Source organism: Drosophila ficusphila, unplaced genomic scaffold (assembly GCF_018152265.1).
Source record: "Drosophila ficusphila isolate 14025-0441.05 unplaced genomic scaffold, ASM1815226v1 contig_127, whole genome shotgun sequence".
In the NCBI taxonomy this organism is placed as follows: domain Eukaryota; kingdom Metazoa; phylum Arthropoda; class Insecta; order Diptera; family Drosophilidae; genus Drosophila; species Drosophila ficusphila.
In genome coordinates, this window is record NW_025064016.1 from 3,346,140 (window position 1) to 3,490,318 (window position 144,179).

At 38.6% G+C, this 144,179-nt stretch overlaps 7 protein-coding genes across 8 annotated transcripts in view; 3 read left to right on the forward strand and 4 right to left on the reverse strand.

Moving 5' to 3' along the window:
- The first annotated feature begins 13,369 nt into the window (after positions 1–13,369).
- Positions 13,370–14,477, forward strand: LOC108090594. Its single transcript, XM_017189346.2, has one exon. The coding sequence runs from the start codon at positions 13,498–13,500 to the stop codon at positions 14,353–14,355; it is 858 nt and encodes a 285-aa protein (XP_017044835.1). The 5' UTR covers positions 13,370–13,497; the 3' UTR covers positions 14,356–14,477.
- A 3,380-nt stretch (positions 14,478–17,857) lies between these two features.
- On the reverse strand, positions 17,858–18,547 carry LOC108090589 (acanthoscurrin-1). The gene has a single exon (XM_017189340.2). The coding sequence runs from the start codon at positions 18,545–18,547 to the stop codon at positions 17,858–17,860; it is 690 nt and encodes a 229-aa protein (XP_017044829.2).
- Positions 18,548–37,953: 19,406 nt separating this feature from the next.
- Positions 37,954–39,669, forward strand: LOC122320867. Its single transcript, XM_043209433.1, has one exon. It carries the CDS (start codon positions 38,104–38,106, stop codon positions 39,652–39,654), a length of 1,551 nt encoding a protein of 516 aa, XP_043065368.1. The 5' UTR covers positions 37,954–38,103; the 3' UTR covers positions 39,655–39,669.
- A 6,756-nt stretch (positions 39,670–46,425) lies between these two features.
- Positions 46,426–121,136, forward strand: LOC122320864. Of its 2 annotated transcripts, XM_043209410.1 has the most exons (7): positions 46,426–46,805; positions 55,403–55,516; positions 110,234–110,445; positions 113,783–113,918; positions 117,697–117,962; positions 118,326–118,461; positions 118,528–121,136. In XM_043209410.1, exons 2-7 carry the CDS (start codon positions 55,462–55,464, stop codon positions 118,797–118,799), a joined length of 1,077 nt encoding a protein of 358 aa, XP_043065345.1. In that variant the 5' UTR covers positions 46,426–46,805; positions 55,403–55,461; the 3' UTR covers positions 118,800–121,136. The 2 variants fall into 2 exon arrangements, with proteins under 2 accessions (XP_043065345.1, XP_043065344.1); XM_043209409.1 differs by having other exon boundaries at positions 118,326–121,136.
- Positions 121,137–125,320: 4,184 nt separating this feature from the next.
- LOC122320872 (putative gustatory receptor 36a) lies at positions 125,321–126,593 on the reverse strand. Its single transcript, XM_043209452.1, has 3 exons — positions 126,498–126,593; positions 125,524–126,051; positions 125,321–125,473 (listed from the first exon to the last, which is right to left on the reverse strand). Exons 1-3 carry the CDS (start codon positions 126,591–126,593, stop codon positions 125,321–125,323), a joined length of 777 nt encoding a protein of 258 aa, XP_043065387.1.
- An 8,409-nt stretch (positions 126,594–135,002) lies between these two features.
- On the reverse strand, positions 135,003–136,510 carry LOC108095598 (putative gustatory receptor 36c). Its single transcript, XM_017196766.2, has 3 exons — positions 136,396–136,510; positions 135,107–135,861; positions 135,003–135,050 (listed from the first exon to the last, which is right to left on the reverse strand). Exons 1-3 carry the CDS (start codon positions 136,508–136,510, stop codon positions 135,003–135,005), a joined length of 918 nt encoding a protein of 305 aa, XP_017052255.2.
- Positions 136,511–143,633: 7,123 nt separating this feature from the next.
- The window catches only part of LOC108095588 (putative gustatory receptor 36a), a 1,538-nt gene continuing 992 nt past the window's right edge, over positions 143,634–144,179 (reverse strand). Inside the window, exon 3 of the mRNA XM_017196754.2 lies at positions 143,634–143,642. Within this exon, the coding sequence (XP_017052243.2) occupies positions 143,634–143,642 (9 nt within the window). The remainder of the gene's footprint in view (positions 143,643–144,179) is intronic.

Genomic DNA, 144,179 nt, shown 5'->3' on the forward strand with positions numbered 1-144,179 from the left:
GAGAGCAGGATTTGAATTCCTGCAGCGATTTCGTGTCGGGTTCGGCATTTTTAATGAGTGCCACGCGAATTTCTAGGAGCCCTTTTAATAAAAGTCGAGGGAGTGGGATGAAGTTTCTAAGGATGACGGAAAGTTTCAGGTTAATCTTATCTGTTTTTATAATAGGAAAACTCTAGGAGCAGAACGGCTGGAGTTACTAATTGACTTCTTGAGCTTTGATAATTTGGATTTAACTAAAATATTAAAACCGTATTTGGTAGCAACTGCAGCTTTTTGTCATTAACTTTTTAAACACCAATTCTTTTATGCAACTTTACCATTCTGCTTTGCCCTCCAACTTGTATCTTTTTCCTTGTGCTATATAAAACTGCACTTTGAATTCCCCAGAGACCATAATATATCTCGCGAGACGCTGCCATCCCCTGCAGTTTTGGGTTCTTTTTTGGGGCCGTTTTGGCTTCCATTTAACCCATTCCCTTTGTCATATCTGCACTGGCAGCAAGATGAACTTAATGAAATTTCTGCGGCTACTCAGCAAACCGAGCAAACAACAGAACAATGCCAGAGGATTCGGGGCACCCGAGAAATATGGTCAAGGGAGGAAAGCCAAGGGCCAACCGGGCAATGCGGCATGAAAAATTGTGTGTTGTGGTCCCCGGCTGAAACGAGTCAAATATTGACTTAACCTGAACCGAATCAACTGTTCGTGTATTGGATGTTTTGATCTTATTATCAAAGTGAATGGAAATCAGAGCTCCGTAGGATGTGGAAATTGATTTTCCCCTTTTGGGGTCACTGGTCCAATGGGCTTCAATTTTGTTTGCTTTGCACTTGACACACGCCGAAGCCATGCGTGAAAATTTCCCTCTGGCACAAAAACCCAACTTTGAAGGGGAAGACAAGCCATTAATTGATTTTGAACACACTTCAATGAGCATTCGAGAGTGAAAGTGAGTGGTCAAGCAGACATGCTTCGATGATGGACAACACGAATGTCCTCGACTAAAATTAGAAGATTCTGAATGGACTTGGTCTGAATTCGGAATCAGTTAGGTTTTCTTACTAGAGGATGTGCATCTACTACCTAAAAGAAGTTTCTCCTTTGCTTATTAAAAACTTACCAAAAACTTAAATGTTTATAAAATATAAACAGAAATATAAGAAAAAAGTATTTGATATTTTCTTCTTTTAAAATGAATATTTTTTTCGTGTTGTTTTGATGCAACAGTGAACTGATTTGCGGTATTTCTTTGTGTATTCCTTTTACTATTAAGTAGACCACATCTCAGCCAGAAACTCACTCCCCAATGCTCAATCATCGGACCCTAACCCACGACCCTCGACCTCTAAGCCAAGTCAACTGACAATGCCAGCAGTAGCACCAACAACAAAGGAATCCGGGGAAACGTGGGTAGGAAAAAATAAGGAAAGCTGAAAACGGCTGCTTTGCATGCCAGGCGATGCGCTGTGCCAATTTTTCAGTTAAAAGGCCGGAAAAAATTGGCTCAAAAGCAATGTAATAAATGCGTTTGATGGGTGGGTCAGAGGTGGGAGGTGCAGATGGAAAGTTGAAGTAACGCGGAGTCGCCACTGATGAACAGCCGCAGAGAAAACAGACGAACGAAACAGGGAACACGATAGAAAACGAAATATGTCAAACAGTGGTTAATCCAAAAGAAGAACTTTTAAAAAATATTACTATGAGTTTTAAATAAATATTTATTCAAACTTAAATAGGATTGATTTTCAGAATTTATTTTCTGAAGTTTTGTTTTTAAAGTAATCTTTTATTCAATTTTTAGGGACACCTGTACATAACTACCTACATCCACGCACCTTTGGCTTTAGGCTCATAAACGGAGAACAAGAGACATGTATCAGCTTCCACCTTCTCGTGACCCTGCCACCCACTTGCCACCCATTTTTCCACCCACCTTGCCTTGAGTGTTGTCACTCGCAATGCATTCAGCAACGGGAAAATGAAAGGAGAAAGGTCGGGTTGTGGATGGCTGACTGGTTGGGGTCACCTGTGCGCACACATTTTTCCATGCGTCGTCATTTTTATGTGACGCACTTTAAGGAGCGCATAAAAAGTGGCCGGACCCAATCGCAACAGCGATCTACCCTCGTTTACTTTTCCCCATTGTTCTGCATGTATTTTAAACACCCTTTCAAGATTAAAAAGAAAAATCTAACGAATATCTTAATCTTGAAAAGACTAGAATTTACACAATTAAGCTAGAATTAAGCTAGTTTAAATTTACACAGAGAGCAAAAGTCAAGTCCTCATAAATAAATTATAATAATGTATACATTCCTAGAGTATTTAGGTTTGCACTTAAACATCTTTCAGGAGCTCCGCTGTGCTCCGTCGCTAAGTTTGCTTTATCTTTTAGCGTTTTATGTCGCATTTGCGTTCGCAAGGACCCGAGACGCGACTCCAGCTCGTCTTATTGTAATAAATTTAAAACATTTTGCACGCTTCATACACATTTTATGAATCCTGAGAGCCAAAGAAGGATGGGAGTTGGAAGGGGCTAAAGTGCAGCCAGCTGAGCATCTTAAGAGCCGAGCGGCGAAAGCGAAGATATTTTATTTGGCCATTGAGACACGTAAGAAGGCAAAAGTGCAATGCAATTGGGATTTATGCAAATGCTGAAATAAATATATATATATACGAGGGGTGTACGCGAATACATGCGAAAACTTTCAACATAGATTAAAAAATGTCAACGGAATTTATGCGGAATTATGCAGCAGCAATTTCGAACGCAACACCCAAATCTTTTATGCATATGCAGAACTGACATTACCCATACGACGCGTGTGCCGCCAGCTAAACTGCAGCTGCAAACTTTTCCTTGCCGTTTTCAATGCCACCTATACGAGTACAGGCAGAGACCCTAACAATGCGCCTTCCATTTTTAATAATGCTGCAAATGCATATTTTATAAAGGCAGCGAAACAAACAAAAAAAAAAGTGTGTAAATAGTGAAAAACTAGCGCGGAAAACCTTGCGACAGTAGTCGCAGCTGCACGGTAAATCAAGGGGAGTTTACTGCCACGCCCTTTGCATCTGAATAATGGGCGAAACAAATGAGGAGCGGAAAAATAATTTATGGCATAAAATCGGCGAATACATGATTGGTCGAATTAAAACTCAAATTCTACGTGGTGATGATTGTTTACACTAAATTTTAATATAATTAAAATTAATTAAATCACTATTAATTTCGTTTATTTTAGTTTTCGCAATACATTTTTTATATAGCAATGCTCTTGTAAAATATATATCTTATCCTACTTTATTATTTTAACTAAAATATATTGTTTTTAATAAAACAAAACATTATTTATGCTAGAAACAACTCCGTATTTGACAGAATCTTTTTTAGACGGGCTTAACCAACAATTTCTTCGATATTCGCTTCCTCTTTGGCGCAGTGAAATCGACAACAAAAACTGAAGCTTCATTATGAGAGTCGGAAATTGTTATGAAAATTGACTTTTTAGCCGCAGGCCAAACTAATTTTGCTGGCTTTCACTGGCGTCCCGGTCCCTTCTTTTTGCATTCGACCTCCGAGTGCAGTAAGTGGCATAAAAGTCAATCGGCGGCGAATCGTCTGCTACTTTTTCTGCTTCCATTCGAGCTCGGTTATTATGTCGTCCTGTTCCGAGGAGTGGAGCACCATCGATTGGGAACGGGAATGGGATCGGGCTCGTTATCATTTGACTGGCCATTTGCTGCTTATCAAAAGCTGATTGCAAATGCCCGCAGCTGGCCGTCTTTTGCTAGCTATTTCTCTCATTTTCTACTTGGCCTTTTGAAAGACAATACGGATGGCAGTATTTGCTTGCACGTATATTTGAAAGTGATTTTTACTACTCATAAAATAATGTTCATTTCATGTTGAGTATTCTTTTCTATCTTATTCTTTTAAATTAAAAAGCAAAAAATTATCTTTGTACCTTGCAATATTCAAAAATCAACTAACGAAAGCAACCCCAATTAATTTATATTAATTATTTTTATATTAATTAAGTTTTTGTACAACTATTTAAAGTGTCCGTCAGTATTTTAAGAACTCTTATTGCAATTGCATAGACCATCATCATTGTTTATTGTTTTCCCTCGGAATCAGTTTTCCTGCATCTACTGGTGCCGCTTCTTCGAGTGTTAGTGATTTTGCAACTGCCAAAGCCTTTTTGACTTGTTATTGCATATAAACTTTATAAATCTTTTGCTCGGTTAAACTTTTGCAATTGAGTTGTGGATACAAATTAACTCAACTTGCTGTGAAAACTTTTGCTAAATAACAACAGCAAAAGTAGCATCGGCAGAACTTTAGTGGCAGCTGCGGCAGGCAACAATAACATTTACCTACAGTAAATCAAAAGTTTTTCGAGCCCATTTTCAGCAACATTGCCAAGTGCCGGCTGCTTTTGGGAATGGCTTTACCCTTTGCTTTCGAAATTTTCGGTGGTCAAAAGTTAGTCCGAAATATTGTGGGAAATTCTCACAAATTTAGGTAGCTTTGAAAATAATTAGGTTTAATGGAAATATCATTAGCTAAGAAGGTAACAAATATGAATATAAATAGGTACTGGAATTTCCTATGAATAGTAGACAATTGACTTAACCTTAACTTCCCAAGTGAAATTATATAAATAATATAAATAAACACACAGATCACTCACTGTTATCAAAACTGTTAATAGATTCAACTTACCTCTAAGTCAAATATTTGCAGCAGCAATCACTTTCGCTAGTTAAATAAAGACTCTTCCAATTAAATAGAAAATAACACTTAACCACTGACCAACGTCTATAAGCCTCAGGAGCCACTTAAATAATTTGTTGGTTTCACCCAACGAAAACGTAATTAAAGCCAAGCCCAGAAAAGACCTGCGGCCTCTTTTGTCCGATCAATTTACAGATTCCACTTAATAAATTTACTTGGCCAGGTGACAATTAAACCAAAGGAGCCAAAGAGCTTTAGGCCTCGAAAAGGAGAAGAAATCTAATTAGCTGTTAGTCGCCTCACAATTGCCGGAAAATCAACAAAACAAACAGATTTGAATGGCGAAAATGGATTCGACAGATGCTATTCGCCTTTACCATATTACTACATAAACGTTTATCCAAACAAACTAATCGATGAATTTCAGCCAGTCGCCCTTAATTGTGTCAGATAAATTTATGTTATTTTGGGGAAAATGTGGCAAACAACTTTTCACTTTGAAGGCCATCAATTTTAATCGAAATTGTAACCGAAACGAAGCTAATCAAATCTAAAAACGGACACGTGCCGAACCGCACTTAATTGATTTCAATTTGGCCACTCAAAGTGCCACAAATTACACGATCTGCCCCTCAAAGTTTTCATAAATTTGCCTTTGGAGAGACACTTCAGACTAATTTGCAACACATTTCACTCAAAAAAAAAAAAAAAATACAAGGAGAAACTTTGCCACCGCAAAAAAAAATTTTAACAGAGGCAAAAAGGGAAATGACAAAAATCAGGCAGGCGCTCAAAGCCAAAAGGAATGGGCAGAAAAAAAGGAGAGAAATTTGGTGAAAAAAGGAGCGTTGAAAATTAAGTGGAAATGAATTGCTCGCTTGAATTTCAATGGAGCGTCCGGCACGTTAATGTTTACTCAAGTGGAAATCGAGTCACTCGCGATGAGTCTGCCACTCCCCTCGGAGTTCGTTTCCGTTGAAGAACTTTTCAGAACGACCACGAACCGGAGGAGAAAATGGAAAAAGAGCTACCGAAAAACGGAACTAAAATCATGCAAAGACATTCAGCGAAAAGTCAAAAGCCGGGAAAACAAGAAATGGAAAAGCAGAAAAGCAATTTCTAACTGGCTGCACTGACTGACTGACTGAGCGACTGATGGAACGATGTGTTTGGCGTTTGTCATCTCAATTAGTTTGGGTTCGTGCGGTTGGAAAAGAGTGGAAACCACTCATCTATCAACATAAATTGATATTCTTATCCGATAAGCAGATCTGCTCAGTTGTTTAAATTATTTGGCTTGGCTGAATGCCAAGCAACAATGTTGAATTTTTAATTTAGAAAGGCTCAAGCCATAAGCTTGTTAACTTCCATCCCCCAAAATGTATTTTAATTTAATATGGTCTTATAAAATATGTTGTGTCTAATAAATCCCGAGCAGATTGAATGACCTCCAAAGTGCCGCCAGATGATCCCATTGGCAAACTTTTGTTTACACTTTATAGCCTGTCTAACTTTTGGCTAGACTGCAAATCAGTTCTGTACAGTTTATTTCAGTTCGGACTATATGTGCTTAAATAATCCCCAGACGAAGTTTAATCCCGTTCACACACCGACAATGACAGCGCACACTTGTCGAGGCATTAAAAACGACGCGTCGGCGGGGTTTGAGTACGGTGCTGTAAAATCCCCACATTTGTTATATTTTTGGGGTGGACCGTAACCCATAAGCCATAACCGTATTTAGCCGCAAAAATCCGGAGAGCTTGTGTGTGCACGGGTATGTGTGTGTGCTGGAGTTAGTTTATTACTTCGTTTTTAGTAGCTGCCAATTTCAGGCGACAAACAAGAGGACATCAATGGTGAAAGCGATGGCGGGGGCTTGGACGAAGGAGAAACAAAGCCCTACATGGCAATGAACTCACGGACCGCTTCACTTATATGAACTGCACTTGTTACGCACCCATATCTTTCTCCTACCCCAAAGTCCTGAAGTCCTCACCTTTCACCCCACTTTCACCCGGCTTTCACCAGCGCCTTCTGGACCACGCATTGTCCGGCTTTTATGGCACGTTGTAAACACTGCGCATAAACTTTGCACTAAAGTGTTGTCGTATAAATTGTATTATGGCACCTCCCCAGTTGGCCATTCCATAAGGTATTTCAGGGTTACCAGAAAAGAGATGAAGAAAAAACCAGTGGGGATTAAAGATGTTTTCATTCCTAGCAGACAAAAAAAAGGGAAAAGTACATATCCAAAATTCGCAAAAACTTATTGGTGAATGCAATAAGAACTACTCAAAATATTTTTACTGCAATATATTAAAGCTGCTTTCACTCAAATATATATATTTATTTTGATTAAAAACCTCCCTGCTCAACCCTGTCAATTGTTGTTTTATGGAAGATATTTATCTGTTTTGGCTCAACGTTGGTCTTAATTACAATTGTTGTGGCCAGCTCTGGTAGAACTTTCCCCGGATGAAAATCAAGAGAAAGTTGGCTCAAGGCTTCTGTTTGACTTCCAAAAAGCCGTTGAAGGACTGGGGTCTTTTGTAAGGGATCCAGACTGCTAAACTGGCCGGAGATAGTTCGTCAGTTCCCAACTGCTTCTCCCTGTTTTTTGGCTGATTCTCTGTGGCGTGATAAGTATATTGGATTTTCACGCCCAGATGCAGTGCATTTGATTCAACATTTTCAGTTTCTGCCAGCGACTTTCCCCTCTTTATTGGAAATTTATTCATTTTCGTGTAGCTGGCAAAGCAGTTCTTTTAGCATTTAAGAGCATTCAATATTGCCTTTAATTTCCTCACCTGTAAAAGTGATTCGGCAAGATTCGCTTTCACTTCTTGACCATTATTTCCAAACCGGAAAAAGGGTCATAAAAGAGGGATGTAGAAAATGCAGAATGCATTTCAACATCCAAACCAACACTTCATTTCGTTTCGTTTGCTGTTAGGCCGCCAGACATTTTGCTTCTAAACTCATTTGCATGATTTTTCATTTTAGCCAGACTCGAGCCCCTATCTTCGGGCCATTCATTTAAACCCCATTCCAATCTGAGTGTTCATTACACAGGCCAACAAATAGGCATTGGAGAAGAGCATCGCAGGCATCTGATTTGCCTCTCCGTTTTCCAAATTCCAATCAACTTGCCGATTTTAATTTCGATGGTAAACGGATAGGGGTAAACGGTCAAGTCAAGTCCATTAGATAACTACTTTCGGTTATCAATAGAAGGAACCCTAATCTTAATAGTGGTTATTTGGTTTTTCATAGAAGCCTATGGAACCATGATAAAATTGACCAAGAAACAAAGAACCCAATTTCAGTCTGATATCAAAGTGGCATACCTTTAAACGGTTGTGGTCAAATTCCTAATGAAACTGCATTACAAATTTTCCATTTATCGGAGGTCGAATTTTTGACCCCTGTTCATGTCGGATTTTTCCAAGTTTTTCACTGATTTGCTGAATGTACCACCAAAATTGGAGGTCCACAACCTATAACATTGCCAATTTTAATCCGATTTCAAAGTCAAAGTCATATTTTTAATGAAACTTCATTCGAATTAAATTCCATTCATTTAAGGTAAATTTTTTGTGCGGTTTTCTTGTTAACTTATTCCAGGTTCTCCTATGTTTTCCAACAAATAACACAAAATGTATCCAATATAATATTAAAGTCTTTGTACAATTTCAAAAATGACCACTAAAAAATTATTTGCAATAATTTAATTGGCAAACAATGCAAAACTTTCTATAACAATGTAATGGTGATAGAAGGAAGAAAGAGACGGAGCGAAAGCCATTGCGTGCGCCACTGAGTCATAAATCATAGTTAACGTTTTTTATTGTTGCGTGATGATTCGCTTTTCGCTTGGTTATGTTTTGTTTTCCCTTTTTTTATGGCTGCCCTTTCTATTCATTTTTGCAACGCCCACGGCGACTGTCAGTTTTGAAGGCCGCCATGGCCAACAGGAGGGAAAAAGGGGCGGTAAAGGGGCTGCCAAACGGGCAGAAGTGCAGCGTCTACAAATTGGCCGCATTTCCTTTCGCGGAAAGTTCGCCTGGACCTTGGCTGATGACGATGACTCAACCCTAAGGGACCCTATCTTTTGTTTTGTTACACATTTTGTAGGAAATAAGAGAATTTAAGGAGTACAAGGGGTGTACTTACGGCTTTCATAGAATTACAACCATTTGTAATACAAAACTTATCAAAAAATGTTAATGGTAGTAATTAATACTTTAAGACATGATTATCTTTATCTACAAAGCCTTAGGATTATTTAATATTTAACAAGCTACACGTTTTGTAAATGTGAACTTCACCCACTTTAAATTTTAATAATTTTCCCTAAATGTTTTTACTGTGTATTCTCCTCTTTTTAGTAAGCTGTGCATATTCCTTTTTTTATCTGCATCGTGGCTGCCATTTAGGTTTTAGTTTTTGTCTGTGCGTATTTAATTTTTTTGTTGTTTTTAGTGCATTTGGCATTTGGTGACTTCTGCTTGTGCGAGTGTAATTTATGTGAGTTTTGCCCGGTGAAGTTTGTTTCTGGTTCGAGGACAAAACGCAAAAGTGTGTGAGTCGGGTGAAAAGACAGTGGAGTAACTCGCAGTAACTACCATCAAGTTTATGTGAAAAGACAGAAGACTTTGGTAGGTGAAACTTTGTCGCATAAGTTTCGTTGCCTCATATAAGTGGGTAAGTCTCTGGCCGTCTCTTTCTAGCCACATATCTCCCTCTCTGTTTGTCGCACAATCAGCTCAGTGTTTGTTTGCAGTTGTCTTGTTCGGCTTGTTGTTTGTTTGTGCCATTGTTTGTTGCTGCTCTTGTCGCTGCCTTCGTGTTTGCTCCTTGGACAAACGAATCTGGGGAGCGAAGGGTCCCAAGTAGCGCCACTCGTGTAATTCATATTCATTAGCTGCCCCATTGTGTCATGAAATTGTAATTCTGCTGAGAAGTCGCTGTTAATTAAGTTTTATAAATGAGTTCATGCTGAAAATGTGTTGAAATATTGTAAAATTTAGAAACTCAAAGCGTTCGACTTACTTACGGGTGTATATGTTCTCATTTTTTTATTATCTTTTAATTTACTGCTATCCATTTTCTATCTTTCTTGCAGCTAATTAAGTTACTTCATATAGTTCATTGAGCATGAGATCGTCAAACGCTGTCAGTTCCTCTGCTGTTGTTTACACCAATTTAATTGAATTTCAGTTCAGCTTCAAGTGGTAACCGTGTCAAAAACAACAACATCGGTAAACTTGTCAAATTTGGAGAAAATCTAATTAGATTAGCAGTTTATAGATAGTTACTCAGGGAAGGAGTAGTTATTTCTAAAGAATATAAAAATTTGTTCAGTTTAAAATTTATTTTTATTTATTTTAAAAAAAATCGGTAATCTATAAAATCGGAAATGTTTAGTGTTGGCCCCACATCCCTTTTGTTATATAAAAATCGTTTACGTCAACGAAGACTTTAGCCAAACAAAACTTTGGCTCCCCTTCCAATTGAAGTCAAATTGAATTCCAAACAAACTTGATAGCCAGATGGAAAACACTCTCTCCAACGTGTAGTGTATAATAATCAGGCTTACACACACTGCGAGGAGGGGTGGAGGGTGGCTTGGGGAGGATTTCGGGAGAGAGATGCCAACTTTATTTAACTGTTTGCCAAGCTGTCAAGCGCTAGCTAACTGCCAACACACACACACACACTCGCAGACAGGCAAACACAACAGGATTGCAGGTGATCCAGGTATTGGTTTGGTTTTGGCTGCAAATTCTGAAGGGAGGTGTTGAGGGTGGTGCAGTGGGTAGTGATGTGGGTGGTGCAGTGGGTGCTGATGTGGGTGCTGTAGTGGGTGGTACTGAGAAGGCCAAAAAGGATACGCGGTACATTTGCGCTCAACGTGTTTGCCTTTTGGAACGTTTTACGCTTCGATTGCATCGCAGCAAACGTAGTAACGTGGATGGGAAAAATAGGGGGAAATACTCATTTTAATCTTACTGCAAAAATGCGAAGGATCGTTTACCGATCCTCAAATACCTAGCATGTTTAATACGCTTTTATGAAAGAATTTTTAATCCCCAAAAAATAATTAAGTTGTATTAGTAAGCTTATAAAATACTTCTTGAATGTAAATGAAACCCTGTTACAAATTATACAAGTTCCAAGATCCCCAGTCACCACAAAATTACGAAGTAGTAAACGCAAGCTGCATAGCATAACGGGAGAAAAAGAGATAGGCTGTGGTGCTGTGTGTGTGGAAATGCAAAAATTAAATTTTAAATATTTATAAACTACAGGCTGTACAAGGGGGTGGGAATGGGATGGGGGAAACCGAAATAAAGGACGAGGGAGAGGATGGTTGGCCAATAAAAGGAATTTGCAATTGGTCTGATTGGCTTTTAATCGCAGCAGACAGTTTTTAATAAATATGCATAACCGTTTGCGCTTCCAATTTGAATACAGTGGGAGATCTCATTGAATGGACAGTGAAGGATCCTATAGTTTATTTGGAAGATGTGAGAATGCGGTAAGGAATTAAATGATATGATATATAAAGAGACGTGGGTCCATCAAAAATGTTTGAGAATATGCTTAAAAAGTAAAATCAAATTTTTAAATCAGTAGAAAAGTTTGGAACAGAGTTTTTCTTATAAATTGGGTTTTCACCGGATCTGTAATAATTTTTTTTAGCGAGTTTAAATTGTTAATAATTCATTTTTTAATATTGGTTATTTATAAAGCTTCACTGTATTGACCCAGTCCCAAACTTTTCTTGAAATAAGATCGACATTCCGATGCAACTTCTTGCGGAAACGGATGTTCCATAGCAAGGCGGAAGACGAGAGCCGCAAGAGTCGAGGAGAATTTATGATTTGCCATAAAATCCTGTTGATATGTGGAAGGAAGCCTGTTCCGCCAGTTCCCTGCCCTCTTTTTCGATTCTCTCACCTCAGAGCTGTTACTTATGCGCATACATATGTTGCACGTAGGACCCGCACCGACACAGACACATACACAGTTACGGATACGGATACTCAGATACTCTGATACCCAGAAACTCAGAGAGAGATACACAGTTGCGGATACGCAATGCACACATCCTGCTTGCCTCGCACATTGTTGCGATTGATGCACATAAGAAATGCAATCGGGCCAACTGCAATTTCGTAAATCGAAGGAAAAATTTCCTAGCCGCATCAACAACGCATTTCGTTGCGTCTCTCCAGCAGAGAGGCAATCAAACATGGCAGGAAAACAGCAGCTCGAAAACAGTTGTTGACTGTTTGCCGGCATCGCCTATATCTCCATCACGAGGATGATGATCATCATCATCACCTCAGAACAGGGCAGCAGCGGAACATCATCATCAACTGGAGGAACAACGAGCACATCGCATCGTCATCGTCACTTTTATGGAGCTGTTTTGTCGCATCCACTGAGCTTATGAGCAGCAACCGCTCGTCATATGCTTGTCAAAGTGCCAAACAGTGAGAAATAAATATATTTTGCAGCTAATAATAATGGACAAAAAAATACACATTTGATATGTTTCAATAATTGTTAGTCAAGGTTTATGGCTAACTAAAAAAATCATTGCTCGCAATTTCATACCAAATATTTAAAAAACACAAGTTAATAAGATGCATTGCAAAGTATTTTTTCTATCAGCCATATTTATAAAATATTTTTCTCTGTGCCTCGGCTCGTGACTGAATGTACTCGTGCAAAAGGCTTGTTTATTTGCTGGCAAAATTGTGAAATAATGTGCAGCAATCAATTCCCAATACAGCGCTCTGTGACCCCTGACCCCCTCCTTTATATGTTGCACCCCTTTGCTCCCACTGTCCCCCTCTGGGAAGAGTCAGGGGAAGCGGGAGGGAAAATGGTGTGCAGTGAAGTGTTTTGAAGTGGCAGCTGCCACAACTGCATTGGTTTCCCCGTGCCCTTATCACCACTTGATTTACCGCCCCCTAGTTTCCCCTTTTCCTCCGCATTTTCCCTCCCCTTTCGGAGGTAACATGTTTGTGATGAATATGTTTACATCAATAACAAAAACTCCACTATGGAACATCAATAATGAAGCGGTGCTCTGACTCCGCTTTATTAAACCCCCTCTTGCCTGTTCCACCCATCGATAAACCCCCTTCCGAACACGTCAAAATGAGTTTACTTTGTGGTTTGATGGTTGCGATTGCAAACTGTTCTCGTGGCGCATGAAGTATCGAGTTTTGAGCACCAAATACATTCGTCTGCACTCGAGTACGTTGAGTTCTTGACATCCTCAGCCGGAAAACAACGGCAGCAATGGCAACAAGGATTATTCAGGGATTGCAATAGAGGAACCACGAAGTACTTGATATTTTGTGAAAGTGAATCCGTCTACTGTCTGTTTGGGGATTTGTTATTATCCATGATTGGAGGTGGGATACTTTCACGATGGTGTGCGGCAAGCGAGTCATTTTTAATTGATAAACTTTTTTTGTGGGTGAATTTTTTACTGGAAACACGTACATTAAACTAGCTTTAACATTTGAATATAGAAATTGTTATATAGCAAAAGTAAAGGGAAAAGAAGGCATTTGCTTTAAGCTTCCCCAAAAATCATAATGTATCTAGTTAGTTGACTATTCTCAATCACATCACACACTCAAGTAAAAACAAAGCTTTATAAAGAATAATAACATTAATCTAATCTTCACACAAGAATTAATTTTTTTTCTACGTTTAATGCGAAACGATGGAAGGTGAAAATTCAGTGAAAGGTATCTTAAAATCAGGTGCGAATAGTGCCCAATTGAGTCTCAAGGCGGCCAAATTCGATGAGTTGAACATCTTGGAAACGTTTCATCCACCTGGCAAGGACTATGGCCACATGGTCATCGATGAACCGAAGACACCCTTTGTATTCGAAGATGATATTCCTAAGGAGTTGGATATGAGTGCGTTGATCGAGAAGTTGCGTCTGACCTCGAAGTCGGAAATGCCGGCGTTTGGAATCGAAGGAGATTCCGACGATTCCTCGGCGGACGAGGACTTTCCCGAGTCCATTGAGGAGAAAGTGCGAAGGATGGAGTTCGAGAAGCGTCGCAAGCTGCACTACAAGGAGTTCTTCTCGGTGTCACTGGCACGTCGTCTTATTGCCGAGGAATTCGCCGATACGACAACCAGCGATATTAGTATTCACAGTGAGGGGATTATACAGGATTCGGATCTCATCTGCGAAACCTGCCCGTCCTCGGAAAGAGAACAAAGTGTCGGGACGGCGAGCAAAGCCGGTCATTCAGATAATGTATCAGGTTTTCGGTCACCTGAACAATCATTCGTTTCAGAACCGGAACCCGGCTTTTCACCCAGCCATCATTGCTACCAGAAACTGCAGGCCGAACTCTATAGTCATGGTCCACACGAATATGCTTCTTTGACTCATCTGCATCACATACCCTCGGTCAACGACTCTGATTTGCACAAGGAATTGAAGGTGCCAAACGTTTCAGTCATTACAAGTGTTCGGCCAACCGTGCGGGATTCCAAGATATCAACCATAAAACCAGCACCGCGCATATGCAAAACCACCTCAAAAACTTCGACTCCGTAATTCTGCTAAAATTGGTCAGTCGTTTGCGTTGCTTGCATTTGGAAATGTTTTGAAAAATTTTGAAGTTAAACTGTAATAAATCCTAAATTTGTATTTATACAGTAAAATATATTACGAAGTTATTTTCGTCTTTTTTTTCTTTCCCTTCTTTCCAAGGCAGGTTTAGTTAAGAAACTGTTCCATTGATAAAACTGCTTTCAATAATATTCGGCTTAATTTAGCATTGTAGGCCACCCGTCTAAGCCGCTTAGCAAACTTCTGGCCAGATACCTTTGGCCTTGCTAATTGTTGAGATTCTGATATGATTAGCCCACTCACCTTCAGTGGCTCCATACATTGGCACTTCAGCTGGCCCACTTCATTGGGCTGTGGAATATTTAATTACGGCATGACCTGACTGTAATTACCACTGCGGCAATCCAGAGATACAAAGGATGGAAGGCCAAGTTTGCCCAATAACTTATTTCGGCATTTTGTTTCGAGATTGAAAATTCCTTTTGACAGTCCAAGCAGCCGAAGATTTTTCCTTCCGGCCAATCGTGTTTATTTGAATTAATGTTTTGGCCAATTTCAATTGTTTGCAATTTCCATTTCTTGGCCCTAAGATAATTCCTCGAATTTTACACCTGCAGCATCACTTCAAATTAATATGCAAAATATTTAAGTTTGCCATTAGATGTCGCAGCAATTTCAGTTTTATTATTATTAAGCTTCGGTCAATTCGTTTGCAAATGAAAGGACAACACGAATCCGGATGAAGGTTTGGGGAAGTGTCATGAATATTTATAGGAGCCATGTTATCGTTGAATAGATTTCAATTAGATTTATTTGCGAATACTTTAAGGGAGTGAAAGTGGAAAGGCTAAACCGAAACGATAAGGTCAAGTGAACTCAACAATGAATACATAAAGTAATGAAGGTTTAATTGAAAAACAGTGCAACATATCGATAATATTTATTTAATACGAAAATCATGACAATTGTTTCAATTGTCATTAAGAAAATCCCCTCATCGTTTCTTCCACCTTTGCAGATCTGTCCATTTGCCAGACATTTAATGGTTGATTCTTAACTCAGGGCTTTTAAATGCATTTAACCCGAAAAACACTTAAATTGGACAAACAACATGGATGGCTTAACCCGCTGGCAGCATCCTTAACCCCGTGAAGCCATTTAATGCGAACTTGCCATTCGTTCAGAAATGATGGCCGTAGTGAAATTTAAGTTGGCTCCAATTGATGGCCGCAGCATCTCTGTCTCCGTCCGGTTCTCGTTCTCCGGCCTCGAGTCCGGCTTTTCCTGCCATCTCCGTCTTCGCCTCGGCGACCGTAACAATTGCCGTGTACATTTCATTAAGTGCATAAGTCCGTCCGGCTGTCAGCGCTCCTTTCTCCTCATTTCTCCACTTTTCTCCTGCTTTCACCCGGAGACCCTTGCTTGCCACTTCTGTCTGCTCTGTTCCCGTTCGTGTGGAGCGATTTTAAGCCGGAAAATTATTTTTAATGCTATTTACACTCACAAATGAAAATGCAAGCGCAAATAAAGGCCGCTAGCAGTCACGAACTGGCCAACAACTTAACTGGCATAAATGCTACTGGCCAAAAGAAAAACATACACATTGCAAAGAGAATTGCGAGTGGAGGAATGTAAACCAAGAAATACCTAAGGCTTTTAGGCTAACAATATTTGTTAAATACAATTTATTAATTATTTCTCTTTTTTGATTAAATTGGTTTTATTGTTGTACAACTATTATTGTTTTCTAAAATTTCCTATTAGCTGTATCTTCTGTGTGAATCCCTAACTTTTAAAGGGACATAAGCAAAGGGTATCGAAATAACTGAAACCTGGACAAACTGAACGAAAAGGGAGACCAAGAAGAAGGAGCTGCCTTAAAGCAGCTGCAGCTTTTCGGACAAGGACTCGACCTGAACGCGTGTCGCCAAAAAAAGTTTGGCTAAATATTTGCGAAAGCATTTTCGCTATTTGCGATGGCATTTCGTGTGGCACGCTGCATCCCCGATCTCCCCGCTTCGTAGTCCTCATTCCATCATCTCACGTTGCAAGTGCAGCACGCAAGGAAAACCCTGGAGGGATTCCCACGGAAAAGGGGATTGAGCTGCACTTGCCTCGCCGGGGCATCAATTTTCATTTTGATAAATTATAAAATGGCCCAGCGCTGGCACCCAGAGCCCCGAACACTGAACACCGAGCACCGAGGACATCCTCGGCCGAGGGATAAATGGATTGCCTGGCGATGGGCAACCTTAACCCATGGCAGCAGCCTTGAAAATTGAATGCCATCGCTTTTGGAAAGGAGACAAGAAGGCAGCTTAGATCGGTAAATGAATGAAGGAAGCGATATAGTGAACGGTTCTGGTAGCCACTTTGTTAATACATCAATCATCGTAACTCGCTGCGGTTTAAAACCACTTTCGCTGTGGTTTATTAAATTAAATTTTGGCTTGACTTCTTAAACATAAATCGAAATCAAGTTTGGTGAAAAAAGTGTGAAATTTTTATGGTGCTTTTATAAAGATTATTAAAAACTATTTTCTAAATCTGTTTTTAGTTCAGTGGGTTAATAAAAAAACATCAGAAAGGGAAATGCTTTACTTATAGGGAAAAGCATATCATCATTAGGAGCTGGTTTTGCTCCAATTTTCTCTACCCTTTCCGTGTCATGTAAATGCAGTGGAAGTGTGGCCAGCAAGTGACATTGTTTAATTGATGGCCACTCAACCTTTTTTCTCTTTCCACGAAACCAGCTAGAAAAGCTAATAAAGATTTATGTAGTTTTAAGTTTGTTGATTTTTTTTGGTGCACCTGGTCAAACAAGAGAACCGAAAGGAATTTGGGGTTGGTATGGATTCAGGAATCCAAACTGGTGGGTGTCACGAGCCAGGGGTCAGGGTCACGCAGGTCACCCCTTTTTTATAGTTGGCCTAAACAAATATGGAAATGCACGCGAGCCAAGAGCAAGCACGTAGCCAGGATAAGGACCAGAAAATGTCCTTTTATCTCTTTTACTCAGTTTATTTTCCTCTTTTTGTGTTTATTTGTAATCAATTAAAGGATAAGGCAATCTATTAGAAAGCCAGCTGTCCCCGTTCCACCACGAGTGGCGTGACTTGTTTGCTTAAAATACAGCAGCTGAGCGAAGTTTTTCCCTCACTTCGTCACTCCTTTCCCCTGGTTAATAATTACCTATTTAAGCACGCATGAATATTTTAACATTTTCGCACAAATTATCTACAAATTGGAATCAATGAATATTTAAGAAATATGAGCTCGGAAGTGAGGTGAAATAAGCCTATTAATCATTACCAAGAAACAGGGTGAGTAGAATTTAAAAGTTAACCACTCTTGATTGTTTGCATAAAAGGCGTTTTTTTTGAAATGCATAACTCATATTTTATTTTCATGAAATATAATGTAAGGAAACTATCGTTAACTCTGTCATAGGTACATAAGTTTTAATTTTTTTGTGCTCGTTTTACAATTACCAACCATCAGTTGTTGTCGTAGATGAAGTACTGTAACCTTGATTAGAGTTTCCATTTCTATAGCGATTATTACTATTGCCATTTCCGTTTCCCCCGTTGTTCATGCCTTGCCAGTTACCAGGACCCATTCCATTTGGTCCTCCAGGGGGTCCACCCATTCCATTTGGTCCTCCCATGCCATTTGGTGGTCCCCTTCCGTTTGGTCCACCAGGTGGACGACCCATTCCATTTGGTCCTCCCATTCCATTTTGTCCACCCATTCCGTTTTGCCCTCCTCTTCCATTGTAGCCGCCTTGACCTCCCATTCCGCCCGGCCCCATTCCACCTGGACCCATTCCATTTCCACCCATACCTCCAGGACCCATTCCGTTGCCGCCCATACCGTTTCCATAACCTCCCATTCCATTCATTCCGTTTCCACCCATTCCACCTGGACCCATTCCATTTCCTCCCATGCCGTTGCCGTTTCCTCCTCGTCCACCCATTCCGCCATTGCCTCCCATTCCGTTACCACCCATTCCGTTGCCGTTTCCTCCACGTCCACCCATTCCGCCATTTCCTCCCATTCCGTTCGCACCCATACCGTTTCCGTATTGTCCACCCATTCCGTTTCCATTCTGTCCGCCCATTCCATTATTACCGTTTCCATTCATTCCATTCCCCCTACCCATTCCACTACCGCCCATTCCGTATCCCTGTTGGTTGGCTTGCCGTTTCCGACGATTAAATAAAAATGCTAAAATAAATTATGAAAACTTGTATAATTGTTAAATCAAATAAAAAAAAAGTTCTACAAACCTGAAGTCTTCTCCCTTTCTACACATGTAGGATATTTGCCACATTTTTCGCCATCATGTTGCTTAGGGCCCAAACAGGGCTCTCTGGATATAACGCATCGCTGTCCCGGAGTACATGAAATGTCCTGGCAGTCACGTCCGTATTCTTTAGGAGTTTATTTATGAAAAATAATTTAATAATCTAAATATTTTGATTAAAGCACAAACTTGTAAATCCTTGCACATTGACAACTGCGGCTATTATAAAAAAAATCCAAACGAAATGGCCCATTTACAGTTTTGGCTTAAAGTTGGCCACCAGCGGGAACTTCTTTTTGGTGCCAGTTTTCGAAACACCCCCGATTTTTATATATTTGTGACCAACATGCATGAAAAGGTCTACTGATTGTTTCTGTCAAAGATATTTTATTAAATGAAAACATTAGGTTAGTATAATTTTGTGTTACTGATTGATTAGAAGGTACAATGAGATAGTCACGGGATATTTGTCTAATTAATCTAATGGTAAGCTTTTCCACACGGTAAATATTTCATTAAAATTTAAGCATTGCTTTTTGAATGATGACACTCAACTTTACAAAAGCCAAAGTTAAGTACCCAACATTTTTTTGATTGTTTATTAAAAGTCATTAAATTAATAACTATAAAGCTTTGAAATTATGAAATTACTTTAACATTTTTACTGTCGTTTTAATAAGTTTGAATTAAATGAATTAGAAGTCATTAGGTTTATTTTTTGTAATTTTCCTAATTTTCTTGCACACACGCATGATATGCTTTTCCACATTGTCAACTGCCTACTTAGCGCAAATGAGATTTTCTTAGCCTCAGCAGCCACAATTTACGAGCATAACAAATGAAACAAAGTTTTATTCTGGTCCTCCGACACTTGTATATCTTCCATGGAAGTCGGAAAAGTTAGGTCCAAGGCATCGTGTGGAAAAAGGGGCAGAGGGAATATGTAGCTGCATCTTTATGCGCATATGTAAACATTTCCTGGCTACAAGAAGTGCAAAAATCCCATCGCTAAACTACTTTGGCTTAACACGGCCTCAACTTTTTGCCCAGTTGAAAAAGTTTGCAGCCCCAAGAATGTATACATCATCCTTATATATATATATATAAATATATATGTCTGTCCCACAATGGTGTTATAATTCACAAGTTAAACCCGAGCATGGCGTAAAAACTTTCACTTTGAGGAATGCAGAAATTATATTACAAACAAGAAGTTTCAACCGTTAAATATTTTTCAAGCAAAACGATTCGTGTGAATTAAAGCTTTATTATTGAAGGAATATAGTTTTTATCTGAAGCTTATTTATTTAAAAAATGACATCAAAAGATCCCTGCAATTTTGAATTTCTTTGTGGAGTATTCGACAAATTTTTGTTTTGCCAATTGTGTAAATATAGAAAAAACTATAACCCTTTGAAACCTTATACGACAACGAAAATAGTGCTAAAAGATTTTTCAAGAATATTACACGATAAAACAAACAATTGAAAATTCGAAAATACTTTCATTACTCTACAATATTTGAATTTCTCTTCAACACAAATCATTGACTGACTGACTGGACCTGGCCAGAGATTGGATTTGTTTTCCACTTTTCCAGATATTTTTTATAGTTTTTATTGTTACACTTTCAGATGGCAGTAAAGGAATTTTGCAACCGAAATTCCAGGCGGGCTGGACTGTTTGTTTGTACAACTCTCTGCTGAAAACGAGTTAAGCAAAAAAGAACATTAAACACACACATGAGATATAGAGACGAACCTGACAATTTATACGAAATGGCCATTATTTAAAATATTTTTTCGCTCAAGTGTTAGCCATTAAATTTATGCGCGATATCCAAAATAAATATAAACACGAAATTATTTGTTTTTGGCAGCCAAAAGGTTATTGGCATAAATATTTTCATTGATTTTATGGCGTTAAAATTTCAATTTTTACCTGACAAACGGCTTTCATCTACGTGCTTGTTTATTTTACCTTTCGTTTCGGGTTGAGAGCTTAAATTGGCGAAAATAACAGAGCATTTGAGATTGCTCTGTGAGCCTTTAAATGTTTTTTTAAGTTTTTGTGTGAATTTAATACAAAAGCTGCGTTTGACCTTTTAAAGATACAGAAAAAGTAAAAAAAAAACAGTTTCTACTTCTCCAAAATTTGATTTCATTTTTGTAGACTTTTAGCGCCAATTTAAAAGCAGGAAAAAACAAGCCACTAAAACTGAAACCGAAAGCAGCCGCACAAAATCGGCGCTTGACCACACCCCCTTTTTGTCCACAAACGGGGCGAACTCATCCTTTCTGTCGGACGGAGACTTAACAGCTCGACAGCTGTCCGTCTGCGAGTGTGCATTCGTGCTCGTGTGAAAGTTCTGCACTTAAAAAACAACCTTTCCTGCAACTAATTAATAAGAGCATGTTTTAAACAAGCTTTGTGAGAGATTTATGTTTACAAATGGTTTATGATAGATTCTAAAGCATGTGTATGCCATGAAAGAAAAGAAGTTCAGGACAAAGATTAAACAGAGCTGTAAGAATGTTTTAGGTGCTCTAAATTTATTTGGATGGAAAATCGTGTTATTATAATATTCAAAATGTATTATAAAATTGAATTTACCTTTTAAAAGGTGTAATTTTTTGAGTGTGTTCATTTCTAGCAGTGAGTGTGTGAGCGTGCATCGTTTAGATTTAGTGCCGCTTGTTACGCTTTGATGTCATGTCATTTATAAGCGACGCAGCAGCAGCTTCGGGCTGACCCCAACACCCAGCCACGCCCCTCATCTGAACCGCCACCGCCCAAAGCACCACCCACTTTAACCACCCAACGCTGCGTGCAACAAAATGCAAACTGACAGTTTAGCATGGGAACAAGTTTTCGGGGAAAAGAAAACTTAACATGACAGACCACGACAATGACGTCGGCGGAAAAACTTAAAGCGAGCTTAAAGCCCGGGGGCAAAGGTCACGTGTACGCCCCCTTTTTTCCGCCCAACCCATCGCACAAATTGCCGGACCAGCTGAGTAATTTACGCACAATAATCCGCATCGCTGAACTCTTCTTCCTCCGCTGGCCAGATGATTGATGCATGGACGTGTTAATTAGGTCCACTCGTGCCGCATTTACACTCCTCTCTGCGAAAAATAAGAAAAAGGGCAGAAATTAAAGACTCAAATCGCCAGCGAAGGCAATAAAAATCTAAGCAAACGAGTGGGCAAACTTTGTTCGACGAATTGATTGATTTCTGGACACAAGCACATTAATCAGGCCAGCCAGAAATGCTGATTTGATTCGAATCGCAGCCACGGCGAAAAAGTTTTTGCCCAAAAGCTCTTGATTACCAGTTAAGCAGTTTGGCTCGAGCCATTAAGATGGGAGAATTTTTTTTGTTGGCATGGAAGCTTGGGGTCAGGCCAGAGGACGAGTTATAATTACCCTTCGGTTACACAATGTGTATTTTGAACAAATGTAAAATGGTCTTAATTTTGGTTCAAGTTTGTAGAATTAAAAAAAAAAAAAATTGCTTACAAATTTGAAATGTTGATAAATTCAAAATTTAGTTAATTTTCTAAAAATGTTTAGGGAGCTCTAAAAAAAAAAGTTTTTAAAGCTCGTAAATTATATTTAAAATATTTGGTTTACTTATCATACGTCTGGATATCCTCTGATCCACACATCCTCGATAATATCAAAGCTTTTTGCGGCATCCTTAGGGCAAATACCGGTAAATTCAATTTATTTCAAGTCCTCATATCAACACAAAAAGTGGCAAGAGCACAAAAAATTCAGCTAAAGGAGAAGCGGCAAAGGCGGTCTACGAAAAAGTGCAAGCTGTTCACTAAATCAAAAACAGATTTCGGTAACAAATTCGTTATGCACGTGACATGTCCAAACAATGCATGTGCCTCCTCTCCCGTCGCCTGTGTTTGTGTATCTCTACGTATGTGTGTGTGAATGGTCGCCTAAAAGAAATTTGAATAAGTGAATTTAAAAAGCGTTGGCGGCGACTAAGGCTGCAAAAAAGACGGAATCACCTTCAACAAAAAGTCAAACAACAACTAACAAAATAGGAACGAATGAAAAAAAAACGAATGTGTGTTCTCATAGTAAAGCCAAGGACACTTTCATGAAATGCAATTTCGCACTTGTAAACTTTTATGGCTAGCCTGTGTGAGGTACAAGGATGATCGTTATTTGGCTTTTTTATAGCTGAATAAGTAGTTTAAATTATCTTATCCGAATATTAAATATAAGATCATAATAGGATAAATTATTATGTTTTTGTAAAGAGATGGCTTTAATACTTCATTACCAAACCAACCAAAAAAAATACACATCAAAGATTAATTTAATACATATAAATGCATCTGCATTTGTTAAACCGATTAAGCTCAACTTGGTTTTTGGAAACATTTTTTTCTAAATAGATAGAGCTGGGCAGCACCACTGAACCACTCAACTTCGTGCCTTTCACACTCTACACCACCGAAAGCCAACCCTTCCAAACCCCTTCTAACAGCAACATGCAAATCTGACTGTTGATGGCGCATTTTGCTTCGTCGGGTTTTCATTTTTCTACCCCCATATCCTTTTTTGTATGGCTATTTTTTGGGTACTATTTTTTTTTTTTTTTTTTTGGTTTTTTTGGTGGGAGTATGTGTATGTGTGTGGGACTTGTTTATTTGCATGTCGTTGGTTTCATTTGCGCCTAGGCTCAAAGAGGTAGTAGCTATGTAGCCGGAGATCTCGCTTTTATATTTGCACACTTTGGCTAATGGATTTCCTTTACTGGTTCTGCGTTCTGGCTCCTTTTTCCTCTCCCTTTGGCACTTTTGCGGTTGCACACGGCGTATGCTTAATATTTGTTGTATGCCTCATTTGGCTTGCTCGGGGATTCGTTTTCATTTTATCGTTTTTTCGTACATTTTTTCGAAAGTTTTCGCTGGGCATTTGCAGCGCGTCTTAATTGAAAATTCAATTAGACCTGTGTAAATATTTTTTCGGGGCAGCTGCTGCAAATTGAGTTAAAGTTGTTTATCTAAATAAGAATGAGTGCAGCCTGCTGGTCCTCGTTTCTCCACCTCGTTCCTGCCCCTTCCCTGTACACTGTTTCTGCATTTTAATTAGAGTTTAAATATCTCAGTGCAAATTGGAAACTTTACTCAACCGCAAAATGAAAGTGGCTTCGCTGCCCTTGGAAGTTTTCTCCGCTTCGGTGGCTTCTTGCCGGTGTTGTTTGTTTGTTTTTCGGTCAAAAGATCCTATTTGAAATGGCCTGAAATCAACAAAGTTGATTAGGTAAATAAATACATATTTAAAATGAGCCTACTTTTACTGTAAAGCCGCAGGAAGTAAATAGTAATTTCGATACGTTTATGGTAGCCTAAATTATATTTATAAGCAAAGCCAATCTTCTAAGTAATTATTTTTTAATAGATATTACATTTAAAAATTACAGAAAACTAATGTGTAGATAACCCACGTTAATGTTTTTAGAAAAGGACACCATAAATTTAAAATATTTGGAGGTCAACCCCTAAAATCCATTCTCTAAATGCACCACCCCCATACGCTACCATTTTTTTTTTCTTTTCGTGACTTGTGTGCTGCACGTGACTTGATTGTCAGTTGCAATTTAAGAATTTGATAGTTTGACAATGCATTTTGGCTCGTTTCGCTGCGTTCCTTCCCCTGAGTCCATCGATTTCTATTCGATTTCGTTGTGGGCGGGCGGATTGTGGGTCAGAGGTCAGGCAGCAGTTGCGTGCTGAGGGTGAAAAGAAAAGGAAAACATAACATTAAAATGCCAAATAAATAATCGTCTATTTCACTTGTTTTGGGTGACTCGGTCAAGGAGTTCCAAATGACATCATTTGCCAGGGTTGTCTCTGCATTTTAAAAAGAGTCTATGGAACTCGTTAAATATAACTTGTTTTAAAATCTAACGTTAAACTTTGAGCTTTAACTGCATGTATGATCAAATTGAACTGTGGTGAATAGTTTTTTATCTAACCAGCATCTATTACGATTTTTAAACTCTTTTCAGGTCAATTCAGTGCATTCATCAGCCAAGAAATCAATTGGGCAAATCGAATGGCAAAAAAATCTTTAATCGTTTCCATCTTCGACACTCAAATATTTTCCAGTTTTAAACCAGCTTCCTATCTTTATTTCATTTTTACTCCTTCACTTTGGAAAGTTTAACTCATTCATGTGCAAAAATTTTTCATGGAGAATTGGTAGAGTGGCGAGAACAGAGAGCACTGGAGCCACAGTTCATTTAAGCGTGTAAAAACATAAATCAAAAAGACCCGGCCTAATGGCCACACACAGCTATTGCCCCATTTTTTCTCGCCTGCCCTGTTTTTCCACTTTTTCCGTACCGATTTTCCCCTTTGTTGTCCTTTCTATTTTGGTCCTGCGAGGCGCCCGAAGTGTATATAAATTGCCTACTTGCATTTTAATTAAACTGGCTAAAAAGCGTACCCAATGTCAAATGCTAGACCAACTTTTGCCTTCCCGCTTTTCCTTTTTTAACATTCTGACCGAAACAATGGCCAGTGATGCGAACGCTTGACCCTTTAATTGACCAACTGACCGCAGTTGACTTAAAGCAAATAGCAGGCAGTCGATTGAGTTATTTGGAGGGTTTTTTGGGACTGATTGGAGCTTCATAGATTTGTATTTGTTTTGAAGAGCTTTCTAAAAAGCATCAAATTTGATGGGCGATCTCAAAACCGTTGCCTTAAATTACTTCTGATAAAGTCACTCAGTTTGCAGGGCACATATTTCATAATTCTTCTGTTTGTGATTAATTTCAAGCACGCCCCTATTCGAATTCTATTTTCTGCATTTTACATGCAACCATCCCATTTACTCTGTACTTTCCAGTGGCTGTTTGTGGCAGCTGTTGCCGCACTTTGATGTAAATAATGTTTGCTAAATATTTTCCGTTGCAATGCTGCGACTCTCTCATTAAATTTACATTTTACCAACGTAAAAAAGTGAGCCCAGGGCGGGGGTGTGGTGCTGAAGTGCCGAGAGGGGTTGGTGGTGTCGGCTGGCCATTTTGGTCAACATGCCACTTCCAGTTGACAACATATGGCACCTCTGGCCGAAAGCCGGCCGGGCAATTTGCCTAACCCTCAAAAACGGGGGAGTGGGACAGCGTGACCAGGTAATGGACTGTAATTATGCTAAATAAGCCATGTAAAAAGTGTGGATGTGTGCGGGGGGAGTGGGTCCTTTCGAGTGGTTAGAGTTCCCGTTGCGCGAGTTCGTCCTGAGTTGCTTTTGATGGAAAGAGAAAGTTGATGAAGTTACTCAATTTGGACGTGCCATTCCTCCCAGCCCAGCGTCATGCAATACGAGCCCAAAGGATGTTGACATTCCTTTAATCTACAATTCATTTACTGGAAAATTGAAGCGCAAAAGGGAATGCGATTGAAATTTATAGCTTAATAAGGGATCTAAAGTATGTATAATTAATGGACTTCATTTCAGAATGTAATGGAAAGTAGTCAAAAAGTAAATTGTATGTGAAATGTTTTACATTGGTAAAGAGTATATCATCTTATCTCTTATTAAAAATGAAATATAATTAAAAATTAAAAATTATATGTAATCTTAACAAGTTTGAACTCTGGGAGTTTCATCGTTGAGTAGGATGAAACATGCCCAATATACTCGTTCGGCTAAATTTATAACATCTCTGCATAAACTCCTTTGTTATTTACTTTCTGCACATTTATTTTATTTATAGATCCACCTGTCAGCGAATATATTTGCGTAACCTTTACTTCGAGCAGGCCATCAATTATTTTACTTATTTACATTTATTTCGAGAAACTTTTTCTTGCACTCATTCCACTCCGAACGTTAATCCTTGAAAAAATGCTGAGCCCCTTTCGACGGAAAAGTCTGGCATATGAGGAGAAATGGGAGGGTATCAACTTAAGATGTTGGGGAGGATCGTCTATTAATGCCAAACAATTTACAGTTACCAATGCCTGTCTTTGTCCCGCGTTCGTCTGCCGGTTAAACCACCCAGCCACCCACTCCACCCACCGAAAACCACCCACGCAGCTGGAGGAGCGAACGGAAGGCCTTTACATTTATGATTAATGAGCCTTAACTTTTGCACTTCATGGCAATTTATGCGGCGTCTGGCCATTTGGCTTTTTCATATCTTTTTGCCAGACTGAAATTTTACCTCCCAGTTTCGGCCTTGGGTAAGTTAAGACAGGCAACAATTGTAAATGTTTGTTGCGCAATTAAAAGTCCAATCCAATGTTGGCATTCCCCTGGTAATTTGATTTATTTAACCTGCCTCCAACGCAATCGAAGCGAGGTAGCAGCCACAAATAAACAAGTGTAGTATGCTCACATATCGGGTACACACTGTACCACTTATGTATATCACTGCAACATTGTGGCGTTTGGTTATGGCCAAATATTCCCAGCACTTCAAGTGCAGAGTAATTCGACCCACACAACAATGTTATGAGCATCCTAAATGCTGAGCCGGCATGTCTGCATGCGCGGCCGATCATTCGTTTACAGTGTGAGCATAACACTCTCCCTCTCATGCGCGCCCGCTGCTTGCGCCGCTCATATACACTTATGCATAAGCGTTGACCGCTGCTCTGCAGTGGCACACATATATTAATATACATGTTTATATACAATAACGTTCGGCCGCGGCGCTGCTCGCGCAGCTATATGAATTGTGAGCCAAGGCCAATTTTTCTTAAGCGAAGAGAATCAAATCGGATGTTCCTGGAGTAGGACCTAGCCTGCTCCAGCTCTCAATAAATATTTTAAACCGAAATAACTTTGTGCATTTTAATCAATGGGCATCTTTCACTACATGGCGACCGTGACATAGTCACAATCTTCGGACGTGTTTAAAAAAAAAAAAAAAGCCAAGCGCGCGGTATCTGAAACCGAGTTCCTGTGTATTTCAAATATTCATATACAGTGCCCAAAACATTTATTCGTACACCCTATATTTTGAACTTCAAGGTATAAAAACAACGGCGTAACCAAGAATCCAAAGCTAAGTGGAAGTTATGGAAAAACAAAACAATTGAAGTGTTAATCACAAATATACAACCTAAAAAATATCAAGATTAATCAAATATAAAAAAAAAATTCTTTTTAAATAAATAAATAAAAAAAAAAATATATTTACGAGCCTGTGCGATGACCAGCACCGGCGCCGCCTGAGTCAAAAGGGCCAATAATAATAATAAAAAAAAAATATATATATATAAAAAATATATATACAATCATCAGCAATAAACCTGTGCGATGACCGGCACCGGTACCGCTGACCGTTCCTAGGCAGCTATATATCAAAAGCGCGGGAGGCATTGGACCGCCCCCTGTGCCGCCGGTGGAAATTATATTAAATTCGCGGGAGGCATAGGACCGCCTCCTGTGCCGCCGTTGGGAGCTATATCAAAAGTGTGGGAGGCATGGCAAAGCCCCCTGCACCAACGCTGGAAGGTAACCAAAAGTGTGGGTGGCATGGCAAAGCCCCCTACACCACCGATGGAAGAAGAAAGCTGTACTAAAAGCGCGGGAGGCTTTGGACCGCCCCCTGTGCCGCCGCTGGAGGTTAAAAAAAAAAAAAACGCGGGATGCTTTGGACCGCCCCCTGTGCCGCCGCCGGAAGAAGATGAGCAAAAAAAAAAAATAAATAAAAAAAATATTTTTTTTTGAAACAATATATATTATGTACATAGTTTATAAGTAAATCCCAATTTGGCACAAGGCGTAGTTTTACGCAAGTCTTATTGGTAAAATTAAGAACTAACCAAAACAACTTCCCAATCATGTACTAACACACAACTTTTGGTGTAAACTTATAATAAGTAAAACTTTTGTAACTTGAATATTACTAATATGTAAACCAAAAGTTGTGCATGCACTTAACCACATAATTCCAATATTCAACAAATGCGATTATTATGAAATTATGTGAATTCTATGAGTCATGTTTATATTTCGTTTGATATTCTTTTTATTATTGATCCAAACTCCTTAGAGTTCAGGAAAACTTTTAAATTGGTTATTGCTTTCCTGGATATTACAATTTTTTTTTATTTTTTTGGCTCTTTCGAGCAAGATATCAATTAATTTTCTACTTATTCATTTACATTACTCGAGAATTATTTCAATTTTTAATTTGCGCTATCTGATGCAATCGATAGCTATTTTGCAATATGGCACAATTAAATTGTTATTGACAAAGTCGCAATATTTCGGAAAAGATGATGAAATATTGCTGGGTTTAACATATATAAACCAAAAGAAATACAGGGTGAAAACTAAAAGCCCAGGTACAAAGTATATTCAAATTGTGGAATCATCTGTATCTGTCAATAATAGCCCACTATAGTTACTTTCAAATAAAGTCCTTTACGGACTATAATAAGAAAATAACAATTAATCATTGACTATTGTCAAATGAATTGATAAGTCTTTTCTGATAAAGCCAGCTCCCTTAAATTGTTGGCTTATTCGATCAACTAGGTAGAGCAAAATAATTATCAAGCCTTGACTTAATGTCAAATTTTAATCTCATTAAACCTGTTAAGTTCCAAACATATAACTTATTTTTCAACGAACAATGGTTCGTATTGCCTCACGCGATACAATTCGGTTCATAGTTCTTCTTTTATATTATAAAGGCAAGGACCGAAGTTATATTTGAATGAATTAGTCCAATTACAATTATAATGTATCCCAAATTGGTTCGGGAATCTTTTACTCAATATTAAATAAATAACAGTTGTTCTTTCCTGAATTATATATCTTTAATGGAACCGCTTGATTCTTACTTTATTCAATACCTTATTAGGTTTAATCAAAAATACGGACAATATCGAAATTTTATTCAGAAACTCATTGGGCAATAAGATAATTCAAACCATATATTTATGGTAGACACTTCACTGTCAAACAGATAACAGACCACTTATGTACCAATTAAAAAAAAAAAAAAAAAACAGACTGATTAAAAAAAAAGTCACTACAAAAATTAAAGTAGACAATAATCCTGCAGGAATTGATAAATAGAATTGCCCAGGCAATCTATATAAAAAGCTTCAAAGCCCAACGTTACGGAGTCATAAACAATGACGACGTACGTAAAAGTAGTGACCTTGCAATTAAAAAACATGTTATGATCTTAGGAACAATAACGGAATAATTGCAAGATATGAGATTAGCGATTTATATACTAATGGAACTCAGGGCTAAGGTCAGTTTTCCAAAGGCTTGAAATGCAGGCCGGTATACACGAATCAGCCAACTCAAAGTGGCACCGTGGGAAATTATCTTTGGACAAGTTCAAAGATAATTATTAATTAATGGGCAATAAAATAAAATATATATATGAGAGTAGCTACTCACCCGGTGACCCAAAATTTAAATGAAGAAGCTATATTGTCTACGATACATGATTTACTAATAGAAGGAGGTCACACTGACATTACAAAAACTTTGGCCAAAGTCAAAAGACATTACTTTTGGAAAGGTATGACTCGATTTATTAAAGAGTACATACGGAAATGTCTAAATGTCAAAAGCAAAAATAACAACGCATAAAAAGACCCCATTAACGAGTACGGAAACACTACTAACAGCTTTCGACAGGGTAATCGTGGATACGATCGGTCCACTGCCTAAGTCTGAAATAAAAATGCATATACTGTTGCACAAGCAATATTTGAAAATTTTATTCTAAGTACGGTCCAATGAAGACGTTCATTGCGAATTAGGAAAGGAGCATAATTTCAAGTATAACATGTTGCAAAAGCAATATTTGAAAATTTTATTCTAAGTACGATCCAATAAAGACGTTTATTGCGAATTAGGAAAGGAACATAATTTCAAGTATAACATACTTCTGCGTATGTAACCCCATCGGATTCTACACCAATCTATGGCCGTATTGACCATATGAAATAAAACTTGAGAAAAAAAAAAAACCCAGGCAAAACAGGAAAGCAATAAAACCAATATAAGAAATAGCAATACCAATAACTTCCCTAAATAGTTAACTCATTAAATAACATATACATTTAAAAAAAAAAAAAACCAAATAACAATAATCGCATAATAATCGCATACTTTTTCCCAAAATTTTTTCATTTCTCTTTTTAATTTTTACTTAATATAATTACTATGAAAATAACTACATTATATTACGTTATTTTTCAAAAGGAGGGAGATGTAGTATGCTCACATATCGGGTACACACTGTACCACTTATGTATATCACTGCAACATTGTGGCGTTTGGTTATGGCCAAATATTCCCAGCACTTCAAGTGCAGAGTAATTCGACCCACACAACAATGTTATGAGCATCCTAAATGCTGAGCCGGCATGTCTGCATGCGCGGCCGATCATTCGTTTACAGTGTGAGCATAACACTCTCCCTCTCATGCGCGCCCGCTGCTTGCGCCGCTCATATACACTTATGCATAAGCGTTGACCGCTGCTCTGCAGTGGCACACATATATTAATATACATGTTTATATACAATAACGTTCGGCCGCGGCGCTGCTCGCGCAGCTATATGAATTGTGAGCCAAGGCCAATTTTTCTTAAGCGAAGAGAATCAAATCGGATGTTCCTGGAGTAGGACCTAGCCTGCTCCAGCTCTCAATAAATATTTTAAACCGAAATAACTTTGTGCATTTTAATCAATGGGCATCTTTCACTACACAAGGTAAAATGGTTTCTGATATGCAAAACCACTTAACACTCTGTAATCCGTGTAAACAAATTTTCTCTTATTTAAATGTATCTCAGTTAAAAACTAACTTACTGAATCTCAAATAGTATACTAATAAAATACTTACCATTTTTAATTTCTTTATTATAAAGTCAAAGTTTAACCAATTTACCATAAATCACCCGTTCGAAGGGTAAATAGATTCAAACAAAAATAAAAAATATATATATATACTATTTACCACTTATCATATACGTATAACCATATCAATATGCGGACGAGATTGGTTTAATGCCAATCAATAATGAAAATCGCAGGAGGGAGTATTGATAAAGGTATAAGTAGCAGTTTTTTGTCATCGTGATTTAACAAACAACATAAATGTCATTGGCTTATTAAAAAACAATGTGTTGATATTACTTCTTTTGTACATATTGTGATTTATTTTGATTAGGTACTTTTGTTTAACTAGCTTGTTTTTTTTTTTCTCAAAATAAAGCAAAGTCAATCTTCTAATATCGGTAGTGAACAAAAAATTTTGTTTTGAGCTTCAAAGAGTTTCAGATAGTAAAGATAATCTCTTTTTTTGTATTCCTTAAAGCTTGGCCAACTTTCATCAATATTAATCAGAATGCATATTTCATAAAGCGATTGCAACATTCATTGCCCAGTAAACTCGATAAAACAAGCATAATATTTCCCTTTCAGAGAGTCGTTCTTTCTCTGTATTTCAATCATTAATCTCCCCGAATCAATTTCCCAACGTTGACCTCCATTTTAAATATGCATGGCAATTACAATTACAAAATTATATTTCCATATCCCAACAACAAGAGCAAGTCACAGAGAAAATAACCACTTTCATTTGTCATTTATTTTTATGAAGCCTTTTTTTGTTGGCTTTAATTTGCAATTACAATTGACAAATCTACAACAACCAACAGCGAAAAGACTGCAAAGGCGGAGCCGCAAATGCAACCAAAATTAATCATTATCAGTGTTGATAAGCGCCTGAATTATTTCCCATTTGCCGCACATTAAAAGTGCATTAAGAGCATTAATTAAAAGAACGACACGAATGTACGCTAAGTAAATAGAGAAATAACTTTTCCTTGCAGAATTACATGCTCATAAAGAAACATAAAGAATTATACAGGATTATCGAAACAATTTTTCTCGGAAGCATGTGTACCAAAATAAATTTCACCCTATAGTTAACAAGTGAGGTTTTTTGGTTCTATCTTTCATAATATCCTATCATATTAGAAGTCGCATTAATTAACGAAATTTTTTAGATAAAAAAAATCGCTTTTGAGTTATTAAGCTAACAGCACATTACCAACCATTCATTTTGTAAAGTTCCTTTAATCTGCTTATAATCTCACCCAACTCTTTCCCCTTTATCTCCCACATAAAATGCTACATTTTTGTGTTTACTTTTTCAGGGCTCTTTTCTTTTTTTTTTTTGCCCATTTTACCGCGCTCAAATTTCATGCAAATCTAACATTACGAGGCAGGGAAAAAAACGCCAACTCAGACTGAGTGGGGAAAGAAAGGGGAATGAATTGGACAGGAGGTTATTGGGCCTAAATAGGCGTTTCGTGACTTGCAGTCGAGTCTGCGCGACTCCAGCTATTAGAGGGGCCTAATTAGGCGCGGTCTGGCAGCACCCGCAAAAAAATTATAGAAACATATAGCAAATCTCACGAAAAATTTGCAAATCATCCTGAGTGCTAAAGGAGGAACTCTGGCAGCTGGCGAAAATGGGGGAAAATTAGCACGTTAGCGTGATTCACGCGACAGTTTTACAAGCTGTCGGATCGGAAATGATGAGGCACACCCTACTTTCCCTCTTTACATCATGCTGACCCCAACATCACAAGCCGTTGGGTAAACGAAAACTTTTTCGATTCTTCATTATTCGATTTGTGTGTATAAAATGTACTTAATTTATGTACTGAATTTCAAAATTTGTAGAAAATTTTCTGATAAATAAAAACCAATAATGAAAGAATCTTAAGAAGTATAGGTTTATTTATTTATCCTTTAACAATTAAAGAATCTAAGGGCTGTCCACTGTTCGCTCTCTGAAAAACTTTAATCCAGTAACAACATCTTTCCAGGGACTTGATTGCCATAAAGAAGTTGAAAAAAGACTGCAACTTTCATGGCCAATCCCAATGCCATCCACACGCAGTCCCTATTCGCTAAGCTTTCCTCTTCGGACAAGTAGCTCTAATCGTATTTCTCGCAAATGCTTAATGTCTTAAAACCGAGCAGAGTAAATACCAAAGTGGACATGAGGATGAGACAGGGATACTCTGGCCAAAGGATACTCGGAAGGAGACGGCAAAAGCAGCCAGATGAAGCTTTGCTCTGAGTGCAATTAATTAAGCAAAGCTGAAAGTCATGCTCGCAATCCTATCCTTCGGTCCTTCACATACGCACAACTTTAATTGCTTACAAGTTGGAAACATGGTGGAACAAGGCGAGGGGCAAATAACAATTGTAATAAAGCGTCAAGAGCAAAGCAAGAAAAATTGCAACAAATGTTGAACTAAACCATAAAGTGTGATTAATTGAATATTTCTTATGCTGCACGTAGACGCGTCGAGAGCGCACAAAAGAAATTCACTTTAGTGGCAACGATCTCCCCAAACTCCCCGGTTCCTCTTACCATCAGAGCTCTTCTCCGGTTTTCCCCTTTTCCACATTTTCCAGAAAGACTGAGAGAGTTCGGGCTCTACGGTAGCTAAATTTCTAGCTGGCGGCAATAAATTTAAATAAATATACGATTACGCGTGCGTATTAAGTTGCTTCGGGCCAACGATGCCAGCGAGTCGAGTCCCGGGTCAAGCACAATGGGTGTGATCGCTATGGATCTGTGCAAAAATAAAAGGGTAACGAGTTGAATTTTGGAAAAACAAACATCAATATAAGTTTTCAATGATTCTCTTCATTCAAAACTTTATGAATAAAATTAACTAAAAAGAAGAAAAATGTTTGGGTTGTTTAAACGTTTATATTTTATTAGTTTACTTTAAAGTATCATATAATAACAAATTTTGTAATTTTCATTAAACTTTAACTGACTGAAAATAAAAACAAGTGTTGACAAGTTTTTTATTGATTTCGAATTTAAGTAGATTTATTTTTAAGCCAATTTTGGCCGGCCGATGCCACGGTTTCCAGTTCCAAAAGTGGTGCCTATTTTGTATCTAGAACAATGCCAATGCCTTCCCTTCCCGTCCGCTGATGCTGACGTCCCTCTCTGCTATCCCGTCCTGCTCTGGACAGCCGCTCTTCCTCTTCCTCCGGCGGGCCGCTCGTGGCTCGTTATCTGCTGACTTCTAATTCAGCCACAATAAATCAATGCAACGTGCTGCAGCGGCGAACAGTGGCAACATTTTGCGGCGCAAATGTGTAAGTGGAGTTGATGAGCGTGTGCCCAGGGGCAGAGGCGGCGGTGGGGTAAGTGGGCGTGGCCGGCCACACGACAAAACCCAAAGCGCACACACACAAAAAGTTCTCGCCCCGCTCGACTAATCGAAATTTGTTGGGCATTTGTGCTCATTTTTTATGCCGCCTTGTTGCCGATTTTATTCGCTTTTAATTGGCCATAATAAAAATTTATTGGCCCTAACTTGTTAATGGTTCGTTAATGTTGCGAACTTTTCACTCCAAATCGCTGCTAGCCGTGCATACGCAATGTATTTTAATATTATTACAATATCCAGGTGGGTTGCCAAAGGTAGCGAACGCAATTAATTGAAACCCCAGCCGATTAATTAATTTCGAATATTGTCATAACCATAGGAATAACACAAACAAAACTAACGTTCTTTTATTAGCTGACGCAAATTGAAAATAATATTTTACTTCCTTTTTTTGGGAACATAATTTAAAACAAGAAGTATAATTTTAAAAACTATGAAATTTTTAAAAAAAGATTTTTTAGCTTAAAAATAATTGCGTAAAACTTGTTTTTTGTTGAAAATTGTATTAAAATTATTATCAATTACTAACACAGGGTATTATTTTTGTCACATTTCCTTAGCTTGTTTTTTGCGGTCATAAACATAATTTGGAATCGATTAGCTAAAAAACTAAAATATACTAATTGATTACAATTGAAAAAGTTCATAACTGAAGACAAAAGCAATATTTATGCATAATTGAAATCGTTAATTTTTTCACAAATTCAGGGCAATTATTCAAGCAGATAAGCTGTCAATCGAAACTAATTAAAATGAAATGAGAAATTTAATTTTACTCAAATTTCAAACCCATTAAAATAAAGTTCGAACAAAAAAGGGCTGCTATAAAAACGTATTTTCCATTTTATATTTTACTGAAAAGTTGTTTGGTCTATGCCGTTTTTTAATTAAAATGCGTTAATGTTTGTTTAAGAAAAGATCCTAATTATCCAACTTATTTTAATTACAGACTTGCATTTGTTTATGTTTTAATGAGAGTGACGTTTTATCTTACTTAAAGTTCAGTGGCTGTATTTAAGTGCACTCAAATCTTTAACAGCCCAAAGGCAATAATCATCAGACACTAGTTTTGTGTGGTTGTATTGCTTTTATTTTTTTTGTTTCTGAACAAGGAAACCTGCAGCCGAGGGTTCGACTTTCAATTTCAGTCAGACATATGTTCCCAACACGTCCCCCTTTCTTAAAGTTTTCTTTGCGCTCCAACTTTACTACCTCGTTTATTGGTTTGGCCCCCACTTTCAGCAGACAAGCATCGATGTGCATTCGAGTCCTTTGTTGTCACATTTGGCACGAGTCTTGGCCACGGATCATCAGGTGCACAAATGTATCCCAGCTCCGCTTGCCAATTGTTGTTCAGCTTGTGTTGTTGGCCATGATTGGTTTTTATTGTTGCCGTTGTCGACACACGAACACCTTTTGCCACCGACACAGAGACACTGAGACAGGGTCTCCACTGAAAGGGAGACGACAGGTCAGCGGGAAGAGGAAGAGGGGTATCCCGGGAGCCGTCGACATGCAAGCTGCTTTGCATAAGAACCGGTTCCCCTCGTGGATTTAACGTTTTTCTCTTGTTTTCGCTGCGTTTTAAATTGATTGGAGGATTTAATTTCAGTGGCAGCTGCCGTCGCTACCGAAGCTGAACAAATGTCGGGTGTTGAACACCTTTTTGGTTTTTTTTTTTTTTGGGTCTGGTCAGGCCTCTGCACTAAATTACCGTAAAAATGCGATCCCTCTTCTCATGAGATCAATTTTGTATTTTTTTTATAATTTTGCACATGTTGTGTAATACGAAATGATGGATGAAATGCTTGCCAAAGTGTGGTATATCATATTACTTAAGGCTGGGTTAATGACAGATCTGGCTCAGTAAGGAATAATGCATTAAGTGGTAATATTTTAAAAACTATCGGTAAAACAAGCATTTATAAATTATTGGAATTCCATTTGGAGTGCAGTCGTTTCAACAAACTTTTAAAGAAAGAATTTTAAAAATGCTATAGAAACGAAACAATGCCTGCTAATTTACTTTCACCACTTTTTACATATGTACTTACACTTTTCCCCAAGTGAAAACCACAATGAGAAAAGTCGAGAAAAAAATTACGGTTCAATTTGTGCATTTTATTGTCATGAATCATTTGGATTATTATGAATAACTTTTGAGTGGCAGTTGCAGCTTTTTGCGTGCTGAAATTAATTAAGTCTGCAATGCCATGACAACTGCAGCAGAGCGAGCGGGAGGGCAGATGGCGGTGGAGGGAGACAGAGACATAACACACCCTGTCGGCGCGTCATATCCCCCACCCTTTCACCCCAACTGACCCTCTCGCTCGCTCCTTTCAGTCACCCACACAATTTGCAGTTAGTCTGTCCTCGGTTTTTTTTTAAGTCTGTTCCATTGTTGGGGTTCTGCTTAAATATGAATTGTGTTGCTGTTTTTTAAGGTACTGGCGGACGTACATACGTCGGCGTCGAAAGCGGAAAAGCGCTACAGCGAATAACGAAAAGTACAAAGTTTGTGTAAGTGTAATATTTATAATATATACCTAAAACGACTATAATTTGTGTGGAATATGTGTACTTTTAAAGTATTACACCTGAAAAAACAACTGCAAATTAAAGTGGGCGCATTGGCACACGCACACAAGGAAAAACCGACCAGTGTGACCGTTTTGGCGTTCGGTATCTTTTCTTTATCTATGGTTGTCAACTACTTAAAAAAAATTTCGACCAACCTTAGTTTAAAATATTTTGATAAGTGATTTACGTGAAATTTTACTGGAATCGTGGAAAACATAAAGCCCGGGTCCAGAACCCACCACTGAAAAACGTATACTTGTAATGCCTAAGGCCAACTTGCGCGGACACAGTTGTCAACTGAGTTTTCCATGTTTTTTTTTTTTTTTTGTTCTGGCTACCCTTAAAAGTATTTAATTGGTACTTCGAAAAGTATCAGAAACTCAGATGGCAACTCTTTTCGTGTGAAAAGGTTATTGACCAATTTCAAACTTATTGTCAACATAATAAAATAAATCTTTTCCGTTCGTGTAATTCAGCTCCTGAAACGTTAAACACAATCAAACTAAGAAATCCCAAGCTTGGACAAAAAAGGAAAGGATATATATTGAAGTAAAGTATACAAAACCGAGCGAGTGAGCATTTAAGAGGGAAAGCGAAAGCGAAGCGATGGCCAGCGAGGATGTGCAGATCATCAGCGTCATCGATGCCAATGGGCAGAGTTTACCGCTGCACGGCAACAGTTTGGGCGGTCCCTTGGGTCCGCCCGTCAAACAGATGCGTCCCGATGACGCCGAGATCTGCGAGCTGGCGGCTAAAATGAAGGAGCAACATAAGCAACAGGCATCCCGTCAGGCGGCCCTGCAACACTCGAATGGAGGCAGCAATGGAGCCGCCGGCGGTAACATGCAGCCTCCAATCACAAATGGCAATGGTCAGACCAACATCATGAGCTACCTAACCCGACACCAAAAACTACCCAATGGCACCATGCGGGTGGTGCCCGCTTTGGCCCCGAATGGTCGATCGAACGGAGCCATCAGCGATTCGGGATCGGATAAGAAGTCCTCAGCGGGATCCTGTGACGAGGAATCCATCAACGGGCACTTTGGCTGGGCGCAGTTCGGCAAGGTGTCGATACCCTACATCTTCAGGCAGTCGGAGAAGTACTGCTCCGTGCGGATGATCGAGCTGAAGCTGCTGGGAAAATACCTCAACGGCCTGCACCCGGACATCTACTCCAGTTGCACCGGCGTTCGAAGCTTTTACATCACCGACGCCGAGGCGCGTCTCTTTATAGAGATTAATCACAAGCACTGCGATGGGGAATTCGGTCGGGACATATTCAACCAGAAGGACCTGGTGGTAAGACTGAGCGATGCCTCCGAATTCTATCAGTTCCTTGACACCTGCTACTGCAAATTGGTGTCGGGTAGCAAGACCTCTTCGGAGAAATGTGGATTCATTTGCATCAACAAGGAGTCCGTGGTGCCCTACACAGTGCACAATAACCAGCAGGTTGTGCCGCTCTTCTACTTCGAAGGCGAAACTGAGAATTTGAAGACCAAGGCGGAGTTGCTCAATGGCTGGGATTTGGCCTATTTAAAGTTCGTCTGCAAGGTGCAGGGCATTCGCAACGAGCTCTTCTCCAGCGAAAACGTCCCCGTGATATCGCTGACTGACATCAAGAGTTACTTCCCCAACGTCACCTTCGAGGATTATTGGCCCAGCAAGCTGGTGGACTCGAATTTGCTGATTGGCAACCGGGCGAATGTCAACAACTCTGTCAACTGGACCCGTCAACCACCGGCGCCACCACCGAAGGTAACGAATACGGGATCATCCGGAACATCGGGCTCTTCGTCCTCCTCGAGCGGTGGCAACGGCTTGGGCCAGAACTCAAGTTCATCCTCGAATTCGGCGAGCGGCCAACAGGTGTCCTCGAAGTCACAACAGCTACAACAACACGCTTCGGCGATAGCTGCGGCTACCGCGCAGCAACAACATATTATGAAGCAGCGCGCAGCCGCAGCAGCTGCCGCAGGCGCCGCCCACGGGGTGGCAAATGCGCCCAACACTTTTAAGGAAGCTACGGTGGAGGCCTTCAATACCCAAGCGGCGACAGAGGCATTGCTGCAGCAGTCGCAGAACACCTTTCTTTTAATAATGGATTTATCACATCGTTATAATCACACCTTAACACCAAACCTTTTACCGTAAAATGATGGGAGGATCCTGTAAATATAATATCTACGAATAAGTAATACTTTTTATGTAAATTTCAATGACATTTTTGAATGAAAAAAAAAAAAGTTTAATTTGATTTCTTCCAAGATTAAAAGAATCTTTTTTCAGAGCACACCCCTTAATAAGGCCCTGTAGTAATATTGTAAAACTACATATTTGATCGATTTGGCTAATACTGGACTTATTTATCAAATTAGGTCACAACTTAGAACTCTATTTAAAACCAAGTTTTTTTGCTACCATCGATAAGGGAGAGCTAAGATTGAATTTTGCAGCTCAAGAAACTTAAAAATTCTAAGCGTTCAGAAACGGAATGGGGGTATTTTTGTTACTGTACAGAGGGTTTTCTCTAGAGAGTGCATGACCATGTTTTTTTGGCCTCGCTTGTACACAAACTTACATGCTGGGCCATATACACATACATATGTATGTGGTTAAAATATCGGGAATACTGGTTTACAGAGAATAAAAATAAAATAATATAAAAAATTTAACATACATATTAGGTAATAAATATCTTTAAGCCGTTTGTTGCTTGTTAGAAGGCTTAAAATGTATGTAGTGACTATATAATTTTCCAGGGTATAAACACTACGTATTAAAACTATTACTTTCTGCTTATACTTGAGCATATTTTTCGCTTTCATCGAAGGCTGTCTGCCACAGGGACTAACTGGGACCAAAGGGGAGGGAAATTCAGACAGACTCGTGACCAGGACGAGGAATCAAGCCAAGCCGAAAGTCAAGCTGGCCCACAGCACATGGCCAGGTCGGCACAAATATGGTTTTTATGCCGGGTCATAAATGTCAATTCCCAATGCATGTTTGCCACTATTTAGATTCCGGTTTTACCATTCCTCACTATGGTTTTTTGTTGTATTTTTGTATTTTTATAGTTTACGGTCAGTCCCAGGTTTGTTGAACTTTGCAATTGCTGAGTCATTTGGTCTGTCGCGTGCCTCTGGCTCTGTAAAATGGGGTGAGGAAGCGGTTACAATTGTGGGCGTGCCTGTGGTTAGTCAGCCCATATGTGTGTGTGTGAGTGTCCTTGAGGGGGTGCGGTGGCAAAGGGGGAGAGCGAGTGGTAGTGGAAATCGGGAAGTGGGAAGTGGGCAGGCGAATGCACACAATCGAGGAAAGGAAAAGTGTTTGTCTGGCTGCCAGGAATCGGTTTGGGTCCAAAGCTGATGATAATGAGAACAAAAGAGCTTTTGTCGGGGTTGGTTATGGCTTTTCGAAATAATTGAATAATTGCTGCATGAAGAAAATTGAGGAAAAAGTATTTTGTTACTCATGGCGAAATGATTGCATGTTGGGTTTTTGATATGTGCTGCACCCAAAGATTTTAACAATCAGACAGTCATAAATTACTGAAAACTTCTTGTAAATATACTTCAGATAAAAATCATTCTTGCCATAAATATGAACTTATTTTACAACGTAATAATAACAATGAGTTTTGTATGTATCAACGAGGAAGGGTTACAACAGGATCAGGAAGTTTTACCTTTAATTTTTGTATTTTGATTGAGTCCAACGCGTCGCAGCGTTATAAATTAAGTGGAAATGAAGTGAGCACTTGAATTTCAATTGGAGTGGTCTCGGCAGAGCAAAACTCAAGCCCAAAACTCGACATCAAACCAAAGCTTACGACCAGAAACCAACCCCCAAGGGAGTAAAATACAATTCCTGGCCGAATTTCGAGCTATAAATAAGAAGCACAACAACAAGACGAACAGAAAGAATACATTATTCCCCACATTATTCCACTTTTTGCGGTTGCTGGAGAAAGGGTTCTTGTTGCTGGCCCCTGAAATTGTTTGACTAATGATTATTTAAGTGAATTACCATTAAGAGCTCCGTTTCTCAGCTTCTCTCCGGGCAATTTGGCCTGGAGTGTAATTGTATAATTGTTGACGAATGTTTTAGCATTGTTTCTCGCCTCTCCTTTTTGCCTGTTCTCTGGCTTTATTAATATTAATAAAGTTGATTAAAAGGCTTACACAGAAAACTAAACAAAGACACTTATGTATATTCTCAAATACTTTTAAGTGTTTGCTTACGGTTCGTTTTAAGTGCAACTTGTTATAATCCTATTATTTTGTCAGAAATCTCAGAAAACATTATTAGGTAGAAGCTAATTAAATGAGTTGTAAAGCCATTTATTTGTTTGATGTACAATTTAGCAAGTCTGTTTTATTTATAGTTAAAAATTTAACAGTTTTCCACTAATTTCCTATACTTTACAATGCCGGTTCATTCAACGCTTTTAGTATTGCTAATACTAATGCTTTTAATAATACTTAGAGGAGTTTCTTTATCAAAACAAAGCTCTTTATAAAGCAGTCGGCTTCTCAGAAACCAAATTCCTTGCCACAACGGACCAATGCCTGATAAATGCATGAGTGATGACCAGTTTTAAACTTGGAGCTTGGTCGGCTTTCAGATTGCCAGCCCGAGTGCAACTTCCCATAAACAGGCGTCGCTAAAGCGATTTGCCTCGGTTGCAAGTTGAGCTTCCCCACGGAACTCCCCGTTCCCAGGCCTCTGAGGCAAGTGAGGCAAGTGCCGCCCAAGTCGGGCGTAGCATGTGGCACAAAGTTGTCAGGGAGTTGGGCGAGATAAGCACAAATTAGTGGTAAATTAAGGCATCAGCATTGCTTATCCACTCGGTGCATTGCAAAAGGATTCTATTGATTTCTACACTCGAATTCTAATTCCCTTTCTTATTTTGAAATAAAGGAATTCTAGTTTGGATTGGTTTTTCTTTTCCCGCATATTTTTAAAAGAACTCCTTAGAGTTTAATTTTCTGTCTTAACTTTTCAAGCAATACTTAGGATGATAAGGTAAACAATGCCATATTCTTGGTAGTCTGTGATTAGTTTAAGCTCACTTTTTGCCTGTGTAGATTCGCAACAAAACATGACAAACTCCAGGGAACGTGGCAGTGTCTCTCTGTGAAATCCCCAATCGCAATCCCAGTCCACTGACCGCAGACCAAGTTTGATGGACGTGCACTCAACACTTTCGCCCAGCTGACATTTACACTAATAACCCCCTTTACAACCCAGTTACACCTATACAACACCCCCCGCCCCTTTGAGGCCACACCCCCAGAGGCAATCCTGTGTGGCTTATCAGTTTTCAATCACATTTTGACTCGAATTTTGGTACATTTTGTGTGTGTTTGCCTGGCCATAAATCAACAAGACGCCCGATAATCCTCAATTCACGGCTGCCACTTCACGTGGAGAGTTGAAAGTGAGAAGGAGACGGAGAGGGGGGAAATAGGCACCTTACCCCCAAAATAGATAAACATTGACAGCTTGACATGTGTTCAAATACCAAATCCATCCCCTTTTCGAAAAGGAAAAGTCCTTCCACGGATCGAAAACGTGTTTTAATTTTTATTGTTCTGCGGTTCAAGGTTGATCTATTTTTTTTATTGCTGGGGAAAAGAGCAGCTGATGAAAAATCGAGAATAAATGGGGGAAAACACCTAGGGGTTCGTTACTCCTTGCCACGTGTCATGAAAATCTGTTTTTCGTTTTTTCCCTAAAAATATGCTTATAAAATTGTTAGAAGTTTTATAACATTTATAATGTACTGTTCTATACATAAAATAAAACCATAAAAATCATTTAATATTCTTGAATGAAAAATTTAGTTTTGTAAAAAAAAATATTAAACAAGATTTGGCAATTTAAAGTACGATTTAAAATTGAATTCAATCAAGTGAAAACCCAATAGGAAACTGCTGACAAATTCAACGGGCAATTACCGAGCCATTAACCGGTGATGTAACCACTCATCGGCTTCGTTACTTCAGTTCAAACACAAGCACACATCAACTTTCACAGAGGACCTTGGCACAAGACAGGACTCTGCCTCGAAGACCATAATAAAGTAATAAAATAGAGGGAGCAGAGTAAGAAAGGCGAAAGAAAGGTAAATGCCGGCGAGGCCAACTAAAGAGCCGCAAATGCTGTCTGCTGTTGCCTTGCCTCGCTCCATGTCCTTCTGTCTAATTTATCATCAAACCGGGCCAGGACAAAAGGATAAAGGACATGCGGCGGTGTAGTGACCATGGAACCAGCTGGCTTCCTGACCAAACCGACGGAACACAAAACACAGCGCTCAACTGAAACCTGCGGGTGTTTCTGGCTGCAGGTATATGTGCCAGGGTTTATGACTAAATTGAAACAGGTTGAGCTGAGATGAGACAGGTGAGAGGACCTCAAAAAGGAACTAGAAGTTTTTTTTGTGGTTAAATGTGGCATAGAAAGGTGGGTGAAGAATGGGATCAGTAGCGTACAAAAATTAAATATGAACTAGTATTTGACAACAACTAATAAGTTCAAAATATTACGTGGATATTTTAATATTTTTTTTAATAAGTTAAACTGAAGTTTTTAGATTCCACTTTAAGTTCTTGTTTCAGCGATCACTACCATGTAATTAAATCTGTGTCGGCATGTTTTGTTAGAAGAATCAGTAGAGGCGCCTCGAATTCTTGCTTCTTCGAACGGGAAACTCTTCTTCTGGAAGAAGACCCTCCTCCGCTAGGTCTTGTCAATCATTTGACTTCTTCACTTGAACCGATATCTGTTTACACAACACACTCGCACACATTCCGAGATCAAAGCGACCACTTGAACACTTAACCCAAGGCGAGCCCCGGATAAGCCCGAATCCCGACTCCGACTCCGACTAAGGACTCTCGACTGCCCTAAGGCTTATCTCACTTACAAGTAATTGTAATATTATCCCTAATAAGCAAAAGATTGATAGCATTCCAGGGAAGGCCCATAAAAAGGGGAAATGGTGGGTGGGGGTCTGGGGAATTATTAGGAGCGTCCGAGGAGCGGGTCTCACTCGACACCGGCTTGAAAGGACACAAAGGATGGCCGGCCGGCTATCTGCTTACTCTTCTCATCATCACTCGAGTAAACAATGTCATAAAATCATCAATCAAACCGGAGCGCTCCTCCCTATCTTTTTCCCGTTTCAATCTCTGCCTCCTCGGGTTGTTTTCTTGGCCTTATAGCCTCTTTTTTGTATTGGCCCTTTGTGCGGGCCCTAAACTGTCTAAGCAAACAACAACACAAACTGGACACGCGTCCGGATTTGGTTTTGCCTGGGATTACCCATGCCCCTTATTTATATACCTACATATACATCCCTCCCTTTTTGTATGTCTGGGCCTGTTAATACAATTAAGTGTTAAATTTGTAGCTGCCTCTTTCTGGGGTTTTTTGTAAGACGGGGCAAATTGTTTTATGGGCGTGCCGCTATTTACATTATAAGTAGATATGGTCAGGATATTTTCTTGCGGCATTTCTTAATGGGAAATCCGGGGGCAAGATGGCAATCACCTTAGGACACAAAATGCAAAGGTGCTCCATAAAGTGGCTGAGTTTATTCACAGATGTGTGACTATGGTATCTTGTTAATAAGGTGTTAAAGTTTTATTCTTGATAGCTAGTCCTATTTTTTTTTTTTTGAAGCAAAAATATCAGTTTTGGAACTATAATGTTTATTAAACAAAATAAGTCATTAATATTGTTTACCAATCCAAGCACATTACCAACATCAAGGTTTTCAACCCAATGTTTGGGTTGGTAAACAACACCATTAGTATTTCTACCTACTAATTTCTACATATCCCTTAACACTACCCCAGAGATACCTGCTTATCAGTAGAGGTCATAAAACTAAAGGACAAACAATTTGGTTGGTCATGTTCATTCTTGACGCTGCCTGTTGAAATTGTTTTTTCTGATTTCTTATAAGAATTTAATGAGATCTATTTAACAAAAGTGAAATAGAAATTGGCAAAAAAAATCCCAATAATGGCTTGAATTTCTATTAAAACTATTCTTTTATTTTGACTGAAAGATCCATCTTCTTCAATCGTATCATTATTCCCTCATTATCCATGATCTACGCCCACTTACACGTTTCCGTAATACCACCAACTGCCAATCGGCTTTAATCTTTTGGAGTTGCCACCATTTTGCTAGCTTATTAACCATCCATCATTCGCTAAGATTTGGTCGTAATATTCGGTTGCCTTTTAATCATTATGCACTTTTTTTTCTCCTTAATACTGAAGCTGGTTTCGAACTCATTTTGAACTGCCTGCAACCTCGAACCGCTTCTCCTCATCAAACAAATCCATTCAAACTTGGGCTGTTAGAACTCTGCTAAGAACGTATAAGACGGCGGTTGCACCAAAATTCCACTAGAGGGCGCCAGTTCGTGCGGTTTCGGGTGAAGTCGTTTTGGCATCGGATTAACTTCCGAAGTAACAAAATAATTAGTAAGAAAATTAAACGAATTTTGAAGTAATATTTATACTTGATTTTGGTTTTATGCTTTATGTTATTCGCTAGATATTTTACTTTTTTTAAGAAACCCGTTTTGTTGTTTAAAATGTACTAAAATATGTAAATAAACAAATTTGTGTCTAAAAACTATTACTATAGTTTCGAAAAAAACTTTCTAATGGCATACCTTTTTTATATTATGACCATTCGCTTTTCAAAAACGATGATATTTTTCTAACCGGAAACTAGATTTGTTCGCGAAGTAAGACCAACCAATCAGGAGGTTACTTCCGTGCAACATGAGCTCCTGCAACATGTTTGCGGCAACATGTTCGTGGTCGTTTGACATTTCGGCTGGGACCGAAAAAACGCCACAGCGAATGTATCTCATAGATACGTTCAGTCTTTTTCGACGCGAGTATTGTAACGGATCGCAGGTCACGGACGCTTGGATTAACGGTACTGTTGCCCTCAGTGTCAGCTGTGAGTGAGTGTGCGTGTGTGTGACCGGTCAACAACAAAAATAATTAACAACAAATAAAACATCCACTAAACCCCGAAAAAAAAACCATCTCGTGCATGAGTGGTTAAAAAAAGTGCATAAGTGTAACAGTTGAGAGTTCGAAAAAGCCATTTTCGAAACGATATCAATGGAAATATGATCGAAGACAGCTGATAAACAGCCTGCAAAACAGCATTTAACCAAAACAAAGCGATCTTAATAAATTCTGTGGTATAATAAGTCGTTTATTTGAGAAGAAGAAAAGATCAAAACCCCCGAAAAATTCTTAAAAGTAAGTGCATTCAAGTCAGCCCGAATAATTAAACAATATCAATCAAAATATTTATGCAAAAAAAAAGAAACAATGCGCAAAAGAAAAAGACTTGAATAAATAAACAAATATATTGTACTAAGATAAACAAAAATGAGGGTAAACGCCACGCCCCCACAAGTTACCGCCCACCTCCATGGGCTATCCCTTTTTCACTCCCGTTTTTGGGTCAGCAAATGGAACCAATTCATTTTTTGTTTTGGGTTTCCCTTTGTTTTGTTTATTTTTTTGTAAGCGCGCGAGATTTTCCACACAATTTTTTGCGTTGTTTTTGGCATATTTGTTTATGCGTTGGCAAGTTTCGCTTTTTGCTTTTGTGTGGGTGGGAAAATGGGTTTAAAATTTGGCAAATCCTTTGCGGGAATATATCAAACAACTGCCAATGGATTTAAATAAATTTACAACTGTCCAAATGGTTTAATCTCAGCAAGCGTTTGGATGGAGGATGCTTAAATCAGAAGCTTTAATTTACTTTTCTCGAGTGATAAGAATGATCTGTTTGAATTGATAATCAACAAAGTCTTTGTAGTTATTTGAGGATTATTCTTTTGAAAGCATATTTGATAACGTTAACATAGTTAGGCTTACAATAAAAACCTATGATTTTATGGAAAGATATTAATGACTTTTAAAACGGTTTTCATTACCAAAAGATAAATAAAAATATTAATTATCACCAGAACTAGTTTTTCATTTCTTTCTAAAAAACGAACTCCTTTGGGACATTTTATTATCAACAAAAGTAAGTGTGTGTGAACTCAGTACAAAGCTCACGGAAAATCCTCCACACACTTGCACTCCCGAGGCATTGAGATGTTGATCCAGTCACGTGAGATGCCAGCTCTAAACCTCTAGTTTTTTCCCTCCATTTCCCTTTAGCGCTTTTCCACAAAACACCCGCATGCACTTAAAGTTCCCCGAAGAGCGGAGAAGAAAAATAAAGCTTAATCCTCAGACGTTGATCACTCTTTTTGGAGTTGTTGTTCTGCTTTTGAGTGCCTTAAAGACACAGAGATTGACCTTTTCGCCAGCCAAACAAATCCAACATTTGTAAAACACCAAGTTAAAGTCCCCGAAACAAAACGTAAATACGTATATCAGCCCAAATACAGTCCAATTGTCAGCGATTTAGGGGACGAAGAGGTGTGCGCCCTATTAGCCCCCCCCAATAAAAATTAACTCAGGTTAAAGACGGGCGAAAATCCCGGCAAAGACATAAATCTTCGAACAGGCCGCAAAGTCAAATGAAAATAGCACAAACAGAAATATTTTCATTAAGAGTGTGGAAAATATTCACCAGAGAAACCAGGGAGAGAAGGGAGAATCAACATACATCAATCTGTCAGTGGGGCCTGTCAGCTGTTTTAAGCACCCACAAAGTGCTGCTGGCCCCAAAAAAATAAAAACCAGAAGTTGGAGACGTCGGGCAGACATTCAATAAAGATTGAACCAGCAAAAGAAGCCAAGAAAGATAAAGCAGAGCGGTGAAAACCCTAAATGTAAATGTGAACTTTTTTAAAATGCATTTTTCGTGGGCCCCCATAAAAAAATTTTACTCTTACTCTCGCTTGTTGTTTGGTTATTGGGTAAACTTTTTCCTGGTTTTTGTTTTATGTTTTTGGTTTTTTTGCTTAGCCACGCGCAAAACGTGCGCCAATCAATTCCAAACAGAACTCAAGAAATACACAAAACACTCGTAGAAAAAAACCCTTAACCGTGTGAACATTTTTTCACTCCCACGGCAAACAAATTAAAGCAAAGTCGAGAGAAAAAGAGCCCGTCAAAGTCGTGTTAAAATTAGAGACAAAAGCAATTTGTCTTTGTGCAATACTTATACTCGAAGATGTATCTTGCAGATACATTTACATCTGAGCAGAGGGCCGATGGTCTATTAAGCGAACGTGTTGATTGATTTTTATTTTCGGGCATTACACAGAAATCGACACAGGGCTCGAAATTGTGTGTTCCCATTCCCATTGCGGTTTTTGTTAATGAAAATTCCCCGCTGCTTTCGGAAAGAAAATCCCTAGATGGAAAAAGGAAGGGGCTGCTAAATCATTCAACACTTCAGCGTTCGCATCTCCAGTTGATTCTATTAATTACGGAACCGAACTCAAGTGCGGATTTGTCCTGGCATCTATGACTTGTTAAGCAGTCTCGTCTCGATGAGAGTGGTTTGAATGCACTACTAATCGTAAACAACATTTTAGAACAAAAAATCACAAAAAGAATGCCACCCGTCAAATACAAATTATATTTAATCGAGTATCATAAAAATATTTTCCAGAAATTTGTAAAGTTTACATTTCATTCAATAAACCATTTTAGAGTTTGATAATGAATTGATATTAGGGCTCCGATAAACATTTAACCGAACTATTAGAAATCAATTTAAGCACATTCAGCTTATCTCGTAATCTTTTTGGAGAACGTAAAAGTTTTTGAAATGTCCTTTTTCTATTTTTCTTCCTTTCTCTCCATACTTTTTGTCAACACCTTGGCAAATAGATTTCAGTGTCGGACGAGCACTTAGAACGCTGCTTTAGCTGCTGATTTCCACTGGTTGCCACTGCCACTTGCCAGACCTAAAATTGATTGATTTTATTTGCACGAAATGAAAAAAGAAAACTTCAACCCACTTCTTCCCGGCGTTTCTTTCCCCCAAAAATTTTCGACGCGTTTGCGGTTCGTGAAAGGGGAATATAAAGTTGGGTGAGGTGTCTGTAACTGACATTTTGTGGCCAACTCATTTGCACAGTTTGAATTTTGGGCTTCCTCCTGTCAGCTAGCTTAGTCTATGAAAATACATTTTTTTTTGTTTTGGTATGGGTACAGTGTAAGCTAAACTCTGACTGTGCTGCGGATACCGTCTGGCCAAAAAAGTAAATTCCTCATCATTTATGGGCCGAATATTGCTTTACATTTCCTTTGCCCCCGTTTTCCTGCGGTTTCTCGCCTGCATTATCGATGAGTGGGTTTTTCATTTGCAGGAAAACTCACCTCAAAGCACTCGGCATAGTTGTGACTCCATTTTCATTTCACATTTCCTGGCTGCAGCTGTGAGAAGCAAAAATTGTCATGAATAAATGATGGCCAAGACGATGATGACGATGGCGACGATGTTACAGGCCAGAAAGTGAAGACACACAAAAATATATTTTACACAGTAAAATCGTATTTTCCTTGGCTCTGTTTTCCGTTTTTCTGCAAATTTATGGCATATTCCCAATTGAGATGACCTAGGCCCTAGATAAATAAAACCTTTGTTACGTGCTCTCCGGAAAATTTGTTAAGAAATTTCTCAACCTCTTGGATTTCTTACCGGCAATTAATTTGAGCTTCCAACTCTCCATGGAAATTCGGTTGAAATTTGTTATAAATATTAAACTCAAAAATTCAATGAAAAATTGATGCAAAAAGTAGCCTGGTCCGGAATTGATTGAAATTGACCTAATGTACCTAAATATTTCTGTTGGCTGTTTTCCATATTTGGGGAAAGTGAAGAAACTGCATTTGGTAAGGTAATATTAGATTTCATTAGTCACCTATTCGGAAGTAATCAAGAAGCAGTTTCAGCTTTATTGTTACCTTAAATTAATTTAAAAGTACATATTCACACATCTGTGTTAGCAGTAACAATTTTAATTAAAATAAACAAAAAAGTAAGCCCGTGCTTAAAAATGCTTTTCACATTTTAACACATTGTTTCATTACACACTTATTTCCACCATATTTACTCTGCCTTATGGACTTTAACCAATTGACATCTATAGCCCGTGTGAAAATTACCATATCATGAATATTTTATGGATAAAAATATCTAAAACAAAGTGATCGATTTCATGTAAAGAATGGCAAAAAAATTACGAGATAAATTTATTTTGTCGGGGAATAATATTGCTTTTAAGCCCCAGTATTAAAAAGTGAACGTCAGCGAATTATATCAAACAAATGGAATTATATGAACGGGAAATATTTATGTGGCACAGAAAAAAACTTTTGCATTCACCGATTGATTGACAGTCAAATTAGCGGCAAACAAATGGCGAGAAGCCAAGGCAAATAATTTTAAAATTTATGCCATGTATATTTATATAGATGACATATATACACAGGGCGCATATATGGCATATCAATCAAATAAATAATGGCATTGTGTAAGGCAAATTACGGCAAATGGGCGATCCACTAGATGCAAATCAATATGTGCAGCGGGCAATCATTCAACTCGTTCGCTCGTCAGTCAATCAAACGGTGGAAATTAGTGGAGAAAAGGGGTGGTGACAGGGACGGATTTTCCAACAGCCTCAAGTGGCTGCTACGGGCATAAACAAGCCACTGGAAACTCTTTTCGCTTTTCGCTTTTCCGATTGTTCCTCTTTTTGAATTGGCGCCGGCGTCGTTGCAACCTAATTTCCCATTTATCGAACACTTTTCGGAACTGGCGCTATGGCAAATATGGCAATCATATGCTGAATGTTTACACGGTGGGCGGCGAAAGGGGGAGTGAATCGAAAAGGAGGCGCGCACGCATCATCACTCATACGTCACGTTGTCTGACTTGTATATCAATTTGGGCGGGCTGCAAAAGAGGCGCCTAATAAAAAATACAAATGAGAGAAGCCGTCGACCGAATCGGAAATGCTCTGGCATGATAGTAAAAATACAATTAAAATTTGGCTAATGGAAGTTCAATTAAAATGAACTCCATTTACTTTTTAAAGCAAAAGTTTCATTTTCAAAAAAATCAAATAGTAATACTGCAAAAAAGGTAGTAAATATTATTAATTTACTGCAATTCGGAGTTTTTCATCATAACTAACGTTATATTTTTTTCATAAAATGTTTGATCAGATATCCCAACAACCCATTCCCATAGCGTATTCCATAAAGATCCCGATGGTGGATGGGGCATCTGAAAGTACGTGCCTCATGCCTCATGTTTCATTCCTCATGCGCCATGCCTCGTGGCTCAATTCAATTGCAGGCCAATTGACGTTTGCATAAATATTCCCTTTCGGCTCAGTTTTTGCCTTTTTTATGGCTGCCCCTCGGCCAGAGTTTGCACAGTTTATAAATTCTGTAAGTTTGCCCCCACCACTTCACTTTTTTATGCTGCCTGTTGATTTTTTATGGCATTCGATGCGTGTTGCTCTTTAGCACAAAATAAACAAATTAAGGCGCACAAACTGCTTATTTTTGTTGTTTATAAATTTCAATTCATTTCGGTGCTGTTTTTGTTGTTCCCAGTTTATTGTTCGAACGGAGATTTCTCAAATGTTACCGAAGGGAAATTCTTCACCCGTGTTGTTTATGAAGTTTTGAAATAGATTTGGCAACGCGGCAAGTGGCCCTCCCACACGAACCTAATAAATTCTAAAAAAACACATTCCTCTTTGTTTCGTCTCGCAATAGAATTTTTGCTTTCCTCTATTTATCTATATATAAATACGTTTTGGTATTTATGGACCAGACTTATTAATTAATTCCCATCAACGTTATTCTTTCGGTTTTTATTTGGGCAATTTGATCTGCCTTCAATCAAGCCAAGTGGCTCAGTTGGTGAATCAAATTAAGTGGTGCTGTTATGGGTTAATTTTCATTAGCATTTGATGGTGGGTTTCTGTAATGAAGCTTTATAAATGGAATGTGATTTATGACTATTGATATGAGCAAAGCTTTTCGACAAATTTTGATGAATAAGGTTGGTTCCCAATTACTCTTGACCTTTAGTGAAATGCTCAATTTTAAATAATTACAAACTTAATCTGCCTACCCAAATTTGTATATTTCTTCGCTTGGTAATTTGAACATTTCTGCTCCCTCAGTTATTCCCACCTCATCAGCCGCTTGGCCAAAAACCGAAATTCAATTACCTCAATACGCTTCGGGTCATGAAATTGTAACCTGAGCTGAAGAAGCTTGGAAAATGTGCGATGAGCGAGGGAAAACCGAAAAAACAAAACATTTTTGGCATATGCTAGACTTTCAGTCGAAAAAGAGAGCGGGTATGGGGAAAGTCAATCACTCAAAAGGAATGGTAATTGATAACTTTTCAATTTTCAATGGCCAAGGGCAAAATGGTATGGAGCCGGAGACCCTGGTAACATTTCATTCCCCATAGAATTTTCACACATTTCTGTTACAGGGGACACAAAGCAGCTGAAAACTCAATGAACTACAATGGGAAAAGCGAAAGTTTTTCGAGTTTCACTCTCTTATTTTCCTCACTTGCAAGGCTTTTGCCATTGTCTTTTTGGACTTCTGATCATAATGACCATTTGTCAAAATGAAAAGTTCACATTGGTGTTTTTTATGGGCTTCCAACAATGTTCTCATTGAGCAAAAATAAGACTTGAATTTTTATTGGTAAACTTTACAATCTAATTACTGGTGGCTAGTGCACTTGTGGGACTTGGTTCCCTTGGGATCTGGTATCGCTCTACTCGTTCCTTGGATTACATTTTTCCGTCACTTAACGACAGAATTATGCAAATGAGGCGGCCAAAATAAAGAAACACGTAGGTGGGGCTAGGTTAAAGATATGTTTTTCAGATAAGACAATATGCAAAAAAGAAATGGGAACAATGCTTTAAAAAATTTAACTAAATGCATCTTTAAGTTTTTTCTTTTAAGAATATTTTAAGAATATTTTAAATATTTTGTAGCTGCTAAAGATTTTAAGCCGAAAAACCCCAATACTTTTTGGACCTCTTTAAGAACAAACCCCTTAAAAATGAGGACCTTATTGCTACTTTCGCCACCATTTGAGGTCACTAAGGACCAAGGTATCGCTGACAGGGTGACATACGAGCACCACTCTTCCAACCTGAGCCACCTGAACCACCAAAAAAAATGAACCCAAGCCACTGGAGGAAACCCAACAACAGGCTGGGGAGCCCTCGTCTCAGTCACTTGCGACAGTATCGCATTTGCTTTGAAATTAGTTTGCCAGCAACCGAAAAAAAAGAAATAAAAAAAGGCAAGAGAAAATGAGACGTGTGCGACGATGTTAGGGCTCCGTTTTGTGCACCTGTCGAGGAGGCGGGAAATCCACCTGCAAAAGTGGGAGGACTGTTGCCCATGGCAGTCGGTCCTTGTTGACTTGTTTACGGTGCCAGCGAACAGATACAAAGCGAGCGGATGGGAGGTACAGATGGAAGGATACAAAAGATACACGGATATGCAAGTCACATTATAGTCGGAGTCTAGTTGAAGTTTAGTTTAGTGGAATTGCCCAAGTTTACATCTGCATGCGAACACTTTCTGACAGTCATTCGAGGCTCTAATTTATTTGATTTTATTCTATCCGCACCATAAATGTCTTTTGCATTTGTCAATCAAAAAGTTTCAGTGACCCACATGAAATATATAAATAAAACTTCGTGACGGAGATTTGAGATAGATTTTTGTAGGCGAGGAGGCGTTATTGCTGACACATTGCCACCAATTTCCATCACCATTTGAGGACATTGATTGTTGGAGTGCATGCATGAGTTTTATTTTATTTTAAAAACTAAATGGTTATTTAATCTTCAGACTGAACGAGGTGTCTATGATTTAAATGAATTTCTAAAGTTCAAGCTGTGGGCATTTATAAAAATGTTTACTACTCTTGTCAGCTCAATATAAATTAAAAGTCAACAAAATATATGCAGATGAAAACTAACTAACACCAAGTTGACATCACCGCTTGCCAATTCAAAGAATTTCCATTCATGATCCTTTTGAGCTCCATCTTATCCTCCACTCAATCAGGGGGATTCATTCATCATCTGCTGCCTTATTCCAAGCCAATTGATCAACATTGCCCTTTCCTCACCGAGACCTTCAATTATCTATCAATTAGAGACACAGACGAAGAGTTGGGGAAAGGGAAAGCCCAGCCTTTCCATTTAGAACGGAAATTATTCATGACTTCCATGGAAAACCGAAAAACAAAGAGAGGCCAGAGAGAACCAGAAAAAAAATCAAATTCGAGAAGAAAGCAAAGAAGATAAATGACCAACAATTAGTTACACCTACGATGACAATCATTGAACGATTGGGGCGAGTGGTGGGTTTACCCATGGGTTCCAATTCGAATTCAAATTCCCCCAGTTCCTCGGCCAGACAATAGCCATAGTAATGAAAATTTAGCCGGCCCAAACACACAAAACCAGGCTTAATTGCTGAGGGGAGGGGAAATGAACTAAGGGAGCCCCCAAAAGTGCATGTGTAGTTTTGATTAGCGTCAGGTGCCGTGTCAATCGGCAATTTGTGGCCCGCCCCCCAAGGAAAATGGCATTTGAATGATGACAGCGAACCGGTGACTGGTAACTGGTAACAGGTAACAGATCACGGGCGGCAGCTGGCCCTCTTCCGCACTTGTTTTCCTGGGCTGGGCATATAGAACCACACACACCCTCTTCCCAAAAAATGTCTCTATTATGCCCGGCCAAACAAGCAAACAAATTGCTGCCTTCTGGTCTGTCGCTTATAGTGACTGACTCACACAGGCGTGTCTAGAGCAATAAATAATTATTTACATTCTCATTTTTTACGTTCTTTCATTGCAGCTATCAAGCGGAGCAGGAAGCCGATTGAATCAAAAATTGGACAGGAATCAACAACCAATATGTTTGGCCATCTCAATTTGCTGGCCGCTCTGTTTTTCATCGGCACACTGAAAGGTGAGTTAAATCAACTCAAATCATATACGCTTTTTCAGACATACACTAAAGAAAATTAGTTTTGCCGAGAGTTTTATAAAACAAAAGAACAGATGCCTGGCTATTTTTAAGTATTTGGCATCTAATACCATTTGTATTCTAAAGTCGAATAATTTAGATTTGGCTGAGCTTTACTCGCAAGCTACCTTATATATTCTCTTTGTGTATTCATCTTTCTAAAAGCTTTCCCATCCATGACCAAATGTTAGCCAATTATGCAGACTTCATTTGTCATCGTTTTGGCGAGTATTCAAATATGAAATTTCACACTCTGGCTGACATTTCCCCTGTCCCCAGATTTTCATGGGTGGGTAAGGGGGTTCTGTGACCGCAGCCTGGCGCCGGCTCCATGGCGTGCCTCATAAATTAATTTACACTTGAAACTGCCCAAGCCAAACAACAACAAAAGCTGCAATAACAACAGCAAAAATAAAAGTGTTTTGTTGCCGCAACAACAACGAATTCAACAGTGGCGAAATTGAATGCCTCAAACCACCCACGATGGGTCGAAATTGCGAAATTGCAGCCGGGAATTGGTAGAGGGAATTGGGTATCTTGAACAGGAATTTTACACTAGCTACGAGTAGGAGTACATTGAAATTGATAAGCAAATAGCATTATAATAATGGCCTTAAATAAGCGAAGCACATGTATCATCTGTGCAAACATAAATAACTTTCCACTTTTTTTCTAATAATAAACAAAGGATAAGACACCACATATGTTTGAAACAAATGAGACACACTCAATTGATTGATTATAAATATTAAAATACTTATTTTATTTATTTCCCCAAGAATACTAGCCTTGTCCTTACCAGTTCAACTTCATAAAAATATTATTTCAATAATTCTTTGTCTCTCTCTGTCTCATTTTCTGAAGTATTCAACCGTTTTAACCCCCACAAACTTAATGAAGTTTATTAACTTCCTGACCGCAATTCTGTTCAAGTTTTTGGCGTTCAGCCCCGCAATGGCCCCCTCCCCAAGCCCCCTCCCGCCGCCACTGTGGTCATTATCAGCTTGAGTGGGCAACGGGAGCCACGCGTCTGTTTAATTGAAATCGACGCTCGCTGCGCTTACTTTCTTCGCACATGAATTTGTTTATTAACAGTTCCCTAAAAAAGCGATAAAGAAGCTGGCTTTTCGGATGCCAAGGGGGGTTGGGGGAGCGCCAAGGGATGCCTGGTAAATTGCTCTGCGACGGCACTTTGTCGTCTGTCGTAATAATTCCGTTGCAATTGAAATAAATTAAATTGCATGCGGAGCCATTGTCAGCGATGTCGCCCGTTTTCGCCCGTTATTTGTGTGCGCTTTTGTCAAGCGGAATCGTCAGTGGGTACTGAATCCAGCATCGCCCAACCACCCAGGCCACCCATAACCTCCCATATCACCCTTGCCACCCAACTCTCTGGCATTTCGGCCCTATATGCAACCCCCCATCACGAATGCAGATGCATAAACCGCAGCGGCCCAAACCAAAACCCCGGCAAAGTCATCACATCTCTCGTGATGTGCACATGTCACTGCGGCATTTGTTTAATTAACAAAAACGCTGATGTCCCTGCCCCTGGACCCGGTTTGCCCAAGTTTTCAGCTGCAGCTTTGTGGATTGTGGGTGCTAAGTGGTGACCCCGACCTCGCTCCCCTTCCCACTTTCCACTTTCCACCACTTTGTGCCACCTCGCCCTCCCACTTTTCGGGCCAAAAAAGCCTTGCGGTTGTCAGTCATCGTTTGTCTTTGTAATTTGTGCCCTGATGAGTTATACTTTCGAGTGCGTATTTGTCTGTCTGTCCCACTGTTCTGACTGATTAATGTGATGTGTGTGGATCATGAGCTCTGTGGATGATGAAAACTTTTGCTGATGGAATTTCGAGAATTTTGTGCGTGGCGAAAGAGGATGTAAGTCATGATTGGATGATTGGGTGATGGATATGAAAAGGATAATGTGGAACCAGAATTATGACAGCCTTAAAAACGCAATCAAATACATTCCCAAATATATACTAAACCTGAAACCTATACTAAAACCTGAATACAAACTGTAAGTTCGTAAAAAGTTTTTGTTATTCAACAGCAAATTTGCGGATTTTACCTTTCAGCTGCAAATCCTAATCGAAGTAGCCATAAAAACAACACCTTCTCTGGTTTTAATTCTTCGGATCTTATTGACACTAAATGCTTCAAAACAATTCTCCCAGCCACAAATCAGCTAAGCATAAAGGTCGCCACAAAAACAAAACTTTCCCAATAAAATGTTGGAGGAAACTTAAACCAAACCGACAACCGCAACACGAAAACCATTTGAACTTCGGGCAAGAAAATAAAATACGAAAAGCCGAAATGAAAACTGCTGATGACATTTTTCAGGAGCGAGCGCTGCCCAAGAAAGGGGAAACATAGGGAAACATTAATCATTTAATTTGATAAGCCATAAACGAAGTTGGCGATAATCTTTTACGTGAGCCGAGAATGGGGCAACAACTCCGCCCATCCACACAGAGGGTTGGTTGACTTTGACTTGGACTTAGTCTTGGAATTTAAGTTTGTGGGGTTAGCTCGAGCTGCGAGTGACGCATTGCATGCAATTTCAATTGATTACGCCACGCTCGAGGGGCCAGCTAAAAAGATGAGAGACAGACCCCGGAGGAAAACTACTTTTGGCTTTCACTTCACTTGCAGACAATCGAGGGTTGGCCAAACTTGTCGCATGAAAATGCAATTCAATTGATTTATGTGCTCGATGCAATTACTTGAGAGGAAGCTGAACGAGTTCTGGCTGCGTGCCGGGTGCCAATAAAAATCCAAGCTGCCCCTGCAACTGACAGCCGCATAAATTGCCGCCCCATTCCGGCGGAAAAACCAACCAACCAAGCAAGCAAGCAGCCAGTCGAACCAACGCCATCCACCATCTACAAATTTCTTGGGCGGTGGCAACCCTGGACACCTTGTCACTAGGTGTGAAAGTGCTCTGTGCCGCCACGCCCACACCGAAAAATAATCAATGGGCGTAACGGCAGCGGGCCAATTAAATTTATTGCCAACTCTTTTGTGCCTGCAAAATTGTTTTTAATTGTCCTTGGCAATTAAAAACACGCCTAGCCGTCTTTGCCTTGGCTCCTTCGCCCTTCAGAAATTAATCGAGTCGTGTGCCCAGATAAACACAAATTTTAAGAGGATAAACCCAAGGGGGTTCTCGTGGTTTTCGGATGGGTGAGTGTGCGGAAGGGGTGGCGAAATCCAGGCTGGGGTTGGCAAATTAAGCAGCAGGCGGAAAGAACTTTACAAAAGGTATTTTCAGTTGAAGTTTGGAATCAGACAGAATTTTAGATTAGCTTAAAGAATCAGGACAGTTTGCTCTCACTCTTTTCGAAACAGCTATTAAAGTTCGTTCCCAATTTGATAATTGTTATTTCTATAGATTAAAAAATGTCAAATGTTCGTCAATAAAATGTTAAAGCCTCTTCTGACATAATTCATCAACTTCAAAAGAATTATTGGACACTTTTATTGCATTTTTATTGGTTAACGTATCAATATGCCATAAACCAGAAGAAACAAACTTTTTTAAAATTAATTAATAGTGAAAATGTAATAAACTTTGAAGCTTTTAAGAATATGATCTAAATAGGCGTTTAGAGATGCAGCAAAATGGTATAGAAATTTTAGACTTTAAGAGGCATTGCTAAAATTCCATTTAATCCTTATCACTTCAGTTCTTGGCTTGCGTTTCAGCAATTTGGCTTTTCGCAAATGAATGATTTTTATGAGCCTGGATAAAGGAGGATGAGAATACCTGAAGCAGCTTCAGCTTCATCAGCCCGCAGCCGAAACCAATGAAAACTTCTTTATCCTTTTACGTCCAATCTTACCACTGGCATCGCATTTTTTTTACTCTTGTGTCCCGTCCACCGAGTAGTGCTTAAAAGATGCAAAGTAACTGCTGTCCCGAACCAATGTTGCCACATCTTGAGGCGCTTTTTGAGCCACTTGCAGCCAGTCGAGCTTCCTCTTCTATCTCATTTTTTCCTCGATTTTTTCCGTGCATTTTTCTCTTTGCATAGAAAAATCCACAAAATCGACATAATGCAATTTCATCTTGGCTCTGTTTTTTTCCTATTACCTTGCTCCATCTGCTGCTGGTCTTTTTTTTTATTATCTGTATTAAAGAGCGTGTTTTTTGGGCACGTAAAAAAACGATGAAAGCTGGTTTTAAATTTATCGGAAATGTTATTAAGTTTTAGGATTTTTAATTTGCGTGTAAGCATTTTTCCATTTTCATTTTTTAAAATTTTCAGTCTCCACTGAATTTTTTACTCCAATCTAAACCCAAATTTTGTACGACTGATTTCGATTTTGTTTTCGTTTGCATCTACAAATCTCCAAGCTGAAGCCATAAATCAAACTTTGTTCTACATATTTTTTTTATGCTGTTATCTCGTTCCGCTTATCACGAAATTTCCCGATCTCTGGCCGCTCGTATTTTCCCTCACAAATTTTATTCAAATGCTACGTGTTGCATTTTTTCAACCTGCACATCGCTCATAACTTTTCCACGACTATTTGGCGTATTTTTCCCCTTGCTCCCTTTTTCTATTCCACTTTTGTTTCTGGTCTGATATAGAGAATGGTTTATGAAAAACACAAACGAATATTTTTAAAAGTTTTATGTTTATTTAAATTTTATTGCAGAATTTAAAAGGCAACACAGAACTTAAATTTGGTTTCAGACATACTTGTTAGGCAACAAATGCCAGCTGTATTGCAAAATTGAAGCCTCTGTCTTTCATCCATTACTGGTTCATATTTATTTCCCTAGCCAGTGATTATTATTTCATTGGGCTTCTGCTTTGGGCCCTGTGCAAAATTCGCTGCCTTTTCATAATTCTTGGCGACTTTGTTTGTTTGAACTGTATGCAACGTTGCGTTTTGGTGGGTGGCTGGATTGGATTTGTTGCGATTGGTGATTCACATGTGGGGCACATTGCCATGTTGCAGGCGGAGCGTGAAACGCGGCAAATTGATTAGCATTTAAATTGCTTGCGAAATGTGTGGCACAAACAGCAACAGCAACAGAAACTGCAGCAGGACCAAAAATTAAGCCATAAAGCTGAAAGCGGACCATGAACGGTGGGCTGCCTGTGTGTTAGTGTGTGTGTGTGTGTGTGGATCTGTCGCCTGGCCGGCTCCATCTGTTTTTCCACCCCCACTTTTCCTGCCTTTTCCCATTTGGATTCCCATGGCTGCAATGAATTGCAAATAACGCATTGACCGCACTGCACCTTTGCCGCCACCTTTTGCGGACAATTCTGGGTGAACCTCAATCCCATTCCAGGTGTATATATATGTGCGATATCTGTCCAACTTTGCCCAGCGCCCGACTCCCGGCAAGCGTTGCATGTTGCTGGCACAACAGCAACATAAATGGCAGCAGCAGCAGCAACATTCGTTGCGTTTACCGCCAAAAACAGAGAACTAAAAACAAAAACAAAGCAAAAGAAAACCTGGACAAAGAGGTTAAAAAAACGAGTGCACAACAAGAGCATAAAATTTTTCATGAATTTGTAATTTATGTGCTAAAATGTTATCGTTGTTATCGCCGCTTATGTGTGAGTGTGCCCGCTGTGTGTCTGTTAAAAGTTGCTGGCCAGCGAATTGTTGTGCGCTTACGCTTCGCGTCAATGGAATGAGTGGGCGGTGGCTCGCCTAAGGGGCGTGGTTGGTGGCTTGAGGTTGGAGGTTTTTTACATGTTCAGCGCTAAGTGGTTTAAAAGTTCTTAAATAGGATAAAAAGTAAATATAAATTATCACAAAACCGAGCACGGTTCGTTTATTACAAAATGTTTTGAGTAATTAAGTTATTCAATTTCGTATAATGTTTTATTGCCTTTAATTTAATATTATATTATCTATAAATATTAAAAATGTTGAAATTTCAATAAAAGCCAGGCATTTAACACCAAAATCCCAGCACAACTCTTTTGTCTTAACTTCAATGACATGGATCTTGATTGCATTTCTTAAACAATTTGCCTGCCTTATTTATCAATATTTTATTATTTATTGACCTGGTAATTAAATGTGGGCGCACTCTTATGTATCCCTCCTTTATGGTGTTTCAATCGTGCTGAAGCTTTCTTTCATTTCTTGGGGTCTTTCATCTTCAGCCTTCCATTAAAAAAATATCATAATCAATATCGATGACATCGTCGGCGGCAAGAACAACAATTAACCTTCTTCAGCAGCTGCGTTGTGTTCTTAATGTGAAAATACAAACAAAAACAAAAAGAACCACACTGCAAAAAAGAACAACAAACAACTCAATTTGCCACTGTGGATGTTGCTGTCTGCTGTTTATTGTTATTTTTACTTGCTTATTGCCGATGTGATGTTGTTGTCGTTGCATATGTTCAGTCGTCGTTAAATCGTGGACATTCCACCCCTTGAAACCCCTTCTGATTTCACCTCTCTCGCCGCCCATTGGAAAAAGGATGATGACGTGGCAGTGATGAGTCGCCAGTTGTCGTCCAGCCGCAAACATTCAATTGAATTGCCCAACAAACAACTGAAACAACAACATGGAAAACGCTCTAAAAGCGATTCACATACGGGCTCCTTTCAAAAGGTCACCGCCAGTGGGGAACTTAGCCTCTATGTTTTTATTTTTGTCTGGCCAACCGATAAGTAAACCGATGGTCAGGGCATAAAACTTGATAATGAAATTGGAAAATTTAAAAAAAGGAGCGTGCAAAAAATATAAAATCACTAACGAAATAGAAAGGGATTACAAATGGGAGGTTATAGTAAGGCAAACTTTTAAAATACTCTTTAAAAGTTAAACTAATAATTACGGGAAAAGATTTCCTTCCTAAATCATTCATTATTTAAATGTTATTGAAAATTCAAAATTAAACATTCGCTGCAATATTTCTCATTGCTGGCTTCATTTGTGTTTTGAAATATTTATGAAGTCAATTTTGCATAACCAAATTTAAAATGGATTTATGGATTTTAGTTTGAAATATGCGCGCAATATTTATTGAGCCATGCCGTTGTACTGCACTTTGTTTATTAATAAATGAAGCAAAGTTTATTATTTTCTACTGGGTTTATTTGATCGCGGCTTAAATGTCATATTCGTTTTAAATTAGTTAAAAAAATCTTGAGAACCTTGAGAAACTTTCAAAGCCAAGTAATGAATAGAGTAGATCAAGCTCTTTGTTCTTTCCCTTAATTTTTAGCTGGAAGTCTGCAGATCCACATGGAATACACATCCATATACAACATATCCATATCCATTAAGCTGCCGCCGTCAGCGATTCATGTTCGCGCTCATGTCCAGACGTCGCCTTTTGCTAAGTTCCCCTCCTTACTTAAAAGTACACTGAAAAATAATTTCTATTAAAAAAAGGTTCCTAAATTTTTTTTTAATTATAAACATTAAATGTATTTTTAAAATGATATTTTTTCTGAACAGAGCATAACTCAAGAGATCCAACTAAAAATAATTTTGATATTATATACTGACTGTTCTCCCATTATACTTTTAAAAACAGAACCGGATTGATGATATTAATGCAAATAACAACAATAACTGCAAATTAGTATTTTAATAATCTGATTTTTCCCAGTGCACTATTCTTTCCCTTACTTTTCCCCCTGCTGTCATCGGCTTCGTTTTTGGTTTCGCTTAATGCAGCGCGCGACATGCAAAGCGGTCAATCCACTGGGCCCCTGCTCTTTGGCCTTAGTCCCTCCGCCCCCTGCCACTCCCCCTTCTGGACTCCCCATCCCACTCCCCACACCCACTTTTCCACCCCGCCCCCCAAACTGACCTTATCTCGCCAACGTTCGACGACATAATAAAACTCGCTCTGCTTCGGTTTTTCAGCATTTATTCTGTTGTTTTGTTTTTCTGTTCTCCCGTTTTGGGTTCAGCATCGTAAAACATTTTTATAATGCGTTCACGTTGTTTGCCCGAAGATCGTTTAGAGGATTTTTTTCTTAGCTGGCGAGGGAATCGATGATTTGGGTAGGTTCTCCACAATGTAACTCAGTTACGAACAGTGCGTTTCGAATTTAATATCACTAAAATGCTTCTTAAAAACAAATAATTTTACTTACCAAATAAAACTACTTACTTGTGTTTAATATAAATTTTTGTTTTTCAAAGCAATCTGATTTCCAAAATCTTTCTGCTGCCAAAGTGTTTTTATACTCATGTCACGGCGTGTACCGTGGTATATCTCTTTTTCATTTGCATTGCGGAGGTGGCTCAATTTCGTCTTCGGGCCATCAAATATTGAGCGCGTTTTAAGTGACACTTTACATCAGCATTGACACTCACATCGTGTCGCTGTCTCTGGGCCCCTATATAGTATATCTGCTCCTCTCTTTCATTTACCGATGCTATCTCTGTCCCCCGTTTTAGCTATATAGTTTGCGTGAGGATCGTAAAATGTATTTTTTATGGCGCAAGGCTTTTTAGGAATTGTTTTTTGGTCTGCCCGTTGGTTGCACCACCGATGATGAAAAACTTGTGACTTCGTTTATCGATTGACTAAATTTAATGGCTTTCCGTTAGTATAGCACCCCCACTTGAGACTCTTTCACCACTTTGCTTATGTTTATGCTGGCTTTATATTTCCGATTTCTGGATCGTTTGATCTCTCCCTAATTGGAATTCTCATGGAGTTTTTGTTCCGGTTTCGACACTGCATTTGAGAATCAACGGAAGCAATGGTTAGGAAAGCCCTTCTGGTTTCTCTTGAATTTTTTGGGTGGTGCAGGTGGTTAGGTGGTTGGTTGGGTGGGTTTGTATACATAGTGCTTGCTCAAACTTCCTTCGAGTGCTGCTAGTGGCGCCTGTCAACTTGCATCGATAAAAATCTGCAGCTTCCTGCAATTTCCGCTTTTGACAATATGCGGGCTGCATACAAAGTTTTCCCAACCCTCCGGCTCGATTTTTCCTTCTATTCCACACTTTTCCCAGCCCCGCAGGTAAATATGTATTTAGATAAGTGTCACTTATCTGAGCAACCCAGCTAAGAATCCTCATTCTTCGCCAGTTGTTCTCCCATTGGAGACTCTTCAAACTGACTGCCGCACACGCAATTAATTCTCTTAATTGAAATTGCAACCGCCTTCTGCCCACCTAATTGGTAGTTGCAGTGGGCGTGGCCAAAAAAAGGCGGGTACGGGGTCAGGGGACATATCACTTGCATCGGAAAGTGGCGCCCCAAAAGAAAGCAACCAGCAGAAAGCGAAGAGCGAGTTGCGAAAGATGAGAATCCCGAATGGGAATCGAGAATGAATGGCTGAGCGAATGGGCACAGTGGATGGCTGGAATTCATGCGGAATTATTAAAAAATAATCCCCTGAATTTTATATTCTCTTTGGAATGAAATTCTTTTCTTAAGAATTTCAGTTCCAATTTATATTAAACTTTCGGCCCATTAAGATTGGAACACATGCCAGGTGATTGCCACATTCCACAAGGAAAAGCATAAAATTAAAATCTCTCAGTGGGCCAACAGTGATTAGAAGCTATAAAAATATATTTAAATATTATGGGAATTTTATGTTGGGAACAGCATAAACCATTTACCTGAGATACATTTTTAAGCAACAGTTAGAATAAAATTAAATGATGAATTTAGGAAACTGCTGAATCTTTTTATAATTAATAAATCTTTAAACAATTAAAAATTGTTCAGTTTTTAGCAAGTGTCGAGTGCATTCAAGCCCACTGTTCGTTTCGTTGGACAAATGAATGAATACATGGATTCCTTGGCAATTTTAAGGAGGGCGCAAGGCAAGAGAAATGTGAGAAGTGCGGGCGAGGCGACAAATGCAGTAACTGGAAAATTGCGCGACAATTAAAGATTTTGCGCGACAGTGTGAGGAGGGGGAGGAGTTGAAGGGGTTAAAGGGGGCCGGAAAAGGGGGAAAACAAGGCGGAGGCGTTTTCATCTCTGGTTGTCGTTGCCCCGAATGTAAGTCAAGTGAGGCGTAAAGTGCATGCGGGATAGGGGTGAAAGTGTGTAAAGGAAAACCATTGCAGCGTAAGTCTCCTCGCCAGTTCTTCCTGCCCCCTTTCCGATTTTTCTCATCCCCCCACTTTTCCCCTTTTCCCAAACATTTTCCCCCATTGTAGTTGTTGTCAACTTGTTGCTGGCGAAACAGTGAAGATCTCTAGCTGAAGCGAATGTGACAACTTGGCTGACAAAATGCTAACAAGATGATGTGGCGCAAACTTTTTTCTAGCGTCTCCCTGGTTTTTCCGTAGTTTTCCTCACTTTGCAGCGAGCAACAAGCTGTGCCAACAAATGACCAAACGTCTGCCAAGTGTCGCCACCAAAAACGGAGACAAAGTGCCGCATGCGACCACCCAAAGCGACGAAGTTTTCCACGTAGGCTGAATTTAATTCCAAGCAGCAATGTGTCTTCATAGTTTACGTCCACATTCCTAGGTTTTCTGCAGCCATTTTGCAGTTCTTATTGCTATTTAAAAACACAATGTGAAGGCAATATCTTTAAAATCCAATCTATACATTTTTACTAAACACCTTAAAAAACACTGCCAACAGAAGTACACATAAAAAACTTTTAATGTGCATAAATTTGTAGATTAGAAGAGTTAACCATTTTTTAAAAGGGATGTTTTTGCTCGCAAGGGTATTTAATGGAGCGAATCCTTTTCAAAGCGTCACCTCTCGTTTGCATTGAAATACTTTTCCTGCGTACAATTTATGAGCCAAGGCAGCAGCAGCGAACGACAAGAAAAAAAAATGGGCAAACAAATTCTTCGTGGCGGCCACGCGGCGTATGCGCAATTTTCCCCTATGTGAAACCGTAAATCATTGCGGCCAATGCTTGACATCTATGAGAGATTCTCTGTATGGGTGTGTGTGTATCTATGTGTGCGTGTTGTGGGTGTCAACGCCCCTCTCTGTGGGCGTGGCGGATGCGAGTGTGCGTTAATCTTAACTGAGACTGCAGTCGCCGCTCGTCTTCACGTTTTTCTGCCTTTGACAGCAACGGTCGGCATTTAGTTTTAATTTATGGCACATTTGCTCACTTTATGTTCATTTCTTTCGCCCAGATGAAGGCACCACCCACCCATCTAGTCACCCCATTCCTTGTGCTCCACGAGAGGGTTGCGCCCTCGATTTTGATTGCTTCGGAAAGTGCAGAAATTACAAGACAATGGAAAAGAAGAACGCCCAGAAGTCTTTGAAGATCTTTGGGTCTTTAAGATTAATTATAAGCGAAACATTGAATCGGTTTTCCATCGTCCTGAAATGCGTATTGACACCCGGTTTCCAACATGCACATGTGTATTAAAAATCTAATTCTTTGAAGATCAAGTTTACTGCAGTCCCTAGAAATTAAGATTCACAGCCCATAACTTTGCCAATTTTCATCCGATTTTAAAGTAGCATACCTTTAAACGTTTGTGGTTCCATTTGCAAAGAAACTGCATTCGAAATTCTAAATTTCTTATGGGATTTGCTGACAAAGGCCCTAAACTGCTCTTCCTAATCAAGGTCTTGAAACTGGCTTCTGTTATTGCCATGGCATATGCGCCTTTGAGGACTCCACTTCACTTCGCTCTAGACGACCATCGACCACACCCCAACTGTGGAACATGGTTGAACAACGCGGATAACAGCCATGAAGCACGGGTATTAATTTGGACTATTCAATGTGCCACTTAATACCAAAGACGTGTCAATTTCACGGCTGACAGAATCGCCGGAGATGATGATGCGCCGCTCTTCCTCATCGTTGACATCCTTTAGTGATGGATTGGGAGCGAGGAGGTCGGCGGCAGGTCGCCACTGGGGATTAATTACAGCCATCAAAAGTTATTAGACGCAATTATCGCAATGTTGGCAACGTGACTACGATTTGAGGCCACTTCAAGCTGCTTGGTATTGAGTGAATAACCAGACAGAAAATGGGATCAAATGCGTTTTATAAGTTTTATGGTCAGTTATAGTTGAAATGGCTGTGAGAGACGTAAATATTGTGCAAATATCTGAGGTATCATAAACAAAAAGAAAGTCTGTTGGAGTCATAATAAACTTGTTTTGAAGTTATTTAAATCTTTATTTTTTTTGTGAACTACAATAATTTTTAATTAGTAGAAACAATACTAGGCACTCCGGCCCTGAAGCAAGTGCAAAATTACCCAAGTCGGCAGAAATGTTGTCGAAAACATCGGACAGCAATCTAATCAATGGCATTACCAACGAACACCGCAGCAACTGTTGCAGGAACACCAGCAACATAAATAGCATTAGCACACTAGCAACAAGCTCATCAACATCTCCATCAGCAGCGGCAATTAAATTGCGAGAGAGCCGAGAGCTGGTCGAGAAATTTCATTGCTTCCTTCTCGGAGGCATTTTCACCCTATTTCCCCAACATTATTCCCGCTTTCCCCGACTCCGTTCTCTCGATTTCCCGGGCCATGTCTGTCCGCATTTGTCAAAAGTTGCCGCTCTCCGGTGGCTAAAACCGCAGACTCTGGACCTCAACTGCCTCGCCCTCATCAATTTCCCAAGCCACAACAAATGATTTGTCAGCTTGCATAGAGGAATCTTTCAAAATTTGTCGTTGGCTGGCGTAATTAACACTTTACCGAAAAATTGAACTTGCCCGGCCGCAGACGAGGCAGATATCCATTAACAATGGCTGCTGCTCCCCAATTTCCTTCTAATTTCCCCGATTTTCCAGCCAACGGGAGTGCTAAAACAATTAGAAACAGCCGCGCTTCGTCGCTTGTCGGTTGTCATTAACGCAGAATGCGACAAAAATGATCAGCAGCAGGAACACGGAAGGAGACAAGTGTGCAATTTTTACTGCACAGAAAAAAATATCGTCTTCACCAATAAAGTGGTGCTGAATTAGAGAGAAGATACAAAATCGAAAATATACGTTGTCAATGAAATTAAGCATAAAAGAAAATAATTCTCAAAATTTGCAGTAAAAGAAATTTCATGTTTTTAAACTTCAAATAATTTGTTAAAATTATAAGTGCAATTTCGCTATGTTAATTGGAAATAAGAGAAGTTTGAAAAAAATGTTTAAGATTTCAAAGTTATGGTTTTACTCCGAATTGGATGCTTTACAAGTCAAACTAAACTTTCCGGCATTTCCGATTTAAAGTATATAATTATCATAAAAATTTAGTAATTCCTGTATCTGAAAATATTTTTGTAATACATTTTTATCATCATTTAACTCTTCAGATTTGTTCTCTCTGCTAAATATTAAAAACCACTTTTTGTCAAGTTTGTCGCAAGCGTAAATATGAAAACTTTTGTTGATTGAGGCAATTAGCAATTGGCCTCGCTCTTGGCCCGACCAAATGTTTGTCTAATTACACTCGGCACACACTTTACACAGCTTTCAGCAGGCTGCCATTTGTCTTCATTCTGTGGCAGCACCACGAACTCGCTTTATTTGCCTTTGCCACGGCGGCAACATGCAGCATGCAACATCCAAAGCACAGCAACATTGACAGACTCCGTCAACGAGATGTATTTTTTTGCTGCTGAAATTAATGTGGCAAAAGTTTGCCAACGCATGGCAACTGCAGCGAGCTGTTCCCGTATTTTCTACCCCATCGTCGAAACTTTTTGACATTTCTTTAATTTTTTTTTTTGGCTCGAGGCGCCCGTGGTTTTCACTACCATAAAATTATACTTTATAGCATATTCCGGCTGCTGCTCCCGGCCGTATTATAAATAAGTTTATGGTCGCACGGATGCAGGGCCAAATGTTTAATTATATGTAGGGCGTGGTCCAGACCCTGATTAAGAGTGCCAGCAAAAGGCTTCCCCAGAAAAGCTGACAAATTGATTGATGATCTGCTATAAAATGTCTCGTTTGTTGCGAATGCAACGCAACATAAATTTGCAAAAAAATTATGGCAGGGCGAAAGAAAGGCCGCTGAAAAAAAAAACCGGAGAAAGAGTAAAATGTAGAACAAAGCCTCGGGCCCAGAAGCCATAAAAAAGAGTGAGTCAAACAAGGAGCATTCGGCAATGTCTGAGTTGGTTCGACGAGGAGCGAGTGCAGAAGTTATAATTAAAAACATATGTGTCATGACCCAAGGCTAAAGAGTGAAAAACGTTGAGAGAAAGAGGGAAAGTTCGAAAAAAAGGGGGAATAAGAGAGTCGGGTTGTGTTAAGTTGAAGTTTACTTAACCCCGAATGGGTTAATTAGAAGTCCGTGGCGAAGTCAGATGGCGAATGGCAGCTGAAATGAAACCAGTCAAGGTCAGAAAAGTATTGCGAAAAGTACAATAAAATAGAGAGTCCGAGTAAAGAGAAAAGAACAATGGTTCGAAACTTACTTGCATTTTGTAATTTCCGTAAATAATTTTTGTTAACCTCCTACATCAAAAAAACTTAATAGAAAGTGTAACAAAAAATTCCTTTGCAGTAATCTCTTCTGCTTAAAAAAAGGGTTTTCCAGCTAAAATTAAAGAATAGCTTCATCAAAATATCTTATCTCACTCTTCAAACTTTGAAACTCCAAAAATCTCAGTTTTATGACCCCCATTTCTCCCCAACTAGCAACTCTTTAAGTTAAGCTATTCGAGACTCGAAAAACACACCCTGCGATCCCCATAGCATCGTTTCTCTTCAATCACCTGGTGGTAGGTGAGCCATTTTTCTCAACTAACAAGACTCCACCCAGTTTACCATCAAAGACGACTGTACTTTTACCTGTACCGAGAAATCGCTGAATCGTCACAAAATCACTTTTACGATTTTGGTTTATATACTCACATATAGGTATATATGGCAATAAAGAGGAAAAATAATATGGGAAACTAGCCCAATACAACTGAGAAATCTCAGTCCCAAACTGACTGGGATTCCCCCTCTGCGCTGTCGTTGCAAACTTTTGGCATCCAGTGTTCGAGGCTCAATAAAATTGCACGACGAAGGAGCTGGCAAACAAAGTAATTTTTATAGCGGCCAACATCTTCCCGCACACACACACATGCACACATGAAGCTGAGCTTTACATATATGGCGAATACTTTACTTATACTTCCTCAACTTTTTCACCTTCCTTCGGGTTTTTCCAGCTTGCATGATTTTTTTTTCGGATCCTTATTTTTTGCCTTTCCGCAACGTCACAAAGTTGCCGCAATCTGTTGAGGCTGCTCCGGAATCCGAAACGCGAAAAAGGTGGAGTTGTCTGGTAGTTCAATTCGTTAGCTAAGGGGTGGCAAAAACAAAAAAAACAAAAAAAATGGCTGGGGAATGTTGGATATTCATAGCTGACTGCGAACAATTTACGCCTCGCATTACGCAAACTTTTTTCGGTGGGATAGTGAAAGTCAGCGTGACTTTCCAGTTGGGGGGTTGTGCTCGTATTATTTACATTTATAAAAAATATTTTCCCCCAACACATATGCATCAATGTGTTTGGGCGGCTCCCCTAATTCCAAGAGTTGCAACTTATTGAAAACGAATGGCGTGTGAAAAATTCGGGGGAGCTTTTTATTTCGTTATGAGTTGCCATGAAATCGGAGCAAGTCATATCGCAAACATATATCAAAGTAAACGAATCCTATATGCAAAAAACACGGGACATATGTCAGTTGTTTTATGAAGAGATAAAATAAGGAAGAATAAATATATTATAAGGAGAAGGGAAAATTTGTGTTTGTCATGAAACCGTTTTCACTATCAAGATAACAAGTTTAATATTTTTTTTAAGGATATAGATTCCATTAAGAGAAAAATTTATGGTAAAATAATAAAAGGCCAATATTAATAAAAGAAATGTGCCTTATTAAATAAGTAATAATAATAATAACTCCACATGTCTTTCTCCTTGGGGTTAATCTGTTTAATACATCCCAGTAGATAGGATAATTACTATCTTCCTCAACTGGTTTTCATTTCCATTTCCACACACAATGGCGAGATTTCCCTTGGCTAACCACATGAGACAAAATCCACTCAACCAGAAGAAGACAAAGATACAGAGAGTGAAATAGAAGCGGAGAGGCAGAGGGATAGTGAACTTTTCCAAACAGGATGACACAAATTAGGTCTCAAAATTAGCCAGCTTTGCGGAGGAGAGAGTTTTTCAGCAGCAACAGGATCGGGGTTAAAGTGGTTGTGCCATGGAGATAGTAACAGCTTTTCCGGAAATCTTTTAGCTGGGAAATATTTAGGCACAAAATGCCAGCTAACTGTTGCTCGAGTACAAAACTTGGCACAGCCGGAATCCGTTTCCGGGATTTTTGCCTACTTTTCGTGGCCCGCTTTTCGCTTTTCTGTCTGAAGCAGAAAACTGTTGCACTTTTCTTATGCACTTCTCTTCTCTTTTTTTTGTGTGCGGCAGCACTGCACATTTTTTAGTGTAAATATTATTGGCAACAAACACTGAAAGTGGAAAAGCAGGTTTGTGGGCAGTGGGGGGGCGTGGCAGGCTGACAATGGGCGGCTGAAGTGGGTGTCTGTGCCTAACAGTTCATGGAGAGGTCGGGAAAAGTCGGAAAAGCCGGGGGAGCGCTGAAGTAGCTGCTGTTGCTGTTTGTGCCGCACTTTAAATGCACTTGAAAGTGTTTGCTTATGGCACTCCAAACTCTCTCACACACACACATACATAACCACGCGGGAAGCCAACACCAACACACGGAAAATATATATAGCACTTAAGTTTAGTTTGGCCGCTTTCAGGTTGAAGTTTTTAAAGTAATTTATTTTTTTTCTACATACTTTTCCTTTTATTTTTTGTATCCACAGCTGAGGGTGCATTCTCGCTGTCTTGTTCTTACTCCTTCTGGAATGCATTTTTGATTTTTTTTATAAATTCCCTTGGCCTTGTTGCTGTTTTTTTAGCTGTCACTGTTGCCGCTTCAGGGGAACTTGCAGCCATGTTGCTGATGGCTCCTTTTTTCCAACCAATTTTCTTATGTTTTTGCTGTTGCTACTGCTTTTTCTTCTTTCCGTGTTGCCTTAATTTTTGTTGTTTTTCCTGTTGATGCTGTTTGCTCTGTTGTTGTTCCAGTTGATGTTGCATTCTCTCTGCTTTTCTGCCCTGCATTTTAAGTGCGTTTCGGCCATGTCCGCAGCTGTTTGTGTGTTTCACCTTCTTCTCAGCCATTTTTAAGTGACTTGCTGTCGACATTCCACCGACTACTACACAAAGAAGAATTTTTTTTCAATGTCAAATAAGTATTCGTATTGATTTTAGGAGCATTATGTGTGCTGCACTTATTTAAAAAGAAACTTTATAATGTTGAACTTATAGGAAAATAAAAAAAAACCATCTTAAATATAATAAAACTTTATGATATATGTATATACCATTTTTTTCTGAGTATACCCCCTTTTGCGCACCCACTCACACCCACTTATAACCCATTTTTGTATGTTGCATACTTTTTGCGAGCTGCCGTTCTTTTCCCCGTTTCTTGTTCTCTCGTTTGCCAGCCATAAATCATCTTGTTGAGTGCCACACTGTGGCAAAGGCTTAAAGTGTTAAATCAGCACAAAATGCTGCCTGAAGGGGGTTAAAGGGGCACCGAGGGGGTTAAACAAAATGTGCCAAGCATACGGTGGCAAATTCAAATCACATTATTATATATTTCATGCTTTCGAGTGGGAGGACCGTAAAAAATGTGGGGCGCTAACTTAAAAAACGAGCCGAAGAAGTTTGAGCATACAAACTAGTGCAACTAAAATTAAAGTATTTTTTTGAAACTAAACTAGGATATAAGTCTCAAATTTAACTTATCAAAGATAAATAGGAAACAAGAACTACAAAAATCGTGTTAATTCTGTATTTCCCTAATTATAAGCTCGAACAATACTGCAACATACCTCCGATTTTCCGAACTGATTCAGTAAATTTTAGCTTGCCTGGAAACTGTTAATTGGCCGTTAACAATAAGCTAATAAGCAATAGGCCGGCCCCAGGCTTCCGCTTCAGTCGAAATCCCCTAAGCCGTAATGAGTTCAATTCTCGTTGCATGAGGTCAGAAGGTCCTCGTAGGAAATCCCACCCCCAAACGCCCCGAATATCCTGACCCGAAACGTTGAGTCAAACCGTTGTAAACTTCTGAGACCGCAGTAACCAAACGGCTCAAGCCAACCGGAGCTATCTAAGCCAACACACACACACTCGGGCACAGCCAGGGGTCCTGGACCTTAGTCCTGGGTTCCTGGGTCCTGGCCATAGTCCTGATCCTTCGCCCGGCTCGTTGAGTTGCAAATTTTAATCCCAGAGTGAAGCTTAAACAAATTTTGTGCCTCGACCGACATATGTGGGCATAATTGAAGTCGAAATGGGATGCAGAAAGCACGCTTACTGGAGTTACACTGCAGCAAAAGAGAATGATATATTCGGGAAACCAAAAAAGTTATAAAGATTAGTAAGAAATTATTTTTTTAATTTTAAAAATACATACTTTGTAAGTAATGAAAGACGTGAAGGTTACTATTTTAATAAATTTAATAATTTTTTTTGTTTTATTTTCTTAGTTCACTATTGATACTTATTTATATATTCTTAAAACAATGTGTTTCAAGTGAAAACTCCAGCCTCATACTCACATTGCTCACATCGTTCTATTGTATTTGCATTAGTGTAGTAAATGCAAAGTGTTATAAGCTTTATTATGCTTGCCATGGCAACATCCTCCTCTTTTTCGCCCTCGGTCCTGTGAATTTTGTTTTACCCCCTAACATATACCACATATAGAAAGAAAGGTCGGTCCCAAGCACGAGCTTACGTCTGGGAGTTTCTGTAATGATGTGCCCAAATCCCGCACACGCAGAGGCAAACTATAATCCAAATTCCATCTGCAGGAATGAGAGTGTTCGGATTGGAGGGTTTGGGTAAAACAAAGAAATTGGTTAACACTCTCTTACATTTATAAGCCGATGAACAGACACTCTTTAAGTTTTAAATGAAATCGTAATTTGTTCAAAGCTAAATAACTTTTGTGTACCTTGCAGCATTTTTAGTTTTTATTTATTATTTCTTTACCAAAGCTCCACACTATTGTTATCTTTTATTCATCACATGATAAAATGCCAAACAAATTGAATTACGAATTCGTTTCTACCCCATTGTTGTCTAAGGGTAGTGAAAAACGTTTGGGTAAAACCCAAAAATGGATTGATAATATCCCGCAAATGATTAACTTGTCTGAAAGTTTTTTGTCAGCGCCTTGGGGGGCTTTTAGATGGATGGGGGGATGGGGTGTTATCGAGGGACCGCTCACACATGTAAGCCCCCGTATGCTAATAGTTTTTCGAGCTTCCAACGAATTTGTCAAGCTGTCTTATGCCTGCCTCTCGCTTTTCCCTTCCCCAAATTCAAATCAATCCGGCAAAGAAGCGATAAGAATATAGAGAGGGGGATAAGTGATTGTGGGTTTCTCATCAAATTAGATCCAAATGGCATCGTTGATTGGTCTGCGTAACTGACAGCTCATAATGAGATTGAATTTTTCTCCGCAGTAATTGATAAAGGGTTGGATCTGGCAGAGTCCCCCTGATTTATGCAACTATGTCAATGTCAAATGCCGGCCATAACTCTTTGGCCAGCCCTCGCAGCACATAAATATTGTATCACATGGCGTCATAAAAGAAATAATGATAAATAACCAAATCAGCAGAGGCGGCAGCAGCCGAAACAGAAGTGTCCCAAAAATTACTTCATTGCAGTGGATGCGACAGCAGAATTTCATAAACAAGGAGACAAGTCTCCGAGTCGTATATATCTTATAAAGTCCCCCGATCTCTGCCCGTCTTTGCACTTCTCTTATCCGCAACGAGGCGGTAATAAATCTCTTGGCAAAAGGCGAAAAGGCAAATCGTACAGATTATTAGGCCTCTCACTCCGCATTTCCCTCTTCCTCGCTTTCCATTGCGTCAGGAAAACATCTGGCAGCTTTTGGAGGATTTTATGGATTTGCCAGGGGAGTGGGCGTGTCCCAATAGAAATACTTATGTTTATGCGATGAGCTCAAATTCTGACAGTGGATTAAGGTTTTGCATAAATATTGAATGTCTAAATCATCAAGTGGAAATCAAAATTATTGAGAGGGAAATTGTTTGGATTGCAGAGCCACATTTAACACATAACACAAACCTCAGAAAATATTCTTAGAGATGTAAAGAAAATGTTCAAATTTAAAGGCTAAACTAGATTGTTCATTGGTCGGGTTTTATTATTCGGGAAACGCAACGTTTAATAAAAAATATATTTTAATAATTGTATGTATAAAAGCTTACCTACAAATACTGTTTTCATAAAATCCCCTTAACTTTTTTCACTTAAAATTTGAAATGCACTGTTTCGCTAACTTTTAACTCCAGAAATAGCTAATTGCTGACCATCTGTCAGCTAACCGCCAACGGCAATCAAAAAGTTAAGAGCCAGAAGAGCGACAATTCGACCGCAAACTAATTTATTAATCCCCTTCCACTTCACCTCACTGCGAAAACTAAAAGTTTTAAAGCTTTTGGCTTCGTCCTTTTGCGGGCCACGCTAACCGCTCTCGGACATGGCTAAAATATGCAAAACTAACATAAATCTCAATTTGGAGATTTATGAAAAAACACACACACGTAGAAACCAACTAAAAAACCGAGAAAAAGAGTCGCCCGCAAAGTAATAAAAAATTTGTAATTCCAATTCAGTGCAAAAAAGATAGAGAGCGGGGAAATAGTTGTGCCACAGCAAATATCACCAAAAAAATACCACAAACGACGTTGCACTATAACAAAAACAAAACCTTTGGAAAAAAAGCCAAATAATAAATCGAAAACCGAGTGAAAGCCACGTTGTGGGGAAAAAATAGTGCAGCGTTGAATTGGAAAAGGGAAAAAAGCAATAAATGGGATGCCAAAGATAACGTTCTCAACAAAACTATTTTCTGACTAGTGGAATATACAAATATATTTCTATCACCAAAATATAAAGTGAAAACATGTAACAACTTTTTTTGACAGATATAGATTTGTTAATTAGGATTTTATATTCAAATTTACACTCCTATAATATTTCCATAAAAAGTATAAAGTTGGCATACATAATCTAGAATAAATAAAATGGAAAGTAAGGAAGTTTTTCTAGGAAGTTTTTCTAGGAATCTTTAAAAGTTGCAAATTAATATAAAATTAAATTCTCTGCTAGACAGAAGCCGACATACAAACACTTGATTTAGCCGCCACTGTCAAGATAAATTACTTACCGTAAGTTCTCCCACAAAACTTGGCGCTGAACAAATTGAAAAATAAAAAATTCAACATTTCGCGAATGAAAAATCCTCTGGGGACAAAACTACTAGAAAGGAGGAGGCTGGAATGGCGGACTTGAAAAAAAAGGGTTTCGCCTTTGCCCTAATATTTTATTTGGCAGCCAGCCCCCACCATCCTAGATTTTTTCAACAGTCGTGCGTGTGTAAAATTTGTCGCAGCTTCGACTTCAATTATTTTTTACACAATTTTCTTGTCTTTTTCGACGCAGCGCGGTGCACAGAGAACAAATTTTAGGGGATAATGATTTTAATATTAATTTTTTTAATACATTAAAAATTGTAAACCATTTTAATTATTCAGAAAGCATTACTATGACTTCAGAAATGTAAACAAAATTATTTTTAAAATAAAAAGCATTAAGTTTTAAGAATATTTGAGTTGGTTCTGGTGCAGAGAACAAAAATAAATAATAATTATTGTGATTTTAAATAATTTACCTTTAATTATAACCGCGTGATTCCCAGCCTTCGCACATTTTTTTGTTCGCCTTATCGCTGTTGTTGTTTTTGCTCCTTGCATTTTTTTTCGGCGCTGCTCATAAATTTCCAGTCTGTCCGTCGGCAGTAAAGAATCACTGCCTCCGCCGACGTCACAGCTCCGGCTGCTGTTATTCTAATTTTATGGAAATTCCTGCACTTTTTCTTGCCTTTGCCAGCGCCTTTTCTTTTCTTTTCAGCGCACAGATTTGTGTTTGAGAAAAATCTGTTTGTCATACGCTTCGTTGCGCCTCATTTTACCCTGGAGAAGGGGAAAAGTCGAGAATAAAAGGCAAAGCGGGGCCGAAAAAATTTATTTGCCGGCCTCCCAAAAAAATCCGAAAAAAACTCAATTCAAAGCCTGGACAGTGGGTGCCATAAGTATGCTGTGTCTTCTGGCAGGCGACTCCAAAGAAAAAACTTTTCACAACGCATAAATTTGCTTGCGTTAGTTTCATCTTTTATTATTTTGCGCCACATAATTCTGTTGGAACGGCCAGCATATGCTCCACTACTACGGCACCACGCCTTCGTATCCCCAACCCTCCATCACTTCTTGTTACGGTTCCCAAAATTTGATTTTAAAGCAGGCGCAAAGTGAATTTTAATGATTAAAACATAGCGGAAGCTGCACCAACCGAATTCACGTTTGTGAGCAAATTTTATACTTGATAAAGAATATTACAAATATGTTGTTTATTATTATATAAACAAAAATGTTATTATTATAATATTGTATAATTATAGCCAAAAGGTTACTTTACAAATCAATCATAACTCTACCTTATTCCAAAAAAGTTCTTAAATATTTACAAATATAAAATCACTTAATAAATTATTTTTTTTAATTAAAGCAAAATTAAAACAACATTTTCTCCCTTCATTAAAGCGCATAAATACCACAAAAAATAATAATTTCAATTTATTACACCTTCCGAAACCAAAAGAACAACAATCAGCCTCGTTTGATTTCACATTATTAATTAATTCATGGAAAGGCCAACAAATTAATTAAGAGCCCACCGAGCGGAAAAACAAGAGGTCGGAAATTGGGGATAGAACGGGAGGCGTTGTAATTTCATAAATTTGATTGTCACGCCAGCGAATTAGTGTCAGGCCAATTCCAACTAATGAGAAGCCATTAAAAGATATACAGAAATCTACATATATACAATTAGGCATGTAACTGAGAGGAGGAGAATCTTCGTTTTCGCATTTAAAAAAAGGAAAAACAAATGGGTCGTCTAATATTTGTTGTCATTTGCCTATTTATGATAATTAAGGATTGACATTTTTATGTTATTAATTCATTTGACACAAAGTCAAGACCCCGCCCACGTGATTCTAATTTTGTCAACGTTCGTCGGATGTCGTCGACCACAAAAAGTTAATAGGCAAGGGCCACAAGTGACCCAAAAAAAGAAAAGCCAAAAGAAAAGCGAAACGAAGGGAGACAAAATAAAACCAAATGAAACGGGAAGGTGAAAAAAGTGCTTTCCCTCTCCGAAAAGTTCCCCAATTTTCCCGCCGGCATTAAATGTTGATCGGTGAGAGCATTTAAAAACTGAAGCAGCCGCCCAGAGGCATCCGCCTTCTCTCATAAAACTGACAATAAAAACAAGGGGGGAAACTAAGTGGAGGATGGTCTATGAAAGTGGGTGTAGAACTGTTCTGATTCATGTACTTATTTTTCTGCTGGGCCATTTGAAAGAAGAAAATCCCTCAATGACAGCCTTGACTTTAATTAAGAGCAAAATTCATTTGTGTGAGGGCAGTGGAACTTTGGAAATAAAAAGGGCAAATAAAAAGGTGTCACTGTCAAGTTGCCTAAGTTTTTATTTACAATATGTACCTTTATTCATTTTGTATATTAATTAAATTAAATTTAGTTAATATACATAAGTGGCAACAAAAAGGGGGAAAACATTTTTTGTTTTCAACTTGAAAAGACTTTCCTGAAAACTACTGCTAAAATTGATTAATCGCCCCGCAAATGCCAATGTCAAAACCTCCATCGAAAACACTTCAACTCAATTTTCAACACTTTTTCCCCTTTTCTTTGCCAACCACCGTGTTCTTTTCCCGCAATGCACTTTCCCCCTTTCCCAGGAAGTGAAATCGGAGTTTATTTTTATAGATTCGAGGGCAGACAACAAAAAATCAATTGTCTTACACACTTGTGCATCTGAACCATCCCGAACTCCACTCTTTTTGTCTTGAGGGCGAAGCAAACAGATGACATGTGTCAAAAACAGAAGGAGAGCGGGGAAAATGTAAAATAAAATATATGTGCGTAGTGAAAAAAAATGTCATAAGGACGGGAAGGGCATCCCAACTCTTCGTAACGAGACGGGCGTGCTGCTGACAAATAAAACTGTCGGTTTTAATAACAAATCGAGAGGAACAACTAGGGAAACCGAAAGATAGAGAAGTGCACTCCACTTAGTTGTATTTCTTGAAGCGACTCAGCCATCATGGGGCGACCCAAACTGACTTTTCCATCTGACAGATTACAGCTGCGATAAACTTGAATTTCCATACTTAAGTATTTGTATTTCTGTTTCATTTACAATTAGAAATTATTATTCACAGCAAAGCCAAAGCTGATAAGCCATTTCATTTAAAATATGACTTTTCGTATTTCAACTAGCCCATAAATATATCAAAGTATAGGGCATACAAAAATAGAAATGGAAAAGAAAATGTGTCGAGGAAAAGAGTTTAGGAACTTGCCCTATAATAATCCAATGTAATTGGGCTTAACAGATTTATTATTCATCAGCCTTCAGTTTGAATAAAGAATAGAAGAACACAAGAATGTAATAAAATGAATAGTAAAATAGTAGTTTTAATTAATAAACAGATATTACATTTCTTTTACAATTTTTTACGTTCTTAAATATAATGAAGGGGACTCAAACTTAATCTAAAACTTTAAATGTAATTTCTAACTTTGAGTTTAGCTGCAACTTTAATCAACATTTCTCTTATTCTTTCCCTTTCTTTGTCTTTCAGGTAAGTTGACGAGAACTTTTCCGACCGCCCACCCATCGACTTCTACCATCTTCCGAAATAAGGTAAACAAGGAAAACACTCAACTTCTTTGTGCCCTGTGAACAACTGTGTCGTTGTCGTTGGCGTGAAAAAATCCATTAGAAGTGGAACTATGTCAATCGATGGCAGAAAGAAAGAACATTGAGTGGCGAAGGGAAAGAAAGATCTGGGGTGAAACATAAACTGCAAAGTGTAGACTGAAAACAGGGAAAATACTGGGGAAATAATTTTTAAAATTTAAATTGTTCTAGATAAAATAAGTTATAGTGTGCAATAGTGTTTCTTAAACCACAAAAGCGATTTTCAAGTAAATTATACAATAAATGGAATTTACAAACAATTGAACCTAATGTCCCCCACAAATGATTAGTCTGGTAACCTGAATTGTCCACCTGGGGAGATTTCACTGTCCCCAGACATATATGCTAAGCTGAAGGCACAAATGTATGTTGGCCTGTGGTAGCCATGAATTATTTACATACCAAGCCACCCAAATGCATTCCTAATGTTGCGACAGTGGAAAAACAGAAAGTGCAAATGAGATTTGGCTTTCACTGCGAAGCAGAACGAATTTGTTGCCGGTCATCGGACATCAACGGATATTTCTGTTGGTGGCCAAGACAAGCCAAGCTTTGGCTCAGTCCTATTGATTTCGGTCGGGGCAATGCCTTTGCCCCTGATTCGGTCCTATATTTGCTTTAAGACGGGGCTCAAGTGCTCTTCGATTCTCAGAGGGTCTTATTTAAAATAAAATTGTTGAGATTGAACCTTAAATTGATTTCAATTGAACCTAATTGCAGACAAGCGATGTTTCGAAATTAAGTGTGATATATTACTAATTTAAGATGCTTTCAATACTAATCTTAGATAAAAATAATAAACCTAATTGGTTTTGTTTTTAGAGTTGATATAATTCACTCGCTATAAATAAAAACACATTTTAAATTTAAAGTACTCAATACTAAGTCACCCTATCAATAAAATAAGATCTCTTCTAGGGACAGAAAAACAATGACAAGAGCGGATACCGAACCATTATTGTTTAAAAACCTTCAAGAAGTGTTAAAAAATTGCTGATAAAGGGACACCTCTTCCTTTGACAAGCCCAGACAACTAAGAATAAAATTGTTCTTGTTTTTCATCCACACAACTTTCCCCATTCATTGTAACCATTTCATTTCCATTCTCGCGCGGAATTTCCGCACTCAAAGTCAGTCGCACAATCAGTTGGCAAACAATTGAATGCCTCATCAGCAGGCAAAGGACTTCGATTGATATTATGGGACAGCTATTCAGGGGGATCCCTTCCTCCGATTGCCCCGTCCCCTTCGCCGCCTCCGCAGACAGCTGTTATTATCAAATAACCGCGCAGCATATCAAATAACAAGAAACAAACTTTGTCAACACGAGTGGAGAAAAATGCTGAGCCAGGAGGAGAATGGCAAGCTGAAGAGTGAGGAGGGGGAGAAAAGTGGGGGAGAGCTTAACCCGACTGCAAAAAGTCTTGGATAATGTTTGCCAGGGGCGGGGGGCAGCGGGGGGTGTTTGCACATTTGTTGGCATTTGCAGGATATTTGTGTATCCCCTGGATACACTTTCCTCGGGGAAGCCGAGTCGAGTGCAATTTGATATTATTGCCAACTGGCAAATACACTCGAACCATTTCAGTTGTACTCGTGTATCTTAGCATCTGTATCTTTGTATCTCTGCATCCCTGAGTGCCCGTCACCCCGAATCCTTGCATCTGATGGCTGAGGTTTTGCACATTTGTTTGCATTGTTCGGTGCTGTGGCTGTGCAATTCATGATATAAAATATGATTAAATATTTCGTAATAAGACTGTGGAATCCTTGCAGCCAACGAAAGGCAGAAAGAGACGGCTGAGCTAATTGAAACTGTCAAGTTTGCTCTGTTTGTGGCTCTAGTCACTTGCAGGTGCGTCGAAACTTCGTCTCCCCAGAATGTCAAGTCATGTATGTGCGCGTCTGGCATCTCTTAGATAAATATTTGCAGCCGGGGGTTTTGGGGTCGGTTCATTAGGGAAATGTGAGGGGAGGAGTTGGTAACACCCACAATTTCTCCGAAGTGCAATGCCATAGATAAATGGTTGAGCAAAAGTTTGACATTTTTCGGAGAATCCAGTTGTAAGTGCGGTGTGCGGGTAAAATATTTTCCTTTAATCATCAAGAAGTTTTCTTCAACGTCAAACTCCGGAGATTGCTTGGCTTCAACTAAACTCGAAACAAAACTGCAGAGATAATCATAGAAAGTAAAATTCAGTTTAGTTAATCTGTATTTATATTTTTCCATTCATAATAATAATTAATAAAATATTTTAAAGTTTTTACCATACATGTTTTCCCCCAATAAAACAAATCAACCAAACAGCCAACAAATTTAAACACACTTTCAACACCATCCACTTAATCTGAGATCTCAAGTATCTGAAGGAATAGATTCCAATCAGAGCTAGACCTATCCCAACACTTTACACCACTCAAGGTCACACACAAGGACCCACCGAATGGGAAAATGGAAAAGGCAATAGATTGGGTCCCATATCCTATTTCTGGGCAACGTTTTCGGTTGAAATGCTTAAATTGTTTTTCGTATAAATTTCAAATTAACAAGCCCTCGACTCGGGAAGTTAACTGATTTATTTCGGATTTGTGACAACAACCGGAGGTCGTCGGGACATATAAAACCCTTTTCCAGCCAGCTGGCCCCGCCCTCATCCTTTGGTGCCATGTGAGCCCTTGGCTTCGGATTGGTTCTGATTTCATTTTTGCGACCTTTTTTTGCCGGTGCCGGGCTCCTCATAGGATCAAAGGATTACGCAAAGTTTGGTGATGCGTAAAATGAGTTTGATGTTGATATAAACATGTTGATGATGTTTTAATGTAAATAAACCTGAGCCGGGACCATGATCCATTCTGAGCCATCGATTTCATGTAATGATGTGTAATCTGTGGAGAATCCTGTTGACCCGCTTTAAACAATGGAAATATTAAAAAAGAACATATAAAACCTAAACGGTAATACGGCAATATAAGAATATTTGCATTTTTAGAATAAACTTAAAGATAAGCGGAAACATAAATACTTTAACCTTAACCCTTATGTTAGTAACCGGGTACCCGGGTACCCCCGCGGTATATCTGTGTGAAAAGCTTAAAGCAAGTTCAATATTTCATGTTAAGCTCTTAAATCGTCGTTTTTTAACTTAAAAGGAAGCTAGTTGCGAGTTCATTTAATTTATATATATTTTTTTTATTATATTTTTTATGCTTAAACTTCAGCCATCGCCTCATTAGTAACCGGGTACCCGGGTACCCACAGTGGAAAGCATAGGAAATAAAGTGAATAAAATTTTTATAAATGCATGCAATATAATTAATTACATTGAACACACTGGACACGATTTACTGAATGTTCGTCACATACAGGTTGGCGACAATTGGCACAAGACTTGCGTGTCTTTCGCCGTCTTCTTATTGGCAAAGCATTGCAGACATAGCAAGATCCTATAACCATTTTTCTTCCGGTTTTATCTTCTGGAATCTCTGGACCAGGATTTACCACGACTGTTTCTGTCAATGCATGGCCTAAAATACTTTGAATGGCAATCTTTGTTGAAAAGTGACGCATTATTTGTGGATTCGCGGTACGATTTTCAATCATCGGCAATGCTAGTTCCTCACTTAGCTTACGCATAAATTGACGACGTTCTGTCGTTTTTTTTATCATTTTATTATTTTTTTAGAATAAATTATATATGTCGCAAGTGAAGAAATGTCTAACATATTGAAAAACATTGCCATTGGCCATCTCGAGAATCGTCGTTGACTGGTGTATCTCCGCACCATTTGGTCCATTGTGTCGACTCCAGTTTTATATTTATTATAGACATTTATTATTTCTGGTTTCTTTTTAGCGTCATCACTATTTTTTTTTTCCTTATATTGTCACTTACTATTAATATTTTAAGAAAAAAATATTTTGGAAAAATTTTTTTAATAAAATAAACAAAATTTTTGATATTCAGAATTATGGGTACCCGGGTACCCGGTTGCTAAAAGACGTCGGTAAAGTTGGTTACTAACATAAGGGTTAAACGCTCTCCTTTCAATATTTCGACCACAAAAACTTGACACGAACGGTGAACTTTGACCGCTTTTATTGAAACTGACACAAGAAGAGTTTATTAAAACCGAACTGTCTTCGCAGGATGATGAAGCTACTAGAAAATTGATGCGTGACCGCAGCACGTAGCTGGGGCTATAAATTCCCTGGCAAGTGTTTTAAAAAATGTTTATAATTTTTGATGCTCGACTAGCGGCGAAGGGTCGAAGTTTGGCCTCGCTTTGAGATATATATAAGTATCTATTTTCGGTTGAGCCGCACGTCTGCACCTTTGAGCCTGGGAACTCCCGGCACGCGTTTCAATAAAGTTACTTAAACTGTGATGATAACTTGGCTTTAGCTATTCTAGCTATGAAATACGCTGGCTTTTGTATTTTTATAAGCCTTCTTATGTAAGGCTGCAAGCTACCTAGACAAGAATTTTATAGGTATGCTCCAACCATATCTCATTTTATTACTGTGAAATTAACTCTTACCAAATTGTGGTTCCCGTTTATCTTTCATAATAGCTATTTTCTGATTTCTGTAACTGACATCACTACACCCGAAGATAAGAATTACTTGGCATTTGAACAAAATGAGGAGGGTTCAATGTCCCCGAGGTATCGTCTCAATGACAGCTACAACTGAGACCTGCGAGAATCCTTCGCACACATCCTTTTCCTTCAGTCGAGTTGAACGTGCGTAGTTTTCCATATGACTGCTCTGGGAATTTTGTGACGTGTGTACTTCTGCTAATATACGAGTATATCCTCAAATGCACAGACAATATTCCCTTTGCCTTTTGGTAATGCGCTTATTATGATGATGCCACATAAAATAACAATTTAGTTGGGCATTACAAAATTTGGGTGCTCAGCATATGCCCGGCAGAAGTCAGCTGTTCCTCAATACTATGTATGTATAATATGTACTGCATCGAACCTGTTTCCGTGTCCTGCTCATTAATCCTTAATGAATTAATCAGCACGTGGCCTCGGGCCGTCTGCTTGTTTATCTGTCCCGCTTTTCTCAGCAGGATATGGACAGAAGGCTCTAGTTTATTGATATTCGTTGGCAGCTACCTGGGCAACCTCCCCAGGTGTCTTCTTCTGGGTCGAAGGAAAGCAAACAGCAGCTGTTTGAAGCCAATGTTTGACTCTGGATTGGCCAATTATAAATGCAGATACATCTAATATTGGTTTGCCTTTGTGTGTGCAGTTCAGTTTGGTTTTCTTGGAATAAGAGCAAAGGTTTAATTAGGTAAAGTTATGAAATTATAGCAACGGAAGGAAATTAAATATCTAGTCTGATGGAGTCGATGTTTATTAAAGCTTGTATCAAATGGTTAGCATCACAGACTTACTAATTTATTGAACAACTCACTTATTTATTTATATATGCCTGGGGAAGATTGTTGGGATCAGTTGTTTGCATTTCACAGAATAACATAACATAACAGAATATTAATTGATTTCTTGGAGTAGCAAAAGTATTTATTTTAATATTCATTTAAGGCTTTAAGATAAACATTAAATTGTTTTGACTAATGCTACTGCTATAAATAAAACATCACTTGTTTCGTAAGTAAGATCTTAATATTTCTAACTGTTTCTGTAAATAATAAAATAGACCTTCGGATAAAGTCATTTGCTCTTAATTTCCCATCCCCCTCAATATCTCATTCCATTGCAACCCTCCCACGTCTGCTGATGCGGTATTGGCTAGAGAGAACAAAAGGAAGGAATCGAATTCGAATTGAAAACATCTGTTCCATGAGCATTAAAGGCTCTGCTGAGGGGTCAGGGGTCACAGGTCAGGGGATGTCCAGAGATCAGGGGGTGGATGAAATGACCATAACCGAAACATATTTGAAGTCGGACTAAATAAAGCAAACACGTGACCCCCATGACGAAGATGACACCGCTGCCGAGGGAAAAGGGCTGGGAAATCCGGAGGCAGATCAAATTCTCCCCTTCTCTCCGATTTCCCTTAATTGCTGACCTTCCGACCAGATTTGGGCTGCGACTTATTTGGCTTTCGCCTTTGTATTTCAATTATAAATTCCTCATGGTCAATACGCTTTAATTGCTCTCTTTATTTGGCTGGCCAGCAGCTCCCCCTCCTCGCTCCCGTCGAAACCCCCTTTATCCACTTTGAATGATGTCCAGCCAAGCGTGAAATACATTAGCGTTTGGACCTTGTTAGCCCACACACACACGCTATTGCAAGACCCACCAACACAAACACGCACAGAGGCACGCAAACTCATTTAAGGCCCAAAATGGGAATCCCCCAAAGAGCTTTTCTGGCCCAAAGGATGTCAACTGAATGCTACGTTGGGAAAGGGGGAGAAACACATTGGAATACCCTTTGTACACCGAAGATTAATAGACAGCCCAAGTGTTGGCAATTTTCAGTTTTTTTTGTATCAATTATTTTTTAACTCTCAAATGTAGTATGTTTATTCATACACAAATATTGTTTTATTTCTGTCTACGATAATTTCGTTACATGCCACGATTATTTTACTTATCAAAAGTAGTTTCATGTTTTGAATTACAAGGTAAAACATTCGACAAACAAAGTATAAAATAAAAAGGTTCATTTCAAACAACATTTTCAGGGTATCAAATACGAGGAATGTATCGACTAACATGCTATTCGGCTGTCCCATGCAACGGACATTTCTATTTACCGCCACTATTTGCCACCCCCACGCAAAACTCCCCCTCCAAATGAAGTTGGCAACCCTGGTTGTCTATATTCCTGTCTGCTGTCTGCCATTCCCCGTTACCGTTGCGAGCCCAGAACTTTTGGCTATTATACCGAAAAACGATTACAAACTATAATTCAGTGTTTGTTTTGGGCGCCCACAACTCGGTGTTCTCCCATTTTTCCGACCATTTTCCCAATTCGAATTTAGCGTAAATGTCAAATCTATTCCGACTCCCTTTCCAGTTTTCTGTGCCCTCTGCGGTCATTTCATTGTTTCATTTTCACACGCAACAATAATTCCAATCTCTGGGATTCCTCATTCTCGTTTTCTATTTCCTCTGGGACTTTCATTTTGGGCCATAAAATTGCATCAAATTTTATGTGCAATTTCGATTTTTATTTGCTTTTGATTGTGATTTGATCAATATGTTCCTCTTGTTTTCTCTGGCTTTCCCTGTTCCAATTGTTCCTGTTAATTGAAATGTTCATTGAACTGGTTTCGTTGGTCATGTAACTCCCACATGAATTGCTATTGTGGGTCACAGACCAAAACCAATTAATAATAAATTATGAAATTCAATGGAAGAAACTAAGAGACTTTATAAGTATTAAATACTATGATACCCTAGTAAATTACTTCGTTCCAAAAAATACATAAATTAGAAAAAGTGATTTTTTAAACAAACTAACAAATTTATTTATTTAATTAATTTATAAAGAGTCTATACACCCTTGAATACGGTCGACTCTAGGGTATAATTCATATAAAAAAATTTGTGTTGATTCATGATTAGATTTTGTTCTGAGAATTAGCCACCACGGAATAATAAAACAGAATCGGAGGTGGAGCCATTAAGTTAATTTAAAGAAGAAATTTCAACTGATAAACTATTCCCTCCAATTTTCTGTTAGTCCCGCATTCGGCGCCCCTTTAATTTATTTCTTTCTCTGCAATTTGCTTCTTCGTCTCAACTTTATTAAGATAGAAATCAATTTGGTGTCTTGGCTTGACTGTTCCGCATATTTGCACGGTCTCAAGTCTGTCAAGCTGGCCTGGATTCCCTTCTCTTTTAATTCAGGAAATTGCCACAAAACACGCCACAAGGCGAAGGCGCAAAAAGTGTCAACTAGTTGACCTCATCTCTGAAAGTCAGCTGCATCCCCGAACCGGCTGGAAAATAGAGAAAGAAACTGTTGCAGACATCAAAATGACGTGACTGGCGGGGCGGGGTTGGGATGGTGGGTATTTGAGGTCCTGGTGGCTTAGGATCGGTGCAAATGAAGTTGCCAAAGCTGCTCCTGGGTATCCGCTTCTGATTCTGTCCTGGGATTGTCTCTTACCATGGGGCAATTACGTTGCGACGGAGTCCATGTTCGGGTCATCATTGGGCTTCCTCAAATTTTTTTGGGTTCGGGTTTGGTTTCGCTTTTCCGGGGGGCTATGTGCAGTCGCCAGATAAACAAGTTGGCAGCCCTGCGAGTGGCGTGCGGCATGGCTCCCCTCTTCATCTCCGCCTCTGACCTGTCATTTTGGAGCTTTACACTCATTTTCGCCTTTCCCAGCGATTTTACTTCCTCGTCGCTATGGTAGTTGCTTTTTTGGGGGTTTATTTGGTACCCTCTACTAGGTCTTTGTTATTTTTGCGAGTGGTTTCGCCGAGAGATTTGTGTTACAACTTTTACTTTGTTGTAATTGACTGTACAATTTTTCCTGATCCTGACTTACCTAACCACTTTATGAGTGCAATTTTACTTTTTTACTTAAATGTATAATTCAAAACTTGAATGATATATAATTATAACTTTAATAGAATCGCAGGCTCTTTGATTTAAAACAGAATTTATAAGGCTGTTATTCAGGATGTTAAATATTAAGTATAAGTTTCAGGGTATTTGAAGTTTCAGTTCTTGAGTCCATTTACCATTCTTTGATTTTTTCTCTCGGCTCACGACAAAAGCCCCAAATGGCTGAAGCAAGTACGTGCAGCTGTATTTGCCTGAGTGTATCTACATGTGTGTGTGTGCCTTGTATCCGTGTTTATCCGTTTCACTTGTCTGTGTGTATTTGTGTTTGTATGCGTATTCTGTCTTGCGGTTCGACAAGCGTAAGACATTTTCAATTACAGTTGCCAGCATGACCGCTAACCAGCCTCCGTTTCCACCAGTCCTCTTACACTTTCCCGCAGCCCTTTTTCGCCCAGTTTTTCCGACATTTCCCAAATCAAGTTGCGTGCCAGTTTGTGTGTGTGTGTGTGTGTGTGCTTGTGCTCGTGTGTGTGCGAGTATCTTGTGGATGCTTGTCAGGCCACGAAATGCGTCAATTAGACGAAATTGCAATGTAGGAAAGTGCAAGAGCTGCAACGCCTTTTCCACTTTTCCTTGTTCTTCGTTTTCCCCCCAAGCTTTTGTTGCTTTGCACAAAAAAGTATTCACATAAATTCTCGTTGTTCTTTGTTGTTTATGTTGGTTTGCAGGCTGAGAAAAACTTTTATGAGTGTTAATTTGTGTTGTCAACAAAGTTAACATGCGACGAAATGTCCGACTTTTCTTTTCTCCATTCCTTTCTTATTTCTATCTGTGTTTTTTTACCTAGACAATGGCAACTTATGGAACTGACTGCCAACATGGGTTAAGACAACTTGGGAAAGGATACAAAGCCGGAAAAAGAAAGAGGTGGCTAAAACGAAGGCCAGTCAGAGAGATTTGCTAACTAAGTGCTAGGAATTTGAGGGATTATGCGTCCTTGGAATTTTTTCCTGGGATTAAGATTTTACCTTTCGGTATTTCTCTTTTGAAAGTGTGAAGTTATGGCACAAAAAAGTAAAGATAAAGTAAAGAACACGGACATCTATCTTGAGAAGGTTTCTAATTATGCAAATAAACTGGCTCTTCTCTTATCTGAAATCTTTTAAATTTACTCATCTGATTGATTCCAAATCAAGCTCAAGAACATACTCAACATTTTCCTATCATAATGGACTCTTTACACTATTGAACTTGAGGAGATACAAGCCGATGAGCACTTAAAACTCAAAGCGATATCTCTGGCAGTCGCTATATCTTTCCACCGACTGCGTTCCTAGGTCAAGTATAAACACCCGTACTGCTCGAGTGCAATTAAGATGCAACTTTATGCGTCACTAATCTCCGGTGGAAGCCAGCTGTCAGGGGGTGTACGAGAAGGGGGTTCTGGCGGTTTTCTGCGGGGGCTTGAGGAAGTGCGTGAGTGGAGCAAGTGACCGCGGACCCCACAGAGAAGCCTGTCAATCAAAGAACCACAGTTGCAGTGCCCCATTCGGTGCCAAGCACTTGACTCTGACCCGAGTCGAAAAAAACACTCTAAGCCATAAATCAATTAAAATTGATTTCACAAACACAAAAAAAAGAAGAGAAATTGGCTGCCTCTCATTCCCCTTTCTCTCGTTTTTTTCCCTTGATATTCTTCGACTGACAAAAGACAGCGCAAAAAATATGTATTTACCCGTAATGAATGAAGTAGCTGGAAATGATCCGAGCTGAAGTTTTTGCTACTTAGGGAACGCAGTTGATGCCCCCAAATCCTGATGTGTGTGCGTGTGTATCTGTGTGTGCAGTGTATCTTATCTGCAGCAGACAGCGAGGCAGTCAAACGGAGCATGAAAGGCGAAGAACGGAGAATTCGGAACGGAGAACTGAAAATTCGGAGACGGAATCGGAATCAGAGAAAAAGCCAGGGTCGCAAGTGCATTGTTATTGCACTGAAAATATATTCATAAATAAATTTATATACTTAAGTATTTCAAAATAAAAAAATAAGTATTTTAAAGGAAAGAAGAACTCGTATTTATGAATGAAAAAACACAATTTATATAGTGTTACCTACTTAAATCAGTTTAACTGCTGAATAATAATTCTTATGAATAAGTTTTATCAAGAATCGTTAAGTTGTGTTTTTGTTTTCAGTGCAGCTCTTCTCGGCATTCTATTTCTGCACCCCCGTCGCATTTAAATATTGACAGCTATTGGCCAATTGCCTCGTCTCAGAAGCGCTCTGCCAAGTGTCCATAATTTTGTTTGGCACTTTTGGCTCATAAATAAAATTGTTGCTCGGCATTTTGTTGTGGCAGCATCTGTGTGGCATGGCACTGCCCATAAATAGGGAGCCACTGCACACTGCAGTGGATATCTCGATTTTGCTGGGGACACACACATTCCTCATTCGCTCCTGCTTTGGCCATTTCCATAAATATTTCATTTAGCACAACCGCCACCACGCTGCACACTTTTCCTACTATCCTGCTTTTCCTCTTGATTTTTCTGGCTTATCGCTAGTTGGGCATCTTCCAAGCTCAGACAGTGTGTCCTCTATTTTCATCCTCGACTCCTCGGATCCCATTGAGAGAACAATTTCCCTCTGAATCCTTGGAGGACCTCTATCTGAATTCCTTCTCCAATTGTTGCAGCTTGTTGCGCGCTTGCAACTTGTCATACGTTGGTATAAAATAAGAGAGAAATTCTTTTGTGACATTTTCATAGAGCAACAGACTATGAGATAATTCGGAATTCACTGAATTTGCAATGTGCATTGACATTCAACGGCAATTCCATTGAGATTTTCAGGGGATTAAGCAATGCAACAAAAAACACGTGCTTCAATTTAAAATGATTTGCATAATCATTGAGTTTGTATTACTAAAGAATGTGCCAAAGGCAAATTAGCTTTAAGCTAAAATTATGGAATTAAGCTTGAACATGTTGAAAATTTCATAAAACGCTAATGATTGCCTGTTAGGATATGCGCTTTATAGCTAAATTTTCTATATGTTTGGCGTTAAATTACTTACTGAACCACAACTTGGGCCATAGTACCCACATTGAGTTGCGGCCTTAAGCCACAAGAAGCGGTGACTCTTGACTTTGGCGGCCTAATCAATAGACAATTGGCCCCCAACAATGGCTGAGTTAATTAGTAGATGCCACGCCCACCTTAGTCAATTACCAGGCAATTGCCTTCGAGAGCGATGGAGAAGTACCTGCTAATTGAAAATTATTTATAATGAGTGTGCTGGGATTAATGCTCTCTTAGTGCAGGATAACTAGAGGCCCATCCAGTGGATTTATAATGTTACTGGGATTTGCAATATTCCCTTGGAATCCCCAATCTCATTGGAACTGCTAGCCAGTTGTTGTTGAGGATTGCTGGCGGAGGACATGACAAGATAATGGCCGCATTTAGCATACATTAAAACACTAATTTCCATGAAACGAAGCAAAAACGTAGTATATCCCTCCTTTTCTGCTGCTGCACAGGCGGTGCCTTTTAATAGAGCCACACTAATTACATGCCGTTAGAGTGAATGCCCAGCCAAGTGCCGAGGAGTCTCTAACCCCCCAGGTCCCCCCCCTTTCCCCCTCGAGCCGCTGTCTGCGTGGGATTCCCTGCTTTTTTCAAGGGGGGAGACAGGGGATGCCAGATCTGTGCAACAGCAGCAGCCAAAGTCAAATTTTGTAATTAAAGCAACGGAATTTATGAAACGTAACATTTTGCATTTTGGCGTGCACCAAGGCACAACGCACACCGATGTACACAAGTACATTAGCATAAACACATACTAGCATACTGGCCCACCAACAAGTTCGGAAAGTTTATACTCTGGCAGTTCTAAAACAATGTGTCGATCACTGTCAGTAGCAGAAAGTTGAGCTCTGACTATCATATCATAGAAATATTCCTAAATAAAGAAAAAAAAATTATAATATATTTAATTATAAACTTTAGACTATAAATTATAGATTTAATCATGGTTTATTTGAATATTTTTAATCCTAATTAATGTGAGATTGGTTTATTAGGTATTGGATTTTCAGAACTAACTTTTAATTTTTCATTTTTCCTACAGAAATATTTAAAAAACCCAAAATTTACAAGGTTTTCAACCGCATAAACTTCTTTCCAGTTCCTTGTTTTTCTTATTTTGTGTCCTATTTGCTCTTAATTTTTTCGACGCTTTTCTCGTACAATCTTTTTGTTTCCCAGCCAATTTTTTTTTCATGGCAGTTAATTTTGCACCAAAAGACCAAAAGGAAAATGTTAAAATTTTTGTTTTTGCTTTTCAGTTAGCATTTTTCCCAGCTTAGACTCAGACACATACAGACATGTCGAGGGGAAAATAAGGAGAACTCTTCAAGTTTTATGGCCACATAAGCGGCGGCATTCGAGCCGATTCAGCAGGTTGTGGATATATATGTATAAATATGAGTATAAGTGTATCCCTACTTCAAGCTGGTCAGTTGTTCGGGGGTTACGGAAAGGAGGCAATATATAAAATTTATTAGCAGAAATTATGATTATTTCGTTTGCTCTTTGCTGCGTGTACTTTTAATATCCACTTCGGTCTTTCCCGCTTTTCCTTCCGCCGACTTTTCCTTCTCCTGCATTTTAATGGTGCTCTTCGGTTTCTTCTTCTTCTTGTGCTGTCAGCTGCATCAATTTTCCAGCTTGGCCAGAAAAAGAAAAAAAATGGAAGGAGAGCTCGTTAAGCTCGCCTTTAATTTTTACTTGAGACCATAATTTCTGCTCAGCATTTTTTGTTTTATGTGTGTGCTCCGCAATTTGCGTGCGTTTAATTGTGGTTGAGGGGAGTGGAAGTGAACCTCCCCACTCAACCCACCACCAATGCCACGCCTTTTCGGTCATTAAGAGTGGCCAAATTGTTTGTGGCTAGGTGGGCGAGCTCTGGATTCTAATTGATTTGGCTTTCTGTTTTTCCACCATATTGAAATCCATGAAATAGAACCGCTAAAGCGTGAATGGATTAAATATCTAGCAAACGTATGCTGATGAATGCCAAAAATAAAGTATTCCAAAAATAAAGTTTACTTGTTCAGCTAATTGATAGCATATGGCGGATAAATTATGTTTTTGGTGGTATTAAAAATTTATTCATTCGGTATGATTTATAGAATGATAGAATGATTAACAAAAGTATGAATGATTTACCAAAAATTTGTTTTCAAAACTTTCAGTATTGAAACTAATCCAATCAGACAATACATTTGAACGCATCCTAAAAGTATGCCTATCTAATTTTTCTTAGAAAGCCATAATGTATAATTGGTTGATGTGAAGAGCGGAACCAGTGTGCCCTTAGAATAATTCCTTCTCCCCCGTTCTTCTATTAACATTACCTCACCACCCCCAAAAATCCACCCGTAAGCCCTATAAAAAAAGACAAATGACCCATTAAGCGCAAAACTTGTGCACTTTCATTGCAAAAGGATGAAGACAAGGGCTAGGAGTGAAATAAAGACGGAGGGAACGGACTCGAAGGAGGCAAGAAATGCAAAAACGGAGGAAAAATTATTGCCCCGCCGCCAAAGACAACAAACTCTTGATTTTTATACCTGCAGCAGCCGCAAGTGAAAAAATAAAGTGGAAATGAGAGGGGAGACTGGAAAATAGACGGAGCTAAAAGGATATAGCTGGCTCATAAAACGCCAAGATATGCCTGGAAAAAGGCGCCACGCAGCGTTCGACTATTTTTCACTTTGTCGGTTCTGGAGGAAAAAAAACTAGGGAGCTTGAAGCCTAGAGCTCTGAGGTGTGGAGGGAAGGGGGTTTAAAAAGCGAGTTAGCGGGGGGGGTTTGTTTTAGGATTTGTTGTGCTTATGAAAGCATTAAACTTTCCTCATTTAAGGGCTGCGCACTTGAGTTGCCTTTTTTACTGCAATTTCGCTCTTGAGCTCCAGCTGCCCCTCCACTTTCCCCTCGCCAAGTACTTTGCTGCCCCCCTTGATCCCGCCCCTTTGTCGGTGTCGTCTGATTATGTCGCACTGCTCGCAGCGATACTTGGATCTGGCAAGTTGTTTTGCTTTCCCCTCAGTCATCCATTGTCACTTGAAGGAAAGAAAGGGTATATAGGTAAATAAGTGGATATTACACAACAAAGTCTATGTTTAGTGCAATCAATTTAATAAAGGTATTGGCAAGATATTAAACGAATAATATCTAGATAAAGTAACCTTTTGACTAACACACTTTCTAGTTTTTTTTAGGATTACATTGCTTTCCGTAATTGTTAAAGAAGTTCTCAGGGTATCAAATATTCCAGATTCCTTGCTTAGAACACGATGGGATTACTTTTCTTAACCCGATAAGCGCCTGGCGACAATAAGGCAGCCAGATCCTTGTCTATCCTTTCGTTTGTTTTTACGAGTGTGTGTGTGAAAAAATATTATGCAATTTCAACATTTTACACACTTGAACATTTTCATGCCGCCCTGCAGCGTTTTGTGCTCCCAGCTCGCCCATCTTTTCCTTTATTCTCTATTCTTTGCTTTTTTTTTTTGGCTCCGGCACTTCACTCTGCTCTCTTTTAGACACTTGATGAGCTGATGTTGCTCCGCACACATTGGGTGAATTGTTGGGAAAGTATTTGAGACACTGTCGCCCCTGTTTTCTGGATATCAAGTGGGCGTGGCTGGCGCTGGGCTCCATGCGACATTCCTGAGGGATTTGCAGTGTCTGCTCATCCTCATCTTTTGTTTGCCCTGCTGTAATGTGAGAGCTGGCAAGTGTGCCACGCCCCCAAACTACTGCATGCCGCCCCCAGTCTGTTGAACTTTGACTCGTCGCGAGTTGTCAGCTTTCATTTGAATGCCACAGTTGTAACCTAAACAGCTTATACTGCTGCCATCGCGAACAGGATCAGCAAAAAGAAGCAATCACCAAGGAAAAAGGGCTTGAAAGTTACAGCAGAATGCACTAAATAAGGGATTCGAAGCAGTTGCACGGGCAAAATAATCCAGCGAAGGAGTTAAGATCTAAGAAGCCCGGGGACAACGTGCAGTCGACATAAACGCATTTCGATGTTTACCCCCATGGCACAGTGACTGCTAAAAGTTTGCCTTAGTAATAATTCACACACAAACAACAGCAACACAGCAGTGAGACAACAACGACCATTTTTATAGTTACAACATATTTAGCTCGGGGCGAGACGTTCATATTTACTTCTGTGCAAAAGCAGCGCCAACAATAATAATCATAAAGCAAAGAAAGCAGAAGCGAGGTGAACAAGGAAGCGCAAAAAATATGAAATAAAACTAACGACGCTGCAGAGAGAATTACAAATGAGTTAGTTCTTTAACCCAATCTATGGGATAAGCCTTTAATTTTACAAATCCTTATAGAAACTATTAAAAGGTTGCATTTTAAAAACAGGTAGCAAACAGTATTGCTATCCAATCGTATGAACTATCCTTATCATAAATTAGTGTTAGAGTTTTTTTTAGAGTGCAGTGAAGGGTTTTAACCAGCGACTCCCACAATGGGAGGTGAAAAGGTTGAAGGCAAAGAGAAATAATAATAACAAAAGGCAAACAGAGCGAGCGGAGCCGACTGGCAGCCAAGTCTCGTGTGGCGCCTTATGTGGGAATTTTCATACGGCGCGTAGCAATTTCACACATTTACATAGTAAAACACACACTACACCCGCTCTCCGTTTTCCATTTCCCAAGGAAAAGTGTCGTCGCATAGCGGAAGTGAAAGAAGTTGTTGCTCCCCCAGCAACAAACAAAAAGGGAAGAAAGGGGAAGAGAAATGCGCAAATTATATTTCGTTGTAAGGCAAAGGCAAACAAATGGTGAGAGGGGTAAAAAAAAACAGAAGGGGTGGGGCATGCGTGTGCTGCTATTACAAATAAGCAAACAAAAATGACGAAAAAAAGCTGGCATATAAATAAAATATCGTAATGTGGGACAGGCACCATGGGAGAGCAGTCTAAATTATGCATTAAAAACCCACAAAGCCCAATTGTATAATTGAAATGGCTTTCGGGTTAGACCCAAAAAAAAATTAATAATAAAAAATTTGTAATCACTTTTATGTAAAAAGCTTGTTTAAAAAATTATCTTTTTTAAATTTATTAGCAACTCATTCTCGCTTACAATTTAAACAGTTTTTACTTTAAAGGTTAGACTTCTAATTAGAACATTTTTTAACTGGATAATTACAAATAATTAGGTGTGTATATAAGGCAGAAGGATAATGAAATGCTATAAACAAATTATATCTTAGCAGAGTGAAAAATTACTTTTAAATCTAATTCATTTACCAGAATTCACGTTGATATTCCGGTACAAATGCGAGTATTTGTGCAGGATAAATACCCATAATTTTTATTGTTTAAGTATCCTCCCCCTATATTTGCTTTCAACATTTGTTGCGTTTTTCAAGCATTGCGTTTTTTCTATCCATTTTTCCACGGTGAACAGCCCACAAAAGTAGGCAACAATTTCTGTTACGCCTGTGACCGCTGTTTGGTGAGGGGGCGGAAACGAAGGGGGGAGTGCCATATCAGCGGGTATCCTGCTGTGCACAAATGCCATAAATGCTCACAAAACACACCCACACACGCAAGTTGGCGCAGTTGATGGGCGGGCGGCCAACATGACGTATGAGTGACTTTTATGTTTTAATTGTGGCCCCAAAATGGTGGGCGGATGTCGACTGCCACACAGCTGCGACAGCCGGAAGCCTTGAGACACTCTCTAATTGGCAGTGAAAAGTCCTCTTCTCCTCACTCGTAATCCTTTTCTTAGTGCTCATTAAAAATTTCCATAATGTATGCCGTTTTTGCTGTAACATTTGATAAAATTGAATATTCGCAAGCGAATCTACTGACGATTAATGATAAATGAGGGGTTCTGGAAATAAAAACACCTACACTAATTTACATAAGATTTTATGACAATATTATTTCATAATTAAAATTTTCCCGCATGTGGGAGAATGATGACGTAAACTATAATTGAAAACTATAAGATACATACATATTTTAAAGAGTGCAAAATTAAGGGACGAACGCAGAGACAGTAAAAAATGGAGACAGCTTAAATAAAATGTTTGACCCGCAGCAGAGAGTTCCCAGGCACAGACCAAAGGGCTTCTGGCCATTTCCATTCCAACACGCTGTCACCCACGCAGACCCACTCACTACCCCCTCACCACCCACTCACACACAGACAGACAGTGAAATTAATTAAATAAGAAAAAAGGTAAACCGAGAAGTTAAATATAAAACAGGAAAAGACAAACCCAGAACAAAACCAAAGCGAAATGGGGAGAGGAGAGCAGTAAAATGAAACTTGAAATTGAATAAAGCCCACAACATGGGCGGAAAAAGGAGCGGGGGGCGTGGCAGGAGGAGGGGGGACAGGTGGAAAACGGGACTAAAGACAAAGGCAAGACGACTCCAATATAAAACCAAGACGAGCTTTAAACAAAGAGATCCAGGGAGCTATAAATTATAGAAAAAGAATTCATTGATACCTCTCAAATGAATCAGAAAGAAGAGAAAAATTTTGAAAGGATAAAAGAAAAATCGAAAGAAACAATTAAAAAAGATAGAAAAATAATGAAATATTGAAAAGTATTTCATTGTGGATATTAAAGTTATAAATTGTTTCAAATATTTTAACTGTTTTACATAAATTTTAAAATATGAAGACAAACAATAACTATTTCCTAAACATGTGTATTATTTATGAAATGTTATGTTTAATGAACACTTTAACTTCCCACTAAAACATTCTCCCTCAGCAAAAGGGCAAAGGCAAAACAAGACAGAAGTGAATTAAGTTGAAAAAGAAGCCTTCCTAGTAAAAGACCCAAAGACATATAATTTTCAATGCACACGGCAATTTCAGACAAAAACCCCTCGGGGGAACAATGCCAGTCAACCTTTGTTCTTCCTTTCCCTCTTGTATATATATATTCCACATATAAATATATATCTCCCATTGATGACAAGAATCGTGGGATGGATGAAAGCCAAGTAAAGACGGAGGCGTCCACATGATTAAGGTTTCACAATTTATCTAATACAATTAGTCAAGAGGTGAGCGAGTGTCATTTTGGAAGGAAAAAGGGAATCGGAGGGTCAGGGGTTCAGAGTTGGGTTGCGGTAATCGTAGACTCTTGGCGACGCATTTACCCCAGTGTCCGACACTGCGGGCTCCCTTAAGGGCTTTCATTTCCACGACTTTTCAACTTTTGATGCAAATTGTGGTGGAGTGACTTCTGAAGAGTCGTTGCCATTGGGTGTGACCTTTGTTTTTTATGATGGTGGGTGTGTATTAACAGCTCAGTAGGTGTTCCAAACTCTCTTTTTGTTATTTTTTAATTAACACCGGAAAACATTTCAATTGAACCATTTTGAACACTTACCTGTCTGTAAAAACCAGGAAAAATGGATTGGCACTTATAGAAACAGTTTCAAACATTTGAAGAGAACTTCTCTCGTATTTGTTTGTGAAATATTCATAGAGAAGTTTAACTGAAGAGGTTCAGTAGTAAAGTTTAATATTGTAGCAAATAACAATTGGTAAGAAGTGGTAAAGTTCATATCTCAAATAAAAAGAAAAATCAATTGGTTATAAATTTTTTTGCCAAAATTATGTTTTGAATTGATTTAATAAATAAGTATGTATTTCCTGCGAAACGAAAACTTTTTTAACGACCCTCGTCAAAGTTTTCAGGCAGATGTTCAACAGGCAGAAATTTACCTCATCCCTTCTCCTCTGCCCCATTTTTCCATCGCTTTCCCCGCTCCTTTTTATTTTCGTTTGAGCCATTTAAACATAGCCCAGTGCAATCTGTTGTCAACATTTTTTCCCACTCCTCTCGATTTCTGGGTTTTCTATTTTTGCGCGCTTTTGTTTGTTGGCCATATCACAAAACCGCAAAAAGGCAGAAAACTCTTTTGGCCAACAGTTGTTTATGAGGGGCTGAGGGGTATGGCCGGGGAAAACTGTTGGCAACAAACTTCAACAACTCAATGCACTCAATCAATGCACACAAACAGCAACAGTCGCCGCCTTTTGTGCCGCAAACACTCGACTCAAACACACAGATACTCTCGCCAGTACGCACACACATAAAGCACTCATCAGCTGAAAAAAAATAGAAATTTATAGTGCGACAGATAAAGTGGGCAAAAAAAAAGAAACACAAGCACACACACACAAAGAAATACTAAAAAGCAGCTAAGGCCGAAATGGAAAAATCAACAAACGATTTTTCAAACAGCGACAAAGCAATCAGAATACAATCAGAAAGCAAGAGAACCAGAGTGAAATATACATCTGTGGGCATAAACTTTTATGCCTTGTAAACAGATTGATTTCAAAAATGATAATGGGCCACAGAAGCCGACAAAAGCCCAGAGCCAAAAACAGGAGGAGCAGAGGGCGTTGCGGGATATCGGAAATCGGGGGACCTGGGCAGCATTCCAACATTCACAGACCATTTGGCGGCTTAAGGTTCGCTGTCGGGTTATCGTTTAATCGCATCTTGCCAGCCACCGAGCTTCTTGCACTGCAAAAAATATTCAGGAAGTAATTTAATGAGGAAAGTTGTGCGTACTAAGATAACTACAAAAGCCAATAGGATTTAATAAGTGAAGTATAAGTTCGTTCAAAAATATATAATCTTTTAAATGGAATTTATTTTATCCAGAATAGTATAAGTTCACAACATTCCATTATTTTATAATTTTATTATTTATTTTATCCAGAATAGTATAAGTTCACAACATTCCATTATTTTATAATGTGACACAAAAAAGCATTCATTTGTAATATAATAAATTTCTCGCAATGTATCGTTTGTTTGTTGTTGCTGTGACTCCTGCTACTGTTGCCTTTGTTCTCTGTTTTGGTTTCGGTTTCTTGTCTTTGGCTCCTTCACAAATCCTCCTTCTGCTAAAACCCCCTTCTCCGCCCAATGTGTCCTTCTGCGACTCCCCTTACAATCATTTTTCAATAAACAAACAATTTCATGGGCGGCTTGTCTTTTGGCAAATCGGATCTAAGCCTCAATAAGCAGGCAGCGACAAGACGCACTTCCTCGATGGCCCCCGCCCCATTTTCCGAGTCCTGATGGCTATCTGGGGGCCATGAGGTTACCGCAAAATGCCCTCCACTTACACTGAGCAACAGGAATCCTAATCGCATCTAGTTGATTCAACAATTCTGATTGTTTTGTGTTTAATGGAATTCCAAGTGGTTTTATGTGAGCAAACAAGTTTTTATCGAGATTAATAAAGTTTAGGCAGCGGAAATTGAATAGAGAAGGTAATAAAGCGTGTGCAGTTTAAATTAAGGCATCGAAAGACTCAAGGTATTTCAAGTTGTTCCCAAAATGTACTATTTCGTATTTATCAAATGAAAACCAAAACTATTTTGGCTCCCAATTTTGCGCTCCAGTGTTTATCGATTTCGAACTGTCAGATTAGTCGCTTCCGATAGATTAATAATTGTTTCTCGTCTCTTTGGCATCTTCTTTTAATTCAATTCCCAACTGAAATAAGATACAACTTTTTGTGCAAGCCAAAAAAAGAGGAAAGTGAGTGAGGGAAAGAATGTAACAGGCAAATATCCAGATAAATTTTAAGTCAAACAAATGGCTTAAGCCAGATCCGGAGAGTAATTACAACAAGAATCCAGAACAAAAAGAGAGATGTCGGAATAACCAAGGTTTGTTTGTGTGAGTCCATCTGTAACTGTGTGTGTGTGTGTGAGTGGAATAGCGGGATGAAAAATTCAACAATTTCCCTGGTTTCGGGCTGCTGACTTCTTTTTCCTCCTTCTCTTGATTTTACGTTTGAATCTGCAACGAATTGCTTAAATTTAACTGAAACATTTATCCAACAAAGCACTAAATTATTCCTGCCCTTTGAGAAAAATGGGATGAGCTCAGTGTCTCCCTGGCTCCTTTGTTGTATTTGTATTCATGTGGCAAATCGGCGGCATTATCGTCAGCATCGTCATCAGCATCAGTATCATCAGCACCAACAGCTGCAGTTCGTGCCAAAAGTCATAAGAAAAACAGAAAGGCGAAGAAAAAACAGACCAAAGTCAAAAGCTGCTATAAGTCTGCATTTATCTCTCTCAGTTTTTATTGTGCTGAATGCCCTCATTATAACAGCTACATTACTAAAGGCAAGAATTTATTTTCACAAACATTAATTACAATTTTTATAAGCTCATTAAAGGAAAGGGACGTTAGAATTAAAGTTTTCGCATTTACTAATTAATTTGTGCTTATTCGTTTTGTAAGAAAATAGTAAAGCCAAAGTTTTAGTTTAGTAGCGAGTTGTTGGAAGAGTGTCTATTAAACATTTCTACAAATTTGATGGGCTTAAAAAACATATTCTAATAGTTGTATTAATCGGCTAAAGTATATCGAGTGATCACTGTGGTTCCCTTCGGTTTGACTTGGTGCCCGACATTAATAACCTCGAATTATAATTCTCTCCTTTTTCGCAGCCACTGCGGTTTCCCTGATGAACGGAAAAAGCGGTTGATAGTGGAAAATCGCATTGCGAGACAGCTTCATTTACTGTGAAGGGGGCAAAGGGGGTGGAAAAAGAGGGGGTTATGCATTGGCTACGCATTCGTTTCATTTGCTTCTCGTTTGTCGTTATTCGGTTTCATCCTGTTCCTTTGGCTTTCTCCCCCAAAAACCCCTTGTTGTTTTTTTGCCACCGTAAGCGCTTTTAATTTTCAGCTTGCATGCACAAAAGTATGCAATATGTTTTTGCTGACCCCCTTTTTCCGACCCTTTCACTGCTCCACTGCACTTATGCATGCATGACATGGACGGTGGGCAAACGGGGGTTTATCGGAGGATGCTGGGCTGTAGCTCGACAATAGCTTACATAAATTTTAAGCTCCATTAGCAAAATGTTTCAGTTTCAGCCCAGAGGCGACGTGTGCAGCATTTCCCTCCCCCCTCTCCATATGCTCCACCATCCATTTCTCTTTCGGCACCGTAGTGCTGCCCCTTTCCCACACCAACCAAAGTTCAAGTGCAACAAAAGTTTGGGGTGTTGTATTATGTGAATTGCACATTACATGGAGTTGCAACCCTTTTCGTTGGTCACTTTCGAGTAAAAACTTTTAGCTCACCTCAAGGCTCAAAGCTCATTTGTGTATATTAGACTTGGCTTGCAAAAATATGTACATTAGATAATATAAATTGTGCAGGCCCAACTTCTAAATCTCTAACACAGGAAAGGTAATTCGAGGGCAACACACCACTCCAATTTGCTCATCCAGAGCAAATCCTGAAAAAATCATACTAATTGCAAATAAATTAACTCAGACGGCTAATGGTCGTAGTCAGGCCAAATCTCTCTGGCCACAGAAACCACCAAAATAAACAATTAAATTGGCCAAAAGGAACGAGGAAGGACTGCCGGCCAGCTGATGGCGGCATAAAAATCAATTCCAGCTAACCAAAGCGGCCAAATGAGTTGCGGAAACTATAACTTACCAAGGCCAACACAAAAGCACATCGTAAACTTGAGGGATACAAACCCCCGCTGCTCCGCCCCTTTCTTGGATAATTCTCCTGCCCCTTTGAGCCGCACAATGAATACAAATTGCTCGGTAAATAAACAAACATCTCAATAAGGAGCAAATTACTGACGCCAGTCAGCGAAAATAGCACAACAACAGCAACAAAAAAAGGAAAACACAGTACAGCAAACAAACTTCAGCAACTGAGCGATGGTGGATAGCTGGGAAATTCGGGAAGGGAAAAGCACCAAAATAAACACAGCCAAAGGAAGGAAAAACCATCTCACACACATGTGTATAAATATAATCGCTCATGGGAAAGGGGAGCTAAGATGGCATATAGAAAGAGGAATGTGCAATGCATGACAATAGCAACAATTTGGTTATCGAGAAGCTGGATACACTGCGGGAAAAATAGTTTACCTACCCAAGAAAATTGTTTAAATTTTGATAAGAACGTTAACATACTTAAAACTTTTTAACTACATTTTAATTGCTGCTTTATGATATATATTTTATATTTATCCTTACATTTTTTCAGTGCACTACAGTGCGATTGTGTGTGTTGCTAATGAATATAATGGCGTTACTCAAATGACGGCCAGTTCCAGTTGCTGTTCTCCTTGTTGATTCTGTTGCTTCTACTCATTCAGTTGCTGTTGGCATTGATGTGTGAGAAAATTGCTTAGCACCAACACAATTGCAAATAGACTCGTCCTTTCAGTCCGTACGTGTGGGCGGGTAAAGCAAATAATGAGCGTAAATCATGGTTTATCGATAAATATGGACAAAGGCAAGAATATATAGGTTGTTCATGTGTTGCGTTAGGTTTATTGAAATTCATGAAGGAGGATGTGCATAAAAATGATGATGGAGAACAGGACACTTATACCATGAAATGTGATTGGCTTTCTGGGGCAATAGGTAAGGAAAAACTCGAAGATTACCGAGAAATAACCTACAAAAGAGGAAAACAAAAGGTGGAATGATTTCTATACCAAACTAATTAGAGTTACTATTCCTCATACCTACAAAAAACTCCAAAAACCAGAAGCCAGCGAAAATGTAGGCAATTTTATAAGCCATTCCTCCTCAGAAATTATGGATTTAGAACGGCACGCCCCTTTCCTTTTATTTTCTGGCCCTAATCAAGTCCAGACCGTATTCTTATCTTATTGTCTCAGCAATTTAATAATTCTGCAGCCGAGGGGCTGGGGAATACTGGGTGGAATGGGGCTTACAGTCATGGTCCAGTTTAACCTCCATTTGCACCGAGGCCCTGCGGAATCCCAATCCCTGCTCCGGGTCCAGTTTGCCCGATATCCTCCCCCCTAATCATCATTTCGCCTTGTTTTCTTTTCATTTTCCATACAATTTTTTCCTCTGCTTTTTTTTCAAGCCCCACCCAGTTTTTGATGTTGCCCCGGGGAGGGCTGAAATAATTGTTGCGCTGCCTGCCACGCCCCCAAGGCAGACACCGCCCCTCGGCCCCCAGGCACATTAAAGTCAGGCCAAGCGAGAATCGCGAATATTTGCCCATCCCCAGAGGGTCCAGTAACAGATAGCATGGCTGACTCAGAATCTGAGCTGGTCAAAATATTTGAGTTGCAAAAATTGTTGGTTGCTGTTGGCGTTTAATCCTTTTCTATTTCTGTTTCGGCTTATTTAGCTTAGAACAAGTATGCGGAGTACTCGTTTCAGGGTTCTAGAAACACTCCTGAAATGGTAAGTTTTATAGGTAACATAAATTGAAACGCAGGGATTAGAACCTTACGTTAATAAGAATTAATCCCAAATAAATTAACATTAGCTAGGTTTTTAGTGTGTTTCTTCTAAATATTGTTTAAAAAAGGATGTGTAAAGAGTATTTTGGTTGTCCAAAATGCTTAATAAAAATTTTAAGCAAAATAAAAAGTTTGCTTCATTGAATTCGAATCCATAGCAAATCCAACAAATATTTTCACTCTAGCAGAGCTTCGACTGTAGTATTTTTCAATCCGAGGGAATGCATAGCCTGCAAGGGTTTTTATTAAATTCCGCAATCGAATTGCAGGCATAGCCCCGCATCCCCGACTGCCGTATCCTGCCAGATCCTTATGAACTTTTACAGAGCCATTATATGCAAATGATGAGAGCGGAGAAAGCAAATATTGCTACCTCGGGCACTGGCCGCAGTCGGAAAAACGGAGGAGTCAAGCCAGGACCATGCACACGCACTGCCATTGTTTGTCCTGGTTGCCAGAGGATAGGTCGCAGGATGGGGAACGGGGAATGGGGAATAGGGGCATGGAAATGCGGATGCGGATGGTCCACAGTCCGGGCTCATGTGCAGACATTTACATAGGCAAACAGCTTCGGCTGCCGGCTCCTTTCATCTACTGCCCTCGTATCCTGGTATCCTTGGTGTCCTGGCACGAACTACTAATAAACCAAAGACGACCAGCAACAACAATGGCGCTGGCAGCGGATATTAAGCCTGAACCGGCCCCGAGGATCCAAAAAAAAGAGAAGATAGTAGGGAATCCTAGGGGCCTGGAAATGGCAGCAAAACTGGGAGGAAAAAATCGGCTGGGCCTTAGAAAAAAGCCAACTCCCTAACGAGGCTAACTTTTTGCCAAAGATTAAAGATGTCCGGCAATAGAGTAACGATACAGCGACCTGCCCCAAGCAACATACATTCCTCCCTCGCCCATCAGCCGTCAGGAAAATTCAGGACCTCCAAAACCGATGACAGCTTAAACAAGCACCGCCTGGGGGCGCTGCAGCAACAGTTGAGATAGGGACATTTTTGAGGGAATCCCCGGAGGCGAAACGGAATCGAACATGATTTGTCGCCTATTAACAGGCACAGTGGGAGAGGTTATCTATTGTTGCTGTAAAATTTAACACTCTATTATTTAAAATTTAAAATATAATTTATGAAATGGTTTAATGGATACATTTTAAATAAAAGTTCATATAGTTTATAAACAAAATTGTTGTTTACAAGAAAAAGGATATATATTTATTAATTTATTATAAAAAAATGTTTTTTTAAGTATTAAACAAATTTAGCTTTAACAACAAGGGTAGTTCAACCTATGAGCTTGTTTAATATTTCGTTATTTAGATAAAACTTGTCTACTAAACTTGCTTTAAGCAAAGGGCGGACATAAAGTCTTGAAACGCCTTGAGTAAAACCATTTTCAACCAAAAGTTTCCTGTAAGCAATTATGCACGTGCAGCATTCTGTAAAAGAGGAAATGAGATCATACAGGAGGTAGATCCCGCATATTTTTTTGTGTCATATGGGCAAAAGTTTGTTTTACTTTTACTACGCTTAGTCTTTTTCCCACTCCGCATTACGCACCCTCTTTTAGTTACTTCTTTGGCGAATATTTCTGGGTATTTTTGTGTCCTTTGCAAATTTAATCACTTAACCCCAATGAAGTATGAAAGAAAACTTTTGTCGCCCACCAAAAAAGTTGACAGAAAAAAAGTGGCAGCAGAAGAAAAAACGAAATTCACTTTTCTCAAAGCAGATGCAGAGAAAATAATAAAGACCCCATTTTATGGACAAACATAATATTATAAATCGGTACTTTCAATGATAAACAGATTATCTCTTACAGATATTTTTCGCTGGAAGTTTTTTTATGGGAAGCATTTTGCAATCGATATAATTTTTATCAAATTAGCGTGGATACACTTTTTTTGCAAAGTGTGTGTGATGGGAAAATTGATTTTTGACTTGGCAAAGGTCGCAGCCTGAGCATATTAATTCCACTCAAACCCGAACCTCAACTTCGGCAAGAGCCAAAGGATACAAGAACAGCTATTGTGTGCCCTGTTGACATTCTGCATGTACGCTGCGGGTATTGGTGTGTGTGTATGTGAACGTATATTAAGTGTGTTTGTGAGTGTGTCAAGGCGCCCAAATGACAAAGTTACCCAAAAGCGAAACTTTCGGTGAAACTGCTGCTGCCTCTATTGATGCTTCAGCTGCTCAGATGCTCCAACTGACGGTTACAGTAGAGCTTCGCATAAAAATATAATTTTTTGAGGGATACCCAAGTGTCTTTTCTTGGACCCTTGCCTTAATATCTTATCCTTATGCCTTAATAAGGTTATTAGCAATAACTTCTGTAAGTTCAAAATTACTTATCCTTATGCCTTAATAAGGTTATCAGCAATAACTTCTGTAAGATCAAAATTACTCCAGTAAATAAACATATTTTGAAGTTGCGCTGGGACTAGTTTAGTCATATACCATAATTAGTAATTCTTGTGTATCAGAGCGTTACTGTAATAAATTTTAGTTGGCTATGCTACTGCTCTTGCGTCACAGTTCCATTTGCAGTTCGACTCTTAAGCAGAATTAATGAGAGCGGCACACGAAGGAGGGGAGCCAGTAACCTAAATTCACTGGAAAACCAAATAAAATGAAAGTTTTTCTGTTTGTTTTCCGTTTTTCTGTATTTATTTTACCTACGTATTCTCGTGCACATTTTTCTTTGTTCTGGATGCTGGCCAGCCAGCCAGTGCGCCAAAGGAGTTCATTTCGCATAGAGGACATGCTGCTTGTGGGGAGAATCTCTACCGAAAACTTCACCCATGCAGTCTCATTAATGTCGCTTAGTTCCCCATTTCTTCTTCCACAGCCTTGCCTCGGCTTCTCTTCCCCAGCTGACTGTCATTTGTTGCAACTTTACCTGCAAATTGTGGCAAGGTACTTGCTGCAAGTGGCTGCTTAAAGTACTTCTAACTCTCTCACCTGTGGGTGTTTGTATGTGCCTCTCCGTGGAAACAAGGATATATTTATATAAGTATCTGTATATGTATATACAGATATACATACGTTTGAATATTGTGGCACATAAGCAACTTGTGTTATTGGCAATCTTGATTTTGGTATTTGTTTCTGGACTTAGTTTAAGCCTTCTTACACGTGTAATCCTTTTGTCTTGTTTTAAACCCACTTGCAAACTTCAACTTAAATTAAAATTCATTTTATTATTTTTAATTGCTATCCATTTAAAACTCAATTAGTTTTTGATCCTAATCTCTTTAATACAAAGAAATGGAAATGGTACACAAAATCATTACTTCCTATTATTTTATTTGGGATATTTATGATTTAATTAAGTATTGAAAATTTAAGGAAAATGTGAAGGCGGGCATTTTTTATCTTGTTCTTCCTGTAAACCTCCCCCTCTTTTTATACATTTCAATCAATAATTGATTTCCTACAGACGTTTTTTTGCTGACCTTTAACCTTCTGACATTTTGTTTGCCATTTTACAGCAATTCAATCACTTCAAATAGCTTATCCATAATGAAATTGAAAATCTCTGAAGCACGTGTTGTCAAAAGTATGATGAGATATTTTGGTCCACAAAATATTCTGCCTCCGACTGGACATGACATTGCACTCAACTCAAGTTAACTCAGCTGGAGCGACAACAATTGCAAGTCATAGCGAAGGATATGGATAAAGATAAGGATATAGATACATTTGTAGCCATAGAGATTGATATGAGCCTGTGTGTGTCCTGCCTTTTCCCTGCCTGTGTGAACAATAATATCCTCTCACATTTTATTACACTTGTAATGTGCAACGATTGGTGGCAGAGGCAGACGAGAACACTGGTCTGGAAAAGCCAAGAGAGCATTCATCCTCGGGCGGTGTAATAATGTGGGACACGCCGAAAAGAGTGGGTGGGCGTAAGTGTGTATGGCCCCCATATCCCTCCACTAAATTCCTGGCCCGCCCTCAGTGTGTGAGCTTGTATCATTGTCAATATTGACAATAAACAAGTTTGCCATAAAATGTTACAAGACTCGAGACGAGTCGGGCCAAGTGGGCAAAGCCACATTGAGCACCAGAAGTTGTCCACCCCGGCCAACTTAATATATGAATCGAATACCCTCAATCATGTTGCCAAAGCAAAACAACATTTCCTGTCAACGGAATTGACTTATTAATCTATATAATAAAGTATAAAACACATAACCACACCAGCACTTTAACATGTTAAACGAAAAGAGTTGCTGAGCGTGGTAAAATGTTTTTTATAAATTATAAAAAGAATACATTATGCATTGAAGGGTTTGGGCCGAGTCCATCGTTCGGTTGACACTGGCTTTAGTGAAAATAAACTTTGGTAATTAATTAAAAATTTCCAGTTACATAAATCAATCAGGCGCCACCATCTGACCACCCACCTTCAATTACGGCTTTTAAGCACCTGCAAAAACAAAACAAAGCGAAAAATTAAAAGGTTTACATTTTTCGATTTGTTCGCTTACCAGATTATCCGTACAATTTTATTTGATTTACTTTCCCAGAGGGCATTAATATTTAATTGAGTCATACAACTTTCATGTGATCAAAAATGATCAAAGTGACTGGTACTCGAACTAAAAGAGAATGAGTGAGTGCATATAAATTAAACTGGTATACCAAAGATTTTACACTTCAATAACGTTGTGTCATAAAAGTTGAACTTCTGACTGAAATTAAAATGTCTTCTCCAAGGATATAATGAGTCTAAAACAAATTACTAACAAAACTTGTTCCTAATACCAATACATCTTAAACTTGAAAAATTCTTTGGTTAAGCTTCGCTTTAATCGGTTTACCTTTCTTTCGTTAATTTTCTTGCAGATTACAGCGTAGCTGGGCTAAAACTGACCGAGGTTCGCATTCCGATGCACGTGATGAAGGGCTCCGCGGCGCAGTTGGAGTGTCTGTACGATCTGGACGGGGAGGCCCTCTACTCGGTGAAATGGTATAAGGACGGCAACGAGTTCTACCGCTATGTGCCGCGGGACATGCCGCCGGCCCAGACCTTCCTGCTGCCCGGCGTTAACGTCGATGTGAGTACCGCATATATCCCCTTATAGCCGAGCATAAGAACAAAGCAAAGTTTACGCTGGTGTTGGCGTCGCACTAAAACTAAACATTGAAAACAACGTTGCGTACTTTTGTGGTGCCAGCCGAAACAACAATGCATTGCGCCAGCTTACTCTCTTTAGGTCTTTTTATAACTGCACAGAAAGAAACCTTTTTCGAACAACTAGTACTTACACATTAACAAAAGCAATTTACACACGATTTAGGCTCATTATAAATATATTTCGTAAGCTTAAAGAAAATTAATATCTACCCTTTGCGTTATTAATTATCAGATCATTTGGTTTTGAATCATAACAGTTAATTTGTACAGTGTACACCTCCCATTATTATGCCTCCCCATTCTTTTATGACTTGCGTGTATGTTGGGAAGAAAGTCGAGTTGTTTTGTGCTGGGGTAAAGGTGGTTTTACGAGAGGAAGCAAAGGCAGGGGCAAGGATAGGTGAGTCCTTGTCTTCGTATACAATGGGATATCTTTTGAGTGGAGACTGCGAGACATGAACTAAAACACAAAAGAAGTTCTAGCCAAAGCTTCGGGTCCTCTTAGTTTAAAGTTTGGTTAGCAACGCAAAAACTTTTCCTTAATCTGGGATCTTAAAAACAAAACTTACTCTAAATGAGTTCCTTAAGTGAAGTGGAAAGACTTTGGAATATCTAAGGGGGTTAAATTAAAAAAAAAAAACTGGTATATAATTAATCCAGTTAATTTTTCAGGAATTTACAACATTTTTGAAAAGAACAGAGTAATAATGGTGAAGAACTTAAAAGTCAACAGTGTCTTTAAAACTGCCTGGAGCTCAGTTATTTTCCGTAGAACACAAGATACTAGTTTTAAAACTTTTCAATGCCAAAACTTCATCTTCAGGTATCTGCGTACCGCTTCTTACTTTTTTTTTGTGGTCGAAATTCTTAACTAAACACACAACACATAACCCAGGTATACACTTCATGAAACCCATCAAAGTTTTCAGATATTAAGCTAGAAAATCGCTTTGGCTTAGTTTCTCTCAGTCTTATTTTACTCCCTAAAACGCTTCAAGCCAAGTTAAGAGTTTTAAGAGCAGATACAGATGGCATGTCAAACATATGCCAAGAAAGATAAAACATTCGCAGATCGAACTGCTTAATCGGCCGCAAAAATAGAATGAGTGTAGGGCACTTCTTCTGGCGTGGCTCCATTATTTTAGCCACCAAAACTTTGGCACGTAACAATGCACTAGACGTTAACCCACCGAAACCCCCAAACCGCTGGAAAAGCGGAAAAAGGAATGCTGTGGGTGAGTGGGAAAAGGGGCAAGTGGAAAACCAGTTCCAGATAAGCACGTGAGCAGACAATCGCAGTCAGTTGATGGTTACATTCGACATGCCACGCTCGCTTTTCCTTCCCCAGTACTTCCCCATTTCCCCGAATTTTCCTCTAATCGGCTACCGAAAAAGTGAAATCTGCTCTCCCATGCATGCATTTCGCTCGAACTCAGTCCGTCTCTGTCGCTCGTTAAGTGCAATAAATATTTCAAGTTGCGCTTTTGCGTTTGCTGGCGGTAGTGGGCGTGGTCGACGGAGTGTCCATAAAACGCGTTACCCTTGCCGCAGTGGATTCCTCACTCGACGATCCACGCTCCACGTTACCGCTAAACGATTTCCGCTCGGGAGTACAGTGGGGTAAAAAAATGAATGATAGATAATGAGATTTACACTTGAAAATTCAAAGGGAGATATAATAAAAGCTAATCCGTTAACTGTTATTCATTGGATTACATAAAATATACAAATAGCAAAAGCAAAAAACTTATTAAGTGGAATTTATTGTGGTTTTTATCGCAATGTCTCGCAATAGAAAAAATTATCAATGTATTATAATCATGTTGAGACAAAAAGCGTTTAAGAACATAATAGCTTTATGTAACTTTTCACTGTAGCTCGTAACTTCCTTTGAAAAACACACCGATTTTAAGTACTTAATTTACTTTCATAGCCCACTGTGCGCTGTTCTTTTCGCTGCTTGGCGGAAAACTTTTTGATGTTGGGCATGAGGAGGAGTACGATGGGAGTTACAGGAGATGCCAGTTAGCGATAACCAATTGCGAGTGTGTGCCGGCTCCATTTGCTGGATATTGTTTTAGCATAATCGATTTGAGTGACTGCGGCGGGGAGATATATGTGTGTGGGAAAGAGGGTGCTGTTGCTGTTTTGGCTTGTTTTATTGCAGTTGGCCAATAGTTGGCTGTAACTTCAGCCAACTCAGGACTTAGACGTGCGGTTTACCTGGGCCCAACTCCCTCCGATGTCCGTGTGTTTGTGTGGTAAACTATAAATTAGGTTAAAACAACAAGGAGAGGGGCTGAGCCGGCAAAGAATGCGCAATAAAAGATAACAAAGTGCACTTTTCTGCTTGGCCAGATAACAAAGTGTGGGTGGTGTGGGGATTCCGAGGGTTAAACAACAGGCATCTGATCTCCTTAACCCTCCCCAAATCCCCGGCCCCATTTAGACTCGGATTTAATGGCTTAAAGTTCAAGTGAAATATTTGCCTAACCCTTTTTCGCTGACCCTTCGAGGGGCTCTTTCAAGGAGCAGGAGGCGTTGGACATCTCGGACATTTAAAAGGCATTTACGGAAAACAAAACAAAAAAATGCGAAAACAAGAAGGGCAAGAAAAAGGAGGACAGCTTGAAAAACAAGCGAAGCTGCGGCAGTTTTCAAAAGCAATTACGTTACATTAACGTCCAAAGTGGCTGCAGGAGCTCATTCCCCTCAATCCCCTCGATCCCCGCTGCCAACGCCCCTGGCTGATGGTATTGAAACTGCCAATGACAACGCCAAGAGTTACAGCAAAAGGGGGTTTGTTCGGGGCACTGCAACTTTTTGCCCACTTTTCGTTACATTAATTTTAACCAGCCATCTCCTGCGTCGCCATCATTCAACAATTTCGCTCGGACTCAACAAAGTCTTTCCTTTTGTACCCTAATTAAAGGTATTTTTATTTTATTAGGAAAACGTCCCAGCAATTATTTGTATTTAATTCTGGGTTGGGAAAATTGTCCTTAAAGTATTTTAGCTAATGCGATTCAGACCTAAGTTTTTAGTTTTAATTTCCTTTTTTCCTATTTTTTTTGGAATTCATATGCTTGATTTTTTAAAACAAAAATCTTTTAATATTTGCTTGTATACTTTTCTAAGGACGTTCATTGTTTTTATGCTCAGGATAGGGCACTTATTTCTTCGACCCCCGAAAACAATTTCTCATCCGATATTTCCCCCATTTTAACCGTTATTTTCCCTCTCGTTTTTAATTGCAGCTGCACAACTCGAGCGACGCGATTGTTACGCTGCGGAACGTCAATCTGCAGTCGGCGGGCCGCTTCCGGTGCGAGGTTTCTGGCGAGGCGCCCTCCTTTCAAACGGTCACCGAGCACGGCGACATGATTGTTGTGTGTAAGTAGCATACATACATATACATCGCCAACTCCACAAACCCCACAACCACGGCTTCTATATGTATATAGCCAACTGGGAGTCGGGCGAAAACTTATAACTCTAATTAGAAATTGCGGCCATTTGGCGTTGACTGCTGTTGGCCCAGATGCTGTGGCTAAGAGAGGGGGGAAAGGGGGTGGTGTCGGTGTCGGTGGGTAACTGACGCTGACTTTGACTTCCACTCCTGAAACTTGTCTTGGGTTGCCGGGTGATGGTTTAACCCTATAAATACAAATTAACATTTGGTTTCCCGGATTTTCATAAATGTGCTGCACGCATTGTTAGCTTTTTTATTTTCTGACTGTGAAAAAATGTGAATTAATTTTTAAATTAAATTAAAGCAAAACTAAATTAAGTTCTTAGTAGATTCAAGCTTACAAAAAAATTTAGTTTTGAAAATCCTATAAAATTGAAGGAAGTTGGAAAAACTTTAGAAGCAAGGGTCAATCCAAGGTTAATCCGGCAAAAGAAAAGTAATTAAAAAGCGTAGAGTAACAGGCCGGATGAAAAGTCCCCGGTCTGACCCATACTAGATTTTACTAGATTTTTTTCCATATGATTTTCATTCAGTACCAACCTTCAAACGATACGTGTCAAAATTTGACAGCAATCGGACAATTAGTTCGGGAGTTATATCGATTTGAGTGAAGCTACTTTTGTTATTGTTGAAAAGATGGAAAAAAAAGAATTTCGTGTGTTAATAAAGTATTGTTTTTTGAAAGGAAAAAATACAGTTGAAGCCAAAGTGTGGCTTGATAAAGAGTTTCCGGGGTCTGCACCAGGAAAATCAACCATCATTGATTGGTATGCTAAGTTTAAACGTGGTGAAATGAGCACTGAAGACGGTGAACGCAGTGGACGCCCAAAAGAGGCTGTTACCGACGAAAACATCAAAAAAATCCATAGAATGATTTTGAATGACCGTAAAATGAATTTGAACGAGATAGCAGACATTGTAAAGATATCAAAGGAACGTGTACATCATATCATTCGCGAATATTTGGGCATGCGAAAGCTCTGTGCAAAGTGGGTGCCGCGCGAGCTCACAATCGATCAAAAACAACAACGAGTTGATGATTCGGAGCAGTGTTTGGAGATGTTTAAGCGCAATAAAGCCGAATTTTTCCGTCGATATGTGACAATGGATGAAACATGGCTCCATCACTACACTCCAGAGTCCAATCGTCAATCATCTGAATGGACAGCAAGCGACGAACCCAATCCAAAGCGTGGAAAAACGCAACAGTCGGCTGGAAAGGTTATGGCGTCTGTTTTTTGGGATGCGCATGGAATAATATTCATCGACTATCTCCAGAAGGGACAGACAATCAACAGCGACTATTACATTGCTTTATTGGAGCGGTTGAAAGCCGAAATCGCAAAGAAACGGCCGCATTTGAAGAGGGAAAAAGTGCTGTTCCACCAAGACAATGCACCATGTCACAAGTCTGGAAAAACGATGGCTAAAATTTATGAATTGGGCTACGAATTGCTTCCTCATCCACCGTATTCTCCAGATCTGGCCCCCAGCGACTATTTCCTGTTTGCGGACCTTAAAAGAATGCTCGCTGGCAAGAAATTTAAGACCGATGATGAAGTGATTGCTGAAACTGAGGCCTATTTTGAGGATAAACCGAAAGAGTACTACAAAAGTGGCATCGAAAAGTTGGAAAATCGCTATAATCGCTGTATCGCCCTCGAAGGCAACTATGTTGAATAATAAAATTGAATTTTGCAAAAAAAAAATTTTTTACTATGGTAAACCGGGGACTTTTCATCCGACCTGTTAGGTTACTGTTGATTGAAATCATGAAAGGAAAACTTTAATTTATAAACTGAGCTGCACAAATTGGATTACACGAAATCGCAGTTGAAAACTTCTCGCTTCATTTGACACATTGGCCGTTAAATCTTAGAGAAAGTTCTCTTTTAAGCAAAGAAACTAATCAGGTAAACACACTAACCCCGTTAATCGCCACCCAAAGGATTTCGCTGACTTGAGCTTGGCCTTGGCCGCGTTCATTTATTTTCGCCACGAACTGTAGTCTGTTCACCTGATTCCAGCAGCCCGACCCAATCAGCTTTATTCTATCGGAATCGTGTTTACTTAGTCAAAAAGCATTTGCAGTGCATTTGACAGGCTTCATTTGATTTCATGCTTCTAATGCCAAATAAGCTTACTGAACTTCCTCCGGACTTACATTTTCACCCCGGGCCAAACTTGCCAAAGCTTAACAGTTTAACTCAATTTTGGAAGTTGTCTGTCCATGGGCTCTTGTCTTGGCCAAATTTTCTTCGGGGCAATGCCAAAAATTTACTAAAGACGCCTCCGCAAAACTGAAACACATCAACAACTAATGGAGGAGTACTTTAAAGTGCAAGTTATAATCCACTCACCCTTTTTTCTGCACAGTGAACAATTAATCGGTATAATAGAATATTATTATACTTTTTCAAGTTTCAAAATATTTGTATTTGTATAATGATTGTAACGCAAATAAATTATAAGTTAAGGATTGAAAAATAATTTTAAGGTTAAAGAGATATACTTTTTTTTAAACTCTAAATATTTAAAATAATTTCGAGCAGTGCAGCACACATTCGCTCTGCCCCCACTTACAACTACACGTGGAGCGGGTGCGCTTTGAACTGGCGTTGACATTTCGTTTGTTCAATTATAAAACTTTTGCGTGGGCGTGCCAACACGCCCTCTTACGCCCAACCGCCCACCGCCCACCGACCTCCATTCTCCATGGCTGTCTCCCTGTTATTGTTTAACGTGGACTGTGTCTTTGTTCTAACCGGGGGCTTTTGTTGTGCTTTTGTTTTCTGGCTTTCGGTTGTTTTGTTGCTGCTCATACTGCGGTCCCGTCCCGACTGGTTCTGTTTGGCTTTCAATCAAAGTTTTTAAAAGCTTCGGCAGCAGAACGAGCCGGGCATATGCCACGGCCCACGGCTCGCAACTCACCGCCCACCGTCCACCCACTTTGGAATTCACCCACAGATGCTATTTTTCGGGGTCCCTTTGGCAAACAACAACAGCCAAGCTACCAGCAACAGCCAGTCGAAACCATTTCCGTTTCCGCTTCCAGAGCCCAGATATCCAGAGAGATTCCTAGCGATCCCTCGTTATGCCCATTTTAAATGGTCGGTCAGACTTAGATTTGTTTTGGGCTAGAGTCTCCGTGGTGTTTGAGTTTAACAAGAACATTCGGATAAAAATGTACAAGATTTAATTTCCTTAATTTCCTTAAAGTGCTTACCAAACATAATCTACTTAAAAACTGTAGATTTTTTATTTAACTGTTATACAATTTTTTTGAAGGGTTTTTTCTTTAATTCTAAGGAAAACTAATTTTAATCCACCTTACAGCTTTTTTTTCAGGGTGTTGACACTTCAGTTCTAGACAGTTTTTATTGAGTTATTCTATTTGTATACTATTTTTTTATATTTAGCAATTTGCAATTTTATCCCAAGTCCGACAGTGCATCAGCGGCTGGAACTTTTATTGAATTTCCGGTTGCGCTCCGTTGAGTTTGTTGTCCCTTTGGAGCGGTGGCTTCTTCCTTGTTGTTTTTGTGGTGGATTAGGTTTATTGCAAAATTCAGTTACAGTCTCTCGCCCTCCACAGTCACCGCCAAATGTCTGCGGCTGTAAATAAAATTTTCTCTGGTCCGATTTCGTTGTCAGCCTTAAAACTGATGTTTTTTTCACTTATTTCCATTTGACTTCTAGCTCTTCCGGACCAAGGACCACCAAAAATCATAGGCGGACGTCCGCGTTACCAAATCGGAGACTATGTTCGAGTGAACTGTACCGCTGGACGCTCCAAGCCCGCCGTAAAACTATCTTGGCAAGTGAATGGAGAGCCCGTTGACCTGCAGAAACTCCGCAAATATGACAATATTGTATCGGGACGGGAAGGTCTTGAGACCTCTGTGCTGGGACTGCAATTCCGGGTGGAGCAGAAACACTTCCGCAACGGTGACATGAAACTTAAGGTGAGTGCAAAGTACATTTCACCGTCGAACTTCTTTGGCTTAAAACAATTTCAAAAACAACCTTAAATAGTTCTTATTATAAAAACTCAACTGAATATGTACAAAGTTTTATTAATTTCAATAAAAATATTTTTGTATCTATTTTTGTTTTGCAAATATATTTTCTTGTTACAGTTAAATTTTATTTTACTTTGTTATGAATATATAAGCTATAAGCTTCATGTTAATTGGATATGAATAATCAGAGTGCTTGTAGGGTTTTAAGTCAGACCTTGAAATTGTTTTTGGCCAACTTCGACCCGCTGAAACTCGATAGTATTCCGCTCGCACAGTTAGCTAACCGAAATCGTTTGGATATTGCAGTGCATAGCCGAGTTGTCGTCCTTGTACTGGAGGAGCAACGAGGAGTCCGTGGAGGGCGACCGGCCGCAAAAGGCGCCCGTGCTCGAGTCAAGGGAAACGGTCTACGCCAGCAACTCGCGCGCCGATCCCGTCCAAGGTACGTCTTACCGGGAATTATTTGTGACCAAAATCTTATCGCTCTTGTTCGTCCATCCAAACGCAGCCAGTTCCACGGCCCCGCCTCCTTCAACATCCGCGCCCTTCGTCCTTCTGCTGGTGGCGCTGGCGGTGGTGGTGGCAACCCTGGCGGAAGGGATCGCAACAGAAGTAGATATAGATAAGATATCGATGGATCCGAGGACCGCCACTGAAGGAATGGCGAAAGGAACTCCGCAGGCGAGTGAGTTGCTGGCCGACCGCGAGGAGGAAATTTGCAGGACGAGAAACGGAGAATCCGCGACGCAGCTGGCAAAAAGCTCCATTGCTGTACGGTAGCTCCATTAAGCCATAGAACGGCGTTTTCCCTCCACAAACACACACACTTTTCACCGATTTTTCCGTCTTCGCTTCGCATAGAATTACAAACAAAGAAACTCACAAAAAATCAAAAACAGGAAACAATTAATAAAAGAAAATGTAAATCAAGCAAAACGAATAGAATGCAGCCAATTTATTTATGTCGTTAACAAAAGCTTTCATAAATTTAATTTTTAACAAAAATCATAAACTATCTAGAGCATAAATTACAAATACTAAAATTTAATTGTGTGAAATCGAGAAAAATTGTGAAAGATGTGAGAAAGCAAATGTTTTAGCTCTCTACGGAAATGTTAAGTCCCGTGTCAAAATAAAAAAGCAACTGTAAATAGTTAATGTTTAATATATATATATATTTATGTAACTGTATTGTATGTTATTAATTGTTAAGCTCACTCACACACAAAAAAGAAACAGAATTTAAATATCACAAAAACGAAATAAAGAAAAAACCATGAAAAACAACAAGAGTTGGTCAATGCAAAATACGAGTTTAACAGAAAGAAATATGGATAAATATAATAGAAACAGTACTTCTAAGTTTGTGCTAGCCGAGTAAAGTTAAAAAAATGTTAAGCAAATATACATGCTTAAATAGGTGAGGTGTGTACAGTGCGTAGCGAAAGTATGAACCTCTAAATATTTTAATACCAATTGATATACGTGTATGTCTGAACTATATCCACAGTATAAGGAAAGTGCATCAAATCAATTTAAATTTTTTGGATACTTACCAAATTATTTCTACTTCCTTGTCTGGCCTATATAAAGTTGGTTTGACCTATAAATACTTTTGTTATGCACTGCAAAGCTAATACACAAATTCATCTCAAATAACTTCAAATGATGATTGTAGTTGATTTTAATCTACTATGATTTATCTATAAACTTTCGTTGTTCGTTGAGCATGCATTTAATAATGTGAAATTGTAATTAGGTAATCTTGAATAATGCTAAGGATAAGAATTCACATTAAAAGCAAACCAAAAAGCACTTAATTTAAAATTAAACAAAAAAAAAAAAAATGAAATGGAAAGAGAGAAAAACTAATCAAAGCTAGAAATTACAACTTGGTGACTGTTGGAAAAGTCTTAAAACTAACAAAAACATATCGTACATTTATATGAATTGCCAAAGTCTTAATGGGTATTAAATAAAAGCGAGTGCGTGCTTCTGTGTGTGTTTGATCCATCCTTAAAAACAAATAACATTCCGGGTTCGAATTAGCCATCATCCAGAAGGAAATGTAAACCGTTTAGTTAGCAAATTGTTAAAACAAATAGCAAAAGTCAAAAGAGGATAAATAATGCAAACAAATTTTAACAATAGCTAAATGATTGTGACGAAGCCTTAAAAACAAAGTTGAACTCAATTCAGATATGAAATTAAGTGGAATGAAACAAAATCAAATCAAATGAAATGGATTTTATTGTGTAAATAGAACGACGTTTTGTCCATGAATTCCATTCTGTTTTTCCCATTGGTGTCCATAATTTCTGTGTGTATATATGATAAATGAGCTAACTAAATTAAAGTTAAGATGGCAGTAGCAGTAAAACAAAAATCACATAAACAAAACAAAAAGCCAGAGCCAATTTTACCATTAAGCGAAAAACAAAGAAAAAAATATTAATTATACATTTAAATATCGATGAGCGGACATTCAAATGCTAATTGAGTACAATTGTGAACGCGTGACAGGGTGATTGCGTGTGCGAATGGGAATTTAAGCATAGATATAGTATAAATTTAAACACACACACATATATAAATCTGCATTGTTGTCAACTGTAACTGTTTTTTAAGTCTTATTTAATATCGATGCCATTAACTGCAATTAACAGGAAAATTACTAAATACAAAAACATAAAACAATGCAAAAGTACTAAAAAAAAACTATAAATTGCATTAAAGTTAATTCGAAAAACAAAACATGAATGTGTGGTAATTGTAAGTGTAAATTATTTGTGTATTTAAATAACAACTTTTAGATGTATAAAATGGCAAGCAAATAAAAAGCGAAATGCATTCGAATCTATACGATAAACTTTATGTGAAACCGTAAACAATTCAAACCTAAGAAAATAGGAATTATTTACAACTCAACTCAAATCAAATGCCATAAAGTAACTTCAACAGAATTTAAATGCCAGACGAAGAGGAGAAGTCTCTGTAAATATCTTTAAGCCTCATTCAATGTGCGAACCTTATTCGCAGGCGATCCAAAAAGAAACGAAGAATTGTGAAGTAAAAGAGCGGAAATTCATTAATAAAACATATTTGTTTCAAAATCAACAAGCTGTTTTCTTTTCTTTGTGTCTTAAAGAATGGTTAAGAACGTAATGTTTTTACACTTTATTGTTGACAGTAAAATTATCTTACTTCCGCCAAAAATTTGTCTTCTTATTTATGTTCACCGACGTTAAGCCAACTTCAATTATATAGAAAAGCTAGGGCAAGTTAACCTGTCCAGTTGCAGGGAGATACTTGTTCTGTATTCTTTTTATTTTTGTTAGATGCAACACAAAGAAAATTGGGTAATTTTAAGAAAATATTTCAAATACGTGAAAATGTTCTCGCAGAACGTGACAACAACCTTCGACGACAAATAAAAAAAGTAATCGAGACAGAGAGCGAGCAGGGCACAAAACATTTAGCAGTAAAAAAGAAGCAGTTACCAGAAAAAAGAAATCAACAAAAAAATGGACAAAAGTAGCAGTGTGGAGTGGAGATATGCGTACATGGTTTATAAAAGGTGTGAAAATGCAGTGAAAAGAACAAATTATGTTGGGAGCTGAAAAGAAAAAAACACTGGACGAAAAATATAAAACTTTAGCGAAAAAGATTTAAGCATTTCAGCAAGTTTTAAATGTCGAAGATTTGGCATTTTATATTATATTCCCCCTCAAAACCGAAAACTCAAACCCACAGACAAGCGCTTTTCCTCACCACCAACAAAGCCGGAAAATAAATAGAAAATATCTGCCGGCTTATCCGTAAGTCACACCTTAGCTTCGTTCTCGTCGGACTTCACTAATAAGCTGCCAACGAAATAAGAACATTTGATAAATACCGGGGACAAAGCCAAACAAATTATAAGTGCCAGGGATGCTGGGCTGCAGGGACAGCAGAGGATGACTCCACAGATTTATTGGCCAGCCGACAAATAGCCGCAAATGAGTCGAGGAAAGACGTGGCCCACCTGCTATCTTCGCCATCAGATGTCACATAAATCAGATTTGTCACCTAATGAAAACAACAGCCGGATTTCCCAGGAATTTTTCTTTGTTGGTACAAAAACACTAATAGAGGACCCAGAAAAGTTCCCTACTTTGGATACCATGATTCCAGCTCCACTTAATCTGTAGTTCGGGATGTCATCGCCTGGTATCTGGAAGATACTTTCAGCATATTAAGCCCAATTGTCTGGGGCTTAAAAGTTTCATGTTTGATTTCGCACAGATAAGAAGGCATCAATTTGCGGCACAGGTAAACTTTTTGATTGCCCCCACGCCCCCACACACACACACACACCCACACACAATGATAAGTTAAGCTGCTCATACAAATCGGGGGTGTTGAGTTACTCAAGTGGGAGAGGAAAAGCTGTTAAAAACTGATGCCGATATGCCCGAAAGTTTAATTGGGCTCGTTCAGTTGGAAGGAATATGCCATTTGGACTGTGAGCTTGAGAGACATTTTGTTGGCTGGTGTTCTTGGCTGAAAGGGTTCTGGGGAGAGGTATAATGGGTGGACTGGTTGGTCTAATTGTTTTTGGGAAGATATTCGGCACAGTCAATTTGCTTAAATGGAGTAACATTGAGTAAGGCTTTAAGATTTAAAACCATTGTGGAACTCCAATACGAAATCGTTGAAATATGCCTCAATCAGTGAAGATTCCCCAAATCATCTCCAATCTTTTCCCCAGCTGTCTGCATGCTTTATCCATTACCCGATCAGGTTGAATTATCGGTGTCAGACAGACAGGATGATTGCACCTTGAATCGATTTCCATGCAACTCGAGGCAACCGAGGGAAATATGGGGGGGCAACTCAATTCACACAATGCCATGTCGCCGGCTGCCATTATTTGTTGCCGTTCGTTGTTGTCGTCTTGTATTGTTGTTAGCATTTGCAGCATTTGAAATGATTTGCAATAAAAGTGTCTGCCACTGTCCATTGGCCACGCCCCATTGGAAGATTACGTGCCACTTCAGCTGCTGTCCTTGTTGTTGTTGTTGTCCTTGGTGTGGGGTTTGTTGGCCAAGCTTATCCTTAGCTTTGTCGGATGAGTTGCCACCGTCATTGTCCTTTCCAGAGTCACGTAATTGCCTTTTGTTTACTCTGGTTTCATCTCCCAGCGAATCTTCGTACACCTTGGCATTTTGATTTTTACGCATTTTTCAGTTGCGCACCAACAAAAGAGGTTTCGTAACATTACATTTTTGTTTTAAATTTTAAAAATTAAACTGTTCAGATTTCCCTAATGCAACAGATCCAAAAGTATCACCAGAAACCTATAATTACTATTATTATGAGTAGATTTTTTATAATTATAAATCATGAAAAATTGTTTTTTTTTTTATTTTTGTTTTATCATATTTCCCTTGGCATTTTACCTTTTATAGAGAGTCCCGCTCTTGACAAGTGATTTTCCCAACAAACATAGACGGGGCGGCCACGGCTACAATCATCTTTCTTGCATTGCCATAAAAATGCGTGGCAACGAACAAATTACTCATAAAAATAAATAATAAATTCCTGCTTCCCCATCGGTATCTGTGTTGGCCCGTCCTTGGTCCGGCTGCAATTTCTGGCACATCATTCGACATTGCTGGCGCCGTAAATTATATAGAATCTGGACAGCATTTCTACACTTCTGGCATGCAGGCAACAGCAGGCTTTAGATGCTCGTCGGTCTGTCCCATTAAAAGCCATTTTGCTCGGGGAAATGGAAATGATTTCGTGTCATTGCAGTTACGTGTTACCAACGCAAGTCCGGAAGCAGAATAAAAATATAGAAATGTCATTGCGGCATGTCAGCTTTTTCGACAGAATCTTCGGGTATTCGTTGAAGTTAAATGTTAAATATTATTTATATAAATATATGTTAATTCAGAATAAAAAACACTTAATAAATCAAGTGCTTTCCGATATTTAGATAACAAATTTAAAATCCCAAACATTTGGCAGCAATTTAAGGCTTTAAAGTCTGACCGCCCTGTTTCCAATTCTACTTAAAACCCCACCAGGTGGACCCCAAAATGTAGGCAACCCATAAAATCAGTTCTCCCAATTTACATTTTATCGAGAAGGCAGTTCTTGGGCTCATTATATTGGCCATTTTTATTGGCTTCCAACGATTTGCAGCTCGGACCCAACTCTCAGATGCGAACCTTAAAACAAGAACCCGCACACGCATCCTCATCTTGTGCTGATTTCATCAGGAAATACATTTCGTTACCTGGAATTTTTATGGTCGAAAGCACGGGGGTGTGTTGAGATGTGTTTTGGCAATTTTCATATATCTAAACAAAGGGAAAGTTTCTCGTTTCCGGCTTATCTGGCCACAAATGGCTGATGCCATCTTAAGCAGCGGCAGACTTAGCCGATATTTGATTTTTTACGACTACTCCCACACACAGAATCCTTTCTTTGCGATTTACTTTCGCTTAAAATAACAATTTCAAATTGGTTTTACTGCCTGGAGGTTGGATTTTCTCCTTTCGCTCTGTGTTTATGTCGCCTCGCATTTTGATCGCTTTGCATAAGCGCCTTTCAGCAATTTGCTTTGCCTCTGACCATTTGCTATATGCGGCTTAAAGCAGCTCTCCGTACCCCCTTAACCTCTTCAGAGTCAAGTGCATTAGATCCGGGAAAGCTGCACTCGAAGGGGTGAAAAGCGGAGACTTTATTGGCGGGCAGAGGGATCGAAAAGCTAACTTTTCTGCACCAGACAATAATTGAAAATGCTTGGTGTCTGTGTGTTTTTGTGTGTGCGTCTGTGTGCGTGTTGGCCGAGTTTGTTGGCCCAACTTTGTGTGCCGGCATTAAATTTATGTTAATTGAAATTTATGTGCGCTGGCCACAGCTCAAGCTCAAACAAACAAATCCAAAAAAGGGCAATGAAAATGGCAAACTTTTTCTGACATTGGCATCCCGACTGGTTAGCTCATCTCGCATTTAAAGACCAAAAAATAAATTCAATTCGCCTTTCTCTCTGTTTTTGCATTACATAATTTGATTGTCGTTCCTATTCAAATATAAATCACAATCCAATTAAATTTACTTTATTTTAGCCAAAGGCAATTTGTGGCAAATACAATTGTGTGCTGTAACATTTTTAAAGGAAATATTGTTATCCATGTGCATGTACGGAATTGAAAAATGTGTAATTTATGTTTATTTATGAAACTCATTCAAATATCTTACAACTATGGCAATAATCAAAGTTTTTAAAGCTTTACATCATTGCATTTTTAAAAGTTTTCCAAGTCGTATTGAATGAGGACTATTGTATGCGTCACAATAGATCCACACATTGCAGCTGTACAATTTCGACTGATGGGAAACAAATTCATGATGGTCAATTTCAACGGGTTTCGGATCAGTTGCAGTTGAAACTTTTCAAGCTGCAAAGAATTTTAAGCTAATAAGAGAACTTTAAATAGGTTTTACTCACAGATTCTTCCAGGCGACTGTCCAATCGAGAAGCAAACAATGTTCTATTCTCCAAAAGACGAATCACCTCCTTGTGATCATCCAAAAAGGAAAGTATTAGAGAAAAGTTGATCAAGGCGTCGAAGTAGTAGAAAAAATTCCAAGCGTAGGACAGAATGACATGTTTAAGCGACAAACAGAAATACTCCCTGCCATTTTTAATAAGACTGTAGGTCAGGTACGAGCAGAACACCATTGATATGTAGTATCCGCTATAAACCAGTACCCCCTGGGACCCAATTGTTTTATTTAACTCGACCACAATTGACTGCAGTTGATCCTGGCGTAGAGCCATTTCTTCCAACCGATCCGACAAATAGCAACATCTGGTCATGAAAACACCATTTCGCTGGGTAACTAAGCTCAATTCCTCGCATTCTTTCATTATTTGCCGTAGCTCCGTACTTAAACGTTTATATTTCGCCCGAACGGAAAGCACTGTCAGGCAATACTGTAAGATGGCCAGATTTGTGATGGACAAAGTCCAAAACTGTAAACATAAGCCCAGAGCAAATGAGGGGTTCACGCTACCCAATATATTTATGGACAATGCAAAATGGAAGAGGTCAACGCAAAAACTGGAAAGAATCTTTATGAAAAACCACCAGCTGGATACTTTGGTGTCTTTGTAGTTAGCGAGAAAAATGAGGGAAAACTTTTTGACAAAGTTCATTATCCGTTTGCGTTTGCTCCATCTACTTAACGCTGTTAAAAGACCTGAAATTTTATTTGTTATATTGTGCTTTTGAAACATGTATTCCTACCTGCGATTATTCTTAGAATGGTCAGAGTTATGTTAACATAAACGGTAAGTTTGTTTGCACTTCCAAAGACCGTAGCAAAATTCATGGCATCTCTGAGAAAAAGAAATAGGAAAATAAAAGCCATCGCATTGATTGTAGCCGCGTAAAGAGTTTTTTTCCAAGAAGTGAAGACTTGTCCTGTTCGCCAGTCATATTCAAAGTTGCTTAAGCCGATCAAGTGACAGTAAAAATTAACCGCTGTAAGCAGCAATCCGACCACGTTGGCCATTTTACTAAACTGAAACTGTTTCCGCTGCTGCTTTCCTGGCCAGGCTCATTATGACTTAACGAGTGGCCTGAAGTATCAAAGCTAATTTCGGAAGTAGATTATCTGTTTAGATTGTTTTGTATCGTGTTCCTCCCGAAAGGTATTTCATTGAGTAAATGCAACACACTCACTGAGAACTATGCAAAAACAAGAATTTGGAATACAACAATAATTTATTTAGAAAATACTTTATAAAAATTGTAAAAAAAATTAGAATAAAAATTGTAGTTTGAAATTTAAATGAGAAATTTATATTATTATAGGAGCAAAAATATTTATTAATTGAGTATTTCGATTCAGGAGTTAAAGATGTCATATTGAATTAAAAATATTGCATTAGTAAAAGAATTTCTCAACACGTTATACTTGGTGCATTTAAATTATGGATATTATATTTGAGTATTAAATTTAAGAACAATTTTTTAGTTATTGTAGTGCTTCATGCTTGCCTTTTAAGGAAGTTTAAAAATCCAATACGAAAAATAACTCCAAGTCCAATTGAACAAGAGAAAGAAAATGCATTATAACAGAGCCAAACAGGGCAGCGAGTAAGCCCCGATCGACTCGGAATAGCCCCAAGAACTCCACTTTCAAGGGGTTTCGCACAAGTTGCAGCTGGAAGCTTTCAAACTGGAAAACAAATATTGCAAGATTTGGCATAGTTAATCCCAAAGAAACTTACAGATTGCTCGAGGCGTATATCCAAAATAGAAGCAAACCGTGTTCTCTTTTCCAAAAGATGTTTCATATTCCGGTAATTATCAAAAGCTGAAAACAAAACTATCATAGTGATCAAGGCATCAAACAAGTACAAGAAGATCCATATGTAGAATGTGACTATTAGTTTCATGGCCAATGTCTGAATTTTGGAACCATATTGAATAAAACAGTAGGTAAAATACAAGCCGCTCAGTGAGGTCAAGTAGTGCCCGCAGACGAACAGCACCCCCTGGATACCGAGTAGCTCGTTGGCCAGTGCGACAATCGTCTGCATGTCGCTCTGCCTTTGGGCAATAAGGTCCAACTGATCCGACAAAGAGCAACATCTGGTCATGAAACCTCCTTTTCGCTGAGGAAGGTAACTCAACTGCTCGCACTCCTTGACAATTTCTCGCAGCTCCGCGTTTAAAAGCTGATATTGCGACCGAAAGCAAACCGTCGCCAAAAAATATTGCAACAAGGCTTGGTTTGTAATGGACATAGTCCAAAACTCCAAACATAAACCAATAGCTATTCTGGAGCTGTGTTGATGCAATAAAGATAATGTCAATATAAAATGAAAGAGGTCAGTCCCAAAACTACTCAATATCTTGACGAGAATCAACCGACGGGATATTCCTTTCACCTGCCCATTGGCCGAAAGCAGTTGGAGTAATTTCTGGACGAGCTGCATTAGCTTCTTCCGCTGGAGCCATCTGTTGAGCACAGTGGTAAAGCCTGAAAAAAGCTTTATTTTAGATTTTTTTTTTTTTTTTTGGTTATACACATGTCTTACCTGCGAATATTCTGAAAATGCTTATTGTAATAAAAAAATATAAGCGCATCTTGTTATGCCTTCCCAAAATCTTATCAAAGTCAAAATGCAAAGAGGATATATAGATAAGGCCACCAAAAGCCAATACACTGATTGTGGAGGCGAATAAAGTACTCCTCCAGGTTTTAAAGACGCGACCAGTTCGCGGGTCATATTCAAAGTTGTTTAACCCGATAAGGTGATTATAGAAGTAGACGACCCTCAACGTTAAACCGACCACGTCCATCATTTTGTACAACTGAAAGTGTTCTCTATTCGGATCTAAAGCTTAGAGGACACAGCTATGTATATCTACATTTTCCTGACATTAACATATGGTACCAATTCCTTACGGAGTTGACTAAAATATATCTAATTTTGTAGCTTAGGTGGGTCGGAAGAATTTATTACATATCGGATAAAAAATATGTACATTTTAATGGAAAATTTCCCTTCGATACAAGATTAATTGTTGCTTAATATTGCCACAAGTGCATTGCCCGTTGCCCGCTCGTAATAAATAAGGTACATAAGTTTTTACTTTAATTTTTCTTAAACGTGTTCCAAGTCATACTGAATGAGGAGTATTGACTGCATTATAATAGAGCCAATCATGGTAAACATTGAGCTGCGACAGACCTCCAAAATTCCCATGACTTCAAGTTTTAGAGGGTTTCGTACCAGCTGTAACTGGAAGGTCTCAAACTATAAAAAACATCAAATTTTAATTTATAAGAAAATATTATATAATATTATCGAAGCTTACAGATTGCTCAAGGCGTTCATCCAATCGAGAAGCGAACAAGGCTCGTTTCCCCAGCAGACTTTTTAACTCATTGTGCTCATCAAGAAGAAAAAAAGTCATCAACATATTTAAAGAGATATCCAGGCAGTATAGAATTCTAGAAATAGGTATACGACAGAGCCGCAAATTTAAATATCATCCATTGACAATATTTGAGATCATAGTACAAAAAATATAAGATGGCTACGGTGGATATGTAGGATACGCATTAGATAACTGCATTCTGTATGCCAAGCGATGCAATGAAACGTGTGAAAACATATTGCAACTGGCTCTGGGTTTTAGCAATATCGTCCACTTGATCCGAAAGGTCACAGCATCTTGTCATAACAGAACCCTTTCTCTGAGGAACGTAACTCAGGGTCTCACATTCCAGAATAATTTGTCGCAATTTCGTGTTTAAAAGCTGGTATTGTACCTTTACGAAGAGCATCAACAGATGATAGAGCATTATGGCCATATTGGTGAAGGCCAACGACCAGAAATACAAAATAATAAACATGATTACATATAAATTCATAGTTAGATCGATTCTTAGGCCACCTAAAAAAATCATGGCTACTAAGAATCGTGATAAGTCAGTAGCAAAGCTGGTTAAAATTTTTGAAATAAGCCTGAAGCGGGACAGTCGGTTTGCTTCCGGATGAGCGAGATAAAGGCGAAGGAGATTTTTAACGAGCTGCATCAGTTCCTTGCGGTGGCGCCATCTATTAAGCATCGTAAAAAAGCCTGAAACTTTATTAATTTTAGTCTGCTTTAAATCTTTTCTTAATACCTGCAATTATCCTTAAAATTGTCAAAGTGATGAGGACAAGCGTGTTTTGTTGTTTTCCACTTTTAATAAAAAAATTAAAATCGATTGAGTTAAAGAATAGATAAAGCTAATAATAATCACGACGTTGATCGTTATGGCTAAGAGAGTAGTAATCCATGTTGAAAAGACGCGACCTGTTCTGCTGTCGAACACAAAGTTGTTTAGGCCGATCAAATGATTATATAAGTAAGCTGCCCTCAGCAGCAAAAGAACCCAATCCACCATTTTGTAGAACTGAAAGATAAGTCATTTTTTTCTCCAACGAAGCGAAAATTAAATTAAATTGCGGGGACTGACATTGAAATGTGGCACTAATTCTGAAATTAGTTCGATACAATTTTGAAAGGGGTAGAGTTTCATATTAATTGGAAGTGCATCTTGATAAAGAATAAATTTACCTTATGGGATCTCTTTAGTGGAGTGCCTCGACCATCAGATACGCGCAACTAAGATGAACAATTTCAAAAGGCTAGACAATTTTTTCAAACGTCCTCTTCCACCAACCCTTGAAGTTCTTAGAACTATGTTTAAAATGCTAAACAACCTTTCCATTAATAGTTTAGATGTCGATTTCACCAAATAATCCACTGTTATTAATTGAAATTAACGATATTAAAGTTCAGTTTATTATTTTAATGTGTGAAAATACAAAACATAAGTATTGACATATATTCTTTTTAAAAGTGTTCCAAGTCATATTGAATGAGGATTAATGAATGCATTATTATAGAGCCAGCCATGGCAAAAAATGAGCTGCGACAGATGTGGAACATCCCTACGACTTCAACTTTTAGAGGGTTACGAACCAACTGCAACTGGAGGCTCTCCAACTAAAAAAATTCAAATTTATTAAAATTAAAAATAAGTACATGGGCGTTTTAAAGCTTACAGTTTGCTCGAGGCGCCCATCCAGTTGAGAAGCAAATAATGTTCTGTTTTTCAATAGCTTTATCGTCTTCTTGTGCTCATCAATGAAAGATAAAGTACTGAACAGTTTAAAAGAGCCATCCAAGAAGTGAACAAAAATACAAGTATAAACCAGAACTGTCTGTTTAAATGTTGTCCGCAGACTCCATTGCCCATATTTAAGGTCATAGTAGAATAGATATATACTGATCACGGAGGATATGTAGGATACGCATATGATCACTGCACCCTGTATGTCAAGCGATGCAATGAAACGTGTGAAAACATATTGCAACTGGCTCTGGGTTTTAGCAATATCGTCCACTTGATCCGAAAGGTCACAGCATCTTGTCATAACAGTACCCCTTCTCTGGGGAAGGTAACTCAAGGTCTCACATTCCTGAATAATTTGTCGCAGTCTTTGATTTAAGATCTGATAGTGTGCCTTTACGAAGAGCACCAAAATGTGAAATTGAATTTGGGCCATGTTGTTAACGGCCAAACACCAAAAATACACATACAAATTCATAACCAGATTTCTGCTCACACCACCTAATACAATCATAGCTAGTAGGAGGTGGGAGAGGTCAGCAGCAAAGCCGACGAAGATCTTTGAAATAAGCCAGAAGCGGGATAACTCTGTCAGCTGGGGGTAAGCCAGTTGAAGCCGAACGACTTTTCTAGTAAGCTGCATCAGTTGTTTGCGCTGGAGCCATCTATTGATTATCGTAAGAAACCCTGAAAATTGTTTTATTTCAGTCTGCTTTTAATTTATTTATAATACCTGCAACTATCCATAATAGTATCATAGCGGTAAGGACGAACGCGTGCAGTTTATTTGGACTTTTCAAAAAAAAGTCGGAATCAAATTCAATTAAACAATAGACAAAGCTAGTAAAAATCACGACGTTGATCGCGGTTGCGTAGAGAGTACCAAACCATGTCGTGAAGGAGCGACCTGTTCTGGCGTCGAACACAAAGTTGTTTAAGCCGATGAAATGACTATATAAGTTAACTGCCCTTAGCAGCAAACGAACCCAATCGACCATTTTGTAAAACTGAAAAGACTTCGTTTCAGTGCCGCAACGAAGGGAAAATTTAATTAAATTGCGGTTATGACATTGAAATATGACTCCAATTCCCGGTGTATTCCCAACAGATTTTTGGATAGCTGCACCTAATATTAGTATATCCCTTTAAGCTTGTTCTGTTAAAAAAATACTGATGACTTATGATTTGTACAGGCTCCAATATATTGAAATATTTATGGTTTGAATTACCGTGCTTATTAAATTTAAAATTTGCTAGTGAGCTGCATCAGTTGTTTGCGCTGGCGCCATCTATTGATTATCGTTAGGAACCCTGAAACTTGCTTTGAATTAGTCTGGTTTTAAGTGATATGTATCCTTTGCAGAGAAAAGATACTATACTTTCAGCCCCAATTTACATATATTCACTATCTGTGTCCAAACTGGTCGTTCAGCTTGAAAACTTTCCCTCTGTAACTTCTATAAAAGTCTTGAAGCTATTGGTGTTGGTATGCATATACGAGTATAAGACGTAAGGATCGGAATTATTGCAAAATTCTTAACACCCTATTTATACGATATAAGGATAGATCTTCAACGAGGCAAATAGTCTGATCAACTTAAGTTCCTACTGCAAGGGTAAATAAGATCCGGCTAGCCAAAACTATCTTCCTTTCTTGTTAATACCTGCAATTAACCTAAATAAAATCAAAGCGATCAGGACAAACGCGTGCAGCTTATTTTCACTTTTGAAGAAAATAAAATCGAATTGAGTGTAATAAAAGATAAAGGTAATAATTACCCCGACGTTGATCGCGATTGCGTAGAGAATACTCATCCATGTAGTGAAAACGCGACCTGTTCTGCTATCGAGCACAAAGTTGTTGAACCCGATCAAATGACTATATAAGTTAACGGCCCCAAGCAGCAAACGAACGCAATTTTGTAAAACTAAAAGCGACTTCCCTTCAGTTCCCCATCAAAGCGAAAATGAAATTGAATTGCGGGTATGACATTGAACTATAGAACCAATTCCGGAAGTTTTTGCCATCAGATTTTAAAGGGAAGTATTGTTTTATTTAATTATATTCTTCTGGGGTCGCACAAAAACATTATAAGTGCTTAAAATTAATGTACTTGATGACTAATAATTCGTACAGGCTTTAATTATTTAAAAAATTATATATTTCTTCTTCTTTTAAATTAAATGATGATTCCAGATAATTAAGGATGTTCAAAGCGTTATTACCGATTCCAAGATATCTCGGCTTGGAGCGGGCTTAGGATGAGTTTGCTTGAAAGCATCTCACAGATTCCTTTAAGCGTATATCTTATAGGGCTACGAACCCTCTATAAATTAAGAACTCTAGTAATAATTTATGAAATTTAACGCTTTCAAAGTTCGGTTTATTTTTGAGTGGATTTGTGCTGGTCGTAAATAAAATACATTAGTTGTTCACTTTTTGTAAAACTGTTCCAAGTCATATTGAAAGAGGAGTATTGAATGCATTATAACAGATCCAAACATGGCAAATGTGGAGCTGCGACAGATGACGAACAACCCCATGACTTCCACTTTTAGAGGGTTTCGTACCAGCTGTAACTGGAAGCTCTCGAACTAAAACAAATATTAAATATTAAATAATAGGAACATATTAGATTATTAAAGCTCACAGATTGTTCAAGGCGTTTATCCATTCGAGAAGTGAACAAGGTTCGTTTCCCCAGTAGATTTTTCATCTCATCGTGCTCATCAAGTAAAGAAAAAGTAATAAAAATATTCATAGACATATCCAAGTAGTATAAAAAGGTAGTAAGATACGCCAGAGCCGCAAATTTTAATATCACTGTAAAAGTCCATTGACCATATTTGAGATCATAGAATATAAAATATATGGTCGCTATGGAGGTTATGAAGGATACGCATATGACCACTGCATTCTGTATTCCAAGCAATTCAGTGATACGCATGAAAACATATTGCAACTGGCTCTGGGTTCTAGCAATATCCTCCAACTGATCCGAAAGGTCGCAGCATCTTGTCATAACAGTACCCCTTCTCTGGGGAAGGTAACTCAGGGTCTCACATTCCAGAATAATTTGTCCCAGTTTCTTGTTTAAAAGCTGGTATTGTACCTTTATAAAGAGCATTAGCAGATGATAGTGCATTATGGCCATACTGATGGAGGTCAAAGACCAGAAATACAAAATAGAACACATAATTATATGTAAATTCATAGTTAGATTGTTGTTCACGGCCGTTACTACAATCAGGGCCAAAAATAATCGTAAAAAGTCAGTAACTAAGCTTGTTACGACCTTTGAAATAAGCCAGCCGTGTGATAATCTGTTTACTTTCGGATGAGCGAGATTAAGTCGAAGGAGATTTTTAATGAGCTGCATCAGTTCCATGCGGTGGCGCCATCTATTAAGCATGGTAAAAAAACCTGGAACTTGAATTAGTTTTGTCTGGCTTCAATATTTTCTTAATACCTGCAATTATCCTTAAAATTGTCAAACTGATGAGGACAAACGTGTGTACTTGATTTCCTCTTTTAAAGAAAATATCAAAATCGAATTGAGTTAAACAATAGATACAGCTAGTTATAACAACGACGTTGATCGTCATGGTGTAGAGAGTACTAATCCACGTTGTGAAAACGCGACCTGTTCTTTCGAACACAAAGTTGCTTAAGCCGATCAAATGACTATATAAGTAGATTACCCTCAGCAGCAAATGAATACATTCGTCCATTTTGTAGAACTGAAAGAAAACTCGTTTTTCGAAGCGAAAATTAAATTAAATTGCAGCGACTGACTTTGAAATATGGCACTTACTTAATTCTTTCGATAAGACTTGGAAGGGGAAGAGTTTCATGTTGTTTGGGAAAGGATCTTGATAGGGAATAAATTTAAACTATGGGGTCATTTTAGTAGAGTGCCTCGACTATCAGATAAGCCCTACTAAGCTGAACAGTTTCAACGCTCACCCTTAAACTTTCGAAATACGTAGAAAGTCTAAAACGCCATTCGCTGTTTATACAAAAGAGTTTGTTAAGCCCAAAAATCAAAATGCAGTACCAATAAAATCTTCTTTAGCGATTTTGCTGATATTAAACAAAACGAAAGTTCGGTTTAATATAATATTTTAATCGGTTTGTGCTCGCCGTAAATAAGATACATTTTACATTAATTTTTATTAAAAGTGTTCCAAGTCACATTGAATAAGGAGTATTGAATGCATTATAACTGAGCCGAACATTTCAAAAAAGAGCTGCGACAGATGTCGAACAATCCCATGACCTCAAATTTTAGGGGGGTTTCGTACAAGCTGCAACTGCATACTCTCGAACTAGGGAAAATATAAGTTTTTGATTAAGGGGAATTATTGAGCTCATTAATGCTTACAGATTGCTCGAGCCGTTCATCCAATCGAGAAGCAATTAATGTTCGTTTCTCCAAAAGATTTTTCATCTTCTTGTGCTCATCAATGAAGGAAAAAGTACTGAACAGGTTAATAAAGAAATCCAAAAATTGTAAAAATCGACAGGTATACGCCAAAGCCATAAATTTAAATGTTGTACTTGGAGCCCATTGCCCATATTTAATATCATAGTAGAAGAGGTATATGTTGATCACGAAGGACATATAGGATACGCATATGACCACTGCACTCTGTATGCCCAGCAATTCACTGAAACGCGTGAAAACATATTGCAGCTGGCTCTGGGTTCTAGCAATATCCTCTAACTGATCCGAAAGATCGCAGCATCTTGTCATAACAGTACCCCTTCTCTGGGGAAGGTAACTCAAGGTCTCACTTTCCTGAATAATTTGTCGCAATTTCTTGTTTAAAAGCTGGTATTGTACCTTTACGAAAAGAATCAACAGATGAAAGTGCATTATGGCCAGATTTAAAATGGCCACAGACCACGAAAACAGAAAAACTTTCATAATGTGTTCGCGGCTTACGCGACCCAATATATTCATGGCTAGCAAGAGACGGGAGAAGTCAGAAGTCAGGCCGATGAAGATCTTTGAGAAAAGCCAGAAGCGCTGTAATCCCTTTACTTGCGGAAGAGCCAAATGAAGGCAGATAAATTTTCTAGTGAGGTGCATCAGTTGCTTGCGCTGGCGCCATTTATTGATAACCGTAAGGAACCCTGAAAATTGTATTATATAAGTCTTGTTTTAAATTATTTGTATACCCTTGCAGAATATATTACAATGTCAGCCTCAATATTATATAAATATATTTATTCACTGTCTAAGTCGGTGGCCCAAAGTAGTCGCTCATCCGGAAAACTATCCCGCTAAAAATACTGCAAAAGCCTTGAATCCATTGCTGGTGGAATGAATACGAGTGTATTGCGTAAAGATCGGAATACTTAACACCCTATTTCTACTTTTTATGGATCGGACTTACAATAGGAAAACTGTGATACTATCGATTTGTTATTAGTCAAATAATCTTATCAACTTAAGTTCCAACTGCAAGTGTATATAAGCTTCGGCTAGCCGAAACAAGCTTAATTTTCTGCTAATACCTGCAATTACACAAATAAAAAACAAAGCGGTGAGGACCAACACGTGCAGTTTATTTGCGCTTTTAAAGAAAACAACAAAATCGAATTGAGTTACACAATAGAAAGCGCTAGTAAAAATCACGACGATGACCGCGATTGGATAAAGAGTACTAATCCATGTTGTGAAAACGCGACCTGTTCTGGTGTCGAATACAAAGTTGTTTAGGCCAATAAAATGACTATATATGTTAACTGCCCTCAGCAGCAAACGAACACAATCGACCATTTTGTAAAACTAAAAGAGACTTCGTTTCGTTTCCGGAGCTAAGCGAAAATTTAACTACAGTGCGGGGACTGACATTGAAATATGGCACCAATTCCGAAAGTATTCCCATCATTTTATAATGAGCCGTACTGTTTGTGTTTTTGAATAGCATGAACCTTCTGGGGTTGCAAAAACATTATAACGGGCTTAAATATATGCATATTACGATAACCGTTAAACGTTCCGGGGGTAAAACATTTGCTCATGACTAAGTGATTCGCCCAATGCATTGGAATATTTTTTCTTCGAATTACTGCAGTTATTTAAATAAAAATGTTAATTTTAGGTAATCAATGTCAACTTGATTAAGAATTGTTGAATGCGTTATTGGCGATCCCAACCAGGCGATGAAGACTATTTAGTGTTAGACGATGTTTTAAGTATTTCGATTTTGCTCCTTAACCCTATTGAAAATTTTTAAGTCTGAGTTAACTTGATAATTCCTTCAAACAAATATATTTTCAATGGGCAGAAACAGTTTGCTTCCAATAATTGTTTAATTTTCTTGTTGCAAACGGATAGATAACAAAAAATAACTAAACGGGTATACAAATATGCTATCAAACTCTTTTTGCGTAATTAAATGGCTTCGATTACCCAGTCAATTTAAGTTACTAAATTATTTATTATTTTAATTATTAAAACTCTTAAAATTAAAATGTTACTTAAAAGTATTCAAATTTAACAAAAAAACGTTTTTAAATATGGTTCCAGGTTTCAAAGCTCAGTTTAATTTTTTTATTTGTTTGTGCTCGCTGTTAATAAATTACATAAGTATTTACAATAAATATTTTTAAAAGTGTTCCAAGTCATACTGAAAAAGGAGTATTACATGCATCATAATAGAGCCAAACATGGTAAATATTGAGTTAGGTCAGATCTCGAATACTCCCATGATTTCAACTTTTAGAGGGTTTCGTACCAGCTGGGACTGTAGGCTATCGAACTAAAAAAAAAACAGAATAAGAAATCTATATTAGCTTAATTGAGCTCACAGATTGCTCGAGGCGTTCACCTAATCGAGGGGCAAACAAGGTCCTTTCTCCAACAGATTTTTCATATCCTTGTGCTCATTAATGAAGGAAAAAATAATAAACGTATTGATGGAGGTACCAAGAGGAAAAAAAATAAACAAATGGTTTTAATTGGTATCCCCATAATCCATTGACCATATTTGAGATCATAGTAAAAGAGATAAATGCTGACCACGGATATTATAAAGCTTTGGCAAAAGACCACTGCATTCTGTATTCCAAGCACTTCACCGAAATGCGTGATCACATATTGCAGCTGGCTCTGGGTTCTAGCAATATCCTCCAACTGATCCGAGAGGTAGCAGCATCTGGTAATAACAGTACCCCTTCTCTGGGGAATGTAACTCAGCGTCTCACATTCCACAATAATTTGTCGCAGTTTCTTGTTCAAAAGCTGACACTGTACTTTAACGAAGAGCATCAGCAGATGATAGTGCATTATGGCCATATTGATAAAGGGCAAAGACCAGAAATACAAAATAGAACTCAAACCTACAAATAAATTTAAAGTTAGTATGCTGCTTAGGACCCATAGTCCCATTATGGCTATAAGGAATCGTGATAAGTCAGTAGCAACGCTGGATAAGATCTTTGAAATAAACCAGAAGCGGGATAATCTGGTTACTTGCGGGTGAGCGAGATGAAGTCGAAGGAGATTTTTAATGAGCTGCATCAGTTCCTTGCGGTGGCGCCATCTATTAAACATCGTAAAAAAACCTGAAACTTGTATTAGTTTTCTCTGCTTTTAATATTTTGCAATTATCTTTAAAATTGTCAAACCAATGACGATAAGCAAGTTTAGATCTTTTTCCCTTTTAATGAAAAAGTGAAAATCGAATTGAGTCAAGCAATAAATAAAGCTAGTAATAATCACGACGTTGATCGTCATGGCATAGAGAGTACTAATCCATGTTGAAAAGACGCGACCTGTTCTGCTGTCGAACACATAGTTGTTTAGGCCGATCAAATGACTATATAAGTAAGCTGCCCTCAGGAGCAAACGAACCCAATCGACCATTTTGTAGAACTGAAAGATAGGTCATTGAAATGTGGAACTAATTCTGAAATTTGTTCGATACAATTTTGAAAGGGGTAGAGTTTCATATTAATTGGAAGTGCATCTTAATAAAGAATAAATTAACCTTATGGGATCTCTTTAGTGGAGTGCCTCGACCATCAGATACGCGCAACTAAGATGAAAAATTTCAAAAGGCTAGACAATTTTTTTTAAACGTCCACTTCCACCAACCCTTGAAGTTCTTAGAACTATGTTTAAAATGCTAAACAACCTTTCCATTTATAGTTTAGATGTCGATTTCACCAAATAATCCACTGTTATTAATTGAAATTAACGATATTGAAGTTCAGTTTATTATTTTAATGTGTTTATGCTCGCCGAAACTATAAAACATTAGTATTGACACTTATTCATCCTAAAAATGTTCCAAGTCATATTGAATGAGGAGTATTGAATGCATTATTATAGAGCCAGCCATGGTAAAAATTGAGCTGCGACAGATGTGGAACATCCCCACGACTTCAACTTTTAGGGGGTTACGAACCAACTGCAACTGGAGGCTCTCTAACTAAAAAAATTCAAATTTATTAAAATTAAAAATAAGTACATGGGCGTTTTAAAGCTTACAGTTTGCTCGAGGCGCCCATCCAGTTGAGAAGCAAATAATGTTCTGTTTTTCAATAGCTTTATCGTTTTCTTGTGCTCATCAATGAAAGATAAAGTACTGAACAGCTTAAAAGAGCCATCCAAGAAGTGAACAAAAATGCAAGTATAAACCAGAACTGTCTGTTTAAATGTTGTCCCCAGACTCCATTGCCCATATTTAAGGTCATAGTAGAATAGATATATACTGATCACGGAGGATATGTAGGATACGCATATTATCACTGCACTCTGTATGTCAAGCGATGCAATGAAACGTGTGAAAACAAATTGCAGTTGGCTCTGGGTTTTAGCAATATCGTCTACTTGATCCGAAAGGTCGCAGCATCTGGTGATAACAGTACCCCTTCTCTGGGCAAGGAAACTCAGGGTCTCACATTCCTGAATAATTTTTCGGAGTTTCTTATTTAAATGTTGATACTGTGCTTGTACGAAGAGCAGCAAAAGATGATAGTGCATTATGGCCATATTGTTAATGGACAATGACCAGAAATACACATACAAATTCATAATTAGATTTATGCTCACGCCACCGAATACAATCATTGCTATTAAGAGATGGGAGAGGTCAGCAGCCAGGCCGGTGAAGATCTTCAAAATAAGCCAAAAGCGGGATAACTCTTTCACCTGTGGATAAGCCAGTTGAAGCCGAAGGACTTCTCTAGTAAGCTGCATCAGTTGTTTGCGCTGGCGCCATCTATTGACCATCGTAAGAAACCCTAAAACTTGCTTTATAATCATCTTCTTTTAATTTATTTTTATACCCTTGCAGAGGGTATTATAATTTTGGCCAGAAGTTTGCAACGCAGTGAAGGAGACACCTCAGACCCCATAAATTATATATATTCTTGATCAGCATCACCTTCTGAATCGAAATACGTCTTTACGTCTGTCCGTCTGTCCGTTTCTGGCCAAACTAGTCTCTCAGTTTTGAAGCTATCTTGCTGAAACTTTCCCAAAAGTTGTGTAGTTATTGCACGCAGTATATAAGTCGGAACGAGCCGGATCGGCCGACTATATCGGATAGCTCCCATACGAGAGATTGAAAAAAAAAAAATTTCACTCCGTTGTTTTTAATCAGATCGACTTGAATTCTTCAAGATTGAATTTCGGATTAAATTTGATCAAAATCGGATAACTCTATCATATAGCTGCCATAGGAGAGATTGAAAAATATATATAGAATTAATGAAAATAAATTGATAACATCGTTGTTTTTTATCGTACGAGCATGACTTTTTGAATATCAAGTTTATAAACAACTCTTATATTGAGAAAAAATTTCATAAAAATCGGACAACTATATCTTATAGCCGCCATAGGAAAGATCGAAAAATCTATATTGAAATAACGAAAATAAATTTATAACATCGTTGTTTTTCATCAGGCAAGTATGGTTTTTGGAATATAGAGTTTTCTTACGATTCTTGAATTACGAATTAAATTTGATCAAAATCGGACAACTATATCATATAGCTCCCATAGGATAGTCGAAAATATGGAAAATGAATAGAAAATCGTCATAGCTTTGATGTTGTTAGGCTTTATGCATTTTGTTCGACGTATTTGAGATCTGCAAGGGTATATAAGCTTCGGCTTGCCGAAGCTAGCTTCCTTTCTTGTCTATACCTGCTATTATCCGAAATAGTATTATAGCAGAGAGGATAAATGCATGCAGTTTATTTGGACTTTTCAAGAAAAAATCGGATTTAAATTGAGTTAAACAATAGATGAAGCTAATAAAAATCACGACGTTGATCGCGATTGCGTAGAGAGTGCCAAACCATGTTGTGAAAACGCGACCTGTTCTGGTGTCGTACACAAAGTTATTTAAGCCGATCAAATAACTATATGAGTTAACCGCGCTCAGCAGAAATCGACCACAATCGACCATTTTGTAAAACTGAAAGAGACTTCGATTCATTTCCTGAGCGAAGCGAACTTTTAATTAAATTGCGGGGACTGACATTGAAATATGCCACCAATTCCGAAAGCATTCCCATTATTTTTTAATGGGCTATCCTTTTTGTGTTTTTGAATAGCTGTGCCTTCTGGGGTTGCAAAAATATTATAACGGGCTTAAATATTTGCATATTCTGTAAGACGTTAAACGTTCCGGGGGTAAAAAATTATGACTAAATCATTCGCCCAATGTTTTGAAATATTTTTTCTTCGAATTACTGCAGTTATTTAAATTATAATGTAAACTAAAGTAAAGTCAAATTGATTAAGAGTTGTCGAGGGCGTTTTTACCAATCCCAACCTGGGCGATGAAGACTGATTAGTGTTTGAAGTTGTGTTAAGTATTTCGACTTTGAAAGGGGTTTTCGTTTCAACGCCAGCAACATGCTCCTTAACCGTATCAAAAATTTTTAATCTGAGATACCTTAATAATTATTTTAAACAAATATCTTTTCAATGGGAAAAAACAGTTTGCTTGCCAAATATTGTGTAATTTTCTTGTTGTCGTCTAATTGATTAAAGATTTAGCTGATAATAAACAAAATGAAAGTTCGGTTTAATATTTTAATATGTTTGTGCTCTAGATTTTTCATCTTCTCGTGCTCTTCAATTAAGGAGAAAGTAGTTAACAGCTTTATAAAGGCATCTAAGAAATACTTACATCTACAATCGAATGGAATTGAGTGTAATAGAAGATAAAGGCTGTAGTAATCACGATGTTGATTGGGGAGATATTAGTAATCCATGTTGTGAAGACGCGACCTGTTCTGATGTCGAACACAAAGTTATCAAGCCGATCAAACGACATATAAAAAAACCGCAGCAGCAAACGAACACAATCGACCATTTTGTAAAACTAAAGCTGACTTTGTGATGGTACATCAGCGAAGCCAATAGTTAATTAAATTAAGGGTTTGGCTTTGAAATAGCAGCTATGTATATTTAGGATGTGCCCGATCAGATTTGAAAAGTGTAATAAATATTGTTCATTTGAAATCCATCCCAATATACAATAAAGAGGTCGTAGGGTCGTAAGGTCGTAGGTTCACAAATTTAAGTATATACATATTCGAGCTGCTTTAGAATAATTTAATTGCTTCGATGGCTGGGTGGTTTGTGCAGGTTTCCTCTTAGTAAAATAGATTTAATATTTTTCCACGAAATTTTGCACAAACATTGTTAATAAAGTGTACTATCAAAAAATTAAAACATCCGTGTAATTAAATAATTGCTGCATACCTAAAAAAAAATCCGAACTTTCCTCTTTTTCTTCGACAAAGAAGGTATATAACCCCTTAACAGATTCCTCTAGACGAGCAGTTAAAGAGAAACAAAAGTAGTTGTAGGTATTCCCGAATGTTGTCGTCACAAAATCACTTCAAAAATTCAGTCCATCTCCACACATTCTCATTGGTGCGTTCTCAATTTATTCTCTTTATTTGTTGTATTTGATTTCAATAAACAATGTTTAAAAATAACTAAAACCTCAACTTTAATATCTTTTCTGTAAAAAATAAAAACAAAAATGTAACCAATTGTTAAATTAATTTTTAATGAATTTAATGATTATGTTTCAGTTTAATTTCTTGATGTATTTGTGATTGCTGTAAGTAAAATACATAAATATTGACAATAATAATTCTTAAAAGTGTTCGAAGTCATATTGAATGAGAATTATTGAATGCATCAGAATAGAACCAAACATGGTAAAAATTGAACTGCGACTCATTTCGAATATTCCCATGACTTTAATTCTTAAAGGATTTTGTAAAAGCTGCAACTGGAGGCTCTCAAACTAAAAAATATATAAAAAATATATCAAATTTTGACTAAAAGTGATGCATTAGATAATTGTAGCTTACAGATTGCTCGAGGCGTTCATCCAATCGAGAGGCAAACAAGGTTCGTTTCCCCAACAGATTTTTCATCTTTTCATTTTCTTCAATAAGAAAAAAAGTAATAAACAGATTGATAAAGGAATCCGAGTAGTAGAAAATGCTGCAAGTGTTTTTAATTGCAATACTAAGAGCCCTTTCACCATATTTGAGATCAAAGTAGAAGAGATAAATCATGGCCACAGAGAATAGAAAGGATGTGCATATGTTCACTGCACCTTGTATGCCAAACAATTCATTGAAGTCTGATAAAACTGCATGCAGCTGGCTCTGGGTTTTAGCAATATCCTCCAACTGATCCGAAAGGTCGCAGCATCTGGTAATAACAGAACCCCTTTTTTGGGGAAGGTGACTTAGGGTCTCACTTTCTTTAATTATTTGCCGGAGTTTGTTATTCAAAAGCTGATAATGTGCCTGTACGAAGAGCATCAAAAGGTGATAGTGCATTTTGGCCAGATTAAATACGGCCATAAGCAAAATGTGCACAAGAAATTTCCAAATTATTTCGCTCCTCACGTGACCTAATAAAAAAAGGATTATTAGGAGACGGTATAGGTCAGTACTCAAGCTGGTCAAGGTCTTTAAAACAAGCCAGAAGCAGGATGATTTGCTGAGTTGAGGATGAGTCAGATGAAGGCGAAGGAGTTTTCTAACGAGCTGCATCAGTTGTTTGCGCTGGTGCCATCTATAAAGCATCGTGAAAAACCCTAAAATTTATTTTTTTGTAGTTTGTCTGTTACTCATTTTCAGTACCTGAAAAATTCCCCAAAAGAATTGTAGCAACGATTATAAACGTGCGCAGATTATGTTCACTCTTAAAGAAGACATCCAAGCTAGATTGCTGAGTGCAAGTATAAATAAAGCTAGTTATAAGCACGACGTTGATCACAATTGCGTAGAGAGTACCAAACCATGTTGTGAAGACGCGACCTGTTTTGGTGTCGAACTCAAAGTTGTTTAAGCCGATCAAATGACTATAAAAGTTAACTGCCCTCAGCAGCAAACGAACGCAATCGACCATTTTGTAGAACTAAAACAGACTTTGTTACTGTCCCTAA

Coding starts and splice junctions, on each gene's coding strand:
- LOC108090594 (XM_017189346.2), top strand. CDS start 13,498: ATGGAAGGTGAAAATTCAGTGAAAGGTATCTTAAAATCAGGTGCGAAT.
- LOC108090589 (XM_017189340.2), bottom strand. CDS start 18,547: ATGGGCGGTAGTGGAATGGGTAGGGGGAATGGAATGAATGGAAACGGT.
- LOC122320867 (XM_043209433.1), top strand. CDS start 38,104: ATGGCCAGCGAGGATGTGCAGATCATCAGCGTCATCGATGCCAATGGG.
- LOC122320864 (XM_043209409.1), top strand. CDS start 55,462: ATGTTTGGCCATCTCAATTTGCTGGCCGCTCTGTTTTTCATCGGCACA. Junction 55,517..110,233: donor TTTCATCGGCACACTGAAAG/GTGAGTTAAATC, acceptor ATTTTCTTGCAG/ATTACAGCGTAGCTGGGCTA. Junction 117,963..118,325: donor ACGGTGACATGAAACTTAAG/GTGAGTGCAAAG, acceptor TGGATATTGCAG/TGCATAGCCGAGTTGTCGTC.
- LOC122320872 (XM_043209452.1), bottom strand. CDS start 126,593: ATGGCCAACGTGGTCGGATTGCTGCTTACAGCGGTTAATTTTTACTGT. Junction 126,052..126,497: donor ATGACTGGCGAACAGGACAA/GTCTTCACTTCT, acceptor TTATGTTTACAG/TTTTGGACTTTGTCCATCAC. Junction 125,474..125,523: donor ACAGTCGCCTGGAAGAATCT/GTGAGTAAAACC, acceptor AATTCTTTGCAG/CTTGAAAAGTTTCAACTGCA.
- LOC108095598 (XM_017196766.2), bottom strand. CDS start 136,510: ATGGTCGATTGTGTTCGTTTGCTGCTGAGGGCAGTTAACATATATAGT. Junction 135,862..136,395: donor CGTTTTCACAACATGGATTA/GTACTCTTTATC, acceptor TACAATTTTCAG/GGTTCCTTACGGTTATCAAT. Junction 135,051..135,106: donor ATGAACGGCTCGAGCAATCT/GTAAGCATTAAT, acceptor TATTTTCCCTAG/TTCGAGAGTATGCAGTTGCA.